Source organism: Patiria miniata, unplaced genomic scaffold, assembly GCF_015706575.1.
Source record: "Patiria miniata isolate m_02_andy unplaced genomic scaffold, ASM1570657v1 HiC_scaffold_16, whole genome shotgun sequence".
Lineage (NCBI taxonomy): Eukaryota > Metazoa > Echinodermata > Asteroidea > Valvatida > Asterinidae > Patiria > Patiria miniata.
In genome coordinates this window covers 11,214,470-11,357,704 of record NW_024037054.1, presented here as the reverse complement: position 1 = coordinate 11,357,704, position 143,235 = coordinate 11,214,470, and the positions used below count along the sequence as shown (strand labels likewise).

General features: G+C 41.2%; 8 protein-coding genes across 12 annotated transcripts; 4 read left to right on the top strand and 4 right to left on the bottom strand.

Moving 5' to 3' along the window:
- The first annotated feature begins 234 nt into the window (after positions 1-234).
- On the top strand, positions 235-8,455 carry LOC119722998 (methylglutaconyl-CoA hydratase, mitochondrial-like). Its single transcript, XM_038193448.1, has 8 exons — positions 235-437; positions 1,023-1,090; positions 1,612-1,699; positions 3,001-3,180; positions 4,218-4,274; positions 4,631-4,869; positions 6,369-6,416; positions 8,330-8,455. The coding sequence occupies exons 1-8, from the start codon at positions 278-280 to the stop codon at positions 8,405-8,407; spliced, it is 918 nt and encodes a 305-aa protein (XP_038049376.1). The 5' UTR covers positions 235-277; the 3' UTR covers positions 8,408-8,455.
- Positions 8,456-34,880: 26,425 nt separating this feature from the next.
- LOC119722997 (slowpoke-binding protein-like) lies at positions 34,881-53,434 on the bottom strand. The gene is made up of 14 exons (XM_038193447.1): positions 53,290-53,434; positions 51,447-51,520; positions 48,842-48,939; positions 47,657-47,737; positions 45,773-45,924; positions 45,121-45,231; positions 44,400-44,495; positions 43,220-43,305; positions 42,521-42,627; positions 40,998-41,101; positions 39,383-39,433; positions 37,909-37,974; positions 37,391-37,494; positions 34,881-35,480 (listed from the first exon to the last, which is right to left on the bottom strand). Exons 1-14 carry the CDS (start codon positions 53,317-53,319, stop codon positions 35,162-35,164), a joined length of 1,479 nt encoding a protein of 492 aa, XP_038049375.1. The 5' UTR covers positions 53,320-53,434; the 3' UTR covers positions 34,881-35,161.
- Positions 53,435-55,221: 1,787 nt separating this feature from the next.
- On the bottom strand, positions 55,222-61,395 carry LOC119722996. Its single transcript, XM_038193446.1, has 9 exons — positions 61,291-61,395; positions 60,387-60,642; positions 59,727-59,811; positions 59,477-59,529; positions 58,431-58,559; positions 57,882-58,075; positions 57,004-57,081; positions 56,141-56,357; positions 55,222-55,318 (listed from the first exon to the last, which is right to left on the bottom strand). Exons 2-9 carry the CDS (start codon positions 60,628-60,630, stop codon positions 55,284-55,286), a joined length of 1,035 nt encoding a protein of 344 aa, XP_038049374.1. The 5' UTR covers positions 60,631-60,642; positions 61,291-61,395; the 3' UTR covers positions 55,222-55,283.
- Positions 61,396-64,623: 3,228 nt separating this feature from the next.
- Positions 64,624-75,070, top strand: LOC119722994 (arginine kinase-like). Of its 2 annotated transcripts, XM_038193443.1 has the most exons (3): positions 64,670-64,893; positions 69,992-70,116; positions 72,032-75,070. In XM_038193443.1, the coding sequence occupies exons 2-3, from the start codon at positions 70,113-70,115 to the stop codon at positions 73,393-73,395; spliced, it is 1,368 nt and encodes a 455-aa protein (XP_038049371.1). In that variant the 5' UTR covers positions 64,670-64,893; positions 69,992-70,112; the 3' UTR covers positions 73,396-75,070. The 2 variants fall into 2 exon arrangements, with proteins under 2 accessions (XP_038049370.1, XP_038049371.1); XM_038193442.1 differs by lacking the exon at positions 69,992-70,116 and having other exon boundaries at positions 64,624-64,893.
- On the bottom strand, positions 74,452-83,141 carry LOC119722995 (cytochrome P450 2U1-like). The gene is made up of 6 exons (XM_038193444.1): positions 82,567-83,141; positions 79,265-79,407; positions 78,240-78,704; positions 77,682-77,863; positions 76,348-76,466; positions 74,452-75,753 (listed from the first exon to the last, which is right to left on the bottom strand). The coding sequence occupies exons 1-6, from the start codon at positions 82,853-82,855 to the stop codon at positions 75,575-75,577; spliced, it is 1,377 nt and encodes a 458-aa protein (XP_038049372.1). The 5' UTR covers positions 82,856-83,141; the 3' UTR covers positions 74,452-75,574.
- Positions 83,142-85,530: 2,389 nt separating this feature from the next.
- On the top strand, positions 85,531-98,744 carry LOC119722993 (thymus-specific serine protease-like). The gene is made up of 10 exons (XM_038193441.1): positions 85,531-85,603; positions 86,780-87,049; positions 87,926-88,052; positions 89,257-89,380; positions 90,525-90,650; positions 91,640-91,921; positions 92,659-92,782; positions 96,235-96,420; positions 97,540-97,685; positions 98,461-98,744. The coding sequence occupies exons 1-10, from the start codon at positions 85,531-85,533 to the stop codon at positions 98,614-98,616; spliced, it is 1,614 nt and encodes a 537-aa protein (XP_038049369.1). The 3' UTR covers positions 98,617-98,744.
- A 1,227-nt stretch (positions 98,745-99,971) lies between these two features.
- LOC119722992 lies at positions 99,972-109,447 on the bottom strand. Its single transcript, XM_038193440.1, has 4 exons — positions 109,263-109,447; positions 102,787-103,026; positions 101,449-101,642; positions 99,972-100,535 (listed from the first exon to the last, which is right to left on the bottom strand). Exons 1-4 carry the CDS (start codon positions 109,402-109,404, stop codon positions 100,245-100,247), a joined length of 867 nt encoding a protein of 288 aa, XP_038049368.1. The 5' UTR covers positions 109,405-109,447; the 3' UTR covers positions 99,972-100,244.
- Positions 109,448-111,865: 2,418 nt separating this feature from the next.
- On the top strand, positions 111,866-142,961 carry LOC119722991 (alpha-N-acetylgalactosaminide alpha-2,6-sialyltransferase 2-like). Of its 4 annotated transcripts, none has more exons than XM_038193437.1 (9): positions 111,866-112,048; positions 120,152-120,301; positions 129,778-129,988; positions 130,665-130,845; positions 134,307-134,472; positions 135,368-135,485; positions 137,815-137,966; positions 139,770-140,033; positions 142,535-142,961. In XM_038193437.1, the coding sequence occupies exons 2-9, from the start codon at positions 120,171-120,173 to the stop codon at positions 142,758-142,760; spliced, it is 1,449 nt and encodes a 482-aa protein (XP_038049365.1). In that variant the 5' UTR covers positions 111,866-112,048; positions 120,152-120,170; the 3' UTR covers positions 142,761-142,961. The 4 variants fall into 4 exon arrangements, with proteins under 4 accessions (XP_038049365.1, XP_038049366.1, XP_038049363.1 ...); XM_038193438.1 differs by lacking the exon at positions 111,866-112,048 and adding an exon at positions 113,716-113,814; XM_038193435.1 differs by lacking the exon at positions 111,866-112,048 and adding an exon at positions 115,178-115,373.
- Positions 142,962-143,235: the final 274 nt, after the last annotated feature.

The window sequence follows — 143,235 nt, the reverse complement described above, 5'->3', positions numbered from 1 at the left end:
ACAGTCCTCTTTAATCATTATATCACATCCGGGAAGCTTACTTAGTAAGTATTAATTATCTTTATGCATGAAATAGCATTCACTATCAACATTAGCAGAGGAATATCTTGATCTTGGTTAGTAGTATTATGCTGGACCCTACATGCACTGCTTTAAAGCCGTAAATAGGTTTTGGGCTGTGAAAAAAGGGAAGCGCAATCTTATGCTTCTCTACGTCTAGCGTTTAGCAAGCGCCCTCTATTGTTCCAGCGACTACTGGTTGCTAAAAAATACGAAAATGGCACGCTTCGTAAGACGATCAGCAAGATCCCTGCTTTATTTCAACAAAACGGAAAATGGTGTAAAGCACTTACCTGTATTTGGTAGATGTTTTGCAAGCAGTGGTGGTGATTCTCCTGATGATCTTCGCGTTCGTTATTTAGAAGGCGAATATTTAGGTAATATCAATCATAGCAACTTTGGTGTGTGTGTCGTGATTTTTTTTGGGGGGGGGGGTTGGGGGGGCGGTGGGGTTGGGTGGGGGTGAGGAAATTGTGTAGCTGGGGGGGGAGCTTTTCAAAACATGGAGGAAAGAACAGACAAAGCGACCAAACTCTTTTGAAGTTGGAATGATTAGGCCAACTAAAAAAAAGAAGGTTTTCCTTACGGTACCTCTACCTGTCTACCCGATAGCTGGAGTTACGTTACCCAGCCCTAAATGTTATCATTGGGTTGTCATTTAGCCAATCACAACTAGCATGAACAACCCAACTTTTGGGGGTTGCAAAAGTGGATCCCGGAAATCGTTCTCGCACGCACAACACAAGAATGAAACAAAAACACCCAGTTTTTAAAGGATAGTTGTGTGGATGTTAATATCCCACTTTTAAATGTTCGTTCCGATCAACAGCATTTCGTTCAAAGCGCATTTTGTAGCCCAATTGGGCTCATTCCAGGACGCAGTGTCCCTGACTTAGTTCAACTCGAGTCACAAATTCAGTGATTTGTTGAGTAGATTCTTCTCTTCTTCTCTTCTGCTGCAGGGGTGGTGGTGCTTGCCTTCAACCGACCAGAGGCAAAGAATTCATTCAGTCGAAATATTCTTGAGTTGGTGAGTAACAAACTGCGACAGTTTTAATTTGACAGATTTACAGGGTGAGTAAAAAAAAACGAAACCCATAAGTCGGGACTAGGTTTTATTGAAGTTCTGCATGTAGCACTCTCAAAATCTAGGACATAAAAGCCCAATTCATCAGCTTTCTTTTAGTACAAAAATCATTCAAATCACTCATGTACTTTTCAAGTACTTTTTTAAACACAACCACCGTTTTAAGGTTCTGTCCACGGATCACAAAAAAAGGTGTGCGTTCTTTCAGCAAAATGATTTCTTTTCGTTTCGTTTCTTTTTCTATTTGTTTAAGATATGTAGAATAATTACACATTGCGCAGCTACGCCAAGCTTAATGTAATTGATCGTAAGTTTATTGCCCAGCTGCGCAACAAATTTGTTGTGTAAGTCCTATGCATGGCGTAAGTTGCACACTGTTCGTCAAATCGGCTGCAGGTGTCATTCAACATGGACTACAGTTTGAAGTTTTGTCATTATTAAATTGTGTTTCTTTTTCTCCAAAGCTTAAAGATGCAGTGTCAACTATCACTTATGATAAGAATGCTCGGGTGGTGATACTCAAAAGCGATGTACCAGGAATATTTTCTGCAGGTACTGTAGAACTTCACTGATTTGCCTTGGCATCAGAAGGAAATAAAAATGTCACATTTTCACTTTATATTTGTCAAACAAGGCGTTGATATTTCAGATCAACATATTGATCAATTGAAAAACAGAAAATCAATGTTTTAAAATAATTCTACATGTATTTTGAAATGTGAATGTATTGACCATTGACCAATAACAGGATGTTTGGAGACTTATAAAAACACTTCAAAAACAACAGAAAGTGAAAATATCTCTTCAACCTCTTTTGTTTGATCGGTCACAGACAGTCAAAAATTCAATCCTGTTTCCCTGCCATGCCTTTTACACAGAATAGTCACCAACAGTCAGATCACATTTCTTGTAGGCACTGTGACAGTCAAATTCCATCAACAGACAAAAGCAGGTGACTGGTAGGCACAGCTGGCTTATCAATCTCCTGCAGTCAAAGCACAGCTGTATCAGGGTTCATAACAATTACAGCCAGTCAATCCTGCTTTATGAAGTCAGGGAGCACTAGAAACAGTCACTTGATTTATTTTGACTGCTGGGCTAGCCTTGTTGACATTGCCAGCCAGAGAGGTTAATCTACATATATCTACAGTGTTGATTTTTTTCAGATTCAGGATGCTTCTCAGAAAAATATAGAACTCAGCATTAATTCAGTTGTTTTACAGGTCAGGTGATATTAGTAATCACCAAGCAATCACAAAGGAATGCCCAGCTGAATGTTCAACTGAATAACTATGGAAATTATCTATTATTATTATTGTGGGGTGCTGTGGTCCAATGGTTACGGTGTTCGACTCATGTGCCGTGGTACATGGGTTTGAATCCTGACCGTGGGAATATGGTGCTTGTGATCTTGAGCAAGGCACTTTACCATTATTGCTTCCTCCTTCGGATGGGACGTAAAGCCGTAGGTCCCGTGTGTTGTGTAATGCACGTTAAAGAACCCAGTAACACTTATTGCTAAGAGAAGAGGTTTACCCCAGTGTTTCTGGCAGTGGCTGCAATGTGCGCCGCAGCACCTTGTAAACCTTATTTCTCGTAAACTTCATGTACCTGTCTTTAATTATAGACATAATTTCCAGCGCCTTGAAATTGTTGGCAGCACCTTGTAAACCTTATTTCTCGTAAACTTCATGTACCTGTCTTCAATTATAGACATAATTTCCAGCGCCTTGAAATTGTTATTTAGATACCTGCGCTATATAAGACTCCGGTTTTATTATTTTTTTATCTGCCGTTATTTATGTCATTATCTTTCTTGGATGGTTTTAGATTGCATTTTTGTTCCTCCACAGGGGCTGACCTGAAGGAACGTGTCAAGATGAAACCCAGCGAGGTCGGCCCGTTTGTCAGCAGTGCGCGCAGGCTGATCTCAGACATCGGCGATATGCCCATGCCGGTCATCGCTGCCCTAGACGGTGTGGCGCTGGGCGGTGGCCTGGAACTTGCCTTGTCGTGCGATTTCAGGTTAGCAGGTGGGTTTACAATCTCAGTTCTCGCTCGCATCAGTAAAATCAGTAACCGTAGCTTTGGGACTTGCAGTTTTGTACTCCTTGATAAAACACTAAACACAATCGGATCCAAATTACATGTACAACTTGTGGTCTTTGACGATATGTGTGCATGTGTGATATGTGTGAGATGTAATTGAGTCCATCTCAAGTCAGGTCCCAAGTAGCGAATAATTTTCGGGGAAGGGAGTTTCCAAACAGCCTGAGACTGATGATTTTAAAGGGAATATACAACATTTGCAAACATCGAAAAATAAAACTACCAAAATGTTTGCGAAATACCTTACTAGGATGTTGGTAAATGACAGTCTAAAGCATCCTGTAAAATTATGGCACCTGGTGTGAAGTCATTTTTAAGAAAATGGTATATTTGTATACCTTTCCAACGGTGGTCGGCCGACCACCGTTGGAAAAACCTAACTTGTTTCAACTACTGCTCCAAATTTACCACTTTTTTCAGTCCAAATTTTGTTTGCTATTAGTTAAATGTTCATGAACGGGTGCAGGCCAGCTAGACTGGTTCCCTTACCTTACCATTTTCCGGCATCTATAAATTGATCCATTTCATCTTTAGTGGAGTCAGGGAACCAGACTACTTAAACATTTTTGTTTTCTTGGTTTTTCCAGCATTTTCGAACACAAAACTTCAAACATGTCAGTGTAACAATATTTGATCTCTTATACTTACCCCTCAAATAGTTAATTTCTAAAATGTACAGCAAAAGCCAATGATGTACATTCCCTTTAAGCCATGTCTGCATGCAGGGCACCCTGCCCAAGAGAGCCATGTGTTCGGCGTGGCAATTGTGTGGCTATCCTTCTTTTCCCCTCCTTAGCCCCGACCTTTCCCCTCCCTAGCCCCCCCCCCCACCTCCCCTCACGAGCATGACTCATGAGTGCTGAATTTGTGATGACTTGTAATTACTTATGTAGCCTTACAATGATTAGTGGAGACTTGTGATGACTTAATTACATGCATTTATAACCCTGGTACTTTTCAGCGAGCACAGCCAAGATGGGACTGGTTGAGACACGTCTTGCAATCATCCCAGGGGGAGGTAAGACCCATCTCATGCGTAAATGATAAAAACAGAACTAAAACAGGATTTTGGAACATTGATATCAATTGACATCAGGTGTGTTTGTTGATCTGGTGAACCGATAGAATTGGAAAGGTGTGCAGCAGGATTTAGGCCTGCAAGATTGTCTACATGTAAATCCTCCCAGTGGTTTTTGAAGGATCTCAAACAGTTTGGGTTTAATTGATTGATTAATTTGGTTTACTGTTATTTAGAAACAAAGGCATGCTGTTGCTTTTGTCATTATCAAAGTAAACACCAACAAAGTAAATCACCAACAGTACATTTGATCAATTACAAAAAAAATTGGTGTTTTGACCTTTTTTTGAGTCCAGGTGGAACCCAACGCCTGGCCCGTCTGATCAACCCAGCCAAAGCCAAGGAGCTCATCTTCACCGCCCGCGTCTTTGATGGGGCGGAGGCGGAGAGACTGGGCGTGGTGAACCGGGCCGTGGAACAGAACGAGAAAGGGGAGGCGGCTTATGAGGCGGCGCTGGAGTTGGCCAAGGAGATCATACCGCAAGGCCCAGTGGCCGTCAGGATGGCCAAGAAGGCAATCAATAGGGGGCTGGAGGTAAGCTCTGTGGTAGAAGGGACAGAGCTGTTGTCGAGCCCATTACTATTCAAATCACAAGTCAAATCACAAGTCAGTCACAACTCGAATCGGAAAAAAAGTCACAAGTCAAATCGCAAGTCAGATTGGTCAGTCACAAGTCAAATCACAAGTAAGTCACAAGTTAAATCAGAAGTAAGTCACAAGTAAGTCACAAGTCAAATCAGAAGTAAGTCACAAGTAAGTCACGAGTTAAATCAGAAGTAAGTCACATGTCAAATCACGTCAGATTAGTCAGTCACAAGTCACATCACAAGTCAAATCACAAGTCATATGAGTCAGTCACAAGTCAAATCACAAGTAAGTCACAAGTTAAATCAGAAGTAAGTCACAAGTTAAATCACAAGTTAAATCAGAAGTAAGTCACATGTCAAATCACGTCAGATTAGTCAGTCACAAGTCAAATCACAAGTCAAATCACAAGTCATATGAGTCAGTCACAAGTCAAATCACAAGGAGGTCACAAGTCCGTCTCAAGTTAAATCAGAATTAAGACACAAGTCAGTCACAAGTTAAATCAGAAGTAAGTCACAAGTCAAATCACAAGTCTGTCACAAGCCAGTCACAAGTCAGCCACAAGTTAAATCAGAAGTAAGTCACAAATCAAATTACAAGTCAGATTGGTCAGTCACAAGTCAAATCGAAAGTCTGTCACAAGTCAGTCACAAGTCAGCCACAAGTTAAATCAGAAGTAAGTCACAAGTCAGATCACAAGTCTGTCACAAGTCAGTCACAAGTCAGCCACAAGTAAAATCAGAAGTAAGTCACAAATCAAATTACAAGTCAGATTAGTCAGTCACAAGTCAAATCACAAGTCAGTCACAAGTCAGTCACAAGTCAGCCACAAGTTAAATCAGAAGTAAGTCACAAGTCAAATCACAAGTCTGTCACAAGTCAGTCACAAGTCAGCCACAAGTTAAATCAGAAGTAAGTCACAAGTCACATCACAAGTCTGTCACAAGTCAGCCACAAGTTAAATCAGAAGTAAGTCACAAGTCAAATCACAAGTCTGTCACAAGGCAGTCACAAGTCAGCCACAAGTTAAATCAGAAGTAAGTCACAAATCAAATTACAAGTCAGATTAGTCAGTCACAAGTCAAATCACAAGTCAAATCACAAGTCATTCACAAGTCAGGTCACAAGTTGATCACAAGTCAGATTAGTAATTTACAATTCAAATCCCAAGTCACGAGTCAAGCCACAAGTCAGTCACAAGTTAGATTAGTCAGTCAATTGTCAAATCACAAGTCTCAAGTAAGTCATCGTCAGCTTGTCAAGTCACGTCACAAATAACAGGCCTGGGGATGACCATTGACGAAGGAAGGCCTTTCTTCACAGGGCAATGAGTAGCTTGTAACTTGACTTGAGATTGTTGAGGAAATTTGAAGACTCAACTGCATCTACGCTAACAGCAACCTGATATCACAAACTGAAATTATTCGACATGCGTTTCATTTCAGGTCGATTTGGCGTCCGGATTGGAATATGAGATGGCGTACTATGCACAGGTAATTTGTACTTTTATTTTTTTTTGTTTGGGGCAATACCAAAAAGCCTTAAAAGTGTTAAAGTAGAACTTTACATAGTAAAAATAGCATTGTTGCAATTATGACCAAAATCAAATAAATAGTCAAACAAGGAATAAAAAGTTATATAGTAACTTATGCAGCCTTGGTTCCCACAGTAGCAAAGTGCATTTATCATGTTAATAGGCATACAAGCTGGTTTACCCGATCATAGATCGGGTAGGGCGTAGTGTTGGGGATGAAAATGTGGGGAGTTAAATGTAAATGGGGGATATAGTTGGTGAGACATGCAGTTAAAGAATAGCAATTTCTGTGGTGTGATCTGAGGCAATTTCTGATCACTAAAACCAATTTGAGCGAAAGATCATCTGTGAAAGTTTTGAGTTTTGAGTAATTGAATCAGCTACATGTATTCTGAGCAATAGAATCATTATTGTAGGCTACAATATTTTTATTCGGGGAAGAAAAAGTGTGGGGGGGGGGAGACCAAACAATGTCCCCCCTCATAATGTGCGTGTGTGTGGGGGGGGGGGGTCCCCTGTCCCCCGTCGATTTACGCACATGATAATTATGTACCATGGCAACTGTCTGTAAATGTTGCCGTTGGTCTGTTAAATTGGCTTTTTGTGAGGCAGTCGCATTTGGAAAACGTAGTGAAAAGGTTACTGTAGTACACAGGCGAAGGCTGGTTGTACAGTTTGACAATAAATCATAATGCAATAAAACGTGAAGGTGTCATTTAAAATGAAAATGTTGAGTGTTACCAAAAAATTACAAACGGTCTGAATCATGGAGGAAGGTCATAATTAAGTTTCAGTATTGGACTCTTCAACAAACGTAAACTTGAACTTCTTACAATTTGCGACACCGTCTGCGATTCAACTTTTATTCAAGTTGGTTCAACCATCTATATATAAGAGCAAGTTTTACTCGGCCTCCGAGAAATGTTTGCTTCTGAAAGGATCCGAGACCGCGGCGATCCTTCGTTGACCCAAAACAGGCCCCCGAAATTATAACACGACACTGAATTATACCATGGAGGAATTCTTATTCCTCCATGATTATACGTGGCGGGCAGCGAACTCACAACGCTCAGCCTTGGTGGTGTAAGCATGGAGCTGTAAACACATTATGGAAGCAACAGCACTCTATCACGTCACATGCTTGCGCTTCAAATGGCGAGCACCGTAGACCCAACCTCGTTTCCAGGGTGTGGAGCAGGCTGCAGTACGCGTTGCCATCGACAGTTTTGCATAGCCCGGAAATACTACGCAGTGTAGACTTTCGATTGGTCAGACCGCGCAAGGCATACTTAATGTGTAGTCCTTCTGAGTATTCGTTGCACTCGGTGCAGGGGCGGCAAGCGAAGCATATGAAAGAATAGGAGCACTTGGTGGCCACGCACCATGGAGAAAAAATATTTTACCAAGGTCACCCCATCCACAATTTGGTGAACGCTTTTGCAGAACGGCCGAGTAGAACACGTAAACGCAACCCCTACGTTGACCTCGCTGACCTCGCACAGTCTAGACACGCAGAAAAGCCAGCACAGGGGGCGGCCAGGCAGTCAACGTGAAAGCGCACACGACGGCAAATTCCTGCGCAAAATGCAGTCACGAAAAATCGACGAAACGGATTGCCGGTCCGTACGGGAAAATCAGGACGACACGAAGTGTCCGACCCGGCGGAAGACACCCTCCGCCTTTTTCCACGGACGTGGAGCGATTCTGGCGCCGCGGGAGCCCGCGGTCTCGGATCCTTTCATGAGCAAACATCGTCTCGGAGGCCGAGTTAAACTCTCTCTTATATATATAGATAATTATGTTTATGATAGCCAATCATATTGAACGTACCTTTTAATGGAATACTTTCTGTTATACTGTTTTCTGTTATAGGTTATTCCTACCAAAGATAGGGCCGAAGGACTGACGGCTTTCAGAGAAAAGAGGACTCCAAACTACACAGGAGAATAGCTGGACAATCTGATCACATATTTGAATGTATAATAACAAGCAGGCCTAGTAAACCTGGTCCGTGAGTGCAACAAATCTATTCAATTGATTCAGAACGGCTATTCACTGGGAGTCTTTTTCATGCATCTGGGCCGGATTTGACCCATTAACCCTAACGTACCTGAATCCATCAAAATCCACATCCCCGTTTCGGGGGATTTCGGCGGATTCAGGATACCTCCATATTGCACAAACCGGGGGACTTTGATGGATTCAGTATTGTAGACCTAGCGGAACTGCAGGATTTTGATGGATTCAGGATCCCTCTGTACTGAGCTGTTTGGGCACTTTGGCGGATTCAGCATCTCAACAGATTTACTCCCGGCTAATTGGTGGATTCTGATGGACTCACTGGCCACCAACATTTTTTGCATGGCAAAATTGATGGATTTTGGCGGATTCAGGATACTTCCTAGTAAAAGAGCCCAAGGGGTTAGGGTTAAGGGCAGACTGGGACCGTGAGTGCATAAAAACGTGCAACATTACTACTGACGTTTTTTTACTCACCATTTGGCTAATTAATGCCCACACAACACATACATCAAAATGCTATAGTTGCAAGCATGTCACCTGCAAAATTTGAGACCTTAAATCCAATTTTAAGGCAAGGTTTTGGCAGTTCAAAAACCACCCACGTCATTCTCCATGCTCTGGAAATATGTGTGTGATTCCCAATGTATTCTGAGTAGGTGCAGGAAGAGCCTTGCAGCTTACTTGTTTTTTAATCAATGGCCAAATGAACATAGCGCCCTCTGCTAAAAAATGAAACATTTTGCATTCACTCAGATCAACAAGAGGGCGCTGTTTTATCTACACGATGAAAATGTTATAGCTGAGGAGTCTTTTTGCACAATGCATTGCAGTACACATAAACGTGATGTCTCACTTATGGATTTCGATAACTCTCTGCAAAATTAGAATTAAAAGCTGAATTTTTGGTGATTCAATGCTCACAACAGCAACTTTGCTAGGCAGAAGTTTCGGGGATTATTGAAGAAACTGTAGTGAGTAAGAAGCTTGCAAATTTGATTCACACTGGTTTTATCATGCAGCACAAAGTTTTGCACGATATGGATACCTTAAGTTTTGGGACTCTCATACACAGTATTGAGAGTCCCAAATTTTCGGACTAGGTTAAGGGGTAATCCTATACAATAGCACTGCCCGGCTCTCTTCACCGGCCAACAACCAGGCTAAGCGACAAGTGACAGTCAGTCAGCTATTCAGTCAGTCGGTCAGTCAGTCAGTCAGATCAGGACAAAGAGGACACTAGGCTGGCCCTCTGGGAGCTGACAAAGGAAGTGGCTTCAACTGCTTCCATAGGCGCGTGCATCATTGCTAGCAATAGCCATGTAATTCAGGCACAGCCTTTTCAAACAAACCATAGAAATGTATGGCTCGCGACTGGCGCCTCATGCCCAAAGACATGCACAAAATGGGAGATCGCCAACATTGGTCTGATGATAGCTCAGTTGGTAGAACCACTGGTATGGTATCCCATACCAGCACTCAAACTGTAGGTTAAAATCCTTGCTCTTTGTCAACTTTACATGATATTGAATGATGAAACTGTATTCCTGTTTATTTGTTGGTGCCGTCTATTTATATTTTTATTTAATGGAAAATTTGCCAGTGATTACAACAGTGGATCTAAGTATCTAAAGAATCTCGCCACAGAGTGCCTTCCAACACTAAGTTTGTCTGTGTTAAAGTAGATACGTCTGAAAGAATATGTTACAAAACTTAACGAAAGACTTCGCTCTGATTTTCAAACCCGAGCCATTTTAAGGGCAATTTTAGGGCTATCTAAAGAGGCAGATCTAGCTTTCTGGAAAGGGGGGGGGGATTGTTAAGTGAAAGTGTGCCGAGTGCATGCCTTACTAGGGGCTCGGGTGGGGACATTTTGAAATCTTAGTCAATTTGAGAATAAATTCAGGCATGCATCTTTTCCTCGGATCCGCTGATTTCCTCGTTTTTTTTTACTTCTCATGAATGCAATTACGAATTGAAAAACACCGTACAAAGTCTTGTGTGGTTCGGAATTTCCTCATTTGTTTTCTAAATTCCCAGTAGTATGCCTGTAAATTAGGAACTTTAGCATTCCTTAAATTTCCCCCAACAGTAACAATAGTCAGCAGCTTAAAGGGAGGGGGGGGGGGGTGGTTGAAACCCCTTCCCAATCCCCAACCCCTCTCTAGATCAGGCATGCAACTGAGAATTTAGAGAAAAAAAACGAGGAAATTCCAAACCACACCAGACTTTGTACAGTGTTTTTCATTTTGTAGGCCTAATGGCAGTCACGAGAAGTAAAAAACCCAAGAAATCAGCAGCTCCAAGCAAAAGTTTCATCCTGCTAGTTCTGTTACTGATTTATATCATGAAATGTGATGTTACAGAGAGTAAACTAAATAAAACAGCAACAAATATGTAACAATGTAACGCTTATCCTTGCTTTGAAACTTCACATTTATTTCATAGTTGTAACCATCACCCAGGGGCTTAGGTAATCAAAGATTTCTGAAAAAGAATTATACAAATAGAATGAGATAAAAACGAGATAATGTAAATTTCAGAGAGAGAGAGAGAGCTAAGATTTTAATCAGCTTATTTTCCAAATACCCATGAGGTTTGCCTGGATGCTCTATATAACAGGGGTGAGATTTGTCAGGATTTTTCCTGAATTCAGGATTCGTTGAAAAGATTCCTGTTTGAAATCTGGAATTCATGAGGTTTTACTGTAGAGGTGTTTTTACCTATAAATGCGTATATGGTGCAAAAGAAATGTTTTTTTAAGGGGTGTCTTTAGGCAAATACAAGCATACACCTAGGACCTCGGGGCCCTCAGTGACACTGAAACCCTCCGCCAGTCATTTTCGTGGATTTCTCATTTCCCCCAAATCTCACCCCTGATATAAAGCTACGACTTGTGAATGAACTAATTATTTTTCCTACGAGTTGTGCAGGGAGGATACAGGATTTAAAACCAAAAAAATGTAATTGAAAGACATTAAAAATACCTTGTATACCAACTACTGGAACTTTGCATAACGAGAATGGTGAATGAATTACCAACTGTCGTTTCACAATTTTCAATTGTACCTTGTAACTTCGACACTTCAAGTCAATACTGGTTGCTACTAATGTTGCCATGTTTTGCTTTAAGATGGCTTTCGTTGGTATAAACATTCACAGAGATGTAGGCCTAAAGTGAAATATTGAAGTATGAGACTTTTAGGCTTATGATATCGTCATGGGCGTCGCAATGGGAGGGAGCAAGGGGGGCACTTGCCCACTCCGGAAAAGCCACACAAAAAAAAAAGGAGAAAAAAAAAACCATGAAAGAAAAAGAGGCGCGGAGTCATAATGGTATCAATTTAATGGGGGGGGGGTGGTTAAATGTCCCTGCCCCCCTCGAAAAATGATAAATCCAGAATACGCTGAAAAAGTACAGGGATTTTGGGGAAAATGTGCTTTGGCCCCCTCTACAAAAAAATCCTGGTGACGCCCATGGATATCGTTCATTTTGTTTTCTCCATTTCAAAGAAATTTTCCCCCTAGCTGTTGTGGTATTTAGGGTGAAAAGTCAAGTGATACTATCTAATTTAGGTTGTAACGTCTAATTTTAAATCGAGAGAGTAATTTTATCCAGTGGTTTTGTCCTACACAGTGACAAACTAATATCACTCGGTCACTTCTAGTTACTTCTTTGCTATCTAGTTGTTAAAGTTGTAGGTTCTAATTTTAAATCGACAATCGGAATATTTATCCAATGGTGTTGTCCTACATAGTGACAAATTAATATCACTCAGTCACTTCTAGTTACTTCTTTTCCGGCCAATCACAGTACGGTAGGCCTTCTCCGTCATCCAGACAAGCCACACCAGCAGGGCAGGTTGAAAACATGCCACATTGTGTTTCTGGGAAATTGAAAAAAAAAAAAAAAAAAATTCAGTCTTGGTGAGTTAGACAGGAATTCCTTATCAAAAGTCGACTGTCAACTAAACTGTTTGAATTTCAATTTGTCTTTTTAAAACTCACTAAGGTAGGGTCAGTGCAAGCACCTTTGAAAGATTTAGGCAAAGGTAATTAATTATGCATCACATTTCATTTTTTTTTTTATTATTCCGAGGAGGTAAACAAAATATTTGAAAATTTATGATGGGAAAAAAAGAGATGAAAACAGAAAATTAGAGAAATATGTAAATATTTACCCCCCTCTTCCCGTGCCGACAGCCTGTCACGTAACTCGACCAGTAACTCCCTCAGTTTTTCTGTCAAGTAAAATTACCAATTATTCTCCGTTAACATGTAGCCATAAAAACTCGGCTGATTGTTCCTTTTTGGGGGGAATAACAGAAAATTGTTTATTTTCGGCATCTTCACGATAAGTAAATAAGAAATACAGCTACTATAGCGGGGGAGGGGGGGGGGGATTTACCCCCCAAATATTTTGTAAAGACTGCCCTTTTCCATTCAAATGTCCTTTTTTCCACCAGTGCTTAAACCCCCCCCCCCCCAATATTTCTAAAGAGTGCCATTCATTTTTTTTTCAGAACAAGTGCCCTTTAAAAAAACAAGTCGTGCCCTTTTTATTTCTATCGGCCATTACAGGTTCCTTTTTTTACGGATTTTTACTGAAAACTCATTTCAGCATTGATTTGGTAATTTGGTGATGAACCCCCCCCCCCTTCAAAAATTCCTAGATCCGCCCCTGGGACTTGACCTACATGTACAACATACAGCTTTAAGTGTCCGGAGAAAAAAAAATGTCTACATTTCAGCATGGAAATGCAAGTGCCCTTTCAAGAAATGTCCCCCCCCCCAAAAAAAATGACCTTGCTACACCCCTTGGAACCGTTAAATGCCAAGAAAGTAAAAGTGGGCACAGCAGAATTTTACAATTAGAATTTGTTATGGGTTTTTTTTGGGGGGGGGGGGGAGAGGAGTCCTTACCATTCTTATAATCGCTGGCAAAGACCAATCCGATGCAGATCATCAGAACACCAATGCAGAAAAAAGTCTTCATCTTGACAAAACTGTTTCGGGAAAGTAAAGCAATTGCAACAAAATTAAGATGGAATTCAAGCAATAATTTGGTGTTACGTCACAGCACTGACCAATCACAAGTGTTCCTCTGGGCCTGATTAGTGGAACATTGGAAAACAAATTCAAGATTATGTCTTCTTTAATTTCTCAAGTTTTCCCAAATTATATTTATTGTACTGGTATTCTTTGCATAAATAGGTGAAGCGAGGATCAGTTCCATATTATTTTGGAAAATAATTTTTTTGTTAAGTATGGTTCACTTACCCCAAGATTATAATTACTTTTTGATTTATTAAGATTAAACAGTGACTTTTATTAACAAATTACATTTCTTAAATTCTATGCATTTATAGGTGAACCGATGATCATAAAATCTTGGAAAATCAATGAAGAACTATTTTAAAGCTTAACTGGTTCCTATACCCCCATAGATATGTGCATAAACTGAATTGCTTGTTTGTCATCCATATCTATGATGCAGTCCGAATGTCAAAAAGTTTATACTTTCCAAAAGAACATTAATGCGTGGTATACTTACTTGAGATTTGCTGGTCTGAAACCTAAGAACTCGATACTTTCTGCTTTCTCGAAGGGTACAGTACTACCAGTGCATGGACAGATACAGAGTCGCACCCAGATTTATACTGCATCGACCACAGACCTCTATAAAAATTATTATAAAAGCCAAGTCCATTGAAAAAAAAGGGGGTTCAGCGAAGTCGTCCAAATCAAGACCGGCTTGAATTTAAGTTTAAAGAAAATGACAGTGACCAATCGCACTACAAGTTTCCTTCAGCAGTAAATGTTATCTTTAGACATTCATACGAAACAAAACAGGAGCGAATCACTCCTCCCTTATTAACTTAAGGATTCCACTTACCCCTCAGTCTAAACTTAAAGTCGACTTTTTTGCTTGGCGAAGAATGTAAGCTTTAGGATAAGTTTTAATGTACCGTCTTTACATCAATTGAAAAGGTTAGCAACAGCATGATGGATGGGCAAGTTCCATTGTCAGGCATATTTCAACCCACGTTATTGACGCTGTCTGATCTTTTCCTAGTATTCCCGGTCCGAGTTCAATTGTATTATTTAGTGAACCGAAAGTCACTGAAGCCCGTTTTTCTTTTAATGCAACAAAAGGTCTATAACGGTGAAGGAGCGCAGCCTAAACTATACACCTCCAAACGTTTCTATTGCTTTAATAATGGTTGAATTATTGTTCGATGGTTGAATTATGGTGAATTCGAGGCCTTTCAGGTGGAAACCATGCATCAATGCAATTGAATAGATGGTCCTTGAGACCAAAATAATATTAACGCACCTTGCATTGCATTCAAAATTTGCATGCTGACTCGGAGTGCGTGTAAAAGCTGGTCCAATTTTGGGGCACCCCAAAAACGGTACTATACGTTACCATATCCCCGCCTATTGTTTCAACATTTCTTTTTGAAAATATTATATGCTTCTGTAAAGAGTCCTCCAGAAGGGTGCCCTCTTACACTAAATTGAAAGCTCATTCGATCATGGTTATCACTGGTGAAGGACAACGATCCCTTGCACGATCAACGATTTTTAGCAAATACTTGTGAACTTTCAACCAATGAAACGGTAAGAGGTACTGGATTTTTAGGAGTCCACATTTTATTGTGACACTGGAAAAGTGTTTAAGACCAGCTAGCCATGTCTTTATCATCCGTTTAAGACCGGCCACGTGACGGGCTCTCGACCAATAGGAATAGCTAAACTGTCCGAGGTATTTATGAATGAATGATGAAACTGTATTCATGTTTATTTGTTGGTGCCGTCTATTTTTTTATATTTAATGGAATATTTGCCTGTGATTACAACAGCGGATAAGTATCTAAAGAATCTCGCCACAGAGTGCCTTCCAACACTAAGTTTGTCAGTGTTAAAGTAGATTAGGATACGTCTGGAAGAATATGTTACAAAACTTAACGAAAGCCTTCTTCGCTCCGATTATAAAACCTGGTTTTTATGGACATTCTCTACATCATGGCAAATAAACTGCATATTGAAAAAAAGATACGCGAAATAATGTTAGAATACAATCATGTACCATCAATTCTGAAAATCATTTACCAGTAAATTCAAGGTTACACTTGATCAATGTACAGCTCTCCACACAGCCTTCATGTAAAAGTCTCCATGCTAATTCGGTTGTTGGTCAAAATAAAAGTGAAAGTTTGTTATGCTACAGTTCTGTGAAAAGGGCAGTTTCAGGCCTATTTACAGGGGCGGATCTAGCTTTCAGGAAATAGGGGGGTGTGAGTGAAAGTGTGCTGAATGCACGCCTTACTAGGAGGTTGGGGGCGTATTTTGAAATCTACGATGCTTTCTCCTGCATTCTAAGTCAATTTGAGAATAATTTTAGGAACTTTAGCATTCCATTTTTTAAAATTATTTTTGGCCCCAAGAATATAACATTAGTCAGCATCTGAAGGGGGGGGGGTGAAACCCCTCCCAATCTCCCAACCCCTCTCTAGAATCTGCTACTGATTTATGTAATGAAATGTGAACAATGTTACAGAGAGTAAACTAAATAAAACGGCAACAAATATGTAACAATGTAACACTTATCCTTGCTTTGAAACTTTACTTTGATTTGCTGGTCTGAAAGTGAAACGTAAGAACTTGATACTCTCTGCAGCTTTTTCGAAGGCTACAGCACTATACCAGTTGACAGAGATACAGACTCTCACCCAGATTTATACGGCATCGACCACAGACCTCGATAAAAAATATTATAAAAGCCAAGTCCATTGAAAAAAAAGGGGGGTTCGACGAAGTCGTCCAAATCAAGACCGGTTTGAATTTAACTTTAAAGCAAAATGACAGTGACAAATCGCACTATAAGTTTCTTTCAGCAGTAACTGTTATCTTTAGACATTCATAAGAAACAAAACAGGAGCGAATCACTCCCTCCCTTATTAACTAAAAGATTCCACTTACCCCTCAGTCAAAACTTAAAGTCGACTTTTTGCTTGGCGAAGAATATAAGCTTTAGGATATTTTTAATATGCCGTCTTTATATCAAATGAAAAGGTTAGCAACAGCATGATGGATGGGCGAGTTCCATTGTCAGGCAAATTTCAACCCACGTAATTGACGCTGTCTGATCTTTTCCTAGTATTCCCGGTCCGAGTTTAATTGTATTATTAAGCGACCCGAAAGTCACTGAAGCCCGGGTTTTTTTAATGCAACAAAAGGTCTATAACAGTGAAGGAGCGCAGCCTATACACCTCCAAAATGTTCTATTGCTTTAATAATGGTTGAATTATTGTGTAATGGTTGAATTGTGGTGAATTCGAGGCCTTTCAGGTGGAAACCATGCATCAATGCAATTGAATAGATGGTCCTTGAGACCAAAATAATATTAACGCAGCTTGCATTGCATTCAAAATGTGCATGCTGACTCGGAGTGCGTGTAAAGCTGGTCCAATTTTGGGGTACCCCCAAAACGGTACTATACGTTACCATATCCCCGCATATTGTTTCAACATTTCTTTTTGAAAATATTATATGCTTCTGTAAAGAGTCCTCCAGAAGGGTGCCCTCTTACATTAAACTTAAAGCTCATTCGATCATGGTTATCACTGGTGAAGGACAACGATCCCTTGCACGATCAACGATTTTTAGCAAATACTTGTGAACTTTCAACCAATGAAACGGTAAGAGGTACTGGATTTTTAGGAGTCCACATTTTATTGCGACACTGGAAAAGTGTTTAAGACCAGCTAGCCATGTCTTTATCATCCGTTTAAGACCGGCCACGTGACGGGCTCTCGACCAATAGGAATAGCTAAACTGTCCGAGGGATTTATGAATGAATGATGAAACTGTATTCATGTTTATTTGTTGGTGCCGTCTATTTTTTTATATTTAATGGAAAATTTGCCTGTGATTACAACAGCGGATAAGTATCTAAAGAATCTCGCCACAGAGTGCCTTCCAACACTAAGTTTGTCAGTGTTAAAGTAGATTAGGATACGTCTGGAAGAATATGTTACAAAACTTAACGAAAGCCTTCTTCGCTCCGATTATAAAACCTGGTTTTTATGGACATTCTCTACATCATGGCAAATAAACTGCATATTGAAAAAAAGATACGCGAAATAATGTTAGAATACAATCATGTACCATCAATTCTGAAAATCATTTACCAGTAAATTCAAGGTTACACTTGATCAATGCACAGCTCTGCACACAGCCTTCATGTAAAAGTCTCCATGCTAATTCGGTTGTTGGTCAAAATAAAAGTGAAAGTTTGTTATGCTACAGTTCTGTGAAAAGGGCAGTTTCAGGCCTATTTACAGGGGCGGATCTAGCTTTCAGGAAATAGGGGGGGGTGTGAGTGAAAGTGTGCTGAATGCACGCCTTACTAGGAGGTTGGGGGGCGTATTTTGAAATCTACGATGCTTTCTCCTGCATTCTAAGTCAATTTGAGAATAACTTTAGGAACTTTAGCATTCCATTTTTTAAAATTATTTTTGGCCCCAAGAATATAACATTAGTCAGCATCTGAAGGGGGGGTGAAACCCCTCCCAATCTCCCAACCCCTCTCTAGAATCTGCTACTGATTTATGTAATGAAATGTGAACAATGTTACAGAGAGTAAACTAAATAAAACGGCAACAAATATGTAACAATGTAACACTTATCCTTGCTTTGAAACTTTACTTTGATTTGCTGGTCTGAAAGTGAAACGTAAGAACTTGATACTCTCTGCAGCTTTTTCGAAGGCTACAGCACTATACCAGTTGACAGAGATACAGACTCTCACCCAGATTTATACGGCATCGACCACAGACCTCGATAAAAAATATTATAAAAGCCAAGTCCATTGAAAAAAAGGGGGGTTCAACGAAGTCGTCCAAATCAAGACCGGTTTGAATTTAACTTTAAAGCAAAATGACAGTGACAAATCGCACTATAAGTTTCTTTCAGCAGTAACCGTTATCTTTAGACATTCATAAGAAACAAAACAGGAGCGAATCACTCCCTCCCTTATTAACTTAAGGATTCCACTTACCCCTCAGTCAAAACTTAAAGTCGACTTTTTGCTTGGCGAAGAATATAAGCTTTAGGATATTTTTATATGCCGTCTTTATATCAAATGAAAAGGTTAGCAACAGCATGATGGATGGGCGAGTTCCATTGTCAGGCAAATTTCAACCCACGTAATTGACGCTGTCTGATCTTTTCCTAGTATTCCCGGTCCGAGTTTAATTGTATTATTTAGCGACCCGAAAGTCACTGAAGCCCGGGTTTTTTTAGTGCAACAAAAGGTCTACAACAGTGAAGGAGCGCAGCCTAAACTGTACACCTCCAAACTTTTCTGTTGCTTTAATAATGGTTGAATTATTGTTCGATGGTTGAATTATGGTGAATTCGAGGCCTTTCAGGTGGAAACCATGCATCAATGCAATTGAATAGATTGACGCTGTCTGATCTTTTCCTAGTATTCCCGGTCCGAGTTTAATTGTATTATTTAGCGACCCGAAAGTCACTGAAGCCCGGGTTTTTTTTAGTGCAACAAAAGGTCTACAACAGTGAAGGAGCGCAGCCTAAACTATACACCTCCAAACTTTTCTATTGCTTTAATAATGGTTGGATTCTTGTTCGATGGTTGAATTATGGCGAATTCGAGGCCTTTCAGGTGGAAACCATGCATCAATGCAATTGAATAGATGGTCCTTGAGACCAAAATAATATTAACGCAGCTTGCATTGCATTCAAAATTTGCATGCTGAATCGGAGTGCGTGTAAAAGCTGGTCCAATTTTGTAGCACCCCAAAAACGGTACCATACTTTGTACGTTACCATATCCCCGCATATTGTTTCAACATTTCTTTTTGAAAATATTATATGCTTCTGTAAAGAGTCCTCCAAGAAGGGTGCACATGCCCTCTTACACTAAATTTAAAGCTCATTCGATCATGGTTATCACTGGTGAAGGACAACGATCCCTTGCACGATCAACGATTTTTAGCAAATACTTGGATCATTACAAGGGAAATAAACTCCGAAAGCTGCATGAAGATTTCACCCGCCAACGTGAACATGTCCGTCTGCATGTACATGTAGTTTCATTCAAAATGAAGTGTTACGTAACCTTTCGAAATCGCCCTTCGCAACCACACGGCTGCAAACACGATTCGAAACACCAAAGAGTTAGCAAAGAATCAAAACACCCATCCAATGCTTCCGAGACAGGAATTTTATTTGCAAAAATAGTATAACCATCACCCAGTGGCTTTAAAGGAAAAAAACAAAGAAAAAGGATGCAAACGAAATGATAAAAATGAAAAACAATCAAGAATATTTTTATAAATTTTAATTAGCTGATGTTTTTCAGATACCTTGATGTTTTATACACTAAATGTGAACTAATTATTTCTCCTACGTGTTTTGCAGGGAGGATGCAGGATTTTCAAAATTGAAATATTCGGAGTCAATGAAAATCAAAACAAAAATTAAAAATTCCTGTATCCGCCCCTGCATGTATTGCTTTTGCATTTTATGGCTTTCGTTGGTATAAACATTCAGAGAGACAAATAAGTGAGATATCGGAGTATGAGGCTTATGATATCATGGAATCATTTTCATCTCGAAGATATTTCCCCTACCTGTTGTGGTATTCCGGGTGAAAAATCAATCGATGCTATCTACATGTAGTTGTTAAAGTTGTAGGTTCTAATTTTAAATCAAAAAATCGGAATATTTATCCAATGGTGTTGTCCTACATAGTGACAAATTAATATCACTCAGTCACTTCTAGTTACTTGTTTACTGGGTAATTGCAGTACGGTAGGCCGTCTCCGTCGTCCAAACAAGCAATACCAGCAGGGCAGGTTGAAAACATGCCACATTGTGTTTCTGGGAAATTGAAGAAACAAATGAAAATTGAGTCACTCCTGGTGAATTAGGCAGGGTTTCCTTATCAAAAATTGACTGCCGACTAACTTGTTTGAATTGACAAGTTCTATTTTGAAGAGTCCTAAAAAGCCAGAAACAGCGCGAACACATATTGACGGTTTAAGCAAAGTAATACATTGTGCATCACACTTTATTTGTTCATTATTCGGAGGAGATTAAAAGAGTATTTGAAATCTTTATGATTAAGGGGGGAAAATGAAAAAAAATCAGGGAAAGATGTAAATATTTACCCCCTTCTTCACGTGCTGCCAGTCTTTCCCGCATCTCAAACAGTAACTCTCTTAGTCTTTCTGTCAAGTAAAAAAATAAATAAAAATAAACAAAATTCTACATTAACTTGCAGCCATTAGGGCATTGCCCTCACTTTTTTCCTGTACTTTGGAATAAAAGATACCTTTTTTCCCGCATGTGCACCAATTTGTTTTGATATTACATGTCATTATTCTTCGAAAATTTTGAACCAAAAAAGATAAATAGGAAAAATTCATGTAAAAACAAAACCCAATTATTTTTAACACGGGAAAAACAGTTCGAGGAAGCCATAACGATTGCAGTGATGAATGATTTTATTTGTTTATTCATTTTTAAACCCTTTTCCCTTCTATATTCTTCAAAGGGCACGTAGGCCTACATAAAGATCTAACCAAATAATGAAAATATCGTAAGTCTTATTTGTTCATCAGTGGCCGACTTTAGTCAGATTTTACTGAAGCATAAAGCATAGGCCTATATAGAAAAAAAAAACTACCTTGTAAAATCCTAATATGTTAAAAATATAAAAGTGAACACAACAGAATGTTGCATTTTTGGTTTGACCAAGTAAAACAAAAATCTGGCTTCAATTCTGACTTTTGGATTCGATTTTCAATAATAATTCTCCCAATATAAATGTTCAAATGACATGTTTCTGCCTCTGATGTCGCAATCCAAAGGTCAACATTAGAATTTGAACCCGAAGCCACAGCTAAAATGAAACTGGGTTTTGATAAATGGCGTTTGTGGGATTAAGTTTCATTGGTTTTGGTTTTATTTAATTTAGAGTCCGTACCATCCTTATCATCGCTGGCAAAGACCAATCCAATGCAGATCATCAGAACACCAATGCAGAAAAAAGTCTTCATCTTGACAAACCTGCTTCGAGGAAAAATAGAGTAATTACAACAAATATGCGGGAATTTAAAGAGCTCATGAAATTTTCTAATTTGTTTAACGCAATCCTTCAAAAACGCACTTTTGTGTCCCATTTAACCTTATTTTCAATGTTCATTTTGTCATTTTTATGAGTTGATGAGTATTTTTGGTGCTTTTTTGGTTGTTATGCCAATGCAAGTTTCCATATTTGTGAACAAAAGTGTGATGTCATTTCAGGCAGAAACCTCAATGAAACAGCTGTTTCAGCACCAAAAAATGTTGCAACCTGACGCCATTTTCTTCTTCATATATCATCTCAATGAAGGTCAGTCATTGCAAAATATGATACTAAGACATCATCTGGGACTGAGAAACATTTCCAATTTTGTTAGGAAATACTTTTTTTCTTGACTCCATGGACGATCGCCAGACTTTGTACACATTCGCGGAAGTGGCGTCAGGTTGCAACATTTTTTTCCAAAGTTTTCTCAAAATGTTTAAGGAATAAATCGTTGGGTTCACAACAAAATATTTGAGCAGAAAACCCCTAAACAGCGTCTTCCTGAAATGACATCACTAGCCCTCAGTTGTCCGGAAAAAAACATGGAAAATTAAATGTTTTACGAATGAACATTTCAATCAAATTCACCAATATTCCCCCAACCCGGAAAAGCCCCCCCCCCCCCCAAAAAAAAGGGAAAAAAAGGAAAAAAGAGGTGTGAAGTCATAGGCCTATTTGCTTAATACACATTTTTAAAAAAAGGGCATCTGCAGGGGTGTCAATAGGGGTGGGGTGGGCAAATGTCCCCCCCCCCCTCCCCGCCCACCCTCGAAAAAGAAGAAGATAAATTGTGAATATGATAGAGAAAGTAAAAGGATTTTGGGGAAAAAGTGCTTTGCCCCCCCCCCCCCCCCCCGAGAAAAATCCTGGCGACACATACATTATTGGACAAATACAAATGCGTGTTACTACCTTTTGCTGAGATTTTCTGGTCCCAAACGAAGAAGACTAAGTTGATACTTTGCGCTTCCAAGTTCTCGAAGGCTAGTGGACAGATTGTGCAGATGCGAAGGACCCCGCCTAGATGTTTCATAGCGGCCCAGCCGCTATTATTCTGTTTGTATATAAAAGCCGAGTCCATTACAGAAATGGGGTTCGACGAAATCGTCGAAAATCAAGACCATCAGCAAGACGTTTGAAAAAAATCACAGTACAAGTCACACTATATATTAGCTTTTCTTCCAGCAATAGTTTATCTACATAATTAAATTTTTAAGAAATAAAAGCGTAAACTGACGCAGATAAACAACACAAGGGCGAACCACTCCCCCATAATAAGGAGTCGACTCACCCCTGCAGGCCAAAAAACAGGAGATTTATTTTCTTGGCGAAGAGAGGGATAAGCTTTTCTAGAATTACCCGTCTTTATGTCAGATGAAAAGGTTAGTTACAGCACGGATGACGAATCCCATTGACAGGCAAATTTAAAATCAAAATTGCAACTCGTTATCCACGGTGTCTGAGATCTAGTCCTCCGGACTCCAATTGCATTATTTTCTTTCACGGGCCAGGACAATTATTGTGTGGGGCCACGAATTGAGCCATCGCAATTTGGAAGCGTCGCTAAAGCCTCTTTTCACCCGAACGGTATTGAAATGGGCTATTATGTGAAAGAATAGAGCCTAAACTACAGGCCTCCGGAATACAACTCTTTTTATATTCCCCTTTTTGGAATAATGTTTTGTGAATTCGTGGCCTTTCTGCTTACTGGCTGTACTCTATGACGAGTTTAATAGCCAGGCTTGTGCGGGGGTGTGTGAGGATTTACTGGAGTTGCTGCTTAAAACTGATCAAAGACGTTGCGTTGACTAATGAATTGTCCAGGGCATTCCACTCTACCACAGTTCGTGGGGGACAAAAATGAGAACTTGTGGATGTCCAGGGGTGCACTTTATAGTACAAAAAGTACAGCATGAAATTTAACACACACATTTGTCATAGGAAAGATATCTCAGATTTGTCCTTTGAAAAAAATATCATAGGATAACGAGACATTTTCAAATTTTTCAAAATGGCGGCCATTGCATGTTATTCTATGATATTTGTTTCAAAGGACAAATCTGCGATGGCCCAATAGCCAAATATCTTTCCCATGACATACTCTGACTGTGCGCTAAATTGCATGCTTTTATCATCAAGAGAACAATTCTATCATAATTGTGCACCAATCTGCCTGAGTACTATGAATGATGTAACCTTTGGTGTTGGTATGGCGCCAGCGTCGGGTTGCTGGCTATAGCGATTACAGGGGATGTCGACCAAGTTGCTGGTGATCTTGTACACTTGTATTGGCAGCCACCAATCCTTCAGACATTATAATAACGCAGCTTACATTCACAATTTGCATGCTCAGTGAGTCTCTGCGTGTTTACCATACAAGTTGCCTCAAATCTTGAGGAAAAATTGGCTACAAGGTGAAGTGCGGGTATCTACAAAATCCCCATATTTATCGAATTCCTTTTTCTATCTTGAAATGCGTAGTTAACCCTTTTCAGTGCGCCTCAGATAAGAAAATGTTTTCTCACAAATACAACCAGGGCAAAAAATAAAATCAATTGCGAACTAAAACCCTGGCCGCCAGGCCGACCCTCTCCCCCCCCCCCCCCCCCCCCCCCCCACTCACTAGTGAACAACTTGTTTTGAGAGATACATGTATTTCACAACATAAGTTTATTCAGCAGTCTATTCAATTATTAGGATTCGATGACTGTGCAGTTTGATTCCACTGATTTTTAAAAAAAAAAACAATGATTGAATTTTTAAAAATTATGATTCATAGATATACAAGACAACAAAAATAGGAATTTTAATGAAACAAAATTACTGTACAGGGCGAGCAAAAAAAACCGCATCCCAGATGGCAGCACCAAATTTTGAACTAGTGAAATTCTGCATGTAGCACTTTCAATATCTAGGATATGAAAGCCCAGTCATTGAGCTTTCTTTAAGTACAAGAATCATTCAGATCACTCATGTACTGTTCAAGTTATGGCTTTTTGAACACAAACACCGTTTTAAAGTTCATGCCACGGATCACAAAAAAGTAAGTGTTCTTTCAGCAAAACGCCAACAATTATCATAGGGATGCATGTGAATTGTTTTCGTTTTGCTGAAGGAACACGTACCTTTTTGTGATCCATTTTTGTGAACTTTAAAACGGTGTTTGTGTTTAATGCCGTAACTTGAAGTACAAGTGTGATTTTAATGATTCTTGTACTAACATTGATTTGGTTTTTATATCCTAGATTTTGAAAGTGCTACAGGCAAAATTTCATTCGAAAATTGGTCCTGCCATTTTGGATGGGTTTTTTTCTCACCCTGTATACTAGAAAAAAACTTAGAAAAAAAACTACCCGGGAGGCATTAACCCCAATTATTGTGTCCTTGGTATGGAGATATTTGGTAAAGGAGATACAGTGATTCATCATTCACACACAAATATCTTTGGTTATGTCCAATTTAATATTTCAACTACAATAAATTGTATGCGCTTACATTTTGAATTACTCACACGCAATATGGAACAATAACATGCCAACGGGTATTAAGACCCGTTAATGCTCGCGTCCAACCAATAATATTAAGGCAAGTCCGTCCAGTGCATTTTGTAATATAGTTCGGAAGGACTGATCAGGTGGTACACGGTACCCAGTGGAGACATAATAGGGAACACAAGACTGTATACGTCTCCATGGGTAATTTCTATGGGTGAATACGTCTTTACAAGGTTATCACGAAATAGATATATGGATTGTACTAAAAAAAAAAAATTAAAAAAAAAACCACTAGGAATTACCAAGGTGTGTTGATCCGTCTCAAATTGAAGTATTTTATGTGAGGGATATTAAGGCCGAATTTTAGCCCAGGAAATTAATTCTGCAAATTAAGGAGCATTTTGAAAGTACACTTTCAAACTCTAACATTTTAGTACACGAGAACAAACAAAATGACTCCACAAGGATACAGATTCCAGTATGCGTGTTTGTATACACACAATAGCAGATCTACGGGGGGGGGGGGCAACTCCCCCGTTCAGCCGCTGACTAATGTTAGAAAAACATCCTTCCAATGGGGAAAATATCATGTTCAAGTGCACCAAGCACTAAAATAAATCAGTAGTTTCGAAATTCATTCGCAGTCCGAAATTCAAAAAGGTTGGAGACTGCAGTCGGGCAAAAGGTTGTGTCCCGGACAACGTCCTTGATCCGTCCCCACCCCCCCCCCCCTGCCTGGCCATTCTTGGACTATGAGAAGCTTTTCTTTTTAAATCCTCTCCAGTTTGATAATGGTTAAGTGGAACTGATCCGTACAGATTCAGGACATTGCCCCAGCCACCTAAACATCTTCTTATACATCTTTTCCCATAGTCAAGTGAAGACTGGAACCGAGTCGAGTGTCTCAAAATCCCTTTTGAGACACTCAAAATCATGGCCATCGCGAGGGGGGGGGGGCACTTGGTAGTAAATTTGATCGAGGTTCTAGTTCCACAGATTATGACCAAAGACACTCAAACATTGCTTTTTTAGGCGGCTTTTGAAATCCCTCATTACTGTGTGGAAAAAAAATGAATGCACAAAATATGTTGTGTATGGTTTTTAAAATCACTCATTGTGAGAAAAAAAAAATTACGAAAACAATTATGTTGTGTATATATGGAAGATTGTCACACAGAGGTTTATGTTCAGTTTTCTATTGCCCCGTAAAATCTTTGATAGTCTTGTCGTCTCTTCAACGGAATATTGACACACGACCGATTTAACAAAAATAACAAAAGCTAAGAAGAGGACGTGCCTGGTTGCCAGATCCGCTTCCGTATGGTTTCCGAAGGCGCAGTCAGGTTCCCGCCGCCCCTACTCTGAACTCAAAGTGAAAAAAACGGGCATCTCAAAATTAGATTCATTCTTCGGCGGTTCCTGTCAATTTTTTAGATTTTCGTGTCAAATACCATTGCAAAATATTAGAGGAAATTTCATTGCAATACATTGTTTTTATCTTGAGTTCCCGATTTCACAATAACTGTGTTTACATCTCGAACGGCCAGACTTTGATCAAGCGCGGTGAGCAGTGTTTGTGAAGCGCGCCCTCTTTTGTAAACAAATGTTGCATGACGATAAAATACGGAGAGTCCTTCATACTGCAATTTCCTTAAATTATATTAGATTCATTCCTCGGCGGTTCCTGACAATTGTCTAGATTTTCGTGTCAAATACCATGGCAAAATATCAGAGGAAATTTCATTGCAATACAATGTGTTTATCTTGAGTTCCCGATTTCACAATAACTGTGTTAACATCTCGAACGGCCAGAAATCGGATCGAACGCGGTGAGCAGTGTTTGTGAAGCGCGCTCTCTTTTGTAAAAAAATGTTGCATGACGATAAAATACGGAGAGTCTTTCTTAGTGCAATTTCCGTGAAATATATTAGATTCATTCTTCGGCAGATCCTGTCAATTGTCTAGATTTTCGTGTCAAATACCATGGCAAAATATCAGAGGAAATTTCATTGCAATACAATGTGTTTATCTTGAGTTCCTGTTTTCACAATAACTGTGTTTATACATCTCGAATGGCCAGTTCTTTATACTGCAATTTCCTTAAATTATATTAGATTCATTCTTCGGCGGTTCCTGTCAGTTTTCTAGATTTTCGTGTCAAATACCATGGCAAACTATTAGAGGAAATTTTATTGCAATACAATGTGTTTATCTTGAGTTCCCGTTTTCACAATAACTGTGTTTACATCTCGAATGGCCAGTTCTTCAAACTGCAATTTTCTTAAATTATATTAAATTCATTCTTCGGCGGTTCCTGTCAATTTTCTAGATTTTCGTGTCAAATACCGTGGCAAAATATTAGAGGAAATTTCATTGCAATACAATAGATAGATAGATAGATAACATGGTTGATTAAATCAGCTTTCTCGCCATATGTAGCGGAATTGTGTGAAGCTGTAACAATATATATTAAGAATGCAGTAATTTAAAAATACTAAAAAGTAATCATTACAATTATACTATTAAGAAATGATCAAGCAAAATTTAGGGACCCCAAAATTGATAAAATAGCAAATCAACAATACAATGTGTTTATCTTGAGTTCCCGTTTTCACAATATGAGTTCCCGTTTTCACGGTATTTGACACGAAAATCTAGAAAATTGACAGGATCTGCCGAAGAATGAATCTAATACGGAATACGGATGTTGTCTTATAGGCGCCGAGTCACCAACATCAACATCGTGGTACAACACATCTGTTCTATTGGGTACATCAGGAAACAATGTGTCATATTTCATGATCAATTCTGACAACTGTTGTTTTTCACCAGAACCCAAATGACTAAGCTTCGAATCCAAGTTCGCCAAAATGTGCGAATTATCAAGCTTAATTTTCACATCACTTTTATTGTCCAAAGCTTCATGAGTGATATTCACACTTGGGCCAGATGTTTCAGAATTCACCACACTGACACTTGCCAAAGCACATGCTTCATTGTGCAGGGGGATTAGATGTAAAGGGGGATTAAATGTAAATCCATGATCAGCAGTACTTTTCTACCATCGTAAAAGGCTCCGTCAAGCGTATTTGAACAATCTTTAGTGGAAAAAAAATCCCGGAGCAAATGACAATCAGCGTTTTATCCCCGACTCAGAATGGCCTTGCTAGCTGTTTGGAGTTCATAATGAGAGAGCCTTCAACACAACAATAATGTCTTATATATATTTTTTTTTAGGGATGAGTTGATTTCTTTTTAGGGAGGGACTAATTGACCTATCGCGGAAGAATCACGTCAACGCAGCTTGTGATATATTGTTGTCCAATTACATGATATACAAATATGGACGCGGAACGCGCAAAATCTGAGACAAACAAAATTTCACGTAGACATTTCTTAGGATTGTCAAAGGGGCGTGGCTAACTCGCAAACGGCGACAGGTCAATTCCCTCTGGTTTTGTTTTTCTGCAGTGGTTTATGCTTTTATATCAATTTCTATTTGATTTATTGTTACACATTGTTCTAAAAAAGACAAATAACTGGTAACGATTTGCACTGTCATTTTCGTTACACTTCCAGCTGGTCGTGAGTTTCCAGGACTTAGTTTGTCAACACCCTTTTCTGCAATGGACTGTTCCTTTATACCTCACAGGGTCAACATATGCCATTAAATTGCAAGCCCCACTGAGGCTGCATTCATTCTTTCCACTGCAGCCCTTCGAGAGAGGACCGAAGCGCCAGATTATACACGCCATAAGTTCTCACCGTTTGGACACCAGGCAATCCCTGAAAAGTTTTATCCGTGAGTGTTACAACTGATAATGTAGTAACCAACGGATAATGTATCACCAACCGATAATGTCACACAAATTGACCGATACTGTATCACTAACCGATAATTATGTAACAGAAATTGACTGATAGTGTAGTAAATGTTACTACACTATCGGTCAATATTTGATACATTATCGGTTAAGACCGATAATGTAACAACAATCGACTGATAGTGTAGTACATTTTTACTACACTATCGGTCAATTTTTTGTTACATTATCGGTTAGTGATACAGTATTGGTCAATTGGTGTGACATTATCAGTTGATGATACATTATCCGTTGGTTACTACATTATCAGTTGTAACACGTGAGTCAGTAATCAGTACTGAATAATGTAGGCCTATTGGCCATGTTTTCATTAAATTTGATTGTTCTATTAACTTTATCAATTTGTTTCGAAAGATTCCCATATCTGGTCATCACAAATTTTTCCCTTGAGTGACCTATCAGCCAGTAGAAAGTGATATGTCTTAACTTGAAAGTCAAATTAGCAGGGAAAATATTGAAGTATTTACTGAGAACCTTTTTCATTAGGTTTCGGTGCACAGGGTGACAAGACTAGTGATGGCCAGATATGGGAATCTTTCCATTTGTTTGAACGCAAACATACTTTTTAATCCCTATATGAAAATATTGGATTGTACAGTACTCATTGCTTGCTTTTGTGAGCTTCCGAATTCGTTGAAAATCATTCAATTTCACCGGCGCATAGTTTTAAATCTTCTATTTTCTCCAAACAGGTCCGTCAGGATGAAGACTTTTATCTGCATTGGTGTACTGATGATGATCTGCATCGGATTGGTCTTTGCCAGCGATGAAAAAGATGGTACGCCACTCACAAAATGTGTTAGAGAAAATGGAAAAGAAAAGGTCCATATCGAAAATGTTCAACCAAAAACAGCACATCTCATGCCATTTACCAAACAAGGGGCTTCGTCTGCGGCTCCGGCTGCGTCTGTTTGCAATCATGTGACTTGGGACTTGATAAACTCTCCGTGTTTGTTTTGCCTTTAAAACGGTTCATAAATGTGACTTAATTTTCTTGTCGCCTTTTCTTGTCCAGATTGCGTTCCAATCACTCGAATGTACAGCATGTACAGTCTGCGAACGTGCGAACCCCGAAAGGAACGATAATGTCATCGAAAAACTCAAGCCGGTTATTTTTGTATAGTATTCGCAGGAATTAATTTTAACAGAAAATTTCATTCCGACAGAATCATTACGTTCATCGTGTGTGTGTCGGTCATTTTAGATAACACTCAGGAATACCGTTCACCCTTGGTGTTGACCTTTCGCCACACGTTGAGAGCAATTAACATTCGGTCCCATTTGCTCAAACGTTAGCAACGTTGGCAAACGTTTACCAACGTTGACAAACGTCTATCAACGTTGGCAAATGTTTTCTAATGCTTTGTTCGCGTAAGAGAAACGCACCCGTTTAAAGTTGTAATGTGTATTATTTGCTGCACAGAAAGACTGAGGGAATTGCTGTTCGAGTTGCGTGACAGACTGCAAGTTCGGGAGAAAGGTACGTACATAATTGTCCTTTTCCGTCTGTCACATTATAACCATTTCATGTCACCTTGTCCTTGTAACCGTTGCTATTGACAGTCATAATAATATGAGTGGGATACCATGAATCACAATTTGAAAAAGAATGTTGCAATCCGACGCTACTTAAGCGGTTGTGTACAAATTGGAAATCGATAATCGAAAATTGCAAGTTGATCAAGACGCCGTGATGGTGTCGCAAGCTCCTGATACGAGCTCTGTAACTCAAGCCTCAAAAAGGTATCTTTTATTTAATTGAAATAATAATGGAATAGGAAACGAACTTTCAATGCTCGAAAATTGGAAATGTTTCTCAGTACAAGATTCATGTCTTTTCATCATTTTTGCAATGACTGACCTTCATTGAGATGATTATAAATGAAGAAAAAAGCAACATTCTTTCCCACAATTCTCCAAAAAATGACACCGCCACCAAAGTAGCGTGGTCATCATTTTCTTGCAACTTAAAAATCGTGGCAACTAATATATTTTGTTTTATGGAGGGTGAGTAAAAAAAAAAACGAAACCCAAATGTTGGGACCATTGTTTTAGTGAAGTTCTGCATGTAGCACTTTCAAAATGTAGGATATTAAAGCCCCATTCATAAGCTTGCTTTTAGTACAAGAATCATTCAAATCACTCATGTACTTTTTAAGTTACGGAATTTTAAACACAACCACCGTTTTAAGGTTCTGTCCACGGATCACAAAAAAAGTTGTGTTCTTTCAGCAAAACGAAAACAAAATCACTTAGGGATGTTTGTGAATTGTTTTAGTTTTGCTGAAAGAAAGCACACCTTTTCTGTTATCCGTGAACAGAACTTTAAAACGGTTGTTGTGTTTAAAATTCCGTAACCCCAGTTGAAAAGTACATCAGTGATTTGAATGGTTCTTGTACTAAAAGAAAGCTTTTGAATTGGGCTTTCATGTCCCAGATTTTGAAAGTGCTACATGCAGAATTTCAACAAAACAATAGTCCCGACATTTGGGTTTCGTTTTTGTTTACTCACCATGTACATGTACATGTAATTCTTTTACTATGATTAAATTTAAAGTAGAAATAGAAACAACATTCAAAACAAACAAGTGAGGATTTAAAAGAACGACATTTTAATTAATAGAAACTGCGTGAATGGGACATTAACATAATGAAACCAAAATCTTTGATATGGGCCTAGGGCCTAGTCGGCACAATTATTTCTACTAAGAAAATCGTGCCAATTGATTGAGAGGAACGCATTTAATGACTGTTATTTTTTCACAGGTGTAACATGTGGTTTCGGAAGGTGCCCTCCGGGAATCCCTTGTGTCCCAGATGGACCGTATGGGCCGTATTGTAAACGCACCAAGGCAGCGGAGGTCTAAAGACGATTGAGAAATGAAAGACACTGTTATTTTATGCAGTAGAAAAGCATACACTGCCTTTTTTTTTTACACAGTGCCTTAATTATAATTCGTTCTTTTGATCTGTTCTGCTGTGCACAACTTGTTAAATCCGCTTTATTTGGAACATCGGTGCTTACCAGGAAACTGAGAAAAAAGTATATATTGTTTTTAATTCGAGTACAAAGCTCTTGTTTTTGGATCGAATGACGGTTTGATTTTTCGATAGTATCGAGATTTTGCTGTGCAAAACTAGAAATTCTATTGGGTACATAAAGTCGAGAAAAAGGTACAAATCTTAACGTGACATTGGATATAATGATAAATATAAACACCAAACCAAACCGTTTCATTATTTGGAAATATTTAGCAAACTAAAACTCTCTCTACATACAGTTATCTCAAATCAATTGTATTTTGAAGTCGTTCATGTTGCATTTTTTTTATTTCATATCTTCACTTTAAGCCTTTGAGGTGATGGTTATTTTTCCGAAATAAATTTAAAGTTTCAAGGCAACACTGTGTGTGATTCACCGTATCACTTTCATGTGTTTTTTTTTATATGTGTTCTTGTCAAAATTATAATTATGGTCCAAAAGATAAATATAAACCCGCAACAGACCAGTTTGGTTCAGTGTAGCAGAAAGTCGATACTTTCAATTTTAGCAAATGCACTTCCAGTACAAATTTTGGCACCGCTTTCGAATTACGTCTGAAAAAGTTCCTGGATTTCGCGGGTGCCCCCCCAAAAATTCGTCAACACAAATAAGCGCCACTGCGAACATGACTAGTTTTCATGTAAAGCATATACAATGTGGCCATTCATGTTGCATAAGGCACAGAAATAATTCTTTAACGAAAAGGCAAAATTAGAAAAGCGAGCATGGAAAAACTTCTTTTCAAACATTTAAACGCAGTGATCATCTTCAATTTGATATTAAAAGCATTTAATATTTCATGGTTATTTTCAGTATACAAACAATTACATTTAATTAAACAATGTAGAAAGGTATAAAGTAAGGCACAAATTATGAGCAATTGCATGATTAAACTGCACGTAAGAATCTTTCTTTAAAGCAATTATTGGCATTCATATTTTCTTTACAAAAAAAAGTCAACTTACGTATTATAATGAATGAATGAATTCAATTTAAAGAATACAGCAGCATTTCACAGAATTTAAAACTGCACAGTGTCAACTTTGATACAATGATCAATTGTTTAATTTGCAAGTTAAGTCTGTGTATAATTTAAAAGAAAAGAAACGACCTTTACACTACAACTACACATGCCATTCAGTCCAATACATGAGCAAGTAATTGTATCTTTGGTGGTATCTGAGAATTGCAGTTATTTCTGTTAAACTTCAGCTTCTCAAAATATATTTTTTGAGTCGGTGGCGCAACCGGGGAGGGGGGGGGGGGCCTTTTTTGGTTAATCATATTTTTTTTTGTCCCACAATTTGATAGGGGTGCGGCCAAAAATGTTGGGCAACATTTTTTTGAAAAAATTCAAACATCTTAAATAATTTGGAAAAACAATTTGTGACAAATGTTGTACATTACCTTTAAACTTTGTAACATTTTTCTGTCCAATTGGCAAGATTCTCAATTCAAGTATATGACTTTTTCTAACTAGCTAGTTTCTAAAATCAAATCCTTTTGAAACTTTATGTCTAGTTTGAATTTTTTCAACATTTTGCTGTCCAACTTGCTGGCGACCAAAATGAAATACCCAGTGGCGAAGCCAGGGGGTTGCAAAGTGGCAGGTTGCAACGGGCTAGAGATTTTTAACGAAATCGGGATGCTGATGGAAGCAAAATCGGGACGGAAAAAACGGCCTGTCGGAAAAATCATGTGTCCGTCTGCAAATTTGCCCGGCGGTAAAAATCTTCTCCACCATTTCGTCACCGTCAACACGAAGTGACCTTTACCCCGCAGAGTGGAAAATGTGTGTTTCGAGATACAAGTGATTTAAGTTGACGATGTTTTGAAATGGTGATCTGAATATCGTTTTAGCCTCAAAATTCATATTTTAATACAATGTAGTTGCATTGTCTGAAAGCTGGGATCCAGAATGACACGTTAATGTCCGATTTTTATTAAACAAAATAACTATTAATCATAAGTACACCTCTGTTGGAGTTTTCACAAAGTGACGCTACCAACGTGTATTAGCTATGGGCTTAGGGTGACTTTGTGAAAACGCCAGAAGTCAATCGCGCATATCACGTGACATTTGTGTTACTTCGTGAAAATGCAAAACCCGATTTTGACGCGCAGTGTGCAGGCAGTTTACATGCGAAAGAACGGTATAGTACACCGTCGTTTTGACTCATGAAGCTACAAACGTTAATTAATGTTAATTCATAAATACCTCATACAGTTTAGCCATTCCTATTGGTCGAGAGCCCGTCACGTGGCCGGTCTTAAACGGATGATAAAGACATGGCTAGCTGGTCTTAAACACTTTTCCAGTGTCGCAATAAAATGTAGACCCCTAAAAATCCAGTGCCTCTTACCGTTTCATTGGTTGAACGTTCACAATCCTCACGTAGGCATGCGCAACTCTACCAGTAAGTCAGAATTTTATAGTTCTAAATTCAAAACGCGACATCGCTCAGAACATGCCACGCGCGCGCCAATCTCCATAAAAGGGCTGTTTACATCTTACTCGCCAGCTGAACACTCCATTATTTTGCTAGAGGGATGTTTCAAAAAGCATGAAGTGAACTTGTTGAACAAATCGGTATTTTTTGAACGAATTATTTGATATTTTTTTACCAAAAAGGTATTTATGAATGGGAATAAATATGTGCTCAGTCGGTATTTATCACTCTGTTTAAGACCACTTAGAGTCTGGGTGCTGATAATTACCCTCGCCTCCGGCTCGGGTAATTATCAGCACCCAGACTCTAAGTGGTCTTAAACAGAGTGATAAAAGCCTCCAGAGCACACATTTATTCCCTTATTAATATTTTGACAAAACTAATTAACCCTGTGTATAGTAACTTCTTGAGGTGATAGATTATGTGTAATTAATCACCAATCAGGGAAAAAACAAATCAAAATCCCAAAATACCAATTTTTCGACGTTAGTGTCACTTTGTGGTGACGGTGATGATTAACCATGGATGGTCTGTTAATTTATAAGTGCAATGACAATTCTATTTTGCAACGGCAAACAAAACCCTGGTACCGCGACTGGAAATACCGCCCCTTGACCTTGAAATAATGCTGGTGAGACGCTGGCTACATTTACACATTTTGGCTTGTTCCTGTCGGCCTCAGAGTGAGACCCTTCCGGATGTCGCTCAGTAGTGAGCTCCTCTCTTCAGAAATGCTGGGCAGATTAGGCTGGGCTCTTGGGGTGACTACCGCTACGGCAGGAGGCGGAGGAGCAAGCGGTGCTGCTTGGGGAGGTGTTGGGGTGATGGCCGCTGGGATGGGAGTCACCCGGGAAGAAGCGTAACCATCAGATGCCGACGGCAGGGTACCATTATTGACTGGCTCCTGGGACAGTACTGTTTCCGCCTCGTTGCTCTTGAGCGAGGACCCGGACGATCTACGTTTTGACCTGACGGAAAAATAAAAGGAATAACCAGATCTGACCACAAATCAAAGCTACTTGCAGTTCCAATGAGGCAGACATCACTGCTGCATCGGTGTTTTAGTGGATTTCATTTCCAGTCCCATCTAGTCCAAGGTCATACAGTTCTAAGTTAACCCTTTCATTACCACATTGTTTATTGACTTGGCTCTCCCCAGGACCAAATTGGTTGCTCATGCAGTCCTGCGGAAATCACTAAAGCGTGAACAAAATGACCACAAGTCGAAAACTCACTTTTTTCAACCCAGATTTTCACTGCCAAGGAGTGAATTTAATCATAGGTGTTGTGTGTAAAGTTTGTTCCTTGAACCTTACTCTTTTATGTGATGTAAAAACGAAGTCCATATGTGCAAATATAAGAAAGTTATGCTGTTTTGTTCATCTGGTTCCATTTATCAAACTGCAAGCCATTTCACCACATGGCCAAATGGCACTCCATACCTCAACTTGTGCGTGGATACTTCTGAAAAACTTTTCTCATTTTTTTGTAATGGTAATACTATGAATAAACTACACCATTAGAACGATCCGAAAACACTCGTTCAGCTGGTATATGGTTAATGTATGGGCAGCCAACCATATCAACATGCCGCCTTTCTGAAAAGTAGTAAATAATCTGTGTTGAGGGTGTTCTGTGTGTGGTTTCCTTGTCGACTAAACTCGCCCATGGGAACCAGCAGGGGGGTTCTTCTTGTCGACAAAAGTCGCCCATGGTAAGGAAAGGGTTAAGTCATTAATAACTCAAAGGAACTGTGACAATTGACATTTCCTTAACCCCGTTAATTGTAACCAGTGGAGTGTCATGGCCCAGTGGTTAAGAGTACCGCACCAAACTCATGCTCTGGTGTTTCAGAGGCAACAGTGGTGTGGGTTTGAGCCCGCCGGCGGACACTTGTGCCCTTAGGCAAGGCACTTGACCATTATTGCTTCGTCCTTCAGATGGGACGTAAAGCCGTAGGTCCCGTGTGTTGTGTAATGAAATGCACGTAAAGGAATCCAGTAACACTTATCGCTATTAAGAGAAGGGGTTTGCCCTGGTGTTTCTGGCCTAATTTTAAAACTCCCTTTCGGAGTATTTCAAAGGCAACAGTGGCGTGGGTTCGAGCCCGCCGATGGACACTTGCGCCCTTAGGCAAGGCACTTGACCATTATTGCTTCGTCCTTCAGATGGGACATAAAGCCGTAGGTCCCGTGTGTTGTGTAATGAAATGCAAGTTAAAGAACCCAGTAACACTTATCGCTAAGAGAAGGGGTTTGCTTCGGCATTTCTGGCCTCCTGTTAAAACTCCCCCTTCGGAGTATTTAGGAGAAAAACCAACCAAGAACCAAGTACTTGCGAATCGAATTTTGATGCACATGTGACCGGACTTGTATTTGGAACCTGTAAACACTTTTTGATCAACGCAGTATGTAAGGGAGCAGACTAATGGACAGCCTGGCAGCTCATGCACGATGTTGATGTACGACCGTTTTCTCTGATTTTTTTGTCTTGATCAAAATTTCTCGAAGAGTGTTTGTGTCGGTCGAGATCATAAGTGGCTGCAGAATTCTTAAGCCTTGTGGCCTTACTGAGGTCACCTCAAGCTCCACTCTGAAGAATATATTTGAGAGTTTTAAGGGGATCGAAGCATCATCTGCAACATCAGCCGATATTTGAAGAAAAAAAAGTAGGGGAAAAATAAAACCAGCGTCGCCGCACTACTTTTCGGGCAAGCTCCATACCAAAAACTGGAGACTTTTTTGGGGGGGCCTAATGTCAGGCAGGATAATTTAATCTAACGCAATTTATTTTGTGTACACCCTTAAACAACAAAAAACGATAGTTTATCTAAAAAGCAACGTATCTGGAACTGATATGTGTCTGATCTCATTCTTACCTGGTGTGTTTGGAAGGTGTTCCACGTCTTATGGACTGAGTCTTGAGAATGCGTCCTTTCTTGACCGTCTTCAAGAGGTTCTTCATTGCAGACGTCAGATGAATCTGTTCATAATATCACAAGAACTTATAGGCGGGCATATGAATTGGACTCGGCAAAGTACGTTTCAAGTACTTTTGTCCTGAAAGTTGAATGTCTAAGTGACAGTCCAAAGTCTTGAATTTCATCTGTGACCAAAACTTGAAGCATTGATTCTCAAAACCATTCCCTTGAAAGGGGTTGTTGGCATCAGATTTGCCTCAAAGTAAAAATGAAACAGCAACTTTATATATCATCTAATTTATATTTTTTAATTATTCTAATTTGTTTCCACTTCTCAGAAATTTCAGAAATTTTGGTTTGTTGGTATTTTAAAAACATACATAGGGACAATCTTGTAAAATCTAGGACAATCGTTATAGTTTTGCATCTGTATAAAACATAAACAAATTTGAACTAACTTCCAGTTTTATATTCACCTCTGTTGGTGGTTTCTTTTCTAGTTCTTTCAGCCTGACGTTTTGGAAGAAATCATGTTCAGCAATCTATATAAAAGAAGGTCAAACAATTAGGGAATATCACTGACATAAACCCACCACAGAAACGAATCAGAGAAACAGCTTCATACAAATCTTCCCTTAACTAAGGTCAGTTCTAAAAAAAAAAAAATAAACAAAAACAAAAACCAATTTCTCCCTGAGAAGATCTTGTAACTGCAGGTTCAAATACTTGCATTAATATCTACTCCCAATGTTTAAGAAATGAACGAAACTTCATTCATAAGATGGAGTTTATGTCGGAATGATGTAAATATTCTTCAACCATGGGCCAGCGTGTTCGTGTCTGGAGAAACAAATGCCTCACTCTCCGAGCCCAAACCCGGATCTACACCACCTGTATCCTACCGATCCTCTTACATGGATCTGAGACATGGTCGCTGCTCAAGGAGGATGGACGTACATGTAGACTCCAAGCTTTCCATATGCTTTGTCAACGCCGCATACTTGGGGTGAGATGGTCTGATTTTATCACCAACGAGACCAAATCTCACAAAACCAGGCTGGAGGATATTCACTGCATCATATCATCACGGCGTCACTCTATCTTTGGGCACATTCGTTAGCAACACTCCAGCACAAGCTGCCCTCAAGCTGGCCGTTGATGCATCTACAGGAGTCAAGCCTGATCCTGGTTGGTCAAGACCACGTGGCCGACCCCGAAATAGCTGGGTGCGACAGCTTGAGGCCAACCATGCTCTGTCAGCCTCTGACCTGTGGCACACCTCGACTGACCAGTTGGTGTGGGTGGCTCAACGTCCCGTAGCTGGATTTTTGGAGACTGATGATGATGATGATGATGATGAAAATACAATATTAGGTTTTGCCCTTCATAAATGTATTTCTATATAAACACTAAATGTTGTCCTTAGTGATTGTGAGAAAGAAATCACTCTGGTGGGAGTCGAGAGGCAAGACATCTGGACTAGTAAGCAGGAGGTCGTGGGTTTGAGTCCCACCCAACTGATTTTTTTTCTCCAACACTCATGTATCCTGTATAACACTTGAGTATACAGGATTTATAGAAATAAGTTGGTGAAGGGCAAAACTTAATATTGAATTCCATCTTATGGATAGTTTGGTTGTGCTACCTGCCGCTATATCAGATTCCAACCAGCCAGCCGACCCCGGCAAGCTCGGTGGTCCAGTGGCAAGACGTCTGCACTAGTAAGCAGGAGGTCGTTGGTTTGAGTCCCATCCCAAGTGATTTTTTTCCCACAATCTCTCTGGACAACACTGAGTAAACAGTGTTTATAAAAATACATTGGTGAAGGGCGCCTAACATTTAACATTCAAGGGGGCACTATAAGGCATAAAAACACTTTTAAAAATCTAAGCCTTTCTCTTGATAAGAAACACAAATAAAAATCATAACAGAAACAGTAATCATAGTTACCTCTCTCAGACTTGGGTAAGCTCCGTTAGCGTCGAAGATGAATTCAAGGATCTGTAATTACCAAATCAGATAGGATTAAGCAACAAAAACAGCATACTCTTAATGGGGCATTACAGCCCAAAATCCCCAAAATTTTCTTGTTTTGGATTGTTTACTTATACTATTTCTAAGGTCTGGTTTGAAAGGAAACAAACCCAATGTCTTAGCGTTTCCTGAGAAAAAGTTGATTTTAAGATACAACATTTGCAATCATCACAAAACGAAATGATCAAATTATCACAAAATACCTTACTAGATTGTTAGGGCATGACAGTCTAAAGCATCCTGTAAAATCATGGCTCCTGGTGTGCTGACATTTTCAAGCAAAATGGTATTTTTTCCAACGCTGGTCGGTCGAAAAGCATTGGAGAAAACTGTTTTTTTTCTTCAAAAACTGCTTGGAAACTCTTTGCTGCAAACACTGCAAAAACTCTTTGCAATTGATTACACACCTGTGAAGGGGTACAAGCCTGCTAAGACTGATTCTCTGACCTTACAATTCCCCAAAGTCTATAAATTCTCTGTTTCGTCTTGAGTGGGGTCAGGGAACCAGACTACAAGAACAATAATGGTTTTCCTGCATCTACAATCCCAAAATGTGAAACGAGTCATTTTAACAAAATTTGTTAAACCATACTAATCCTCCAAATCCATTTATTTCTAAAAACTGAAGCAAAAGCAAATGTTGTACAGTCCCTTTAAGCTGTTTTTTTTGGTGCCGAAATGGCAGGATTGAGCTGTATACTCCCCAGGGAGCTGAGATGGTACTTGCAATGTTTCATTGTCCCAATGAGCAGGCTAATAATGATGTAGCGCCTTGAGCACAAATATTGTTGGATACGTGCGCTATATAAATGCACATCATTATTACTGAGCCAGAGTCCCCACAGTCAGAGCCTAAAATATCCTTCAGCCCCAGCTGGAGAGGGAGCCAAAGTTTCAAAATCCCTAATATCAATTATAACAAATAAAAATGGAATAATTAAAGGAAGCCTTGATTAATTCCGGCAGAACCTTTTCTAAAGGTTAAAGGTATAGTCCATCATTTGTAATTTGTGCATTTGTTCGTTTGAAGCAACAAAAGTGTTCATAATCTAATGAAGGATACTGAACAACTAACCTGATGAAGTTTCAGCTCAGCTTCAGCTGTATATTCCGAGAAAAACAGCATTCTAGGATCTCAATTTCAAATCAAAAGTTGCTGAATCATGTTTTGAATTGATTTGAATTGCAGCTATACGCGATGTCGCGCACTGATCCGACAAATTATAGCAACCGCGCGCGCCTGTGCGTCGTGCCAATGCTTGCGCGCGCTGCGCCGAATGACAAAACGAACTACTAATTTAAATTTTCCTACGATGCGTCTTAAGACGCACCGTTGGAAAGGCCTTCTTTCGTTGATTACTTCAAAATGATAGCTCGCCAGAAAGATTAATTTCACAGGAAGTTTAGTCCACTTACTATCTGTCAACCAAGTATGTTTTTCAACAATAATACGCCAGTTACTTTTTCGGATGGCTGCAAATGATGGACTATAGCTTTAAATGGTGTTTTGTGCGGCGCAATACAATCGTACCTCAACAACCTGTTGGTGTTTCAGCTTGTTGAAGTGTGACCTTTCCGGTATTGCTACAGTGTCTTCCAGGGCAGACCCTGCGCCCATCTCGTACAACAAGTGACCTGGGTAGTGGTAAAACAGTGAGACAATTCAATTAACCCTTTCCTTACCATGGGCGACTTTTGTCGACAAGAAGAACCCCCTGCTGGTTCCCATGGGTGACTTTAGTCGACCAGGAAACCACACACAGAACACCCTCAACACAGATATATTCACTACTTTTCAGAAAGGCAGCATGTTGATATGTATGGCTGCCCATACATCAACCATATACCAGCTGAAAGAGTGTTTTCGGATCGTTCTAATGGTGTAGTTTATTCATAGTGTTGCCATTACAAAAAAATGAGAAAAGTGCTTCAGAAGTATCCACGCACAAATTGAGGTATGGAGTGCCATTTGGTCATGTGGTGAAATGGCTTGCAGTTTGATAAATGGAACCAGATGAACAAACAGGCATAACTTTCTTGTATTTACACATATGGACTTCATTTTTACATCACATACAAAAGTACAGTTCAAGGAACAAACTTTACACACAACACCTATGATTTAAATCACTCCTTGGCAGTGAAAATCTGGGTTGAAAAAAGTGAGTTTTGGACTTGTGGTCATTTTGTTCACGCTCTAGTGATTTCGGCATGACTGAGCAAACAATTTGGTCATGGGAGGAGCCAAGTCAATAAACAATGTGGTAATGAAAGGGTTAAACTTGATACATATCGCTCCAAAATGGAACAAAGAAATTGACTGGAATGGGAGTCGAACCTGCGACCTCAGGAAATACCATACCAGCCCTCTACCAACTCAGCTATCCAGCCCTATGCTAGAATCTCCCCCGTACTGGTAGTTTTTATACACAGGCATGGCTTTTGTACACACACCAAGTCCATGACGTCTGTGGAGGGCAACCATGTGTTGATCTTGAATTGGCCGTTGTGCACGGCCTATTGTTGTACAATTTACACTCACAAATGAATCTTGGCGCAAAGTGGGTAAATGCATAAGCATGTTAGCGGATATGCACTGCTGTCAACAGCCCAATCAGGCGCGGTTCTAGAGCCTATATTTTTTTGCGAGGGGGGGGGCAAGCAGGGGTGAAATGTAGACCGTTTTTTTTCTCTGGACACTTAAGCCTCCGAAAATCAATAGGGGGGGGGGAGGGCTTGTACCACTTTTTCATGCACCCTATAATACCATATAGTGTACAAATTCCCCCTTCTCACAACATTTTTTTTGGGGGGGGGGGGAGGATAATTCGCACGTCAACTTTTACAACTGGCTACTGCCATTTTTTTTTATGGAATATTTTTTTGGGGGGGGGGGGCTAGACAAAATTTTGTGGGGCCCTCCCCCCCCCAGCCCTCCCCCCCCCCCAATAGAACCACGTCTGGGCCCAATGCAACAATGTTTCGCAGACTTGAACACCACTGTCTTGCATCTGGCAGGGACAGGGTTAGTCTCCGAGGCTCGATGCGACTTACCAAAAGCCAGAGAGTCGAACACCTCAGGGATCTCCTTGAGCTTCTTGCAGAGTACTGGGAAGAGCCTTGAGGTGTGTCCCAAGAGAATGTTCTCATAACCTGACAGTCTGAAAATGAAGGAGAGAAGCAAAACATTGAAGTGTACGTTCAGGAGGAGAGTTGGTGTGGAGGGGATAGGTGAGGAGGCACAGGCCGAGGTGGTATGGTCACGTGGAGAGAGCTCTGTGACAGATGACATGCGTCTGCTTGGAGTCAATGCGAGGGACGCAACGGACAGGGCCAAGTGGAGAGGAGCCTTAGGGAGAAAGCAGGCCAACCCAGAACAGACTGGACGACGGCCTCAAAACCGACGATGATGATTCACAATGGACAGTAATCCCCTTTTTTCAAACCCGTTGTCTTGACAATTTTGTCAGGGAATAAATACAATGTAATACAATGTACCTACAGGTGCTAATTGGTTAAGTTAATAATTGTTGTGTGGTCAGGTCTATTGTTTAATACTAAGGCACCTTATAGGCAAACAAATCCACTGCAAACTAAATGAATCTCTGGCTAGGACCAGGAAAATTTTGAGTTTAAAACTTTGTCGTCCAAATTTTGCCTTCGTAATTTAAACCAGAGTGCCTTTTGTCAATTACGAGACAACTTTAGTAGGATAAACAATCTAATTATTTAAAAGAAATGAGTTGTGCTTACTTGCATGTGCCTTTCTGCAGGATGATGTTACCAGCCTGTACGTGACAATGCTGAGGAAAGCCACCGTCTTGAAGGTAGAGCAATGCCTAAAAAAACCCCAAGAATCTAGCATAAAAATCACTTCACAAAATATCGCTAGAAGATATAGTCTATAGTTCGGCAGATAGATGATGCGATTGTACCTTTGATGATATAAGCATGGCATTTAGCACACAGTCAGAGTATGTCATGAGAAAGATTTTTGGCTAATAGGGCCATCAAAGATTTGTCCTTCGAAAAAAATGTAGGTAGAATAACAAGCAATGGCAACCATGTTGAAATTTTCCGTTACTCTACCTATATTTTTTCAAAAGACAAATCTGCAATGGCCCTATGGCCAAATATCTTTCTGAAGACATACTCTGACTGTGTGCCAAATGCCATGATTGTATCATCTTCAAAGGCACAATTCCCCCAAATATTTCCCTATCTTTCCCACTACCAGGTCCAAGAGAAGATTAAGATTTTATTGGCATAATAGATCTCTCTCAAAGACGCCCATCTCTGTAGGAGAACTGCATCTGCGTATTTTACGCAATTAAGCACGCATTGCGCAGTGTTGAAAATGTTCTAAACACGAGCGTTTGTTGCTCGAAATGTGTTAGAAATACGACGCATGCCGATGCGCGTTATGCAAGCTGACACTCAAAATGCCGATGCACGTAGCTGGTCTGTAGGAAATGATGTCATTTGAGAGAGACCTATACAGCCAGACCTGACAAGCATGATGAAGCAAGCTGCAGCAGCAGAGGTCATAATCAACAAGATGAATCAAATCCAGTCTTGAGAACTTCGGCAGCCCTACCCATACAAGGAGAGTCCGAGCATACCTCACGCATGCGCACTGGAAATATCTGGGTAGCGCTGCCAAACTTCCTAAAACTAGGTTTGCTTCATTGCAGGGACTGGCTAAATAAGGGGAAGGAAAAAACATATCCAGCCTTGGAACAAGACTAGAAGATTGCGGGTTGTTGGAACCCAGTTCAATATTTAGTCACAAAATCACCGCTGAATAGCAATATAATCTGGAAAACCACTTTTTGGGGGGGACTTGCAAAGCTTTTTCCCTTTGTGGTTCATTTGAAAATTTGCTTTTCAATTTAATCGGCAAAAAGTCAAAATTTCAATGGCAGATACAGACCTCCAGGACTTGCCTGCCAAACAGCTGGATCTCCTTCAGTGCGAGCCCTCGACCTTTGACACCGTACTTGTTATCCCAGTCTTGATGGGGTTTCTCCTGTAACAAATGGGAAAACGTCATTGCCTGGTGCCCTTATAAGGACAACACACCTTTGTGCACATTCAGATCAAAAATCCTGCATGTGGGTGGTCACAAACTGCCATTTACAGTTCATCAGGGAAATACATCCGGAGAAAGGAGGGGATGGAGGGATACACCCCCCCCCATTTCTGACGTGGGTGGGGGTGGGGGGGGGTAGGGGCTATTGGATCGCCCCCCCCTCCCACATGGAGGATGGAGGAATACAACCCCCTCCCCTTTTTTGACCTGGGGGAGGGGGGGGGTAGGGGCCATTGGATCCAAATGGAGGATGGAGGGATACAACTCCCCCACCTTTTTTGACCGGGGGGGGGGGGGGGGTGTAGGGGCCATTGGATCCACATGGAGGATGGAGGGATACATCCCAGGGGAGGGGGGCATTGGATCACCCCCTTCACACTTTTTCTTGGTGAGAAACAAAAAATGCTGAATTTGAGATATTTTTTCGAACTTCCCAACAATGCAAGATGTATTCAATAGCACTGAAAAACTCAAAAAAGTGCAAGAGCTGCAAATGTGCCGTAGATCTCAATTGAATCTGCTCCAGATAACGAGGCAGTGGTCAGACTACCGAGGAACTCACATGGTAGATGTAGTCCTTCAAGGACCCTCTGCTGTTGTAGCTCTGTATCAGGACTTCCATGTCTTGCTCTTCCAGTAAATCAATATCCAGCACCGGCCACAGATATGGATGCTGGACAAAAGGATATAACACAGGACAAGTTATCGCAGGTAAACAATAACCATTACTTTTACGCTAAGCCTCCAGCAGCCGATTTCAGGAAACTTTACGCAATGGCGTACCTCCACTTGTGCCACAATTTTCTTGCGCAAGTTGTGCAACATTTTACTCTGCGCAACATTTCGGTTATGACACATTTTATCAAAGTTTCACAGTGCATAGTAGACATGGTAGACTGTTGCACGGGTAACACATGTGACAGTCTACAAGAATGCATATTTACCCCGTGCATGAATACTTGCGTGCGCTTGGTAAACAGCAAAAAAAAACATCTGGCACGTGATGGTGTATTGACCAGTGAGAATTCGGCTCTCGATGATGATTATGTATGAGGTATAGTAATATCGAATAACAATGAATATGAAACCTGTTGCATCTCCTACTAAGACAATCCAACACTGGTAGAAAATAAATAAATAAAAAAATGAGTATCGAGAAGCAATCACGGCAAAGTGTTGTTTTGTTTTTGTTGTTGTTTATTTGTTTTCAATACCTTGACACATTTGAGAAGCTCCCGTAGGACTTTGTGGGTGTTACTAGTGAACGGAATGGTGCAGTTTGTAGCCTTGTTACAAGTGCTGAGGAGAACGTCTTTGTTTTGTGAAGCGTAGCGGACAAGAAACCAGTGTTTGTCAACGCGACTGCCTGTAAACAGAGGGAAAAATGGGTTTAAAGGGAACATACAACATTTGCAAACATCGAAAAACAAAACTACCAAATGTTTACGAAATACCTTACTGGGATGTTGGTAAATGACAGTCCAAAGCATCCTGTAAAATTATGGCACCAGGTGTGAGGTCATTTTATATAAAGTGGTATTTTTGTATAAATTTCCAAAGGTGCACGGTCGGCCATTGGAAAAACCTAACTTTTTTAACTACTGCTCCAAATTTACCATTTTTTCCAGTCCAAATTTTGTTTACTATTGGTTACATGCTCATGAATGGGTGCAGGCCAGCTAGACTGGTTCCCTTACCGTACAATTTTCCGGCATCTATAAATTGATCCATTTCATCTTTAGTGGAGTCAGGGAACCAGACTACTTGAACATTTTTGTTTTTTCTTTGTTTTCCAGCATTATCGAACAGAAAACTTCAAAACTTTTGGTCTATTATACTAACCCCTCAGATAGTCCATTTCTGAAAATTACAGCAAAAGCTGAAGATGTACATTCCTTATAACTGTTTTCTTTCAGTGAACTTTGTGGGCTAGTCCTTTTCTACACGACTGCCATGTACATGTACCTAGCACTGAGAGTTAAAAATGTACTGTCCATGCTAGTTTTGAATTTTACCCCAAAGACTGTCTTTTTAAATTGCTATTTTTCTAGCAATACAAAAGTAATTTACTTTGAAGAGACATCGTATGAAAACAACCGGCCAAAACTGAGTTGTGGAATAATTAATTAGCTAATTTTGAATTACTTAAGGCCGAACAGTAAATCCGTTCTCACACCTGGGTACACTATTAGGGTTGATAATGTAGGGACCAGGAACCAATCTACTTGCAAGGCAGATCTATTTGTGCGTAACTTGAAACAACTAAAAATATTAAAGACTTTTTAGGCCAAAAAAAAAAGTCTCTGGTTTCTGGTATGGAGCTTGTCCAAAAAGTGGTGCGGCGACGCGGCTTTTTTTTTTTTTTTACCCGACTTTTTTGCTTCAAATGTCGGCTGATGACTGCAAATGGTGCCCGACTAAACTTAGTGCAATATATGGGAGTCCAGAGAGGCCACATAAAGCTTATTCTCGATCATAACCCCATCTAAAAACACGTTGAAATTGCGCAGCAGCAGAATTCCAGTCAAACCAGTGAGTTTGGCGGTTTTGAGACATCATCTTTCATTGAGAAAATAACTTTTTCATTTTGCCGACGCGCATGGCTACGGCGACACGCGCGCATACATGTACCAGAAACCAGAGACTTTTGTTTTTTGGCCTTAGCTGCGTCCCTCCATTTTTAGTTAGCAACAAATGTTGACATTGTCTATTGCTCCTACATATTTTGACCGATTTCAACCAAACTTTGTCAACAGTATCAGTAGCCCATCCCAACATGTCACATTATCAACCTGGGGTCAAAGGTCATCATGGGGTCACTGAGGTCAAAATCCTGATTTTTTTTTTAAACTCAAAACACTACTCCTTCCAGAAATTACATGACACAATCACGTAACTCATGCATGAACACGAATTTGTTGGCCTGCAGCTCCCGCGGTTCGATCGAGCTTGTTTTCAGAGGGTTGCTGATAGGCAAACATGGAGAAAAAAGCAGTGAAAATGAAACACACATAGGTCAAAATGTGTTAGGAGTAAAATCCATTTTGTTGATGTTCATGTTATATCTATAAACAAATCTGAACTCTTGTCTTACTCACCCATGTCTGGTAGATGCTCTGAAAAAGTGTATTTCCCAGCATGGGCTCGAAGATAAAACTGGCAATTCAGCAGTGCGGTTTCTGAAAAACAAACAGGAGAATTTTTGCTTTATAAATTGTAAGAGGGGCACAACTCCACCAAGCATTGCGAACATGGTAGCCCAGGGATTTCTGAAAGTTGGAACTACAAACATGACATAGGAAAACTATCGGCCACAAATGCAGGTTTCACAAAGTGACAAATATAGTTTGGCAAAAGACAAAGGGCTATATCAATGATTCATTACGTAAACCCTCCTGCTATCTGAACAGTCACAGACAGTCAAAAAAAAGTCACTCCTCTTCCCCTGCCATTCCTTTTACACAGGCTAGTCACCAGTCGGATTATATTTCAAGCAAGCACTCTAACTAGTCAAATTCAGTCAACTGGCACAAACAGGCCAGTGGTAGGCACAGCTGGCTTATTAATCACCTACAGTCAAAGCATAGCTGTATGAAGTTACATAAACAGTCACAGCCAGTCAATCCTGCTTTATGTAGGCTGGGAGAGCTATGTGTTGACAAAAGTCACTTGATTGATTTTGACTGAAAGGACAACTTGGCACAGAATGTATGGTTGCATAGGAGGGTTTTAGATTAATTTACAATAACATCAATTAATTTCTAGTTCATGCTAAATTTCCAAAGTTTTTGCATTTTGCAAATATACTAGAACATTTATTGGTTCGTACTGACATCATATCACGGCGGACACATGCGTTGAATAAAATCTGGACGTTAGGCCCCCCAAAAAAATAAGTCGGTCTCTGGTCAGCGCGCGCGTCGATTTTAATTATGCGCGTCAATCTTTTTTTTTCCGAAATGTTCAGCGGTAGCTCCAACAGCGCCCTCTATTGCCGCACCTCCTCAGTTTTTTTTAACCAAAGAGCACCAAGGAATGGGAAATTGCACCAAGGCAAATGATCGAGAGCACCAAGGCAAATTATGGAGGACACCAATGTACATGAGGACACCAAAAAAGCAAAATAGTACCCCACCTTGTCTGTACAATCCAAGCTTGAAGAAAAAAAAAAAATAAAAAAAAAAAATAAAAAAAGCCGCGTCCCCGCGTCAATTCCGGAACTTTGGTCTGACCAGAGACCGAACATTTTTTTTTTTGGCCTTCTTTCTTTAATACAACTGTACCTCTTACGGTGTCTCTTTCCATTTTCTTTTCTTTCTGAAGTTTGGCTGGCAGTGACATGTAATCACGTAGTGGTGTGTAGTCATATCGGGAACAGCGTCTGTGAAAAAAAACATTGACTGAACTTTGAAAATCATGCAGCTTCCTTTGCCAATGTGTTTCAAGGTCCCAGAGCCCACAAAATCTCTTCAATTGATTCAGAATGTATTCATAAAACGGAATATTTGCGCCAGGGTGATGCAAATTCAATATTGGGTTTGCCCTTTACCAACATATTTTTATAAACACTGTATACTCCGTGTCACCCCCGAGTGATTATGAGAAAAAATCAGTTGGGTGGGACTCTAACCCAAGATCTCCTGCTTACAAGTGCAGCATTTTACCACCCGAACCAGCAGGCCAACCCAGCAAGCTCATTGGTCGAGTGGTAATATGTCTGCGCTAGTACACAGGTCGTGGGTTCGAGTCCGACCCGAGTGATTTTTTTCTCACAATCACTCGGGGGCAATCACTGAGTAAGTATACAGTGTTTATATAAAAAATACGTTGGTGAAGTGCAAAACCTAATATTGATTCAGAATGGCTACTGGAAGTCTTTTCATGCATTCGTGTACACAATGGGGTTATCCTATACAATAGCACTACCCAGCCCACAATTCACAGTGATTCAGTGAGTAAGTGAGTGGTACAAGGAGGACTGTAGCTGCCGCCCTCTGGGACCAGCACAAAAGAATAGGTATACCACAGATATCAACCGAACTACAATTTACTAATTTTTGTTATTCATTTTTTATGGTGAATAAGCCATACTTATTGCTTCTCCAAAAGTAAAGTTAGGATAATTTCCTAGCAAAGTATTCCAGAAATACTTGTAAATTTCAAATTTTTTCAACCATTAAACAAAAATGGTATAAAATGGATGAAACCTGATGTAAAGGCCAGTTCAGTCCTACATCCATTAAAATACTTCAAAACCAGCTGTTGGATTTTATAGGAATGTTCAGGCAATGTTTCCCCTGGCTAATGAACTGAGCGAGGTGGTAACAATTCAATTTGATGATTGAAATGAAATTTATACAGTCTGCAAACCAAAAAGGATGCAGCGCTCACAGAAATGCGTGATGATTCCAAAAACACATCGAAATTGTGAGTTCTTGATACATGGAGGTAAAGGAAAACGCTTATATATTACACAAAATGAAAATTTTTCAATTGATATTTCCTTTTTTGCCAATCTTCACAGCGAGGTGCTGATATTGGCAAAAAGTGAGCGAGGTGGTCACAGAAAGTAGCGAGGTAGGCCGCCTCACGTTTGAATGGGCAGGGAAAACACTGTGTTCAGGGTCTGAAAAAGTTAGAAACATCTTATGACTACTGTACAATGCTTCTTTCAGAGGTCACTGGATATTTTTTGTACACAGAATCATTTGTAAAACTGGCTTGAGTTTCATATTAACAAATCATTCAATTGTTATTTACATACACGTACATGCACCAAACAAACACTGATTCGCAACTAAACTTATCTTATCAGAAATCAGTTAGACTCCGAAGGGAAGTTCAAAGGTTAAAGCGAGGTGTGTTCAATGGATGCTACTGGTTTTCAACTATCGGGAAAATTATCAGGGGAAAAGTCGCGAACTTTGGCATATTTAAAATAAACATCAGTTTTGGTTTAAGCAGGCCTATACAAAATAATTGTACTGTTTTTGTGCAGGCTTAATACATATGTACACACTGAGTTTAAATGATTGTTAAATTTTTCAGTTATTTGTTATAAGGAACTGAGAAATTCACTTTGCGTTTTAGAGAGGCATGCATCTTTTTTTACTCAGTTGAAATATTTCCTAAAAATGAACAACCAACACATTGTAGGCTGAACCACATGTTGGATTTTGGCCAAAAAAAAAAAAAGCTGCTTCCAATTAGGCCAAAAAATTTTTTTTTTGGTCTCTGGTCAGACCAAAGTTCCGGAATGGACGCGGCCACGCGGCTTTTTTTTTTTTTTTTTGCTTTTTTTTTTTTTTCTTCAAGCTTGGATTGTACAGACAAGGTGGGGTACTATTTTGCTTTTTTGGTGTCCTCATGTACATTGGTGTCCTCCATAATTTGCCTTGGTGCTTTCGACCATTTGCCTTGGTGCAATTTCCCATTCCTTGGTGCTCTTTGATAAAAAAAATTGAGGAGGTGCGGAAATAGAGGGCGCTGTTGGAGCTACCGCGGAACATTTTGAAAAAAAAAAGATCGACGCGCATGCTTAAAATCGACGCGCGCTGACCAGAGACCGACTTATTTTTTTTTGGCCTTACATGACATTTGAAAATAGGGTAGTTACACGTAGGTAGGGAATTTTTATTTTTTAGCAATTTTGTGTGTGTATGTTCATATGGAGGTGTCTGCATGTAGTCAAGGATAAAAGGTAGTAATTGATGGGAATTTTTTTTTCATTTTTCCCCAAAAAATTAGCGTAGGGGCTGTCAAAATAGGGTAGGTAGGGTAACCAGAAGCAGAACTATCTTTTATTGGCCTAAGTTCTGTATATACCCATACAATAGTTTGAATTTTTTTCCTCTCTTATATTTGAAGATGTATTTCGCTTTTACCAACCTGTAACAGAAGATTGCAGCAATGAGAATTAGGATTAACAGTATCAGACCGCCGACACCTATGAGAATAGCAACCTGTAGAAAGTATTTAAACACATTAAGAAATCATATCAGCAGGACAAAAACAGTAATGACGCAGGGTGAGTCAAAATCTTTTCTTAAAAAGCGATCAAATATGATACACCACTGAAGTATGTCTTAAAAGAGCATGTTCTTCCACTCATATGAAAAAAAAAAGCCGAAATTGGTCCATGCTATCAGAAATTATGCATGTTTTACTATAAAAAACCAACAATTTTACAGCTGTCCATAGAATGCCATTGGAAGCTATTGAGCTAAGTGAGAATTACAGATTACACACAGGCATTCAACATTTTTAATCAGTTGAGTGGTTGAGTCAAGACTGAAACAGTATTTTTACTGTCAGATTTGTGTTTTGAACATGAGGAACAGATTTGTGTTTTGAATATGAGGAACAAGTCAACTCTATTTTTCTGAAATGCTGTAAAATACAGTAGTTTGTGTGCAACATTCTTTTGTACAGGATGCATCTTTATTGTCCATAAATATTCTCTAGTTCGGCATCATTGAGCTCGGGAAAATAACGCGCCGCATATAAACCATCTCTTCGTGTGTAGCTCTTTTGGGCGCTGTTCGCACGTGCGTACTACACCCATGCGACAGTTCCACGATTGCTCAGTAAAGCGCATGCACAGTAGACTGTCGCACGGGTAACCCGTGCGACAGTCTACTACGCATGCATATTTAACCTGAGCGTGAATCCTCGCGCGCGCTTGGTAAACAGCAAAAATAACATCTGGCACGTGATGGTGAATTGACCAGTGAGAGTTCAGCTCTCGATCATGAATATGTATGAGGTATAGTAAACCAAACTAGTTGTGTTAGTGTTACGTTAGGCAGTACTGTACACCGATAGCCCAGGTGGACCCCCTTTCCTCCCTACGTTACGGAAGGAGTCCATGATATGAAGTGCTCAAAACCGGGGGAAAAATTTTATGACCAATATTTTTAATATTTTTACCTTTATCTATTTGGCCACTGGGTTCAGGAATTCCATATGCGATGCTGACCGACATTAATCAGGAAAATAAACTCTAAAGCAACGTTAAACTTGTACTTTTTGTAGACTTGTTTCATCAGTTTCTCACACGTATACATTACATGACCGAGTTCGTGCAACGTGAACGCGCAGTGCGCACGTGCGATTTGCTTAGCAACCGCCCTCATGCGCATGCGCATTAACTTGAAGGTGCGGTCGCTTAATATCCAATGACTGAGCGTGTTTTCGCGCCAGTTACCAGAAACACGTTTCGGCTTTGGTCATTCATGTCATTGGTTGAGCGATTTCGTGACGTCACTGTTCCAACCAAAACTAAACAAAGGAGGGCGCTAGCGTGCGTGCGCGCTTAACGTACGCACGTACGTCATTGTACGACTCGGTGATAAACTGATGAAAAGAGACTACAAAAAGGTACAAGTTTAACGTTGGTTTAGAGTTTATAGTTTATTTTCCTGATTAACGTCGGTTAGCATCACATATGGAATTCCTGAACCCCCCGGCCCAATAGATAAGGACACATGGAAAATGTAGGTGTGAAATAAGCTTTTGTAATGAGGTAAAACGTAACAAAAATCTGGTCAAAATTTCGGGTGGTATTACGTAGAGAATTCTCATCCTGGACGTCAGTCGTAATGCAATGAAGACTTCGTCCAGCCTGGGCGAGTACTTTCATGACTGTAGACTGCACTGCTGCTCCAACGAAACACCCACAACACGGATTTCGACTTGAAAACCATATGAGATATAAAATTGTTAACATTACCCAGTAGTTCTCTGTCCAAAAATCTGTCATGTTCTTTAAACTGGTTGAAAATGATCATCGAAAAAAGACATCGAAAACCTCAGTTGATATGAGGTGCTGCAACTTCTGTGTCCCCAAAACTTTTAGTTGTTGTTTCACGTGACGCAAATTCATTCTCTAGAGGGCGCTATATCTTTTCGAAACGATTGCTTTTGCTTCGTCTCGGGGTACGGTACAGACGTCCTGCAAATTGACTCCCATACTTCAGTGATAATTACGCATACTTCCAAAAATTATTGAAAGTACTCGCAACTCTCAAATGTGTTTGACACATCCATAAAATGAAAGCTCATATCATAATCTTTCATTTTCTGTTCAATTTCTTGTTCTGTTTATTATATCTGATAACTTTTGGGAAAAAGTCCATCCAAAGATGATCACCCCGAAAAAAAAACGGGCTAAAATGATGCCGCGCCTGCGTTCTATCCATTTCAAAATAAGTAGAGCAATTTTAGGGCGCAAAATTCATGAAGTTTTTTACAGAAATACGAGCTCACACAGCTGAGCACGATTTCCACCCATCTTTGTTTTCGCAAACCTTCAAGTTCATGGCCCACACTGTTCTAATAGCAAATAATTTGAGGGTGCACAAATTGTGATTTGGCCCGCGCCTTTATTCGGCTTAAGGACACTTTTGAGGCCCCTTAAAAACTTCTTGAAATCCAGTTACATTGATGCCTGTTATGCTTCACGAACATTCAGTCGGTTGATATGAAGCCAACAATTGAATATTTTTGTTCAGTTTGCCTCTCAGTGATTCAGAAGTCGGAGACAAAGCCGAAGCCGAAGACCGTGAAACACAAAAAGGTTTCTTAGCTTAGGTTCTTAATGCGCCCTCTTTTGTCTGGAAAAGCATGGAACGTTTTAATGTTTAAAGAAGTGCACTTTTCAGTAAAATTAACCAAAAGGGATGTCAATTAGTCTTCATACACTTAAGAGGATTAGAAGGTAGCACGAAATAAGTTCCCAAGAAATATTCACTTCTCGGGCCCTTTAACTCACCACTTATTCAGCAAACTTGGAAAAGAGTTTTTTGGCCTCCGTTTTACAATCAATGGTGCTCACTCATCCGTGACTAAAGAGATGCAACTAAGGTATTAAGTGAAAGCAAATGAACCATCCTTAAAGATGGAGCTACTTTTATTAGTGTACAATGTCTTAACTTTTACATATGAGCCCGATGTTTTTGGATTACTTTTTGTAAACACCCTGCACAATGTATGTGTACTGCTACACAATGTATAATAATGTAAAACTTTACAAAATAAGGATAAAATATAAATCCAATAGTTCTCCAGGGTCGTTTCAAATCCCGTAGTTCTTAACGTGGTCAAATTGACGAAAAGAGAGGATAAAATTAGAATTTATTTCCAAAGCGCGACAAATTCATTTGAAAAAGGTGAACATGATTTTGCAGGGATATAAATTGTTTAGCCTTGTATTTCAGCTGTGGTGACAATTCCCTGTAAATGTAATATTATAAAATCAAGTTTGACCATTTTGAGCTCAATAAAAGACAACAGAATTTCTTACAGTATGGACACTTAACTGTTACACAGTAAGAAAATGGCTTTGAAAATGAGAAGAATATATCCTGAAGTTACGATTTGCACATTGAAAGTTTTGTATATTTCTGTGTATAATTATTGTTTAATTGTTACCATCACCAACTTTATCAAGTATCATTTCTGCGTAGTATTTTTCCAATCTAAATATTTGAAAAACCCATATTATTTTGCATTTTTAGAAATTGAATGTAACATTGGAACAAGCATATTAGTAATGTTACCCTCAAAATGACTTCATTCATAAAGGGAATTTTAAGTGCCTGAAAAACATTTTCTATCCTGTATACATGTACTATTTTATTTACTATTTTTTTTTTATTTTTTATTTTTTGCTAGCGGAAAATACGGTGTTTTCCCCCGTCTGCTTGTCTTCTTACGGCGGGCGAATCAGAGAACACAGTCCACCGAGTGCACGGATTGATCTGTAATGGAAAAAAATATATAGCAAAATGAGGAATAGTCTGGTGCCTGCCTGTGCGTTACATTTGCGTTCGTTTTTGTATGCGGTGTCTGATAAAAAAAACCCAGATTCAATTCGTCGCAGCGCGAGCATGGCGTGAGTTACGAAAACACGATTTTATTTGAATTAAACTGTTACCGATCTTATCGAGACAACTTGCAGTATCACATTTCATATTTATATGAACAAATGGGAAAGAAAATGAATATTTTCGAGAAGGCATGGACGAATGATCGCGAAAACACGTACTGCACATTGTGAATAACAACACCAAGTACACGATATAAATCCATTTGGATTATAAAGCCAATTACGGTACAGGAAGAAAGTTTCCTATCCAGGGCTTTCTATTGGAAACTATGTTGGAAAGAAAGTAAGCACTGGGGACGAGGTTGTGAGGTTACCTGACCTAAGAGCGTTTTCGAAACGACTGGCTTCGGTTTTGTCTTCGGCTTAAGGAGATTTTAGGCCCCTAACTTCTGGAAATCCAGCTACATTTTGGTGCCTGTTATGCTTCAGGAACATTCAATCGGTTGATGTGAAGCCAAAACTTGGAATATTTTTGTTTAGTTTGCTTCTCAGTGAATCAGAAGTCGGAGGCAAAGCCGAAGACGAAGCAATGACTACATTTTGATCTTAAAAATTTTAAATCCCGGATTGAAATGCATGGTTTGTGTTTTCGTGTATGCTTTTGAATTTTTTTCTTCCTTTTTTTTTTTTTTTTTTAAACTTTTTGCGCCCCCCCCCCTTTGATATTTTAAATCTGATACTCGACTGAACTTACTGTGTCTCATGAGAACTTCGGAGCAGATTTTGCGGTACGCCGACGTCTGCTTGAGCTGGTCAAATGCTGGGTCCCACCAGTTGGTTACCAGACTATCTTTACGGAGCATCATTCCAGCACCGGCCAGCATGCAGGTGGTGATAGGGGCTCGATCCATCACCACGTCCAGATCAGACTTCAGATCGAAGATTTGCTCGTTGGTGAACAGCGCATCCACCTGACATGGAAAAAAAAAGTCAACTCTAAATGGTCCCAGAACTATATGGTTAATGCTCTTTAGAGGTCTTCAGGGTTCGAAATTAGCGGTAGCCCGCTAGCCAAATGCAAGTCGAAACAGCGGCGGGCTAGTCAAACTATTCCTTAAGTAGCCCGGCTGGCGAGTCAAAAAAATTATTGGGCTACGGCAAAGATGAAAGAAAGCCTCATCAATTTATTCATAATTTTATGGTAAAATTATTAGTTCTGTTTATTAAAAACACTGACAAAATTGCCTCAGAATTGAGCCTGAAAATACGCCATTTTGTACTTGAGCCAAAAAAGAAAGGCGGGCTAGTGAGAATGCCCCCGGGCTAGTTTAGGAGTCTGTTTCAGTAGCCCGGCTGGCTAGTGAATAAAAAAGTTAAGGTTGAACACTGGGTCTTTCATTGCATCACCGTGGCGGCTCTTGTCTCTATTATGGACGCCTTTGTACTTGGTAGTCATTCATAATAGACAAACGTCCATAAAGTAAAACAGAACTAATTAAAGTGAATGTACGGCCATCGGGATAAAACGAAATCAGATTAGTTGAGGTGTAAGATTAAAACCATTCCAAAAGCTTTAGTAATAAAATGGACGCGTCTATAGACTGCTGTCATTCATACCTCAGAATTATTGACCGCTGCGATGATTTCCTCTCTGGTGGAATAGTGACGAATGTTAGCTGCTGGAAGATTTGCTCCCTGAACGGAAAGAGCCAACTCGTTTATCAACCTGGGCAAGCAGTTTATAACTTGATTCTAGTCGAAGGTACCGTTCAGTTCATGATTTGTTTAAGCGACGTGTTAGGAAAGATTAACAGCCATGTTTAAACTTTGGTTGCAGTGCACTACTATGACCACCTATCACAAGCGGCATACTTTGGGTAATTGTGGGAGGAAACGAAAGATGAAAGGAACCCAAGGTGTTGATAAATAAAAACACCTAAGTGTTCCTTTCTAGAACCTCACTAGAACCACCCGGTGACCTCCCTCACTTTCCTAAACGAATACTTTCTGCGGATCTAGTATAGTTCAGATCTCAGGCCCGAAACCGTGAAGGATCAACCCCGCCCCCCCCCCCCTCAACTGTCAAATGTGTGAGTTGGTGGATACCACTGCACTCAAAAGATGCCTTTAATGATAGAGCTACTCCCTGCCAAAATGGTTGGGACACTTGGAAATAACCTTAGCCTCCCACGGTCACCCACTCCCCGCTCCTCCGGTCAATGTTGTTCTCTTCAGCTGATGGAGCACGCACCGCGCAATGAGAGACAACATTGAACGGGGGCCAGGGAGGCCAGGATTGTAGGACCCATGCTTGAATGCAGTGCTATAGAAGGCGCCCGATGCTCACGCGAACACGTTACGGGTTTGTGCCATAGCTATCTGAAAAATAAATAAGTTTTAAGCACATTTTATTCTTGTGGTATTTGTATGCGGAGTCCTGTAGCTTTTAGCAAGTCCTCGGCTTCATATTACAACAAATAAAATGATAATGATACCGGAATCTTCTCTCGTTGGATGCAGAATTCATTGGAAGCGTCTCCATCCGCAAACCCGATGGTCTTGCCAGTCAAGTTCAGGCTGCTGAAGTTTCCTGGATTGCCCCTCTTGACATAGAAAAGGCTCTCCAGAGGCTTGCGAAAAGGCTTGGTAAAAGACACGGAGGAAATCCGCTCGTAGGTTTGAAACCAACCTATAAGCGTGCAAAGCAAAAATCATTAGAATTCAGAAAGTGCAAGTAGGTAAGCAATCAAACAAATGTACAAGGGGTGTCGACTTTTACTACAGCTATGAATCGAGTGCAATAATGCACTAAGAAAAGAATACACTACATGATCGTTTGAAGCTTGCCAAAAAAACCCAAGTAGGTTTTGGAACGAAGACGTGGTCAGAGTTTTTCCAAACGTGGCCTTGACTGCCACCTCGGTTTCAGGAGATTTAAGGCCTATAACATCGTGAACATAGAAGACCAAGCCAGAGATGAAGCCAAAGTCGGAGACAAGGCCGACGTTTGGAAACACGTGAAGTTTCTTGTAATCTCGTCTTACCAGTGCAGCCATCGTACCAGCGACTGACGAGCCCCGGCCCTGGGCGTGGTCGCTGCCCAGCCTTCGACCGATAGCAGTTCTCATAGATGTCCCACATCAGGCGGCAGTTCTTGTTGGCCACGTTGCAAACTAGAAAGTAGAAGATAAGTTGTTTTTATCGGCGGGTATCCTTTCACACTTGGTCGGGGCTGATTTCGTCATCCAAGTTTCCATTAATTTTTAAAACAAAATATTAAACGAATAATGCTCTGTCGTGTGACAGGTTTTCTGATTTTGTTGAGTAAGGGCTCCGTGCTAAGCTCAGTTGGGTTTTTTAGTTCCACAAAATATTGCCCATACCCGGCATTTATGAAAAATTGCTACTAGCATGTACCTCCTGCATATTACCATTTGATTTGAGTTGGTTTGGTTTATATGCATGGGTTGGGTGGGTTGGTGAGGGTGGTTGGGTTGAGTTTGGTATTAAAGATAGTACTGGATTGGGTGCATTTGGGCTGGATTGGGTTGGGTTTGTTTGGTTGAGTTTATAGGTTTGGTTGGGTTAAATTAGTTTGGGTTGTATTGGGTTGGATTGCGGTTGAGACGTGTAGTTGGCTTGGTTTGGATTGGTTTGGGTTACTCGGACTGGTCTTGGTTGAGTTTGTTTCTGCATTCATATAGGGGACGTTGAACAAGAGAGGACAATAGGGTCCACAATTCCCGAATGTCCACAATACTGACGATCGTGTACAAAACATTTGGGAGGTCTTCCTAAAAAGTTAAAGTACAAACAAAAGAGGGACAATCTAGGGTCCACGATTAACACAATATTATTGTATGAGTTGGGTTGGGTTATGGTTGGGCATGGGTTTGTTGGTTGGGTTTGGGATGGCTTTGGTTAGGTTGGTTTGGGTTGGGTTAGGTTGGGTTGAGTTCTGCTGGGTTTGGTTTGGTTGTGTTTGGTTCTGGTTAGGCTGGGTTAATGGGTTGGACTGGTTTAGGTGTGGCTTTGGTTTGGTTGGGTGAGGTCAGGTTGGATTAGGGTTTGACTTCACTTTTTGACTTACCAGCCTCGACAATGTCAACATGGAATCCCCTCAAGGTCCCCGCCAGATTGTCTCTGTTTGGTGCACAAATAAAAGACCGAACTTAAGTCACTTTTTATGACTGCTACTGTTACAGAAAGTTGAACCATAGAAATACCATTCAGACGAAATCTTTGAAAGTACAAAGAGGAGCGTTGTTTAAAACCTCGAACTTGGATGCTGTATACTTTGCAGGAGGAACTTAATTATGCCTTTCCTTTGTGAAACTTACATATATTCCAAGTTGGTACCGTCGTGCCCGATTGCGAACACCCAGATTTTGTTGGGGTCCTCGAAACCGTAAGGGCTAGGGACTCCTGAAAGTCAGAAACAAAGTGACTGAAATATCATTAAAGGTAAAGTCATGAACGTCATGCACCGTCGTGTGAAGCTGTACGGGGGATAGATCAATTAGGAAAAGATATAAGCCATTTTCCCACCACAAGGAAGATCACATTCTAATAATTAATCTGATAACAAATTTAACCGTGGTACCTATTATTATACCACGGTTTTCTACAAAGGAATTCAGCTCAAACTATCATAGGCACAGATAGAGATTTTTTTTTTTTTGGACTTTACAGTGTTTTAATCACGTTTAAAGATATTTTTTCAATGTACAGTGTTTTAATCGCGTTGAAACTAGTAATGTTTTTGTTTTAGTAGTCAACTTAGCATACACAATCGGGAAATTATTGTGATCACATTGCAAGCTGCGGTACATAACACACTGGCAGTATGATGTACACATTCTATAGGCTGACTACAGTAATTCTAGTTATTCAGCGTTAACCCGAACAAAGCACTTTTTTTAGAGGTTACATATTGTTAGAGGGGCCTTTCTTTGGTATATTTTCTGAAACGCTTGATCGAGTTTTTACAGTATATGTACCTATGTACGTTATTGTAGGCCCGTTCGAGCTCCCGTTCGGTAGCTGTACCATAGTGGTAACGGGTGTGTTGGGTCGGCCCAGGGACAATGCTGACAGCACCACAGCGAAGATCGCAACGATACCAACGATCACCACAGCTACGATCAGAAATAACACCTGCCGTCTAGGGGAGGATTCGCCTCGAATCACCCCCTTACCGGCCTTCTGGCTGGTCAGATCATCCTCGTCACTTGCTTTCATCATTGCAGTGTCCCACTAACAATAATGGAAACCGAAAGAAAATTGATCTGATAGAATTATAAAAACGGAGAGCAATTTTCTCCATGGATGGATGTGACAAGAAGAATTCAAAAATCGTTGCAGGAGAACAAAACTCTATTGTTTCTATCAAAGAGTGAGCAGTCACTCTGAAAATTCAACCCGTCTGACCAAAACTAGGGAAAATTCCGATTTAGTGTGAAATTCATTCAACCGAAGAGATGAGTTTTCACTCGAGACAAATTCCAATGTGAAACGTTTTTCAAAGAATTTTTCCTCAAAAATAACATGAAACTTGTTAAAAATATCCTCAAAACTTCAGTCTAAAAACCCATGAAGGATCAGCGTGAAAAACAATCGCGTGGCAATGATATCGGTGGGGTGGGGTGGGGTGGGGGAAGGGGTTGGGGGAAGGGGGGTCGGAGGGCAGGGGCGGATTCTGCGCCTCCCTTTCGGGATCCAAAATGTGATGCATTTTTATTTTTGGGTGCCTTAAGTGATAGGAGCTTGATCAAATGGTTATCCTTCACAGAAATAAAAAGACCAACAAAATTTTGATGTTATGTTAACCTGCCTACTGTTGTCGTTCTTAATCATCCTAACAGAAATTCTTCCAAGAAGAACAAAGAAAGAAATGTTGTTTACCTTTTTGTGGCAATGATGCAAACCTCAAATCGTGCGTTGCTCTGTCTGTGGCATAGAACATTCTGAACCATGGGCACTGCCGGCCTACATAAGCTTAAAAAAAATGTTCCAACTCTCCAACCCTCTAGATTTGAATATCAATAAACAATTGTTAGTGAAGTTCATGTCTACTCTGTGGTCTGTACCAAACAGTAAAAAGGGGTGTCTACTGCACATATTTTTGCAATAATCTCCTATATTTGCATCAATGTATGCTATTGATGCATATGCTCTCGCTTTTTAGAATATCGCTTCTTTTGTTTTGTTCTTCAGCCCAAATGCCCCGTGATACCTACTCTGCATATGAGTTAGGCTGATATGCTCACTGATAGGTATTGTAATTGCTATTAAAGTTCATTGGGGATTGTATGCCACGAAACAGTCTTCAAAAAAGTCATAATGGTATAATTGTGTCCCCGATTTTAACGATAAATAGGTCAACATCCGTAATAATCACCGAAAGACGCAAATTAACTCTACCGGAGATTTTAGGCTTGTGCCCCGATTGAATGCTCAATAATTGACCGAAAGTATGGATTGGTAAAGAACTTCGCAATGATTAGCGTCTTGTAGCCAGACTAGCAATATCCTTGAAAATGTTGTAAACATGTACGGAAAAAGCAGAGAAACGGACTGGGCATATAGAAATTCACTCTTACAAGTTTGAACTGCAACTGGTGCACAATGTTGATGAAAAGAAGCCTGCCATACTTTGTTGATAGTGCGTGATGTGGAATTGATCAACGGGGATCACATTTCTGCGTTAATGGTTTTGTTTGGTGGTTGGTCTTTTTCATTTTACCTCTAACACGTAATCTTAGGCTTTGATTCACACCTATCAATAGCCAGGCTTCGATTCACACTATAGGCGGTTGAAGGCCCACAATGGGCACCACAACCATAGAGTGGCACGAAGACCTGCCTTGAAAGTCATACATAAATGCATACCACGCCATATGTTCACCTTGATTTTCTTGAAAAGAAATAGAGAGAGCGGAGAGGCTGTTTTGTAAATGACAATGCTATTTTTTTTTCTATGCATTTTAACGGGGGGGGGGGGAGATGTATTATTGTGAACAAAATGGAATGATCCAAACAAATACATTATGTTCTGTGTATATTTTGGCACTACTCATGCTAGTTAGACATGTGCCACGTTTAAACTTAGGAAGTCAAAAGAGTACATGTATAATTAATATGCTCCATCAAGATGAAATACAGAATAGTTTTTGAGAAATTAAAGGATATCAGCTTGCGCAACTTATTTTGGGACAACCTGTATAAATGGTTTAAAAGTGTTTAGGGGGCCTACTTAATTATACTGTTAAAGGTGGGCAAATAACCAGCTAAAGATACTTTGATTTGGGTTGCCCGGCTGCCTGTCAGCATGACGTAACAGGGCACATAATTGATCTATAACTGACTTCAAAATCAACCGCACCGGTGCATAGCTAAAATAAATCTACAGCTTGGATCGACCCTAGTGAAGTGCGCCCCCACACTGCCGCATGTTGTGAAGATGCTGCAGTAAGGAGATAAACTCCGCTCGTGCCCCGGCCGCCCTGCAAACTGGGTGCACACCAGTAAATAGACCATTTCCGTCCGCCGAGCTCATGAATAAAAGTTATACACTCAATTTTTCTAGAGAGCCATGGATTTGGGAAATTGAAGAGATATGGCAATACACCTCTGGCCCGCACTTGGGGCTTCCACTTCGGAGCATTTTGGATGCGATCGGGCCCTAAATTGGTGCTTTTAGCACCCATCAGCCTCTCCCAGAGTCCCTGTTTGCAGGGCTGGGGTACGAGCGAAATCATGAAGATAACCTTTCGTTGAGGGCGCATGTCGTGGTTTATATTTTTTTAACAGAAACTTGAGGCTTCCCCCAGGAAAATATTCCACTGATTGGAAAAAGGTCTGTTCGGTGTATGCTACCATTTTTTTTTTATATACCAATACCCACAGCAAAATCAGCAATATCTTGAAGAACACTTGTAGAATGATTGACATAAAAGTCAGGAATGCCACTGCATTAATAACCGTCGTTTCGGACTGCATGCTCCCGTCATCTTCGGCTGAAACTGACAGGCTTTCTTGACTCGAGCATGGGTCCACTTCAAGCATTCCAGTGTATCAGCAACAGTATGTTGCAAGATTCTTGTGGAATGATTGAATTGCGTTACTGATGCCTTAAGATGCAGATGAAAGCTCACAGTTTTAGAGCTTAAAACTATTAGAAACAAGATATCAGGCAAATTCGAGACTTGAAAAAATATCTATCAGCTGAGGTTTCGAGGTGCGCGGCTTGCCTTTGAATTTACAGGCCAATAGTCGTCTAGTGAATCACTATTGCAACCATGGAGGAGTTCCTTCCTCCAGAAACTAACCAACGTTTCGACACGCGCGCAGCGATCATCTCCATTGAGTTGCAGAATTATTTCTGGACTGACGCACTTGTACTACATGACATTGAAGCATGGAGAGCTTTCAGGATCGTGATAAATTAATAGATTTGAATTATCTTGAAAACTAAAATCCTATGTAGAGTTCTTAAATTAATTAATTAATTAAATCAGTGTTCCTGGGCCGACCCAACACACCTGTAATTATTGGAAAAGTATGTTGTGAACAAGGGCGGATCCAGAACACAATTTTTGGGGGGGGCCAAAAAAAAAAATGTTGGTCCCCCCAAAAAGTGGGTCAAAAAAATTACGGCGTGGGGTTCGGGGCCCGCTTAAGGGCTCCGAAATTTTTTTGGATTCTAGATGCTCTGTGGTGCGATCTGAGGCAATTTCTGACCACTTTAACCAATGTTTTTTTGAGGAAAAGATGGTGGTGTACTCATTGTCTGCCTTTATTGCGATGTCACATAAAAAAAAAAAAATGGTTTCGTTTTTTTTTTGGGGGGGGGGGGGGGGGGGGGGGGGGGCATGGCCCCCTTTGCCCCCCCCCCCCCCCTGGATCCGCCCTTGGTTGTGAAGTAATGATCCTGAAAATTGACGTTAGTCTTCGCACGGCTTGCTCTCTCATCTTTAGCTAAAACGGATCGCTACTCTAGCTAATTGCGTCCACATCACAACTGGGTTCAAACATTCATATTTAAAAAAAGGGAAGAAATCCCTCCAATCATGGAGGTCTAATTCTACCTCCATGCTCCAATCAATCAATCTTTGATAAGTGCTCCAGATGTTGTCCTATAGCAAAGACCGTGGACTATGCACTCTTAGAGTCCAATGCCTAGAAAATGACATGCTGTAATTATTCATACAGCCCATTGCCATGCTGCCATATTAGGACGCCATCACCCGCGTAGCAGACTGCTTAATTATTTATGTCTCGTCACAAGGCCGTCTGACCGTGCGTTATGCGCTATGCACCGTACGCCTAGCCCGAGAGGTCCACTGTTACCTCCGCCAAACCACGGAACAGTCGCGTCAACTGCAGCGGTCGCTTTTCCCTTCAGAACGGCAAGACTATCAGTCATCAGGCGCCCAACGTTAATCTGCACGGGGAAGATAGTGCTTGTGACGTGCTTACTTGCATTAACTTACCGATATCTAACCGGTAAGTCATTGATTATATCATTATATTCTGTTCAAAATATTTGTGTGAAAGGGTCTTCACGAGAAAATTGTACTGTTATTACTGTGTTAGATTATCCTAAATCTGACGTACATGTGATATTGAACCCAAGTGAATTATTTAGCATATTCCAAGCGTATCGTGGTGAGTTTCTTAATGGATTTGGTTGGGAGGCAATTGCTTGTTTAATTGGCCTAGCCATATAAGGCAGGTGTACCCCCATTGGGGATCCGTACATAGTTGACATAGCACCGCTGTCTTCATCGGGCATGCTATGTCATTCACTGCTGCCAGGCATCAATTTGACCCCGGCCTATGTACATGTACGTACATCCTGTCGTATAGCGCAATGGTAATGAATAGATGCACAGTACAGTGTGTGCATGTGTGCAGTGTAGCCCCTGCGCTGATTCAGAAAATCATGAACGACCAATTTTGCTGTTCTAAAAATATAACCTTCGCACATTATTATGGATGATACACAATCTGTGTTCCATGCTCAGGCTAGTATATCACAGAGTTGGTTAAAAAAAAAATGAGTTGTCAATTAATCGCCTCGTGCTCTTTAAAAAGATTTTTTTTATTTTTCAATTTCAATTTTGTTATAATAGAATTATTTCGAATGTTTTGTTTTAACCAACCCCCTACTTTTCCCCTCGATTTTTGGCTTCCGAAGCACTCTGATCAAAGGCTTTCATTTTGCCCACAAATGAACCCGCCCTGCGAGAGCCGAATTATTGTGGGGCCGGCTGCAAATAATTGGAATTTTGTTAAGAAATAATTCAATAAATACACTGTCGATGTGTTTCTCGTTCGATGTCTCGTTCAAAAGCGAATAACTTTTATATTACTTTAGGAAAATATCAATTGAACAAACAAACCAAATTTCCATGGTGAATTAGCTCGAAATAGCACTGGAAAGCATCTTTCATGATATACATGTAAATGGCATTAATACACTGTTGAATATATATTCATGTTGTTTTTACCGTGTTAGGTACATGTACATGTTTCAAAAGTCAAGAGAAAAAAAAACACTCCCAGCCGCGGCTAAATTCAGTTTCCATATTAAATCATGTCGCTAATGGTTTCATACATATTTTGCAAATAATATGAGCTCCTTGTAAAGTATATCTTATAGAACGGTTTACAAGGATTGTCGTTCTAAATCTAACCATGGAGGAAACTTATAGATAAAAATCAGTGTGAAAAACAGTCCCATAGCGTAAAAGATATGCCCTCATTTTTACAAACCCAAATGCAACTTTTCTGTAAAATGAAACGTTATCGTCAGATTGGAAGTAATTCATATTGGTGTTTGCCGTCAACCACTCGACCCTCGGCCAAGTAGCAAGTTTGCATTCAAAGTCATACGATAACAACACACACAAAACCCTACCGCCACTTACGTCACACGCTCATTGCTTAGTTACGAGCAGGCTAGCTTTATTTTTAGTGCGTGACAACAAACAGTAGTTGTGATGTTAAATCTGAATGATCTATGTGGCCTTCGTATGAGAGTTCACTAACATGACTAACATGCGTTTCCTACCAATCTAACTAGACATGCTCAAGAAAAATCACTAAATTTATATGTGAAGACATTCCCCAATTATTGTTTTGTGTCGTGTTCTTTATACACTTATTAATGTTTATAAGAAAATGTTATCCATTATTGTCTTTTTTAAGTTCGGTTGATTTGAGTATTGCTCTTTGCAGTTTTGCATACCACTCTCTAAATTCCAAAGAGTGAAATTAGGGACTGGACGTTTTAGAGTGAAAATCACTCTCATTTTCGATTGAAATAGTCTGAAAAATTAATCACTTCAGTCGAAGTTCGAGTGAAAACTCGATCTTTACGATTGAAGAAATTTCACTCTAAAACGTCAAGGCCCTAGTTTCCGACTGTGGGAGTGAATCTTCACAGGAATGAAGTGAATTTTCACTCCATTAGAGAGCAAGTAACATTGGAGAAATCATACTTTTTTTATTGAAGATTATACTTAAACAGTGTTTGCATTCAGAAAATTAACAAACTGAAATACAACCATGCTTCAATGTGTACACGCGAGTTCATAATAGCACGTTGCGGTGGTCCTTCCACTATTGTGTTAACCTAGCAACCATCGATCACAACCCCCCACTTGCGACGGTGTCAAACAAGGTGTGCAGGGGCAGCGACCTATTGTGCTTTCAGTGCACAATTCATATTCAAATTCAAAATTGTGTGGCTGAAAAGGCAAACTCTGTAGTCTACAACCACGCGGTGCAAACCAGCAAGGCTATTTCATGTGAAGTACAATGGGCATTGCATTTGACTAGAGTATAATGCAATACAGGGCGAGTCAAAAAGAAAGTGAACGAGTTAGAAGGACTATTTAAAAAATAAAATATGTGGCTCGCTCTATTTCATAAAAAAAATAATATAGGAGTAAAGCACTAGTAACTGTGAAAACTTCACTTAATTTGCACACTCTATTCCCAAAATATGACTGTCTTAATAAAAAGATCACAAAATTTAGCCATCCATCGCTGATCATTAGGCCAAAAAAAAGTCTCCGGTTTCTGGTATGGAGCTTGCCCAAAACGTGGTGCGGCGACGCGGCTTTTTTTTTTTTACCTGATTGTTTTGCTTCAAATGTCGGCTGATGACTGCAAATGGTGCCCGACTAAACTTAGTGCAAATATATGGGAGTCCAGAGAGGCCACATAAAGCTTATTGTCGACCATAACCCAATCTAAAAACACGTTAAAATTGTGCAGCAGCAGGATTCCAGTCAAACCAGTGAGTTTGGCGGTTTTGAGACATCATCTTTCATTGAAAAAAAACACTTTTTCATTTTGCCGACGCGCATGGCTACGGCGACGCGCGCACATACCAGAAACCGGAGCCTTTTTTTTGGCCTTAGTTCACCAATACTTCGAATTTTATTGAAGTTTTGTTTTGACATGTTTGAGGGGTTATTTTGTTTCGTGTATGTGTATGTGTGTGTCTGTTTTGTTTTGTTTTGATATAAGGAGCCAAAAAGATGCTAAATGTATCGTACGCCATCGCGAGGCAAAACTCTAAACACAACATGAGACACGGAAGAAAATACTGACATTGGCGGATATCCACCTTCCATCGATCTGTGTTTCTGGTGTTTACTGCTCTGTTTCCCTGATCACAAGTCAATGTCGCTGTCCGCTATTGTTCCCGGCTTAAAGAAGACCAGTCTGGCATCTTCGGATCCATATTCAAATAATGCAGCTTTCAAGTCCCCTGAGTGCTTTAGCCTTTGTTGCGTGAATATAATAGATGGTGTGGATGGGTTTCTCTGGTGTCTTCTTTCTCATCAAGGTGTTTGGTATCTTTTAGTTGCAACTAACTTGAAAATTGACGCCTTGTGCATGGAGACCCTGGTAGAATACGATACAAACGATTGTGTAAAGGTGTCCACAGGGCAATTTCTATGGATAGGTCTCCACAAAGATTTCACGAAGAATGGGTTTTACTCATAAAACTAGGAATTTCCAAGGTATATACTTATCCGACGCAAGGTATTTTACGTATGGGATATTTGGTCAGAATTTCAACTCGGGAATGTAGTTTTGGATAAGTTATATTCACGGAAAAATATTTAATTTTATCACAATCAGGTTTTATTTATATTATTTACAAATATGTGTTATGAAATAAAGACATTTGTTATACCTCTGTCTTGAATACTGTATTTTCATTGGCCTAGAACGATATGTGTTAAGTTTATAAAAAAAGTTATGGCACACTCCATGTGGGTTATCATGTACGTGATGTCCCCTGTGGGACGTCATGTACGTGATATCCCACAGGGAGTGCGCTGAGCAGCGAATCACCATGCAGACGATCAGCTGTTTTAGGCACGCGACATGCATGCGAGTAGACGTTCACTTGATTGCCATGATTGTTGTGTTACATATTATACTGCTGTTTGCTGTCGTGATTTTACATCAAAATCTAATGAATCACAGACGGAGGCACAACTTTCTTATCAATCACCTACAGTCAAAGCACAGCCGTATCAAGACAGTCGCTTGATTTATTGTGACTGAAAGGACAGAATTGGCACACTGAGAATGTATGTTTGCATAGGAGGGTAAAGACTTAAAAAATCCCTTAGATAGTTAACACACTCTGTGATTAAAACTGCAACACTGATATTTATTTTCCTCCGTGGTTGATTTAAACCGCACATTATGCACACATAGGGCAGGGCTGGCTCCGGAGAATATGGTTGTATACAGAACAGTATAAATTGCAATCGACCACACGCAGTTCTCATGATTCATTGCGCTTCAGCGGAAATGCAATAAATTGCCAGTCACCATAGGCCTACGCAACCGGACCTACATTGTATACATGCGTGGTTTTGGCCTGCTATAATGAATAAAAACACTCCTTGCTATCACAAAGCACAAACGACAATATCAATTATGTCAGAATCTTGTCGATAGTATATTCCACACTGTAGGGAATGTACTTCACTTTATTGAAATGTGGTTCCTAGAGCAACCTCATGTTTTACCTGCACAGTAAAAATGAAGGGTGCGCTTAGAGCGAAAATGCTGTGAGAAATATAGCAAGGTTTTTGTTCGTTGTCGATATAACAAATGGGTCACGTGTTCGCAGTTCAAGGCATCCAGCGATGGAATTGTAATTTCAGTGCAGCGATGACCAATTTCAAGTTCAACATCCATACTGCTTTCTTTATATGCATATCGCTTTCTGACATAAATTATGGTGCGCCCTCTGGTCTTGACGATTCAAAACACCCTTATATTAGAACGTTTTAATTTCTGCTGCCCTCACTGATACAGTTTGTATTGGTATTGCTATAAAAAGTTACAACATCCAAGAGGATTTTTGCTACCTTTTAAAATCCAAACATTTCGTGCAACTAAAATTGAAAATATTTCATGGATATGAGAGATCTGGTGCATGGTACATGTAGACCATTTTGTTTGTTTTCCGTTTTTAACATTAGCATGTGTGATTCCTGTTTTCGGTTTCTGCGTTTTAGTTCTCCCCTTTGCAGTTTCTACCACCATTTTATTTTTTTAGAGTTGCATGAACGAGAACATCCAAAAGTCCGCAGTATTGGACAGCGCCCCAAGTTGAGCACGTAATCCCGACCAGAAAGAGGACGCCCCCTGGCGTTTGCTTCAAATTGTACCAATAAACCATGGGTAAAGCATGGAAGAATAGATATATTTATAGCATGATCATCACTAACTCCACCCAAATTCACCCCATTGCATGTGTGATTGTGATAATGGATTAACAGAAGGCAGACACGGTCCGATACGTCCTTTAGTAGTTTTTATTTAAAAAAAAATGAAAAGTCAGCCAGCACTATTCTGTAATAATATACATTGTAATGTTAAATATCGTCGAATTTGAACAGCGCCCCCATTGAAACTATGGTACGAGCCCACTCCCCTCCCCCTATTGATTTTACGAGGCACAGTGTCCGGACAAAAAAAATCTGTCTACATTTCAGCCAAGATTTCCCGATGAATCCCCCCCTGCAAAAATTCCTTGATCCGCCCCTGGAAACCCCCCGAAAACCATTCATTACTACGGTTTACCCGTGACTACACGCAGACATCTCCATTATGATCGTAGCCTACACAAAAAAAAGCCAAAAAGAAAAACAAATTCCCCACTTAACTTACCCACTGTATTTTCAAATGCCATGTAATCGGAAGCGAAAGTATTTTGGGGGCATTAATAATTGTCCCAATCCCAATCAAATTGGGATGGAATAAAGACCCTTTAACCAATACTGGTTTTAAGTATGTCATCATTATCCTGATGAATCGCACTTTGGCTCAAAGGTTTGCTGTGTGGTGTGAAATTAATTAACGACATTAACACATTTAGTACTTAATAAATATTATGTACTTTCATTTTTCTGAATAACAACATTAACACATTCAGTACTTTTTTAATATGTACTTTCATTTTCCTGAATAACATGGTCTGGTTTGTGATACTTATAACGCTTCCCTGCAAGTCATGCATTCAGAAAACAACGTATGCCTTATTTCGAGAACTACTTCAATATACCTGCTTACTAGAGTCTCAGACTCACTCACCCATGAAAAGTTATAACCATCCACCGCACACAATATTCGTCGATGTTATTTTAGTCGAAGTGTTCTCTTTTATACAGAAAAAAAACCACACCTCTTGCCGTCAGGCTATACCTGGTACCCCCCAGTATGCAAATTCCCTTAAACACCAGTGATACACTTCCCCATAATTCACAATTCTGTTAAAAATACCCAGGACCCTCACAGGTGTTCAGGCTGCACAGTAAAATTATGATCAACCTGTCACCTCACATTTTCTTTTCGATTTTTGGTGGGTTGACACTGGACTGAAGACTTTTTGGAGAAATTCTCACCAAGACCACCCCCGAAAACGAACGATGTTTCCCCAACTTGAAAAGTTACCATTTGAAAAAGGATCCCTCCCCAACATGGCTAAATAGCGCCACTTTCGGACCCAATTGCATCCAAAACTTAATGCTCAGAATTGGCAACCCAAGTCCAGGCCAGAGGTGGAGTGCCACATGTCTTCAGTTTCCCAATCCATGACTCTCATAACTCTCTAATAAAAATAATTTGAGTGTATAACTTTGATTCATGAGCTCGATGGACGGATGTTTTGCCTATTTACATGGGGTGTACCCTAAACCTGAAAGATTGCTGTTTTTCCCCAAATTTGCATCAAAAAAAGAAAGAAAAGAAAACAAATACATGAGGCTGATATCTGGCCTGAGCATGGGCAGCTTTTATGCGCATTCCCGGCTGTACATCAGCGCCCTCGTGGCCTTGAGTTCCAGCCCCTTCAAACCCCCCAATCACGCTACCCCTATGAAAAGCGCCACCTGGAGGTGATTTAGACCACATAAACTGTACGACCTGTGGATCGCACCAGAGTTCAAACGTATGCTTCAAAATAATAGCATACATGATGTGCTGTCAATAATACTCGCGCGTGAACATCGTTTAAGCAAGCTGCATCGATTTCTGCGCAGAAAGTATTCACCGGTTGTATTTATTGTCATCCTCAATTGGTTTTCTCTCCATGCAGGTGGCTGTAATTCTACCGAAACCACCCCAAACAACCCATCATCAGAACCATCTCCGAAGGCTTCTCAATCACAGAGCGACATGGCATCCTCCGAATATGTTACACAGTCTATGGCGGCCAAGGATCCTAAGCATGACCCCTTCTTTGACCTGATCATGGACGATGACCTGGCCAAGAATCAGTGGCCCAAGCAACTGACCAGCCATCAAGAAGAAGGCAAGAAAGGCAAGGATGTCTCCCTGATGGGTAAGGTTATGACCCCAGAGCTCTTCAACAAGCTCAAGGACATCAAGACCAAGACGGCAGGATGGACCATCGCTAGGGCCATGAACACTGGTACTTGCTACCAATCCTCCTTCGTGGGATGCCACGCCGGGGATCCAGAGTCTTATGAAATCTTCAAGGAGCTGTTTCATCCGGTCATCGAGAAGTACCACGTGGGGTACAAGCTGGATGGATCCATGAAGCACATCACCGACATGGATCCAGACAAGCTGACCGTAGCTCTCAAAGACGAAGCCAAGGCGAAGGTTTTCTCCAGCCGTATCCGTGTAGCTAGGAACCTCAACTTCTTCCCACTCAACCCAGGAGGCACGGTGGAAACCAGGAATCAGATTGCAGATCTCATGTCCAAGGTCTTCGACTCCTTCAAGGACTCCGACACCTACTCTGACCTGGCCGGTACCTTCCACCGCCACACTGAGATGACGCCTGAGGAGACCCAGGAGCTCGTTGACGGTCACTTCCTCTTCCGTGGCAAAGATAAGATGCAGGCTGCGTCCGGTTACCATCGCTTCTGGCCCAAGGGAAGAGGCATCTTCCTCAACAAGAGCAAGACCTTCGTCGTCTGGGTGAACGAAGGTGACCACCTCCGCATCATCTCCATGGAGCAAGGAGGTGACATCAAGAGCGTCTTTACGCGTCTCTCGCGCGCCATTAAGGCCATGGAAGAAGGCGTGAAGAAGGTCACAGGCCGCGAGAGCGTCTTTGCCAGTGATCCCGCACTGGGCGTTATCACCTGCTGTCCATCCAACTTGGGTACAGCTATGCGTGGCAGCGTCCACATCGGAGTCCCAACCATTGCTTCAGCTCTTGGTCTTGCAGAGATTGACAAGATGGCCCGTACCATCAACTGCCAGGCCCGGGGTAGCAGTGGGGAGCACTCCGCCATTGTTGACAGGGTCGACATCTCCAACTGGAGACGTCTTGGCTTCACCGAGTACTCCTTGGTCCAGGATCTGATCAGAGGAGCCAACCTACTGTCGGCTCTAGAAGATAAATTCGTCAGTAAGGAGGCGGATGCATCTAATGTTGACCAGGTTCTTGCTCAACTTATGTCTGACGTCACTATCGCTGGAAAGTAATTAAATCAACCCAATCGTGTTTTTCTTTTCAGATCTAAACTAGAGACATTACTTATTAATGGTTTGGGGTAGGGCACCAAGATGGATCACATTTTAAAGAAAAAATCGGAGGCACTGCAGTAGACATGTTAAGACAAATTTTATTGTTTTGTCACAGAGTCTTTCGTTTCTCTTCAATGTTAAGTACATTGTACATGTATAATGCTTTGCTTTATTTATCGCCCTTGTCTTTTTTTGGCTGAAACAGAAATAAGGATTGAAATATAATGTATCGTTTAATCCACTTTTTTCCTAAGACGTTTATTTGTGTATTTTGTTTGAATATTTCCGTTTAATGTCAGGTTAGATTTCCAAAAAAAAATCTGGCTAGGAGAACTAGCCGTATGTTTCTAATCTTATTTGTCACTTTTCCCCCGTTGACTTGTATTGGGTTAGGCCGGTATGAGGGGTCAGGTCAGGTACACCAGCTTATGTTCACGTGATAATCCCAAATGCTGATTATAAACTAAGAATCCCCCTGAAACTTGTCAATCAAGTTTTCTGAATGTAAAAGTGGAGCATTCCACTATAAACACCAAACAACTGATCATATATCGCGAATCATTTCATTTTCGAGTATTATTAAATATTGAAATACATGTACACTTGTACATACACTATTTGTTTTACTAGAACCCTTATCATTTCTGTGATCTTCAAAAATATTCAAATTTAGCTCCTTTCGTTCCGCTGTTCCCATAAACAGGTAGATCTTAGGCTGTGGTTTTAGCTACAATAATACCTCGTTTGTAATACATGCGCTCATTAAATGCTATGAAATGAGTCGGTCTGTTACAATATTCTTGTAATCATATTTGAGAGAGTAACTCAACGTTTGCAGTGAGAATGTCATATGTAAATCTTCTATGTGTAAGACAAAAGTACACTTGTGGGCTAAAACAAAGTCAAGTTTATTATAAAAAAAGTAGATAATTTAGATGAAAATTACTATTTCTGTATGCATAAACGTTCAATTGGCACTTAACATTATGCAACTTTCAATTTTGACGAAAATGCTTTTTTTGTGATTTAATAAACGAGGCAAATTACTTAATAAGGATGATGGGATATTAATAAGGGTGTTTGGATATTACCGAATCTATTCTCATTTTGCGGTGTGATTGAAGTGAATTTTAGTTTTACAAAAATGTTGAAAATATATACATTCATATTAAGAAACACAAATATAATGGTGAGACATGTAATGTAGATTAAAACATTATCCTTCGATATGTGTACACCACTCATAAAATTGCAAATAATGGAGACATTACTACACTTATTTCATTTTGTCTCAAAAAATACTTCGCACTCAGGTTCGTGCCAAATGTAAACTGGGTTATGAACAGAATATATTTCAAAATAAAATTGTCATTCTTACCAGTATCCGGAATAACAAAAGAAATTGCAAGCATCTGTTCGAAATAAAAAAAAATTATGCAATTGGTGAAAATATTCAAATTTCGCAAAGAGGGCAATAACAACTTGCAAACAGTCTAGTTATATATAGGATTGTTTAGGGGATTTTGTATCTATTTTATATGTCTATGTAATTCGAGGTATAGCAGGGGTGAGATTTTTCCATTAATTTTGTTATTTAAATGGTATGATGAAATTAAATAAATTGCAAAAATGATGAAGACTTGCATAAAGTATGTGTCTTATTTTGTGTGCTCAAGTATACTGCTTTCATCCCTATCCCATGGAAAAAAAAAGAAGAAATGGTGGAACTAAAGTTTATTTCCAAAATAATGCTCATTACTTGCCTATGTTACTTTCTTATAATCATTATACACTGTGCATATACACATATACCTTACATATCTACGCCCATTCACCGTAAATAGTTGGCCTTCATTAGTTAAATTATTCATCGAACAAATCGTTCAAATCCATATTGAATTGCAAATATGCCACCTATTGTTCTTACAAAGTTCGAAATATAGCACAAAAATAAAGTCATGTCACTCATTCATAAAATAATTTATTTACAATGTATAACAAAATTAAGGCAGTTTAATGACTAACGAATTTTCTTACCGAATAATTATTAATGGGAGTTATATGTTGTTCATTAAACGACCTTCCCAAACATTCACAATGATTGCAGAAAGCCCCCCCCCCCCTTTATTCCCTTTGTCTATCGCGGCATAAATCGGACTTTGAAAGGCTTAGGATTTCTGGTGAAATCCAGGACCCCCTCCGAGGTGGGCGGGGCCTCACCAGGGGGCGTTTCCACCCGGAAGTGTGTCATGAGAGATGTGAAGAATATGAAAAGTTCCATCTTGCCAAGGGATTCGCCCATGCATCCCCGACGTCCTGCAACCAAAAATGAAACAGTTAATCAATCCAATCAATCAATTCGATCATGGCAATCAAAACAGTTCATTTAGTGCAATCACTTCAAACATTCAATCAGTGCAACCAAATCAATCAATTAAATCTTTTTAATCCAATCAATGTAATCAATTGAATCAATTCACTCCAATCACTTCAATCATTAAATTCAATCAATCAATCTAATCAATATAATCAGTATATAATCAATTTAATCAATACAATCGATTCAATCAATGCAATAAATTCAATCAGTTTAATCAATTCAATCAGTTCAATCAAATCAATCAGTTCAATCAGGTCAATCAGTTCAATCAGGTCAAAGCAATTCAATCAATTAGATCGATTCAGTGCAATCTAATCAACCACATCGATTTAATTAATTCAATCAGTTTAGTGCAATCAAAATCAATCAATCAATTCAGTGTAATCAAATCATCCAATTCAATCCGTGCAATCAGATTAATCAATTCAATCGATTCAATCAGTGCAATCAGATCAGTCAAATCAGTTTAATCACAATCCGAGACCAGTCAGCCTTGTTGATCTTTCTGTTTGGATCACAAAATTTCTCACCAGCAGAGAAAGGGATGAAACCTTCGTGACGAACCAGTTCCGTGCCATCCTCGTTCAAGAACCTTCCCGGGTTAAATGTCTCGGGGTCCTTCCATACCTTGGGATCGTGGTGGACTGACCTTCAAAGCAAGACATTTAAATATGTACATGCGAGGAAATCAAGTGGATTGGTAATCCTTACTTTTAGGACACCTCTATTTTGTACGAGTTCTGTTCAAAACTGACTTTTGCAGATGACTGTCCAGTACCAAAGTGACTTTTGCAGGCTAAAGAAGTCTTTTTTTCTTCAAACAAACTCATGTTAGTTATAATTTTGAAAGCACTTTCAAAGAAAATGTGACTTTCCTACCTTTTTTTGCAGTTCGCCATCTTGCTTTTTAAATTTATTTTCTGTTTGTCATCGTCGTCTTTAACCCCTCATAAATCAAAACCCTGCCCTCTTTCTACAAAATCAAACCTGCTGATATTCAAGAGGTGTCATTGCTAAATGCCAAATGTTCAAATGTGTCAATAAATATCAGAATGTCACTTTTGAGTGTCATTTAGTCAGCTGTTTTGGTGAGTCTTTTAACCTTATATAGGAAAGGGGTCCTAAAAGTAAGGATTACCAGTGGATTTTTAATGAGATTTTATAGGGAACAGTCTTTGTGCTGGATGTTTATTTTCAAATAGAGAACATTATACGAGTGGAAATTCACTCCATCCTGCTGATTTAGGGACAAGACTTATTGAAATCATTTCATTTCATGTTTTCGTTTTTCATTTGGTAACATTTTATTTCTCTCCATGGTAAATCAAACAGATATTAAAGAATAATGATAAGAAATCAAAAAGAGAAGGTAAAACCTAAAAAGCAAAATCTTGTGTAAGGCATGACATCCATAACAAACACATAATAAAATACAAAAACAAGCAAACATTTAGAAACATAGTTATACAGTGTTCAATCGAATAGATCGAGTCTGCACTCCAGTGCCCACTTGAATAATTCTTTTTCAAGGAACTAAAATCTGTTTTGTTTTTAGTGATGTGCACTCTCAATCGTCTGGTCCCTAGTTTTCACTCATTGGAAAACGATGATTTGTATGTGTGTTCGGTGCAGGATGTGGTTGTGAACTTACATAAGTTGGTCATAGTACAATTTTCACTAGGGTCAGCAGATTTCCTCATTTTTCATTTCCATACGTGCCACGTAAACAAAAAACCACAAAATCACGACTAGGCCTACACGCACAGCTTCAAGCAGTATGGAATTTCCTCTTTTTTAAAATTCCAGTCAGTTTAGTTCGCAATTCATACAGATTCAATGCCCTTTTCCTCGGCAAAATACATACCAAATGTTCACCCACACCTCGGTTCCCTTGGGGATCTTATAATCAAAGATGGTGGAGTCTGTGTATGCTGCCCTGACGACCATGTACGATAGACTGGCGGCTCTCTGGATCTCCATCAAGGTAGCCTGACTATAAGGCAGCGAATTCCGATCCTCCCATTTGATATTACGTTCCCCTATCACCTATACATGTATAAAGAAAAGAAATGTATAAAAAAAGATCGTGATAACCTAAAGAATTAGAGAATTTAGTTTAAAGTCGCAAAATAATAGTTGTTTATTTTCAAAGACAGCTACTTCGACTCTGAAAAATAAACGCAGTTATAGTTTTGGGAAAATCATATTTGTGGCCTAAATTTATAGCTAACAATAAATTTCTGAACTCTTTTATCTAATATTTCTTTCTTTTTTTTACCAGACGCATTTCAAACCTTTCGAAGATTATTTTTTTCAATACAAGGTTTGATCTTTACTCAGTGAACACCGCTCACGTGACTGATTCGACCAATAGAAATGGGTGAACTGTCTTAAGTATTTATGAATGACCCATTATACTCACAGTTTGGATTTCTTCGTGCACTTTGTCTTGGATGTCTGGATATCGACTCATGTACAGTAGCGTCCACAGTAGAGTGAATGACACAGACTCGATCCCAGCACCGATCAAATCCACCAAGACGTAGGCGAGCTCATCGTGTGTAAACGCCGCCGGGTCCTCGTCAATCTTGGCCAAGTAAGCGTCGATGAAATCGCGCGCTTCCTCGCCGGCCACGCGGGATTCCGCGTGACTCTGGATCTGTCCCGTGACAAATTTCTCTAAACCTCGGGACGCTTGGGCCATGTCTTTCCCCGTGGACCAACGGGAGCTGCCGTAGTCGACCATGAGGGTACGGGAGCAGTCCAGCAGCCGTTGGAACTCCGGGTCGTCGTGAGAGTAGTGGACGCCGAAGGTTATCGAGAAGAGAATGTTAGCGGTGTGGGCTCCCAGGAGGTCCCGGGGGTACAGAGGCTTGTCCCCTTGGTCCTAGAAGGAAGAATCGGTGGGGGAGGGGAGAGGGGATCTTATAAGTTTGGTTCGATTTCTGCTTTACTAGGTGGATTGGATTTTATGTAAACAGCAAATTTAATAAATTCAATACATCAAATGTCCACAATGAAAAACCCAACTGAAAATACTCTGCAGTTTTGACGCAAAGTGTTGTTCTAGAAGGCGTTCAACTTTAGAAATCAAGTGGATTTTTAATAAGATTTTATAGGGAACAGTCTTTGTGCTGGATGTTTATTTTCAAATAGAGAACATTAAACGAGTGGAAATTCACTCCATCCTGCTGATTTAGGGACAAGACTTATTGAAATCATTTCATTTCATGTTTTCGTTTTTAATTTGGTAACATTTAATTTCTCTCCATGGTAAATCAAAACAGATATTAAAGAATACTGATAAGAAAATCAAGTCAAAAAGAGAAGGCAAAACCTAAAAAGCAAAATCTTGTGTGTACACGAGTGTTACTTCGTGGTGTCTGTGACGTCATGATTAATCCGACGAAAAATTAATATTAATTTTGTGAATTGTTCCCACCTTACCTGTAGTTTCTTCATGAGGTCCATGACTTCTTGTATGATGGCGCCCTCCAGGCTTACTTTGCCAAAGCCAAAGCTGCGCAGTGTCGTGTGCGCAAAACTTCGTTGGCACTTCCACTGGTCATTACATGGAGCGTCAAAAATCCCTGAAATACATCAAACTATGTTTATTAATTGTTTTTTATTAAGAACTAATACCCTCAACTAAAAACAATTTGGCGGGAAACTATTTGTTTCCATTTTCAATTAAAGGTCTCCCTATACGAGGGGGAGGGGCACAGTACATCGGTGTGTTTATAGCTGAAATCCAAATGTGGGCGAGGAGTTAATTTTCGTTGGGTTTTTTTTTCAAAACGTGAGGGCAAAAAAATCCACTGCCCATTGATTCCGCTGTCTCACACTGCAATCTATACAATGGTTCGGGGCGCTGAACCAAAACGCAACATTCGAGCAGGGAAAATAAGCTTTTAAAAAATTCTGGGATTGTTTTTAGGCTTTTTTTTTTACAACGAACATAACATAGCGCCGGTAGAAATTCCAATATCCCACAGACCCTTAACTTTCTGTCTTTGGGTAAGTCCAAGAAAAGGTCCCCTTTTGTCACAAGCATAACACCTTGTTTTCATTAATTACATAATCATTGCAAAGACTATAAAAAAAAAAAGTCGGGTAGGTGTTCTCGTTGCAAATGTCAAACACAACAGTACAAACACTGAAATCCATGAATACGTATGGGGCATAGCGTGTTCGAATTCTTGGACTTGCCCCTTTCTTGACTGATCGAAATATGTTCCTTCTATAATTAACATTCCTATACTTCAACCATCCCACACTGTAAAAAATAAACATGAGTATTCTTTGTTCTCATCATTTTCTCTCCAGAACAAAACCCCAGTAAATAAGAAGTGCAATCATTATTATTCTAGACGAGAATTTCCTCCGTGCCTGCTGAGTGACATGTTGAGCAGTCCCCTGATCTATTCGCCTTCCCTGGGCGGATGACGTCAGAGGATGCGACTCAGGGACGTCTTAAGCAAAACCTCATCATCATCATGAATGCATCACTCTTGAGACGTCGTCTAATGTATAAAATACCCTATTATTTTGAAACAGCTGATTGAAGTTAGTCAAAATATATCTGCTGGGCCATATATTCTCGTATGTGATTTTGGGGTTGATCTTTCCAATCTTCATCATAAAGTAATAGCTCATCATCCTGGGGTTTGGTCAGTATCATATCAGGGCACAAATGATTATAGTGCGCATGCGCAAGGTATACCGCCCCTAGAGTGGTAACAAGCATTTTGATGGACATTTTGGAGAAAAAAAGGTGATAACACCCAAAAAGCTGCCACCCCTGCAATGCTATCACATATTTTCCTACTCTGGAGGTGTATACCTTGCCAAAAATCGCTATGACGATTATTCCCCTCATTTGATACCGGTAGCCAAAATATTGGACCGAGGCTGATGGCCTGTTAATTAAATGTTGAATAAACACATCGTCCCTCGTTCTCTCTCGCCGAAGCTGACAAAAACATAACAAACAATGGATGACTTGCGCAAGTCTAGGTTCATTATTCCACAGTCGGTTTCGCTTCCTGGTTTTACTCAATTAGCAGTCATCATTTCTCGTATGTAATGCAAACAACATGCAGACTCATGTTCAGGAAACAGTATTGTGCAAACACTTGTGCAAATTCATTGCCGCATATCGGCAAAATTCATGAAGGCCATGCATGCATGGTAGGCCTATAGACCTACACTTGAGTTTATGAATAGGCCTATGATAAAGACAGGTGATATATGCCTAATTAAAAATACATACGGTGTTATTAATAAATAAACAGCTGTCATTTCTGTCAATTAATCGGACAATGAATTTCATTACATTACAGAAACATTACAGAATTGCATTACAGAAACAATCTGGTGCGACTTTTAACATGAACTTCTGAACATAACACATCTGATCACCCAGACATATCGACCGACGGACATCCCGTTGCCTAGCAACAGACCAGTGACGTCACATAGGAGCCTTGCAATCACCCCATGAGTATGGGGGGAATGCTTAAAACAACCCAGCACTTCTTATTTCCAGCGTCCATTGATATTAAGTGATAAGGTTCGTTAATATGACGAAAGGATGGTCAATGCATGCGGCAGACTGAACTATTCAGCTCTATACCAGTGAAATTAATTATAGACTTATTTTATAATTATATCGTTTTCTTTCTTGTAATCTCAGTAAATTTTGCACTTAATTTCTTTCAGATTTCACATTTTTATCAAAGAAACAATTAGAACAGGAAATGACTTTAGGTGCACAAAAACGGAATCAATATTATTACTAGGTCGGAAAATCAAACTCCATTCCGATTTTCTTTTTTGAATTTTTAATTCATCTGTCCTGTGCTCTTAATCTTATATTTAGTTATTTTTTTTATTTAAAAGAAGGTATTCGCATATTAGTCAGCGTACAAACATTTTAGCACGTTGTTGCACTGTTTATATAATGAATACACTGTCATATCATGTACCGTTTTGTATGGTTTTGCATACATGTAGATACATGTACATGTAGATACATGTAGTACATGTACATGTACTTCTGACAAAATCCGACAATAGAGGGCGCTAATGGAAAGCCGTGGCGACAATCTGGCCGCCTGCAAAAAAAAATGGTCTGCTGTTTCGGAAGACTGTAAAATAAGATTGTAAACCTAGCATCATGGTTAAAATACTATATACAACACCCACAGCTATGAACAACTCCTTTTAAACGTTAGTGCAAATTCAAGGATTATATGTCTTGAAGCCTATTAACCTCAGACAGTAAAATAGGCACAATATAGGGTTAACTAGGGTTAAGCTGCTATAGACCTTTATCATGCGGCCACCATTTCAGTCATGTTCCCTGTATCCAATAACAGTACTGAATGATAATATTTTTGTGCAAAAAGGAACCAGACTATTTTCCTTCCAGCCTCGCTTTGGTAACGTTGATTTGAATGGGAAAAAAATTGAGATGATGGCTTCAACATGATAATGGTCTATAGGGGGCATCTGCCTGGGGTGGCAAACGTGTTTTCAAGGGAGACGTACATTGAGGGCAATGTATATATTGTTTGTGTACAATTCAAGATTTCAAATGGGGGCACCCGGGGAGCACGGACCGAAAGTAGACAAATAATTTCTATCCATCAATATCTTAGCTTTCAATTCCATATGCCTATACACCATGCCATAACCCTCTTACCCTTTTATTCAAAATGTCTATGTTTTTAAACGTTTGTATGCACCTTTGTACTCAGGATTGTAGCGATTGGCAGACGGGTACCGAGGCTTGTCACAGAAGTCCAGCCCCTTCTTGACCAGCACCTCTCGAGCTGCCTCCCAACCGGTGACGAACACCACCCACCGGCCTTCCGTCTTGATGCTGAACACGCTCCCGTACGCGTACTCCCTGCCCAACTCCGACCACTTGGCCAGGAAAGCGTCGTTGGTTCCGAAGTCCACCATGCTACCGAGCAGAGGCAGCGTCTTTGGGCCGGGTGGGAAGCCGTCCTTCCCCGGCTTTGGTTTCCCCATGATCCGCTGAAAAAACACACACACTGGACAACCGAAGCTACTGGTGGTTGTGAACCGTCGTAAACGTTTATTGGTCAGAGAGTATACCCCTCCAGTATATTCTCAACCTTGCCTTTTGTGGTGCACTGTTGTTGCTGTGAACCTCTAAATAACCCAGCATTTTAGTTGTTCACGGATCGTTTTTCACACGTATCGACGACAAATATTGTACATGTACATGACAATGACAGCCGTGAACTTTAGCCACTGCGTTTCATTATTGTGCACTCGTGCTGGAAAGAACACATCATCGTGGTATTGTGCCTGTACAACAATACTGTGGGCTTTTTTCAAAACCTTGGCTTCGTTCCGGATGCGGTTTCCAAATAGCCAAGGCCCAGTGGACGCTCAGGTTCAGTAGACCTTTATCATGCTGCCACCATTCAAGTTCAGTCTTGTTCCCTGCAATCAATAACAGTACCGAATGATAATGTTTTTGGTGCAAAAAGGACCCAGACTATTTTTTTCCTTCCAGCCTCGCTTTGGTTACGTTGATTTGAATGGGAAAAAATCAAGATGGTCGCAACATGATAATGGTCAATTATGGGATCCGTGTTTTGCTCCAAAAATAAAATCCTTTAGTATGAGGGTGCAGGCCAGGATTTTTAGTCAATTTATTTTCTCTTACAAAATTACTTGTGGCCCTTGTACTTCAGGGATTGTAAAAAGAAAAAAAATTAGGGTCCCAGGCACCTTGAAGGCGGTGGGCTTGCCCAGGGGCGTAAATCCCCCACTTTTTGACCGTGGGGGGGGGGGGGGGGGGCTATTGGATCATCCCCGGCCACTTTTCCGTAGTGAGAAACAAAAAAAGGCGGATTCGAGGTATATTTCGAACGTTCCAATAACCAAAATGTGCAATAGCACTGAAACAAAAAATAGGAAAAGGTACAAAAGCTTTAAATGTACCATTATAATATAAGGTCAAGACGCGTAACATTCATAAGATGTGAAACTGTATAATGAACAGCGCCCCTAGTGTAATTTGGTGTCCAGCAAGCTCCTCCAATCCCCCCCCCCCCTGACTTTCGAATGTCCATGGTCGGGCAATTTTGGGATCAAGGTCATCCCCCAATCCCCCACTCCCCTTGATTGTACACAATAAACCATCTAATCGCGTGAACATGGGATAACATTTGAATCGTTTATATTTCCTCACGTTTTGAAGAGTTTGCTTGTTCGGTAAAGCTTCAATTTTTGTCATGAACTGATGAACTTGATTAACACAAGTACAACATGGTACCATTTTATTCGTGCGAACACGAGATAACAATTGTGAATCTTTTCAATTGAACCATATCATGAACACAAAGGCAGACACACTCCTGTAGGAAAAGGTTACAATTGACGTAAAAGGAGAGATAGCAAGGTCGAACAGGTTAATCCAAAGTTTAATTGATTCTGTAAATATTTCTTCAAACTTCCAAAAACGAACACGAAAAACGACCTTTGAGTTGTATCAAGCTTTATAAAGGCGCAGTTTTTCCGTTTTTAGTTTTGGACTATCATAGTGTTCCTGTTGCAAAGTGGTGCTAGGCCTTCGAAGTAAAACCCGGAAAAAGGTAAGATCATGTTTCTACGTACCGTATTATTTTGAACTAATGTTGCAGCCCAGTTGTTTAGTTCCTTATTGACAGAACCCCAAAGCGTGCTGCAAATCAGCCCTGGATTCATATTGTTACCTATTGCTGATTGATATTGACACGATTTTGATAATTATTCAAAAGGTTTTTGAGTGGTTATCTCACCTCAGTGTGCACATGTTCTCTCGCAGTGAGTTAATTATGAGATATTCTCTCAGTTATTTCCCCTTCGTATAGGCCTTACGCGTTAAGGCGGAGTTAGAGGGTAATGGTTTTGTATCGCCTGGATAGGCATGAGTGAAACTTTTGTGTATTCATTGTAATTAAATTAAGATAAAGAAGTTAAGAACACCCTCTAAGATACCTGACGCGCATTACATCTATTAACTGTTACCTTTTGGAAATATCTGTATTATGCTATCCCTGTCTAACTACATCCAGAGCCCTTTAGAGCGAAAATTTGCTAAATATTCAAAGCAAATGTCAGTTAAACTAAAACAGATGATCAGCTTAAATTCCATGCAAATCCTAATTGAAATGTGATCGATTATCGGTCACAGTTTTGGCGGATGCGTGTCAGGGAAGGCAAAGGGGGCCAAGTCCCCGGGCCCCCTATTTTTGTTTCCATTTTTATTTGAAATCTATTGTTATTAGTCGATGCCGTAGTCTGTAGTCGTCCCCTTCCCCCGTGAAAAAAAGGGTTCTGAATCAGCCGGTGTGAGAAACTGGATGCAATTTTGGCTTTAGTCGTTTCCAACACAATACGATGTAGGCCTATAAGGAAATGCAGATACAATAGCTGCGTTCTCTCTGGTTATACTCATGGGCGTCGGGGTGGTTAAGGGATTTGTCCTCCTCTGGAAAAAAAAAATCGTGGCAACGCCCATTATTTTTGTTTTACTTCTCCGGAGTTCTGTCTATTTATGAACATGGACTCATAATTTACAAGAACATGTTCATTCCATATACAATACTAATCTTTCTTGAACCCCCTAAAAGAAAAGAAAACACTACGTCTCTTTGATGCTGTCATGATCAATTGCTTAATAGGCAACCATGAACGGCTGGACAAGCCTGCTTCTTGTGGTGTGCTGTGGCGCACTTCATGTGATGGCTACAGAGCAGCCTGGTAAGTTTTACTCTTTGCCCCCAAATTTTGTCCACTTTTGTCGTGAGTGTTGTGGAAGGACAGCTCAAACAACTGGCTTTAAATCAACTCATCAAATGTCTACCGACAATCCAACCGATATTTGACCTGTATGGTGTACAATAAAGATCACTTAAAAGGCGTTATGTCTGTCCTAACCAGTGATCTTTATAGTACACTATAGACCTGTCTATAAGCCTCTGAATTCATGGCACCAAGTTTTCTTTTTGTTTAAATTACACAAATCGAGGTCGAATTTTCACAAAACGATTATGTCCCCCCCCCCCCCCCCGAATGAGCAACTTTTTTTACAACCAAACCTCATGTGACTTACCGCCAAGGGCGGATCCAGAACACAATTTTTGGGGGGCCAAAAAAAATTGGTCCCCCAAAAAAGTGGGTCTAAAAAATTACGGCGTGGGGTTCGGGGCCCGCGAGGGCCCCCAAAAATTTTTGGATTCTGGATGCTCTGTGGTGCGATCTGAGGCAATTTCTGACCACTTTAACCAATTTTTTTTGAGGAAAAGATGGTGGTGTACTCATTGCCTGCCTTTATTGCGATGTCACATAAAAAAAAAAAAAAAATTGGTTTCGTTTTGGGGGGGGGGGGCATGGCCCCCTTTGGCCCCCCCCCCTGGATCCGCCCTTGCTTACCGCTACAGCTTAGATATTAACATTCAAGGCAGATCACCCCAAGTGTTTTCTCCTTCATCGTGTTGCAGTATTTTACATCATTATGCTGCTATGGCTTTCTGGACATGTTCCTTTGAATTTGTTTGCTTGTTTTGGAACCCCGTATACTTATATTCATTCATATTCCTTTAAAATTCATATTTAATTTGATAGTCATTATATTTTGTCATCCTCCGCTTTTGTTTAGCTTTCGCACTGTACTTGTTTGTACTCGTCCTTGTCTTCCATTATCTTCTTTGTTGTTTTGTTCAGGGACTCGCAATCGACAAGCTGTGTTTTTGTGTGGGTCCCTACATCTCTTGTTATTCCTATATTATTCTTATCTTTATTTTCTAAAACCTATAATTTATTATTATTAATAATTTCTGAGTACAATTTACCTTTTTTATGCCTGAGATGAGTAAAGTGGGTAGGTCTGAGTGCTTTGTCAACCTCGTAACCAGTCGCCTTTACGTCGCTTTGCAGAAAATCACTTCAGCTATGTGCTTAATCAACACAAGCAACTGTGGGATCGCTTGGATGAGGACGAGATCGCGAGGTTGGGGATCAAGATGCGAGCTGCAAATTACACGATTAGCTACCTGCCGCAACCGCTTGACCATTTCGAGGTGCAGACCACGGGCCAGTACCAACAGAAGTATTACGTGGTTGATCAGTACTGGCGCAAACCTGACGGACCAGTCTTCCTATACATTGGCGGGGAATGGACAATGAATCCATATGAATTCAGCAACGGTAATTTCTTGGATTTCTACCCTATTCCAACGTCAAAACGTGGTCCCACTCTACCCCCTCTTCAACTTCATTAGATACTGTTCATTTGTTTCGCGCTTCGTACCTTTTATTAGGCCATCAGCATCTGTCCAAAATTTTGGCCACCGTATCAAATGAGGGGAATAATCGACATAGCGTTTTTTTTGGCAAGGTATACACAAATGAGGGGAATAATCGTCATAGCACTGAAGAGATATGGCAATAAACTACTGGCCCGGACTTGGGCCTTCCAATTCTGAGCATTTTGGATGCAATTATTGGGCGCGAAATTTTGCCGTGTTGTAAAGGGATTCTTCTTCAAGATGGCTACTTTTCCGCTTTGGGAAAAATAGTGTCATCTTCTTTGAGTGAGAATTCCTTGAAAAGTCAATGGTCAACCCACCAAAAAATGAAAATAAAATAAAAGATGACATGTTGATTATCATTTTACTGTGCAGCTGAAATACCTGTGAGAGTTCTGAGTATTTTTAAAAGAATTTTGAAGTATGGGCATTTAGCACTTGTGTCTATGGGAATGTCATTGCACTCTTGCACCCATCACGTCAGTGCAGCAAATAACAATCAGTGACTCGTAGATTTTGCATTAACTTTTTATCTCGCCGCTGGTCTGGCAACCGATGAGGGCTCTCTTAAATTGAGTCTACCCGTGTCCTCTATTGGTTTATGTGCTGGGTAACAGTTAAGTTAAAAAAGGATAAAAACCATTGCCATGCCCAGATACTAAATTACAAATATGAGAGAGAGGGAAAATAACACCGCATAACAATTGTCTTAAGACAAAATTCGGGTAGTTTTCCACTCTAAAATCATTGACGGACTGTGTGTCGCTCTCTGAAGGTCCAATCGCCGATTTGGCAGTGACTGAGGGCGCCCTCATTCTGGCGGTAGAACACCGATTCTATGGCATCATTTCACAGGAATACATGAAACTCGATCAGTTGAACTACTTGTCGAGCCAGCAAGCGTAAGTTACACCTGGAACATGTTTCAGAATTGAAACAAGGATCATCACCACCGTCATCGATCATCACCATCGTCATCAACATCTTCGATTCACAAAATTATGAACGGTCACCGTGCAACTTTAATTAACAATTATTGTTGACTGCTGTGATGTGCGATAGGACGTTTTAAACACCTGAGGGGCGCATAGCACCCAAGGCGAATTAATTGTTATACCTCTGTCTTGGATTCTTTGGTTTGTGATGCAAAAATCACGAAAACAAACAGCAGCAAACACAACAATCATGACAATCGAACGTGACTCACATGCATGTCGCGTGCTCGAAACAGCTGATCGTCTGCTAGTTGGCTGCTCCCACTCATGTGTGCAAACATGGTGAAATAGCGGTACCAACGATACAAGCGTTTCACACCGTGCGTACCGTACGTACAAAGTCAAAGCACACGCCTTGTGGGATATCACGTACGTGATGTCCCATAGGGAGTGTGCTATGACTTTTCATAAACTTAACACGTGATCGTTCGAGGCCAATGAAAATACAGTATTCAAGAAAGAGGTATAACAGTAACACGGTTTGAGGGCAGCGCAGGCAGCCTATATTAGTTGACAAATGAGTCCCCGAGACGCATCCAGTCGTTCAGGCCTAAGGCACCATTCTGCCAACTTCCCATTGACGACACACTTCATATAATAAACATGGCTGCCATTTTGTGCAGCAAACAAACTCTTCGTGTAGCGCATTAGTCCGTAAGTTTCAAGACCACCTCGTATGACGACCAGTATAGTACGCTATAGCTGTATCATTTTAAACGATGGAATTTACGACCTTTCCCCGGCATCTAATAAGTAATTTAGTTACGGTGCCCGCTGCTACATCAGGATCGAACCTGCTACCCGATCCCAGCAAGCTCAGTGGTCGAGTGGTACATAACTCCGCAATACTATAAGCAGAAGGTCGTGGGTTCGAGTCCCAACCGAGTAAAGCTTGTGACTTTTCTCGCAAATATAATGGGTAGAAGGTCACCATCCTGGTTATATTGTTCTCATCGAGGTTGTGGAAGTACATCTCGCGGTCCATCTATCCGATATACTTGCATTTTTTTGTGGGGGGGGGACCATGTTATGATATCACCTTTAAATCCACCATCATCAGATGAAGTATTACCTTCCTAGGTTCAACGATTTCATTTCATTTTCTGTATAGGCTTGCCGATCTTGTGTCATTCCATGCTTACGCCACCAAGACATTTAAGCTGACAGAGAAGAACCTCTGGATAAGCTTTGGCTGTTCCTATCCCGGAGCGCTGACGGCGTGGTTCAGGCTTAAGGTACTTTGCCATGTTCAAATTTTGAGGGGTAGACGTGTGTTCAAATAACATTACGGTGTTATATTCCTACTATATACCTACGGAGTTCTAGAGGTGCCATCCAAGGTGCTGAAATCCTGACAATTTATCACGGGATGACAACATCTTTAATACACGTAAAATGTCGACATCCTGAGTTCACTTATCGCGGAATAAAGACATGTTTTAAGAGGGATGCCAACATACTCAGATACTTTATCACGGATTGCACAATTCTTAAAGTAGGATTCCCAACATTGTGAGACAGTAAATCACGGGATGACGACATCTTGAAAGTAGGATGTCGACATCCCGAGATGATTTATCAAGAGATTATTTCATCTTAAAAGTAGGTTACTTTCGAATTTAGCAAAATGCGAAGCTCATCAACTCCGAAATGGCACACTCGTGGCTTGTGTTGTCATTTTGCAAAAGGCTGGTTGAGCGCAAATATTGCTGTTGTGATTTTGAATTTAGGTGGCGGGATTCACAAATAGTACGTCATGCATATAAGGTCCACACATTAGGAGAAAAGCGTCCGAATGTTCCAGGATTCACTGTTAGCTACCTGTCCCCATATTACAATGGGAACAGGGAACCAGACTTATTTTGTGGGTATAAAGCATACCACTGATTAAGCAAATTTCAGTAGGTGTAGTAACTAGGTAAATAATTTTGAAAAACTATATTGCAACTTGTTAACTTGCTTCACTATAAACTCAAAATCACCTCTGTTCGTCCCCTCAACGTAGATTCGTTATAGCGCCCCCACAGATCGAACTTGGCGTAGTAGTTAAAGGAGCACTGAGATGCGCGTACGACAAGTAATGCCATGCCCAGCAGCGATATAAATAGGATTAAACTTCTAGGGGCACCTGGAATGGGGTGCATAATTTTTTTTCAAGGGGGCACTGAAGGCAAATGATATATATATTTTTTATTCTTTGTTCAATTCAAGATTTTAAACGGGGGGGGGGACATCTATTGTGGGGGCACCCTCCCCCTCCGTGGCCCCCAGTACTTACGCCACTGGCCACGCCCCATGCAGTAATGACGATCCAGTTTCCATGACATGAATTCTGAAACAATCGATCCTTCAACTCTAATCCCGACTTTTGCTCCATAGTACCCTCATTTAGTGCATGGGGCCGTCTCGTCATCTGGTCCGGTGCGCGCCGCAGCCAACTTCAGAGAGTACAACGAGGTAGTGACGTCAGCATTCGGTGACCCTGTCGCACTGGGATCTGAACAAGTACGTGTCTGAAGTCATTCAACAAAAATTAAAGAGTCACTTTTTTCTTCTTCTCCAATTAAGCGTCTCCTTAGGATGCTATTGGTGGGGAGTGTGACCTGGTGTCGTTAAGGTTCGTGACTCGATCATGATTAGAAGGTCAGGGGTTCGAATTCAGCTGCTGTTACAGGTGCTTTGTCCTTGGGTAAGCCACTTCACTCCAACTTGCCTCCCTCCACCCAGGAGTATAAATGGGTACCAGCATTAGCTGGGGAGTAACCTGCGACGGAATAGCATCCCATCCAGGGGGAGTAAAAATATTCTCAGTCTTTTCATGCTACTGCAACTGGAGATAAACGCCAGCCTGATGGGCCACATTGGCTCGCGCATGACAGACTTTACTTGCTTTTACTTTGTAGGATACTGGAAATATTGTGCCTACATTTAAATCATGTAAAACTATTTCAATTTTCCCCAAAAATTTTGTTCCAATGATAAAGTGCAGTTTCTCATTTTTTTTTCTAAATTAGGTCATATCATTATGCTAATAAGCAGGCTACCTCAATAAAATTGGTGATGTTTGTTATAATATTTCCCTGGCTGCATGGTCATGCGCCTATTCAAATGCTAGTTCGAGCGAGAGGTTAACCATAATCATTTCGACTATCTTCGCCTAGGACCCACGCTGTTCATATCAATTTGACAAGCGAGTAATGTTGTTGATTTTTCGTAACCCGCTTACCGTTTGTGGCATCGACGGGAGGCCTACCAAAAGCCCTATGCGTTAATGCACGAACTCCCCCTCCCCCTAAAATAAAACCGGAATGACATTTTTACCATTGTTTAAGTAGAGACGCTCGCACGTTGCTTCACGTGCGCAGGTGTAAAGTTATGTCGAAGCTCAATCATAAGGTGACTTCCATGCTCGATCGAACTTGCTTTAAATTACCGGTATCGAATAAGATCTATATCGCGATAGAGTCTTGAGCGATTTTCTTTGGTTGTTGCAGTGCGTTTCGCGTATCAAGTCAGCATTCCAGGCAGTGGGCACGATGCTGGCAAACGAACAATGGAGTGAGCTTCAGCAGGCCTTCAATATCTGCCTCCCTCTAACGGACATCAACGACAGGAAGATGTTTGCAAGTACCCTTCAGGACACTTTCATGGGTGCTGCGCAGTACAATGTTCTCTATGCGAGCACAAGGCCAACAGTTGGAGGTATCTGCAACATCATGACCAACGAGTCGTTTTCGGATCCTCTTGACGCGCTGAAGGCCGTGTATTTCAAACACGTAAGTCGACTTTAAAAAGGGAATAAAACGCTTGGCCGGTTTTAAACAGGTACGTTTAAGACCGGCGTTGGGACTGGACGCTGATAATGGCCCTAGCCGAAGGCGAGGGACATTGAGCCTAACGGCGACCTGGGCCCCAAGTTAGTTTTAAACGTACTTGTTTAATACCGGCCAAGCACAACTTAATTCCCATTCATAACTACCTTTGGGTCAAAAAGTCAAAACAATAAAATATTATACATTTTCAACGACTTTGTTCAACAAATTTATTTCATGTTCTTGTAAACACCCTTGTAGCTATGTTATGGGATGCGCCTCTCGCGAGTGATGTCAGTCCGCGTGGCGCGCACTATAATGTGCGGTGAGGCGCAGAACGCAGCGGTGACGGTGTAGTGTGAATTTGTAAACGAAATAACAGCATTGATCTCCATAAACGCGTGAGACAGCGTTTTTACGTGATGTCCTATCCAGTCTTTATAATGGACATCAGTGAAATACGGACTAGTATTGCGCATGCCTAAGTGAAGACTAGACTGTGAACGTTCATTAATAAAAAGGGTAAAAGGAACCCGATTTCAAAGCGGTCCAAATTGGGCATTATTATATATTTTCACAAAAAAATATATCCGTATGCATGCGTTTCATTGCTATTTGATTTTAAATCTATCAAAAATTTGGTAAACAGTTTTTCTTTCTCAATTCCACCTGGAAAACGTGTATGTTGTATATTTGTATAGGTCGTCAGCGGACCCACATGCACAGACGCTTCATACAGTAACTTCATCAACTTCTACCGCAACGACTCCCACGTGACGTCTACACGACCATGGCTGTATCAGACGTGCACAGAGTATGGCTATTGTAAGTGACACAAATTATATTAAAAAAACACGGTATCAATAGACTGTCATGCACGCGGACGGCGATCCCGGCCCGGGTGATGGGAATGACCCAAGTAATTTTTGCGCGGGGGACGCCATCAGCATAGTCTGAGTATCACCCGTTATCCATGTAACAAAGTCAATCGGAGTCGACTTTACTAAATCGTGACCTCATTTCATTCCCAAATCAGGACTAAATGGTTTGATTGGTTAATTCTAATGCAGTGTTTTGTAGTACAACAACAGCCAGGCGCATTATCGCGTAACATGATACAGAGCGCGTGACACAGTTTGTTTTATCCCTTTGTCTGTGACGCGCAATGGGCGAATGACCAAAGACCCAATATAGAAGCGCCCACTGATTGGTCTAAATGTAGAGGTCAAGAGGCGGTTGCCATGCCTAATTAATGAACGAATCTGCTCGCATATCATAGATTACCTAGACTACCAGCACCAATGCCCCCGCACCCCCACCCCCCCCCCCCCCCCCCCCGCCAAAAAAAATCATAGTGCGTTTTAACCAAACTGAATATTGGCCTATATACGAACATGAAAATGCACTGTTCCCGCTAAGTGTATAGCGCGATCGCGATGCTTGTGAGGGTGCAACCCTCTCGTAAAGGCAACTGCGGGGAATGGGCGTCAAACGCACTTTATGTCCATGTATAGTGTGTATACATGGCTTGTTGTATATGGCGAGAACGATGCATGATGGCAAACCCCTCCTTTTCAAATTCCCCAAGCACGGGAAATAAAAAGCCGACATCAACTGCGTACTGCCTCGGATTGGCGTGATATAATGCTTGCAGTGGCGTAGCCACCGGGGGCGAGGGGCGTGGGGGACCGCCCCCCCCCCCCATGAAACCTTGTCGCCCCCCCAGTCCCCCCCCCCCCCCCCCCCCCACTGAGATTTTGAGTTTCTAAAAAAATTATCATTGATCTACATGACGCCATGGGCGTCAATCCTGGGGGGGGGGGGGGGACAGGGGGACATGTCCCCCCCCCCCACCTTTTGAAGAGTACGTGGGGGACACAATATCAAATGTCCCCCCCCCCCCCCATTTTTGAACTCGTGTGTCATTTACAGGGCCCTATTATGTACTACAATGTATCTTTTGCTTAGAAAATATTGGTTAAAGTGGTCAGTAATTGCCTCAGATAGCACCACAGAGCATTTAGAATCCAAAATTTTTCGGGGCCCTTAAGCGGGCCCCGAACCCCACGCCTATAGCTCAGACTTCTGGTAGCTGATTCAATGACTCCAACCTCGAAAACAATGTTCACAAAATTTTCTTATGCCTTTAGCTGAGAAAACCTCGAAAATTATGTTTAAATTATTATCTTTTGTGCTAAGATAATTATTGGTTAAAGTGGTAAGAAATTGCCTCAGATCACACCACAGAGCATCGAAAATCCAATTTTTTTTCGGGGCCCTTAAGCGGGCCCCGAACCCCACGCCAATAGCTCAGAATACCGATAGCTGATTCAATGTCTCCAACCTCGAAAACGATGTTCAAATAATTATCTTTTGCCAAGAAAATATTTGTTAAAGCATGGAGGAAAGTCGTAAGAAATTGCTTCAAATCACACCACAGAACATCTAGAATCCAATTTTTTCGGGGCCCTTGAGCGGGCCCCGAACCCCACGCCGTAAGGGCTTCGCGCTTGCATCAGTTTAATGATCAAGGTATGTCCCCCCCCCCCCACTTTTGAAAAGCGATTGACGCCCCTGCTTGACGCCCCCCCCCCTGAAATGTTACAGACCCCCAGCGCCCCCCCCCCCCCCCCCCCCCACTGAAAAATTCCTGGCTACGCCACTGAATGCTTGCCTAAAGTTAACATTTTACAAGGATCTTTCTCTAAGCCAAAAACTTTGTGAAATCCTGTCAGGTTTGAAAACTCAAGCTCTCCAAATGTTTAGTTTCCTTTATCATTAGCAAAATGCGATTGATTGTGACTAATTTATCGTACACCACGCTGAGCCTAATTGAAGTGCGTATTGGGTTGAAAGTAATGGGGTTAAGCGTATCCAGTCAACTGACCTAGGTCAATGCAATGTCATTTTATAACACCCATTTGTGGCAGTTTCTATCGTATCGTTGCAGTTGTTAAAACGGGGATTGAACTATATCCAACCTCGTCCCCAGGGTGTCGAGCAGGGAGCAGTATGCGCCCACCATTATAGCTCTCTCACCGGGGCCGTATCATAAGTTCGACGCTTCATAGGTCCGACGCCTCAAGCCCGGTTCATACTCCACGCGAATGCGAATGCGAAGCGAATTTGACGTCATGAAACATTCGCTTCGAAATTTCCCCGAGTTGAAATGTGCTCAACTTTTACAAATTCGCAGCGCGAATACTTGACACCACGTCACAAATTCTCGTTCGCTTTCGCTTTCGCGCCGAGTATGAACCGGGCTTCATAAGTCCAAAATTCGGACTTATGAGGCGTCGGACTTATGAGGCATAAATTACGCCTCATAGGCGACGCCTCATAAGTCCGACGCCTCATAAGTCCGACGCCTCATAAGTCCGACGCCTCATAAGTCCGACAATGGACAAACGTTGCTTCGGACTTATGAGGCGTCGGACTTAAGCGGCGTCGGACCGAGGCGCAATTTTTTTAATCAGTTATGCCTCACAGGTCTGACGCCTCATAAGTCCACTTCATAAGTCCAAAATTTTAGACTTATGAGGCGTCGGACTTATGCGGCGTCGGACCGAGTCGCATTTTTTTTTTATTTATGCCTCATAAGTCCGACACCTCATTATGTCTGCCACACAAGTCCGAAATTAAAGTATCGATACAAGGCATGTGTGTGGTACAAGTGTTAAAATAGCCGGGAAAACCAATACTACTGAAAAAGGGGAAATAAGTACAAAAGCTTTAAATGCGCCTATTGATGTAAGATTAAGGGGTGTAATTGTACATAAGATGTACATCTGTATCATGAACAGCGCCTCCTAGTGTTATGTGGTGTCCAGCAAGCCAAGCGCCCCCCCCCCCCCCCTTATAAATTATAATGATTGTGAAAACACGTCAATGCACGTTGGAAATAACACCAACTACACGATATAAATCCATTACTTACTATTGGAAACGAGGTTGGAAATAAAGTAAGCACTCGGGACGAGGTTGAATAATAATTGTGACCCAATCCAACAAAACGAGTCACAAGCTGCCAGAACTACTTTTGAGTAATGCCTTTTTTACAAAGTATTTCATTATGGCAATTAATTGGAATAGTCAGCCGTTCTTCTACAAACATGAAGGCATATATATAAATTAACTGTAAAACAATATTTGGATGTCAAACTGCTATATCAAAACAATGAGCAAATTATGTGTTTCCGACTGCATGTAAAGACTAACGAGTCTTTTAAGACTCATTTCGTGAGCTCCGGTTACATTGTTTTGTTTGCCATTTTCAGACCAGACGTGCGACGCCGACACCAACTGTATGTTTCTGGACCTTGTGGATCTTGACTGGTGGCTTCAAGTATGCAAGGATATCTTTGGAGTGGAGCTTGGATCCGAGGTGCTGGATCACGTCGACTTCACTAACTCGTACTACGGCGCTGATAAACCCTGGGGGTCCAGGATAGTGTTTGCGAATGGTAGGGTCAAACAGCCATTATTGGGGGCGCCCCAACCGACGCCATCTATTGGTATAAATTATGATCTCCAAGTGTACAAATCTGCAAAGCTCATTGGCCATTGCTGGCTGTAGGCGCATTTGAAGCTACGCGCTGGTTCCGATCCCCTCCGCTCCAATAATGTGTCGGGAACCAGTATATAACCACTGTACATAATAACATTTGAATAGAAAAGAATGAAAGTTTAAATGTAAACAGAATTTAGTATAAAAATACTTTAAGTCATGATTTTCTTTTTATTTGAAAATGAATAGATTTAATAACAAGTACCAAGTTGTACAACCCACGGCCTCCGGATCAACGTGTGAAGACTGCTAAACGGCACTGTCCGTGCACCCGGGCAGTACCGGTACCTTGAGAGTACAGAAAACGAAAAGAAATGGGACGTGATCTAAGATGCAAAAAATAAAATGAAAATTGGACGCATGCGCAAGTGTTTGCAAAACCGGTCTTCGAATGCAAAGCTGTAATACTTGAGTTGTATGAATACGTACAATATATGGCCGAGTAAAGTGTCCAAGTAAAGTGTGGGAAAAAGGCAAAGTTTACGGTTACATTAGGATAGATTTGTTAACAATTCCGTTGCTATGGGAGTGGTAATATGGCGGAAGGCGACTTCACTTCTAACAGCCCGATGGGCGATCCAAATTTTTATTTTATAGAGATCAGTAGCATAAATCTGAAAAGGCTCGCGTTGGATGTGATCCAGATTCCGGGTTCTGGGTCAAATCCAACACTTTTTAGAGTGTATGTTTCTATAAGTTTGTTTGAAGGATGAAGTACAGACACAATTTAGTTGCAGTGTACATGATGTTTTAGTAAATATACTCATTTAATACGTACGCAGAAAATGGCGTCATTATAGGCCTACAGAAACCGTCATTGTTGTCTAAGAAAAGGAAATTTAGCAACGAAACTTTGTATTAAACCATCGAGAGAATACTTGATGTATTGCTGCATCGTGCGAGTTTTGCGGTGAATGACGTGTTACCTATATGGTTATCCACTCTTTCTCATCGACCTTTGACCTGTGTCAACATTGCACTCTTTATATCTCTCGATCACCATTCTTGTCGACAGGTGATCTCGATCCATGGCATGCACTCGGCGTCAAAGAAAATCTGGCTGAGTCTATGAAGGCAGTAATGATCAGAGGTGGATCGCACTGCCAGGATACCAGGGCAACCACCAGTTACGACACAGAGGCACTCAAAGCTGGAAGAATCGTAAGTTCTATAATAGCCTAAGCGCTATGCAATCGGATGGTTTTTTTGGGTAATTTTCGAAACACGTTGTGATACGATAATACAGATAGAATAATGACAAGACTAGGCGATTTATTAGGTGAAGTTCTGTAGGTCATGTTCCACGCTCCATGTACAGTACAATCAAGTAACCATGGGAGGTATAGGTCAAAGGTTATATGAATATGCATATGGTCCCATTACACACGTGTGTCCTTGTAAATACCACATTTAAAATTCCTGCATCATTTGGGGCCAACAGGTCTGTTCGGAAATACTGAACAATTTGATGTCTGTATTAACGTTTGGCATTATTTTGTGGGATTTTTGTTGATGTCAAAGTGTCAGAAAGTTTTACTGTTTTGGCGGGAAAGTAGCTGATTAACATGGCAACAGCGCCCTCCTGAATCCAGAAAAAGTATATCCACGTGAAATGCAGAGAAACGATTGCGCTAAGGGCCACTTTCCAAACCCCGGCTTCGGTTCCGTCTCCGGCCCCATGCAGTTGCTTTGCCAAACTGTATGCCTGAAGCCAGAGACGGAGACGAAGCCGGTTTGGGGAAAAACATCCAAGATGGAATCCTATTCAAATAGTTCAGTAGCATATCGTGTACCAATGCCATTTAAAGAGAATTTGGGCGTTCGTGTAACAGTAGTTTCAACGATTCCTTTTGTTTGGCGCTTCATCTGTGTCTTTCTTATCCCTTGGCTGGAATTTTCCTTTAGAATGTCCCCCTCCATTATTATCTTTCTTCAGGCCATCAAAAATGAAGTCAAGAAGTGGCTGGCGAGTCCGGGGTACTATCAGCCTGAGCCTGAGGAATGCCCTTCATCGGCCGACCCGCTCGGGCGCTCTTTCCAACCCACGCTGATCATGCTCGGAGTTTTCTTGGGCGGATGCTTGAAACGTTAAATTGGTTCTCCAACAAACGAAGAGCCACATTTGTGTATATCAGATATGATTAAATGCCTAAGCCGGTTATTTTTTTCACGAAGACACCTTAGGCCCCAAAAAAGGTCTCCGGTTTCTGGTATGGAACTTGCCCCAAAAGTGGTGCGGCGACGCGGCTTTTTTTTTTTTACCGTTTTTTTTCTTCAAATGTCGGCTGATGACTGCAAATAATGTCCGGCTAAACTTGGTGCAAATACATGTATATGGGAGGCCAGAGAGGCCACATAAAGCTTGTACTATCGTAACCCCATCAAAAAACACGTTAAAATTGTGCAGCAGCAGGATTTTAGTCAAACCTGCTAGTTTGGCGGTTTTGAGACATCATCTTTCATTGAACAAATAATTGTCATTTTGCCGACGCGCATGGCTACTGCGACGCGCGCGCATACCAGAAATTGTCGACTTTTTGTTGGCCTTAAAGAGAGCTACTGTAAAAGGGGGATTCCCGTGCCGCTCAATACCACCATATTTTGGAATAAAACACCATCTTGGTCTGAATTCACACTTAGTGCTCTCGACAAATGTAATTAATTAAAATGTCACGTTACATTAAAGTAATGCAACATAATCAAGGGCGGATCCAGAACACATTTTTTTTTGGGGGGGGGGGGGGGGGGGGGGCAATACAAACATTTGGTCCCCCAAAAAGTGGGGTTCGGGGACCGCTTAAGGGCACGACAAAAATTGGATTCTAGATGCTCTGTGGCGCGATCTGAGGCAATTTCTGACCACTTGAATCAAACCTTTTGGCGGGAAAGATGGTGATGTACGCAGTGCCTGCCTTTATTGAAACGTCACTTTAAAAAAATGTCTTTTTTTTGGGGGGGGGGGAGGATGGCCCACGTTAGCCCTTCTGGTTAGGCCCTTGGAAAGACTGAAACATTGAGCGGGATAAGGTTCTGCAGCAGCCAGCAGGCCTTATAATCTAAGTTACGCGATCTTATTTACATGCAGTAATGATCCCTGTCGAGCAGTTTGGAATTTTTTATTGTAACATAACAAATGAGTTTTGCTTTTTTTCCGAATTGTCATATCTTGCGATATTGGTAATGCAAAGTTTTGACCATAGAAAACTGTCGATACCTGCCACAAAGGAAAGATTTATCATCCAAATTTGAGAGATTGTACCCTGCACAAAATTACATCCGAACATTCATTGAAATACGACATAATTATATCTGCATTGTATTTATCTTTCATTCTAGAAAAGCATACTATTTTTTTTTCATGGTCAGACAAATCATTAGTGACAGTTTATACAAACTTTTGTTTAGACCTACACATTTTCCTTTTCATATAAATAAAATAGCGAAACAGGCAAAGTTTTGAAGTGAATCTTCTTATGTTAAGCAGCAGACGTATATATTGGGAGGCAATACTGGTTGAATACAGAATACAAAAGATAGATAGACTAGGGAATGAGGTAGACAAAGTCATGTGTGATCCTTCCCCGACATCGTCACATTGTCCTGAATAAACAAAGCATCTCATTTGTCTTTCTGTTACCAACCGTCAAGTACCGTTGCCAGTAACGAAGGCATCCCGTTGCCATGGGAGTAGTGATAACTTATAATGACAGAGAATCGATTTCAGCACAAGTCACCACAAGTTGCATTTGGGCTGGAGGTTGCAACCGGGGGCTTAATACCGGCGCCAACTGCAGAGAATTTACCCTCGGGGCGGGAATGCCTGGCTGCAGAGCACGTGATCCACTTGCAGGTGTCGTTGTAACCACCGCTGCGGCGGGAACATGTCATCAGCGGCACCGTTAGCTGCTCGTTCCCGTGATGCATCACGCAGCCCTCACCGAACAGCGCCCCCTGGAGGTCGCCGAAGCAGTACCTTCTCGGGTCGTCAGTTCGACCGTGGCATCTCACGATCTTCACAGAAAAAGAAAGTAATATGTCTTCAATGTTTTTCAAACTTTTTAATTTTGCTTATTTTTTTAAAAGGGAACACTACGAAAGGTGCCTAGACCCCATTGAACCTTACTAACCGCACAACAATCCCTATTACGAACTTTGTCTCGGATGCCGCGATTTCTGTTGTAGCTGCGTTCCACTGTATACCACTTTAGAAGGACTCGTTATCTTTTTGTTTATGGACAATCCTCGCACACCGACAGTTAATAGTGAAATATCAAAAGATAAATACACTAGTCTGCGCAGTTTAGCCTAACAATCTGCGCGGTAATTAAGTCGTATACGGCATTGCGTTCATGGTATGGCAGGGGCAAGGTTAGCATAACAAGGAAAGGAAGTGGCCGCCAGGACCGGACATTTTTTATAACATTGCTGACTTCAGACTTTGTAAGGAAAGGTGGGAACCAGTTAAATTGTGAGTGAAAGCACCATCTTCGCTGGTAATGGTATGCAAAACCATTATTATAGTATCAATCATATTGCATACCAAGGTATACATGCATGTATAAGTGCACCGCGCGGTGTTTCGCATTTTAGTCGCTCGGGGGATACTGGACAGAAGTTCACAGAACCCAAAGAAAGAAACCTTCAGCAGTCATCACTAAAGTCTTGTACCCACACTTTTACTTCGCTGGTGACCGCTTATCTATTTCACATAATTGTTCAGGAAACGCCGACGTTGGAATGCATGATTGGTAGTTCGAATACAGTGATCAATTAATGCTTGTACATTCGCGTGAGTGTTGACTCGAGTCAAAGCTTAAACGAAATCCATAAATCGAGTTTTCAGCGGAATTAGAAGTCACCTAACTCCATGGAAAGAGCGATGGGAACCAGCGAATGACCAGTCACTATACAAACACAGACCTACCTGACAATCACAGCCTTTGGCGTACATCCCAGACAATCCCTGCTTCTGTTCTGACGTCAGGAGGGGGCGGGGTTTGAACCATGAACACCCCCACATGAAGTTGAGTTGATTCTCCACAAACACGTGTCTGCCAGTGTGTAGGAGACTGGAGCAGTGGCCATAATCGTCAGGCACGTTGGCTATGCGGACAAAGCCTTGGTGAGGGAGATGGAAATAATGACGTCACACTTTGTTCCCATGGGAGCTTGCATGCTCTCGTCTCCCACCTGGCTCCCACAAAAAAGGTAGTGTTGTAGTCGAGTACTTTTTCCGAGTACCAAGTACTGCCGAGTACTTAATTTACCGAGTACGATACGTACTTGTAATTCCGAGTACAAGGACACTCTCCGAGTACGAGTACTTGAACTTCCCAGTACGAGTACGAGTATGAGTACTTGTATTCCGAGAACGAGTACTCCTTTTTTCGAATACGGCCATACGGCAAATGGTTTATTGTGCATAATTGGCCCAAACCCAGTCAGACCGATATACAGACACACTAAAGGCTAGCTGTTAAATGTGTTTGTCCGGACGTGCACAGAGGAAAATCAGAAAACTTCGATTTCTCCACAAGCCAATCAACCATTTCAAACTGAAAGTATCGATAAAATAAGGCCATGGTGAGTCAAGCTATACCATATTTTTGCCCGAGTACTGCTATATTCGAGTACGAGTACTTTGATGATCGAGCACAATTTCGACATGTTGAGTACGAGTTTTTGCTATCCAAGTACGAGTACCACCATTCGAGTACGAGTATTTTGACATTCGAGTACGAGTACGAGTATGAGTACGGGTACTCTTAAAAAAAGTACTCGAGTAGTACTCGAGTTCGAGTACCGAGTACGAGTACTACAACACAGGCAAGAGGCGCACATTGTAAACAAAGCATGACGTCATTATGCATTAGGTCCATAAAGGGTGGAAAAAAAAATCGGACTGAGAAAGTCGAAAAGATTTTCCCGCCAGTCAATAGTCCGATTGAGGCCTCAAGCCTTGCGCATCTTTTGATACCAAAAACACAAAAAAATCGGACCACGGGTTGCCGCGCAGCGAACAATTTTCCGGCGCTACGCGGCGGTAAAACTGAATTTTCCCATATACGTCGTGTACACAGAGCAGAATTACCATTCGTACACAGGTAAAATTAATAAGCCATAATTCCAAAACCTCTTGACGTATAGTCATGAAATTTCTTGGGTGTGTTTATGATGAGTTGCTCTATGCATGTACTGAGTTTCTAAATGTTTCGTCACTCGATGGCCGAGATCTTGGGGGAGGGGCGAAAATTCAGATTACCTGTGAAGACGTAAGACCGACGCAGCACCACCTTCAAGTCCGTCTTAATTCGACTGGTAACCAGGGCCACGGTGTTGCCCTCCTTGGCGTAGGACCGCCCCTTGAACACGCGCTTGACCCTGACCAATAGGACGTTGGTCTCAGTGGGAGATGGGCGGAGCTCTGTTATTCTTGTTACGTGATGGAAGTTCCGCAGGGATACGTTCGACGTCGTCTTACGCAGCACTTTGCCAACCAGTACTGTACGTCAGAGATAGATAAGCAAGAATGTGACCTGTCTACTTTTTTTCTGTAATGAAACTGGTTTGCATTTTATGAAGCCCGGGAAGGGACAAGGTGGATTTTTTTTTTGGTAATTTGCTAATTCGTTCGCACGAATTACTAATTCGTGCGCACGACTTGCTAACTCGTTCGCACGAATTGCTATTTCGTTCGCACGAATTGCTATTTCGTTCCCACGAATTACCAACTCGTTCCCACGAATTACTAACGCGTTCCCGGATGCATGAGTTAATAATTCGTTCCCACGAATTAGGAAATCGTGCGAACGAAATAGCAATTCGTGGGAACGAATTAGCAATTCGTGCGAACGAAATAGCAATTCGTGCGAACGAAATAGCAGTTCGTGCGAACGAGTTAGTAATTCGTGCGAACGAATTGGTAATTCGTGAGAACGAGTTAGCAATTCGTGGGAACGAATTAGCAATTCGTGGGAACGAATTATCAAATTACCCCCAAACAAATTCCACCCTGTCCCTTCCCGGGCTTCATATGTTTTACCTTTGCACGGATGCTTTCAAACAAAAGGCTACACTGGCATGCAAGCTTTGGTTACTTGAAAATTCTCACATTTAACATACGAGTGTTCCCCGCAAGGGTGGATCGGGGGGGGGGTGGGGGGCAACGGGGGCCATGCCCCCCCCCAAAAAACCCATTTTTTTTTAGTGACGTTGCTACAAAGGCAGAGACTACGTTCACCACCATCACCAAAAAAAATGGTCAAAAGTGGTCAGAAATGGCCTCAGATCGCACCACAGAGAATTTAGAATCCAAACAATTTTCGAGGCTCCCCCCCCCCCAAAAAAAAAATGTGTTCTGGATCCGCCCTTGGTTCTCCGTTTGCTATTTAGCCTATTTCCCGGGTATTCGTGACTTGAGCGTGATCCCTGGCTACATGACATACACGCGTTAATGGCTTCTGACTAGCGCCCCTTGAACAATGCAAGACATTGACAAATTTGGGAACCGCCAACAAGGCCCAACATAGGGGCTGGAAAACTCAATATCAGTTGGCTTCGTGGGCGACCAGCTCGTTAACACACGCGTACTGGAATTTGTATCCTTCTGGATCGGGTCATTCCTTTGTTCTCGTGTACTGGGTCTGATACACGGTACCCTGTGGAGACATGTGTGTAATAGGAAACAAAAGTTTACGTCTCCAGAGGGCAATTTTCTACAGAGTCCGAATTTCAGCCCAGGAAATTAATTCTGGTTAAATATATAGCAGCATTTTGAAACCACATTTTCAAACTCAAAACACACGTTTTATTTGTTTATGGTGTAAATCAAAGATTTTATATTGTTCCTCATTACTGATCGATCTGCTGTTCATACTCTAACTTTTTTGCAACAGCTCTCATTGGTTTTGTACACGTTTTCTAATCGAGGACGCCCTCGATTTGACTTCTGTCCTCAATTTAATACACAAGGATGTTTCACACTGTGTGTCCTCGATTTACACCATAAACAGACCCATTCACACACCCAGTCGTGATATATGCTATACTTTAATATGAGGACCTATTTTGTTCCCTTTCCCCTATTGTGTGTACTCCCGAGGACTTGGCTCAGGTCCTCGGGGTTCTTGTTATCACGAATCCCCCATTGTCCCAAGTCCTCAGTCGTAAAGGAAAACAAGTACAAAACCTTACGGTGTGGTTTATGTGGTACTTGCGTCGTTTTCCTTTTATCTCTCTTCTGGAACGGCCAATTAAGGGACCGACTTGTTGGGTACAATGCTCCCTTTGTGCGAGTACCCAACAAGTACCGGTGCAGCGTGAATTTAGATTTATATGAAATACAGACTCATGAGCCTGTGAAGTTGACCCCATGGTGGCGCGCTTCCGGACCCCTTTAATAGGAAAATTAGCGGGTAAAAGTCGGAGTATTAAAATTTTTGGTACAATGATTTTTTTTTAAAAAGAAAATCACCCTCAGGGCCTTTGTGAAATTGTTACTGGCATCTGAAATTAGTGGAATAAACTGAAAATTCGCTTGACGTGAAAGAGAAACATCGTTCCAAAAATTTACCTCTCACTTCCGAAATAGTCATATGGGTACACTGAAAAAAAGAAACTTGAAAATATCCTTTGACACGTTGATAAGAACTTTATTCAAGCAAGCCCGAGTACATTAGAATCCATCGGATGTAGGTAGGTAAAAGGTTCGCGTCGTGGTTATCATTTTCTTTCTCACGCACGTACGCGATGTGAAAACAAAAGTGTGGAATGCCAATACGAAATTCCAACATGAATGTTTCTCAGGATTGATTACGGTTATAAATCATTGTCAAAATTATAATTCCACTGAATGTCGACATGCAAGTGATACACGGTGCAGATCACTTCCAATCGAAAATTGGGGAAATATGCGACCGGAAGAATCGTTAAAAAAGTCTAAAATTAAATGTCGATAATCAGTTGGTTGCGTTTCCCAGCGCGTCGGTCGTCAGAAAGTTATTTATATAACTGAATGATGTTAGAGGTCAAATATCGGGCATTTCACCATTTTGAGCCAGCTGTCAGACGTCACAGGAAACCCTTGTTCTATTATTTTGAAGATTGTCGCCGGTTGGTCTGGAAAACAACTTATTCTTCACTGACAACATTGTTTTCGGTGCACATTCGCACAACTAGGCCTACACAGAACAGCACATCAGTAAATCATTTTCCTAGCGTGTTGGCGTTGGCGAAGACATGACATTGTAGTTTGAGATCGTACTCATAAACAAAAACATGGCGAAGATCTTTTAGTACCATAAAGATTACAGGAAAAGAATAAAGTTTAATATCGTAACGAAAAATGGAGCATTAATTGCTACTGGTTCCGGTCCTACCTCCTAGCTTTGATTCTGTTAGCACGCGGTGGGAACCAGTGAATGGCGATGGCACTGCACTGCACTGCCGTATGCCTAGCCTTTCGCCAAGGCCATCGTGGATTAGAGCGGCGGAGTTACGAAGACCCGAAGCGATGGAGCAAAGATTAAGTCAGCAGGCACGAGTGGCAAAGCTACAAGGCCTTTCCCGCGGATTTTGCCTAGTCGCGGATTTTGCCTAGTCGCTTCCATTTTTAAAAGAAGGGTGAGTAAGAAAAACGCAAGAGCAAATAACTGTAAGTTCAGATGAAAAATAGGTTCATACACTCAAATAATTTACCTTTATCAGTAAAATTAAAATAAGATAATGTAAGAACAATTACGCGGCCACGATCTCGTGGAAAACTAGACTCGCATTTTTGTTTTTTAAATTTTGGGCAAGCATCCGGGCGCGTCGACGCGTCTGGGTAGAAGCCACGCACGCACTTAAAGGCTGATGATTGGTTAGAATTTTGCTACCCTTTTGTGGTAGCGAAAATCGAGATTATAAAGAAAAACATAAGAATTTCTCGACAAGTTAGAAAAGGCCCTCGTGGCTTCGCCACTCACGTGTGTGGTCTCCATTTCCAGTGGCTTCGCGGTTTCGCCGCTTTGTCTAATGCGGGCAAGTTAAGCCACGATGGCGTTGGTGAAAGGCTACCGTATGCCGAACATCGTACAGCCAGAGTTTTAATGACTCGAGTCAATGACTCAACTCGAGTCCGACTCCAGTTTTGCTGACTCGACTTGACTCGAGTCCGTAAGGGCAAATGACTCGACTTGACTCGACTCGAGTCACTACGAGCAAATGACTCGACTCCACTCGAGTCCCTCATCAGAATGACTCGACTCGATGAAGGCAAACAAGACTCGAGTCCCAAAAATAAATAACGATAAAGAACTTTGCGAAAAATGTGCAATGACTTAACGCTGGGTGCCGGGTTTTGTTCACATCACTTTAGAATGTTCGCTAATAATGTATACATATACATGTACATACGTGGTTTGATCAGTGTCCCCACTAGTTGAATCAAATTAATGAAGAGTCAAATGTGGTGTCCGGGACCACATGAACACAATGTAGTAGCCCGAATGTAAAATCAACAAAGCCAAAAAATTGACTTTGTGTATATTTATTGTATATAGTGTTCAAATATTTGTGACTCAAATTGACTCGAGCTAACTACTTGCCTCGACTCGACTAGACCTTCTTGACCTAATGACTCGACTCGACTCAAGTCACTTCTTTAAAATGACTCGACTCGAGTCACTTCTTTAAAATGACTCGACTCGAGTCACAAAAATCATTGACTCGTTAGAACTCTACGTTTAGCAGCATGGCATGGCTTTGATGTTATGAATGTACATTTTGATGACAGATGCGCCAGAAATACATGCTTTTTGTTCGGCAAAATTTAGCATGTCCGGGTGAAATTAATGAAAGCGTGTGTAACAGGTTTTTTTCTGAAGAAAAAAAGGGGGTGCGCCCTACATGCCCCCTGGATCCGCCTCTGTTACCCAATACCACCTGCCATTATATCCATTAGGCTATACATGTAGTCAACTGATACTTGCAATGTATTGGCATAATGCTTTTGAAGTTAATCTCCATACAGCTCAAACTAAATGAAATCCCCATTTACACGTTACTCGACTCTGACGCCTATTTTATTTCTCTGTACATGTACAGTGTGAGTCAACTTAAGGCAAAATTACTGAATTAGAAAAAAAGGTGGCTAGCTCCATGTTATAAACTATGGACAAAATATACAGGGTGAGTAAAAAAAAAAGAAGCGAAACCCAAATGTCGGGACTATTGTGATCCGTGGACAGAACCTTAAAACAGTGGTTGTGTTTAAAATTCCGTAACTTGAAAAGTACATGAGTGATTTGAATGATTCTTGTACTAAAAGAAAGCTTATGAATTGGGCTTTCATATCCTAGATATTGAGAGTGCTACATGTAGCACTTCACTCAAACAATGGTCCCAACATTTGGGTTTCGTTTTTTGACTCACCCTGTATGTTATTGACAATTGTAACTGCAAATTTCACGTAATTTGCATATTCTTTTCCTAAGTAATGTCTATTTCAATATAAATAACACAAAATTCAGCTGTCCACCACTGATCATTTACCGTTCGACGAACTAATGAATAGACATTAAAATACAATGAAACGTGGACGTTTTCCAAACTCCACGAAAGAACACAACGTGCAAAGGAAAATAGACAAAAATCACCATCAATATTTCAGACAAAGAGAGTTGACTTCTTCCTTTAATCAAAACACCAAATTTGGCAGTAAAAACTATGTTTCAGTCTTGACTCAAATTAGTAAAATCTCATTTTTATTTGAATGCCTGTGTGAAATCTGTACTTCTCACTCAGCTCAACAGCTTCCAATGGCATTCCATGGACAGCTATAAAAATGGGGTTTTTTTAGTCAAACATAATATGCATAACTTTTGATAGCATCGATCAATTTCAGTACTTCAGTAATTCAGTCATTAAGACATACAGGGTAAGTAAAAAAAAACACACCAAATGTCGGGACTATTGTTTGGTGAAATTCTACATGTAGCACTTTAAAATCTAGGATATGAAAGCCCAATTCATAAGCTTTCGTTTAGCGCAAGAATAATTGAAATCACTCACGTAACGGTTACAAAATTTTAAACACAACCACCGTTTTAAAGTTATGTCCACGGATAAAAAAAAAAGGCGTGCGTTCGTTCAGCAAAACGAAAACCATTCACACATTCGATTTGTTTTGGTTTTGCTGAAAGAGCACTTCCCTTTTTGTGATCCGTGGGCAGAACTTTAAAACGGTGGTTGCGTTTGAAAGGTACATGCGTGATTCGAATGATGCTTGTACTGAAAGAAAGCTTATGAATTGGGCTCTCATATCTGAGATTTTAAAAGTGATGCAGAACTTCACCAAAACAATGGTCCCGACAAGTGGGTTTCGTGTTCGCTGTATTTATCAAATTTGATTGGTTTTAAGGGGGAACGATCATTACTCCAATCACTTTTTCACCCTGTATAAATATTCATACATGTAGTTTGTCACAATCCAATTTCAGGTTTAATTGGCAAAAGAGAAGAAGAAATACTCGCTTGTAACAATGATGCTAGCATTCCACCGTGTCGTTGATCAAAATCTGAGCATGGAAGGTGGCTTGTTTGTAAACAGAAGGAGGGTTCATGTATAGAAGCCCCAATGTTGCCCTTGACCTTCCCCATGAATCATGTCATGCATCCCCTCTCAGCTCAAACAACTCTCCCTGGTATATAAGTACATAAAATACACACATGCACACCTATACAATGAGAGCATCTTACCAAAGTCTGCCTCACAGAAGAATTCCTGAGGATGCTTCTGGACAAAGAGGAACGAGTCTCCGGAGATTTGAGGAGATGAAGCCCATGCTGAGACCCAACAGCTCAGGGCCAGAGCAAGCAACTTCCACCATTGGTGCAACATCCTCCGTGGCAAGTCTGTCTTCTTGTGGTGGTAATTTTCTATATGGGCGTACCTCCAAATGTATGTATATTATATCTTCCTTCAATACAGCCAGAGTATGGGACCAATAGGAGAAGTTGTGGTAATCTTGGCACGATAAGAATTGCAAGAGGGGTCAATTTCTTGCAAAAGTTTGCTAAAAATCGTGTTTGACCCTAAAAGAGACGGGGCGGAAATCAATCCAGCCCGTATACTTTTCCCCCGATATCATTTCCTCGTGATTTGTGTTTTTCTTTCACGAGGAGCCTCGATCAGTTTGCAGACTGATGTCTGGCGGATTTCGTTTTGTTTAAACAGGCCCCAGATTCAAGCAAGTCATATTTCTGTCACGGTGTACCAAAAATCTTTTTTTTAATTTTTTTTTACGCAGACCGTGTATAGGAAAACGTACCTATTTACCAGTGATGTAGTCGAGTCACCAACGTCGAGTCCGAGTCCCGAGTCACAAGCCTCGAGTCCGAGTTCAGTCCGAGTCTCGAGTCACAATTAGCCTCGAGTCCCAGTCCGAGTCACAAGTCACTTGTTCTTAGTTATTCACCAAACTAATCAAATTTATTTTAAAATTATTTTTCAATCATCCAGTCGGTCCCAAATTATATAGTTTACCTTGTGTGTGAGACACCAGGCCCTATTCGTCGTGCAGGCGCTGGGCCTGCAGCGTGCGGGGCCCCTTTACCGCGGCGCCGTGAACTACTCGAGTAAAAAAGAATGCTACGTTCGTCGCACAAATACGTAACCTTATGGGTTTTTTCTCTTGATGAAAATACGTGACTCGAGTCACGAGTCACCAAGCTTGCATGGTCGAGTCTGAGTCCGAGTCCGAGTCATTTTTCAATGTGACTCGAGTCGAGTTCGAGTCACGAAAAACGTGACTCGAGTCCGAGTCTTGGACTCGAGTCCTACAACGTACACTGGTTTACATCATGATTGCATATAAAAACTCCTTGTTTTACTGACCTCAAACTTCGCGTATTTACAAAGCTCACAAACTTCTACTTATCTTTCGCAATTTCATAAATATAGTTGGTTATATTTCTGAATCCACCCCGGGAGCCCGGCTGTAAGATGGCCGAAAACAACGGCTTCTCTTACGGTTATAACGCGTGTTCCTAGAAATGATTGTGTGCTCCTTTTGCCCCCACTGAGATTTGCTAAGACTGTTGCCAGCTGCAAATGTCAAAATAACAGCACCAGACGTCGGGGTTGTATTCATGTGAACATAATAATGTCAACAATGATTTATGTTGTTTTCATTTATAAAAAATGTGCTATGAATACCACTGGTGTCGTGCATGCACGTGCTGTAGTATTAACTTTAGCAACTCATTTTGGAGTTGGGCTTGAACTCGAGCTATAAATAGGCTCGCAGAACTGTAAACAGGGGCGGTGGAACGCTTTTCAAACTGGGGGGGGACACCAAAAAGAGCACTTGCTCAGAAAAGGGGCACCTTCCGTCGGTGTGAAAGTGAAGGGAAAGACTATGGTCCCGTTCATTTCGCTACAAACCCACGACGAGAAACAAATTATGATTTCGCTGTCCATCTTGCTCTTTGTGTTTCTCAGTATTACCTATGTGGAGAGACCTTTTTTTATCGCGAGAGGCGAGGGGCACTGTTGCTTAAATCGGTGGCCAGTTCAGCGAACATTTTTATTCGCGTGAAGAGCACTATTATTTTTGGGGTCCAGTTTTCCATGTTTCCCTGAGAGGGGGGGGGGGCACAATAATGTTGCGAGCGGAGCACTAATTGTGCTTCTCGAGAGGGCACAATTTTATTATTGCTAGAGGGTTATTTGTGCTTTCGAGGGGTAGTTTTCCATCTCGAGAAGGTGCACAATCTTCTAAATGCGAGAGGGGTATTTGTGTTTTTGAGGGGCCGCAGTTTTGTTTTACAAAAGAGGAAACAATTTTATTTGTGGTGCGATCATAATTATGTGCTTTCACACGTGTGAGTTTGGGGGCGTTTTTATTTTCATCTAGAGGGGGCACATTATAACCGCCGATCGAGAGGGGCACTTTCGTTGGCCTGGGAAACCTTAGAGGAGGGGTGTGGAGTATATCGTTTGCAGCTCATGATCCCAAAAGTACCTGACGCAGTTACTCTTGAAAAGCAAAGTTGGTTTAAAGATGGTAATGGGACTAAACTCCCTATGAAATAAGTTCGCACATTTTTTGAAGTGAAAGAAAGGTGAAGAATAGCCTAGGTAAACCAAGTCAAAGGTTTACAAGCATTCGTGGGCCTTCACTGCCTGTAAAAGAAGACTAAATTTTATCATCAGGAACTTAAGATAGAAGGTGTATGATCCGGGCCGTGGCCGGTGGATCGGATCAGGGACCAGGATATCCGTGGATCGAGTAACTGAGCCTTCAGAAAGCAGAGCGCCCCCAATCGTCAAGAAAGTGCGGGCGCCACGTACGGTACCGGGTACGGGTACGACGAGGTCGACGTGCGGCGGATATGGATCGCGGACCGGCGCGCCTAGCCTGGTGATGCATTTTTCCCCCGGGCCCCGTTAAGAGAGAGAATGCACTTGCTGAGAAACATGATGTAACAATTGTTTTTGGTGTGAATTGCTGATATTAAAGTGATGGATTTGTGAAGACCAGGTTTGAAATTCATAAATCTTTTTATTGGAAAGATTCCCATATCTATATCTCATTATCTGGCCATCACTAATCTAGTAATTGTTCCCATAGCCCCATAAATGTTGCCGACCATGGAGCTATGACTGGACTATCACTTTCACTTATCAATATCAGTGACGGTAGGCCAGTATCACCACTATATATCAGCCATCAGAGAAAGTGATAATTTGTCCTAAAAATTCAATTTTTTTCAGGGAAAATATTGAAGTATTTACTGAGAAAGCACTAAATTTTCAGACCAGTCTCAAACTAGGGTTTGAGACTGGCCAAGTGATGGCCAGATATGGGAATCTTTCCACTTAATTAACGCTAGGCCTAACTTAGACCTGTGAACGTGGCTTGTTGTATACAACGCCACGTTCACGGGTCTAGGCCTAGTATATTTATCATGTTAAATTTATTTATCATGTTGAATCATGGAGGAATAATGTGTTCTTATTCCTCCATGGTTGAATGTGGAACCATTTGCATTTGACGATGTGTATGGAACGAATGTTGTTTTGGAAATGGAATGCATCCTGACGCCACCTTTTTTTCATCATGCATCATATTCTGATTGTCTCAGTGGAGCCTGGTCAGTCATTGCAAAAATGTTTGAAAGTTGAAGTACATCTTGAGGCTGTTTAAGTGGGCGCCATTTCTTTAGTTGTGTACAAAGGTGAAAGTCTAGAGAGAGTTTAGCCCCATAAATGTGGCCAATTTACTGGACTATATATATCTACTTCCGTAAATATAGGGTCACCCTTTGCTTGGAACATTTACCCGAAAATGTAGAACTTTGTCTAGACTTTGTTTGTAGTTTATTTAAACATGGTAGAAGCACAATCACCCTCTTAATTATATAGTGGTAGAAACCGCCCTGCTCAGAGTCTATTTTTTCATCTTAGAAACTCCAACATCGAAAAGATCACACGCATACTGGATCATTTCTGCTGTTAGTCACGTAGACTTGATTGGCATATACCGGTACATGTAGGCCTACATTTAGAAATGTCTTGACTAATTAAGCCCTAACCGCCCTGAATCCTCCAAAATCCTTTTTGCAAATTGGGGGAATATGCAGGATTGAGGTTACATGGCAAAAGTGCGTTGCTGATTTCGGAGTACGCACTGTGTCAAGGTCTTGGGCCCGACCTTGTGTTGTTTATGCTCAGCCGTGCATAAATTTAGTCCTTGATTATACTTGACATCCTCCGCACTGCTCCAGGATGTCACTGCCTCTGCCTCAGCCTCAGCCTATTGTCATAGCAGATTCAGGCAGTGGTCACCTCTCCATGGACCATATTCAAGAAATAGCCGAGGAATTTGCAGGATTGAGGTTACATGTACATGTATGCTATTTTTCCATGAGGCCAGTTGGAGGATTTTGCAGGATTGAGGCTACTTCCTAGCAAAAAGGCCTAGGGAGTTAGGGTTTCCTGCTGAGCTGAAAACTATGATGCAGCAACAAATTTCAGAAACAACAAATGGCAATATGGCAGTTCTTAAACTAGCGCAGTGGTGTCCGACTCTCAGTCCACTTTGGTTCCGGCACTGAAAGGGAATGGCCTAAGGCTACGAAGCATGCCACTTTTGCAAGATACTTTACCTGTACTACCTCCCTCAATCCATTCATATAGCCATTGACTACCTGCAAGGCCTGTCAGAGGACTGATCTGTCAGCCCATGATCTTAAACTGCTGCAGAAAACTGAAATCATGGCCTGACAAACAGGGGTAATAGCACCAGTAAGTGTGAAGTACCGTAATGTTGTTCAAACCCGACCCGCAACCGAAACCGAGAGCGACCCGAAACAGAAACTGACCAAAAACCGACTTCGGGTCGGGTCGGGTCGGTTTGTCCATCATTTCAGTCGGGTCGGGTCGGTTTCGGTTTTGCGTTTGCAATTTTCGGGTCGGGTCGAGTCACCCTAACCCTCTTACTCCTCCAAAATTCTCCTGGCAGTTTTGGAGGATTCTAGAGGATTGAGGATGAATGGTGATCGAATCAAATGAGGATTCTGGAGGATTGAGGATGAATGGTGATTGAAGCACATGAGGATTCTGGAGGATTGAGGATGAATGGTGATTGAAGCACATGAGGATTCTGGAGGATTGAGGATGAATGGTGATTGAAGCACATGAGGATTCTGGAGGATTGAGGATGAATGGTGATTGAATCAAATGAGGATTCTGGAGGATTGAGGATGAATGGTGATTGAAGCACATGAGGATTCTGGAGGATTGAGGATGAATGGTGATTGAAGCACATGAGGATTCTGGAGGATTGAGGATGAATGGTGATTGAAGCACATGAGGATCTTGGAGGATTGAGGATGAATGGTGATTGAAGCACATGAGGATTTTGGAGGATTGAGGATGAATGGTGATTGAATCAAATGAGGATTCTGGAGGATTGAGGATGAATGGTGATTGAAGCACAAGAGGATTTTGGAGGATTGAGGATTAATGCATATCGAGGCAGGACTGTCTGATGATTTTGAAGGATTTGGCGTTGGTTATCCTTCATTTAAACAGGAGTGCAAAATGTTGGGATGAGGAGGATTTTGGAGGATTGACGATGAATGCATTTTGAGGCAGGACTGTCTGACAATTTTGAAAAATGTAGGCGGAGTTGCAAAACTTTGGAGGATTTTGGAGGGTTGAGGATGGTTCTAAGCAAAAAGGGCCTAGGCGGGTTTAAGCCGACATTAGAATGACCGGATTTTGAAATGGCCAACATCTCCCACCACTAATTTCGTTGAAAAATAGTCTTACGTACATGTACTTTGCACCATAACTGAGCATTTGACGTGTAACCCTTTCAGTGCCCACATATGTCCTGCATATGGCCCTGGCCGGTTGTCACATAGCGCCATCTACATGCCCAGAGTCATTTGCGCCACTTTATTATCATCATTATTGGTAAACAATCTCTTCAAAGTGCAAAGTACACTTGACTCCACGTTCGCTTATGCTTGCACCTGTTCAGACCGAACTCCAGCACACTAGTGCTATTTGCAAATTGAAGCTAATATCAATACAGATTATGTACATTGGACCTTTTTGTTGAAATAATTTCCCATTGTGCAAGGCTCATGCATTTAATACACCGGTATTCATCTGAAGCCAGCTGCATCTGTTACTTGGCCGCTGCGTGCAGCAGTTATGTCCCAAATTGGACTATTTTTTTGTCATGGTTGGTAATTAATACAGCTGCGCCACATGAATTAAACAAAGGCGCCAGACTTGCATAGTTTTTTGTTGTCTAAGTTTGTCGTCGGAGAAAGACAGTTGAGTATCATGTTGTAAGTATTCCTGCTTCAACCTTGTCATTTTTCTTCTTGGCCGAATGTGCCGCATTGGCGTGGAAAACCACTCAAACAAAAACAAAAGAAAGAACTTCAGTTGTGTATCAGAATCACTCAAAAAACAGTTGTTGGGTTCAGCATGTTTCATAGCCTTGGTCAAGGCGTTCGACGATAGAGTCCGATGATCCATGGTCAGCCGCTAATATAAACAGTAGCTGTGCGCTAATACACTCACACGTTCTTTACAAAGTGCGAACAGCAACCTTACGCGGCTGGGCTATGTGTATGCAAATAGTTGGTGCTGGTCAGGCGCCTTGGCACAACCGTGCACGGCGCACGGTTGTTCCAAGGTTTATGTTTTTTCATTATTTTGTTGCTGGATTTTCAGCGACGACCTTGTATGCGAATAAAGGTGAAATTATTTGTCAGTGCTTAGTATTTTACATGGATAGAGAGCTGGATAGTGTTGCTTCATTCTCCAACAAGTGTGGAGTTCGCAGACAATATATAACTCGATAGAAATCATAATTATAAATCAAAATAATGAAAATTGCCCGAAAATGGGGATTCCGCCACCCCCCCCCCTCCCCTCAGATCTCGGCCATCGAGTTACAACAAATTATAAAACTCGGTGCATGCATAGAGCAACTTCATATGAACATACCAAAGATATATAGATAAAAGGGTTTTGGAGTTATGGCTAATTAATTATTCATATGCACCAATGTTAATTCTGCTTCGTGTACACTACATAGGCCTATTATATGGGGAAATTCAGTAAATTACAGCGGACAGCGCTGAAAGATTTTTCGCTGCGTGGGTAACCCATTGTAGGAATTTTATGTTTTAGGTATCGAAACATTCGCAAGACTCCTGGCTATAAAGTCCGGAAATATTTTGCAAGGGTATCGCAGAAAAAGTTGAAGGGGGGGGGGGGCGGATTCCACCCCCCGGCTCTTTTAGGGTTAACTGTGACGTCAAACTGCAAATAACATGTAAATTTTAATGTGTTTTGAAATCCCTGAGAATGTATTTGTTCAAATTCATACATGTACCATACTGTGTACATGTCAATGCTTAAAACTGAAAAACGTTTTAATTTCATACTGTTCCCATTGTTTGCTTGACAACTGAGTTAGATACCGGTATTTATGTTGAAAAAATATTTCTGTGCCTCATCATCAAATCATCTGTCTCTCTGTTAGTCAGTTTGTGAGTTAGTGAGAAACGTTGACATTGTCTATTGCTCCTACATGTATACGTGTATTTTGACTGATTTCAACCAAACCTGGTCAAAAGTATCAGTAGCCCAGCCCCAACATGTCACATGACCAAACTTGGGTCAAAGGTCATCATGGGGTCACTGGGGTCAAAAACCTGGCTAAAATCACGTGACTCATGCATGAGCAAGAATTTGTTGACCCGCAGCTTCTTAGATGTTTCTGATCTAGCTTAAAATTACGTGTCCATGACATTTGTGTGACACCGTTGGGGCTGTCATTGTCACAACTGCAGTTGTCTCTGCATTGGTTTGTGCTGCATTGTCATCACTTGAAAGAGATAATTTATTATCTTTTGTTGCATGAATAGTCCAACTCAAAACTGCCTGTCAGGTAAAATACTGTATGCAATGAATTGGCTGCTAAGTGCAACAAGAATGATGAATAGGAACCACAACAATGAAACGAAGGTCATGAAAATAACAAGTAATGCAAATTGTAGTGAATGTGCTATAGGGCTATGCGAGGGTGGGTCCGTGCACTATAGGTGCCGGGTGAAGGTACATGTAGATTCATTTGCATGCCAGTTTTTGCCGGATATGATACATTGTAAGTGCTTAAAGAATAGCGCCCCAGTCTTACATGTGGTTGAGGCAAAATGCTTATTATGATTTGGGATTGAGAATTTGAGATACACAGGAAAGGTAAGCCATTCTCAACTTTCATGTTCACCCACAATGTATCAGGAATATGATAGCCCCATAAATGTGGCCTATTTACTGGACTGCCTCCGTAAACATAGGCCACACATCCACATGTACAAAAACGTGTCGCACTTTGCCAAATTTTGATTTTCACATTTACCGGTAGGCTTAGTTTGTAGGTTTTATTTGCTTTAGAGGCATACTCACCCTCTTTATAGGCTAATCAGAAAGTGCTGCCTTTTTCAGATGTATATTTTTCGTGAAATTTCCAGATTCATTTTTACACGTTTGCGTATCAAATTTCAACATGAAATTTCACAAAAATTAGACATCTGAAAAAGGCAGCACTTTCTGACTAGCCGATAAAGAGGGTGAGTACACGTATGCTTCTAAAGCAAAAAAATCCTACAAACTAAGCCTAAATGTGAAAATCAAAATTTGGCAAAGTGCGACACGTTTTTGCACATGTGGATGTGTGGCCTATGTTTACGGAGGCAGTCCAGTAAATAGGCCACATTTATGGGGCTAGGAATATGACAGCTTGTAATCAAAACGTGTGAAAAATGATACCAGTCCTAAATTATGCAATGATTTCCTTTCATGTGAAGGATCCTACTACCGTACATCTTGTGAATGACTTCCTACATATTGCATTACTTATCTTGCGAATGATCAGAGTTGTAACAAGTCACTGATTTTTGTGACTCGAGTCGAGTCGAGTCATTTTAAAGAAGTGACTCAAATTGAAGCGAGTCATTAGGTAAAGAAGGTTGAGTCGAGTTGCGTCACAGTGTGTAGTCGAGTGGAGTCAAGTATTTAGCTCGAGTCAATTCGAGTCACAAATATTTGAACACTTATTCACGAACATTCTAACGTGACGTGAACAAAAACCGGCACTGGCAGTCATTGCAAATATTTATCGCAAAGTTTTGCTTTTATTTTTGGGACTTGAGTCTTGTTAGCCTTCCTCGAGTCGAGTCGAGTCGAGTCATTTTGATGAGGGACTTGAGTCGAGTCGAGTCACTTGCTCGCAGTGACTCGAGTCGAGTTGAGTCATTTGCCCTTAGGAAGTGGAGTCGAGTCAAGTCACCAAAAATATTTTTCATGAGCTTCATAAGTTTGCATTAGAAGGGAGCATTGTTTTGCCCAAGTTAGAAGTTTAATATTAAGGGAATAAATGTTTGCTTGGTCGGTTTTAAACATATATGTTAAAGACAGGTTGGAGTCCGTATAGGCCTACTGTTAATTTAAAGGGAATGTACATCATTGGCTTTTGCTGTAATTTTCAGAAATGAACTATTTGAGGGGTTAGTATAATAGATCAAATATTGTTTAACTGACATGTTTGAAGGTTTGTGTTCGAAAATGCTGGAAAAATCAAGAAAAACAAAAATGTTTAAGTAGTCTGGTTCCCTGACTCCACTAAAGATAAAATGAATCAATTTATAGATGTCGGAAAATTGTAAGGTAAGGGAACCAGTCTAGCTGGCCTGCACCCGTTCATAAACATGTAACCAATAGCAAACAACATTTGGACTGAACAAATTGTAAAGTAGGAGCAGTAGTTGAAAAATAGTTAGGTTTTTCCAACGGTGGTCGGCCGACCACCATTGGAAATGTATACAAAAATACCACTTTCTTGAAAATGACTTCACACAAGGTGCCATAATTTTACAGGATGCTTAAGACTGTCATTTACCAACATCCTAGTAAGGTATTTCGTAAAAACTTGGTAGTTTTTTTCTTCGATGTTTGCAAATGTTGTATTTTCACTTTAATACGTGGGAGTCCAATTTTGTGTGACACTGGAAAAGTGTTTACGACCAGCCTGTGTTTTGAACCATGTAAAGCCAGCTGCCATACAATGTATGTGACAAATGTGTGACGGGCTCTCGACCAATAGGAATGGGTAAATTGTTATGTACATGACTACATGTATATATTGATGACCAATAGGAATGGGTAAATTGTTATGTACATGACTACATGTATACTGATGAATAATGCAAGACTACGATAGAATCTCTCATTAAATTTAACACATAATTTGCTAACTGTAATACATGTACCTGTAGTGTACTTTGCCGAATTTTGGTCAACATTCAGAAAAAAGCTGTCCAGCTTTTGGATCATTGAATACATCATAATGCCATGTTGAACCTGTGCGACACGTCAAGATTAATGCCAGCATATTGACCTTTGGCACGTACATGTAAGTACCGGTAAGTACTACGGCAGCCAACTAAGGCCAAAAAAAAAAAATAGTCGGTCTCTGGTCAGACCGAAGTTCCGGAATTGATGCGGCGACGCGGTTTTTTTTGGGGGGGGTGGCTTTTTTTTTTTCAAGCTTGTATTGTACAGACAAGGTGGATACTATTTTGCTTTTTTGTGTCCTCATTATACATTGGTGTCCTCCATAATTTGCCTTGGTGCCCTTTATCATTTGCCTTGGTGCAATTTCCCCATTCCTTGGTGCTTTTTGGTACAAAAATTTGAGGAGGCGCGGCAATAGAGGGCGCTGTTGTAGCTTCCGTGTTAATTTGAAGAAGAAAAAAAGGTTGACGCGCATGATTAAAATCGACGCGCGCGCTGACCAGAGACCGAGTATTTTTTTTTTTGGCCTAAGGCAGGGATTTTTTTGTACCACTTTGATATGCATGAGTACAAGAATCTCTTAACAAGTTTACAATTTCACTCAAGCATCCCAGCTTTTCAAGACATAATGGTTCAATATGGAGCTGTCATGATAAAGTCAGCAATCTTACAGACATGCTTGATGGTTTGAAACTCTACTCTGAATACAGAAATTTACAGGAAATATACTTTTCTTTTTTTCTTTGATTTGGATTAGTTCCTTTAGACTCAGAGCCATGAGGGTACACGTGGGCAAGATTGTACGGAACACTGCCGTCATCTTTGTTCTTGCGACAGTCCTGCTAGCCTTCCTTCATCTCAGACAGCATTCTGCCACGAGTACCAGTGATAGCAGTGATTCACGTGGGTAAGCATCATTTAGCTCGTACATGTAGCCCTTGTCCACTAAGCAGCTAAGTAAGGATGCCGTTTCAGGCTGATTTGTTCTCTCCCCCCCCCCCCCCAAAAAAAAACAAAGTTTATGAGTGCATGTACATTTATGCTTTGTGCTTTCTGTTACATGTAACTAGGCCTGGGCGAGTAGTGGATTTTTCTCTAAAAAATTACTCGTGAGTAGTCGAGTATTCACGAGTAAACCAGATTCCCATGAAAGTAAAAAAATACGTTTATATGATGGGAGGTACGTGTGACTACACGCAAATAGCTTGCAAGTCACACCACACCTTTCAGCACTGAGATCCTTACTGTGCGACGTTTTCAGTGTTTAAGTCATTTATTTGAATTTTTTGGCTGACGAATGGAATCCGAGGGAGAGAGAGGTGGAGGGAGTGATTCCCTTTTTGCTGGGGACGTATTCAGCCGTGAACCCTAAACCCTAAATTGCTACTCGTGAGTACCTGCTTCTACTCGCGCCAGGACGAGTACTCGAGTAGATGAAAAACCACAAGTAGAGCAACGAGTAGCATAAACTACTCGTGAGTACTCGAATAATCGGGTTACTCGTCCAGCGGTAGTGTTAGCACACATTTTGTTTCTGTACAAAAGTCTGCACCCGATTTCACGAAGCGCTGCGACGCGTCGCAACTCAAGTTACGACGTGTAACACGTCGCAACTCGCGACGCGTCGTATCTTCCATTTCACTAAAGTTGCGATGTGTTGAACGCGTCGTAAGTTCCTTGACAACGGCTTAAAACACGTCGCAAGTTACGACGTGTCTAGTGGTCGTCACAAAATAAGAAGAGTCATTTCTAAGCCAGTTTTATGCCACAAACATTACATTAACGAGATTATAATACCGAGGCAATGTGTGTAAAGTTGTAAATAGAAAATTCATTGAATAATTATGAATTAGACTGGAATATTAGAGTTGAAATTTCAAAGTAGCTATACAGTCCAATGAGAGCTTGTTTTCCTTCAAAATTGCATCGCACGGCCGCCATTTTGTTTTACGTTTTAACAAATTTCGAGCTGAGATCTGACGACTCTTTGTTGAATATCAGACGACTATTTACTGTACGCTGACTAAAGACATAAAACAGTCACCGAGTTGTGCTATAAATACACCTACGACACGTCGCACTTATGACGTATTTAGTGAAATGGATCGCAGGACGCGTCGCAGCTGCGACGCGTCGTAGAGATACGACGCGTCGCAGCGCTGCGATGCATCGTAAGTTACAAAGAGTTTGATGAAATCGGGTGCTGGACTGTTTTGGGTTCTTCTTTCTCAGTTTTGGCTAGAGAGCAAACATCAATAAAACAGGACAGTGAGCATAACTCAAGGCATTTTTATCGGTAACACATGACTGTCCCACGCTTGTACACAGGCACTCAATCACAAATTACATGTTATCATCGTTTCCGCCCATTATCGAAGAAAATACTTCCTGTGACTGATAAGGTTGGTATCGTACTTGTAGGTCTGTAAAATTCAGGTCGTCATTGGGACCTTCGACTTTAGGCCCAATAAAAAAGAGATAAAGACTTGTTTCTCGTGGGAACTTTTTGAAACAAGAAGGATACAGGCTGTTTTTTTGGGGGGGGGGCCAATGATGATCCAAGATGGCGATGGTCTTTTTTTCTTCAAAACATCCACTGCTTTTTTTTTTTCCAACACGGCAGATGCTGTTTTCCCTCAAAATTGCCATCACTTTTCTAAGACTAGCTTTTTAACCTCAAATGGGCTACTCATTCATGAGAGAAACAAACGTTAAGACATAAGATACTTCTGATGGTGACAATATCAGAAAATACAGCAGATTTCACCGTTAAAAATAGTGAAAGAAAGTAAGTCTGGGTGGTTAGTCTAATCAACGGAGCAGAAAGTACATGTTGTACATGCCGAGGGCATACATGTTCATTGTCACGTACACTTCCGTTGTTGGAGGGACAATCTTGATTTCCAATAGTTAAAGAGAGGGTCCGCATTGGAATTTGGTTCCCAATTTGACCTTCCAAAAAACCAATTTCTGAATCTGTACTGTGTAGATGTACATGTATGCAGCACTTGTAAAATGGACCAAAATTAGCGTGTACATTTATGTAAGTACAGTAGGCTCCGATACCAATTCAGTCCAAGATTCGCGATGCTCGGTATGCCATGTATGCGAATTCGTTTTCAGTTCTTCCCCGGCGAAAACTAACATTGGAGAAAATTCCATCCGTGAAGAGGCAGTGGATGATGTTGCTAATTAGAGATCATCAAATAATCTCTCTGAATAACATGAACGTCTATCTCGAGAAATTTGTTTTGAAATGTAGCACACGGTTCGAGACAATCAGAAGTATTTACAACTGTTATGTACATGTAGGATAACAAGAAAAATGAAAACCGACACGGCACCAGTGAACATGCATTATAATGTAAGTTTAACCATTTTTCAGAAGTGATCCCATCTACATGTACCTTGTCTTTATAACTACTACAGGGAATCATTTACCTCAAAAAGGTTGAATCACGATTTTGATTCAGAGTTTAATAGTGCTGGGAATTAATCCGGATATTTTAACATTCAGTTTGAATTCCAGTAGTCGGTTTTAATTGAAAACCGGATAGTTGGTTTGGAAACTGCATATTCTTGTTCATTTACATAAGGTGTCACACATGAATACAAAATAGCTTCCTTAACCCTAACCCTCCAGGGTATGTTTGCTAGAACCCTGCCAAACGCAGCAACATGCAGCACTTGACTAAGTGACAAGCCTGCCCAGTGTAGCAAGATCCACCAGGGGAAAAGTCTCAAGGCCACACTGCCTCAGAGTCTGTGGTCACCGCACGCAGCAGGATACAACTGTGGCATTGTTCAATGGGACTTAGCTCTCAGTGTCTCAGAAGTGGCCGGTTTCTGCACTGGTGTTGGTAGCATTTTCCATCAAAGTGCACCAAACTTTTCCACCTGATGCACTGTGCTGCGTCTGGCAGGGTTAGGGTTAAAGCTGTTTGAAAACAAAGAATGATTTAATTTTATTATTATAGTTTGTGATAGAGACCAGAAATGGCGGCGTGTATATTCTCAGCATTTTGAGGAATACTCTAGCCTAAATTTAAGCTTGGTTGGCCTTCAAAGTTTGGAAATCAGGTCTTTTGTGTTTTTTCCCCTTCATTGTCCCGAAAAGATTGAGGCCCTATGCATGTCATTGTACTGGTGTTTCTGTGTACTTTCACACTTGTAGAGTGAATGAACAGGTACCGGTACATGTACCGATACGTAGCTCTACTACAAACCTGCTTGAATGGACAACAGTTGTCTGATTATTCTCGGTTGACTTGCAGATGTTTTGGCCATTGTTCTCCCACTTTCTCATCTTTTCTGTGAGCTTAAATCAATATTTTCATCTTCCTGACCGTGTCAAGGGTACAATATCCAAATTCTGTTCTTGTTTCCTTAGGCCAAAAAAAAAAAGTCTCCGGCTTCTGGTATGGAGCTTGCCCAAAAAGTGGTGCGGCGACGCGGCTTTTTATTTTTTTTTACCTGTTTTTTTTTTGCTTCAAATGTTGGCGGATGACTGCAAAATGGTGCCCTACTAAACTTAGTGCAAATATATGGGAGGCCACATAAAGCTTATTCTCGATCATAACCCCATCTAAAAACACGTTCAAATTGTGCAGCAGCAGGATTCCAGTCAAACCAGTGAGTTTGGTGGTTTTGAGACATCATCTTTCATTGAAAAAAACCTTTTTCAGTTTGCCGACGCGCATGGCTACGGCGACGCGCGCGCATACCAGAAACCGGAGACTTTTTTTTTTTGGCCTTAGCCGTTCTAGGGTTTCTGGGTGTGAAATTTGCCATCTGTTATCAACTACATACATGTACCTGTACATGTTGTTTTGATCAGTAGTTTGGCGTGCAATTGTGCACAATATGCAATTTTTTTGTTAGGTATTTTTAGAAGCCACACATTGATTTTCATGAAAAGCATGTGTTTTAATTTTTTTTAAAAATATGTACTTTTGGATTCAGGTATTAAGTCTCCTCAGAAACAATCAATAATTCATTGTAACTAGCAAACTAGCCAGCTGTACTTTTTGAAGTTCCTTTTCTATGACAACGATTTATTAAGAGTCGTGTCGTGTAAATACTTCATAAGTGTCCCCGCAAAAAAGAAAGAAGACATTTTGTAATTGACTTTGTGGGATGAAAGGACTTGGCGAGTAAGCTTTATGTGGCCTCTCTGGACTCCCATATATTTGCACTAAGTTTAGTCTAGCACCATTTGCAGTCATCAGCCGACATTTGAAGCAAAAAAAATCAGGTAAAAAAAAAAACAAACGCGTCGCCGCACCACTTTTTGGGCAAGCTCCATACCAGAAACCGAAGACTTTTTTTTTTGGCCTAATGGACACATTTTGCAAAAATCTAAAAGACGAACTAGTACTTACTGACCATAAAAACAAAACTTGTTTCCAAGGATGTAGGCAAGTCCATTCACATGTCCAGTCACAAGAAACAGTGGATGACCAATAACAATGGAATGCCTTTGCCAAAGCTCATTTGAATAGCTTGTGAGTTGAATTGGGACTGGAGGACTTGTGAGGGACTTGCAGGGACTTCAGATTGACTTGACCACATCCCTGCTTGTTTCACTTCTAAGGTTTTACTACTGAAGAGCATTGCTAGCAAGGATATGAACTTATCCTGTCAAACATCTCTTCTACTCACCCCACAACAGCACCTGCAAACGCTCCCCCAACAAGCCCCCTCAGCCCAAGGTTGAATCTGTACAACGAACCTGTCACCACTGAGGGTGACAATCAGAGAGGCAGACAGGGTGGTAGACACAGAGAGACAAGGAGGGTGGCAGGGAATAAGAAATTGAAAGAAAATACATCAGACAATGAGATTGGATTGTCAACTAACCAGTTCGCGCCGGGATTATTTTGACATTGACCGGACCCAGGCGTGGGATTGTTTTTCACAAAACTTGATGCCAGACGGGTTCAGGCTGTCGTCTGCGGGTAGCACACCCTGATATTTCCAGCCTCGCTTGCTGCGAGCGGGTCGCAGACAGATATTTCCAGACTCGGTCACAGCTAGTTTGTCCCTCATCCATTCTGAATACCGCAAAACCTGTGCGTGTATGCACGTCATCCGACGCGAACTGGTTAAGATTGTTTCCGAGCTAGTTTTTCGTGTTAATTTCAAAGGTCATCCAGCCAAAATGCAAAGGAATGTCACAATAAGTAACTATCATATCACTTTTAACCCTGCAAAGTATCACTTGCCAATTGGGCACTCAGAATAATTTCCTTGTGGCTGTGGTTAGTTCCTACTAGGTCATAAAATCCCCCGACCAACCTCTGCTAGGCCCCGCCCACTCCCCTGTGCCACTGAATTCAGATCTTGTCTGGTGTTATTTGCATAACAAAAGAATATGTATACACTACTTGCAAGTGAACACTTTAGAAATTACACAGACTGCCTTTTCACAGCCTCCCTTTCCTCCCAGAGACACTGCTTGGGGTTGAGGGTGGGGTTTGACCACCCATAGCTTGGTTTTGTCAACATTTTCATTGTCATGTCATCCCACAAAGTTTTGAAACAAAATTGATTTCTTGAGCGTAGACACATGAAGTATTTACACGAAATGACTCTTAAAAATCAACATCTGTTAGTGTTATGTGTAAGCCAACTTCCGGTATATGAAATAAAAAGTCTGTACATTTGTATGTAAAATTGGACGTAGTGGTTTAAATTATACTTCAACAATCACGAATCAATAAATGTAGCGACTGTTTATTGACTTTTAACATTGTCAAAAGCCAGCCTCCAGGAATCCAAAAGCCCAGATGTTTCATAGATTAGAGTGACGGGATCGATTGTGCTTTTTCCCCAGGCGCAACGGTAAATTGCTATTTTTTTTTTTAACTAAAAAAGATGTTATTTACATGTGATTTACTCTTGAATGAGACATCGAACAAGGAAATCTGCCCATGATTAGTTACAAAATAATTACATTGTACATGTAGTTTACATATTGAATGACGTCATGGATTTGTTGTCTGATAATAGTTCAGGTTGAAAATGTGTAGATATTTTTGTGCATTAAAGGGAATACAATCATTGGCTTTTGCTGTAATTTTCAGAAATGAACTATTTAAGGGGTTAGTATAATAGATCAAACATTGTTACACTGACATGTTTGAAATTTTGTGTCCGGAAATGCTGGTAAACCAAGAAAAGCAAAAATGTTCAAGTAGTCTAGTTCCCTGACTCCACTAAAGATAAAATGGAACATTTTATAGATGCCAGGAAATTGTAAGGTAAGGGAACCAGTCTAGCTTGCCTGCTCCCGTTCATCAACATGTAACCAATAGCAAACAAACTTTGGACTGAAAAAAAAGGTAGATTTGGAGCAGTAGTTGAAAAATATAGTTAGGTTTTTCCAACGGTGGTCGGCCGACCACCGTTGGAAATGTATACAAAAATACAATTTTTTTGAAAATGACTTCACACCAGGTGCCATAATTTTACAGGATGCTTTAGACTGTCATTTACCAACATCTTAGTAAGGTATTTTGAAAAACTTGGTATTTTTATTTTTCGATGTTTGCAAATGTTGTATATTCCCCTTTAAGAGGCACAAAATACAACGGTGCTCACGGGATACCATATAACAGCCAAGGTTTTGGTGCGGTGCACATTGTCAATGATTGTTGTACATTGTAAGCTGTTACGGCGGTACATGGAAATGTATAGATAGCCTACCGTACGGATCACTTATTGCAAGAGCCTTTATTAAAGTGATTCTTTCAACTCTTCTACCAGTAGTTGAATGTATCAGAGCATTTTGATGTTATTCACCGTGATTTAAAGGGAAAATACAACATTTGCAAACATCAAAAAACAAAATGGTCAAATTATCACGAAATACCTTACTAAATTGTTAGGGAATGACAGTCTAAAACATCCTTTAAAATCGTGGTTCCTGGTGGGCTGACATTTTCAAGAAAAACTGTATTTTTCCAACGCTGGTCGGCCGACCAGCGTTGGAGAAAACTGGCTTTTTTCAAAAACTGTTCCTACTTTTTCATATTTAGTTATTCTGACTTTTCTTTGCAATTGATTACACACCTGTGAAGGGGTTCAAGCTTGCTAGACTTATTCTCTGACCTTACAATTCCCCAAATTGTATTAATTGCTCCGTTTCATCTTAAGTGGGGTCAGGGAACCAGACTACAAGAATATGATAGGTTTTCGTGGTTTTTCCAGCATCTACAAGCCCAAAACGTGAGTTACGTCAGTTTAACAATATTTTCTATAACATGCTAATCCTCCTAATCTATTTATTTCTGAAAATTGCAGCAAGAGCAAAGGCTGTACATTCCCTTTAAAGGGAATATACATCATTTGCTTTTGCTGTAATTTTCAGAAATGGATGGAATTGGGGGGTTGGAAATATATAGCAAATATAGTTACACTGACTTTTTTGAGGTTTTGGGTTCGAAAATGCTATAAAAACCAAGAAAAACGATCATTTTCCTGTAGTCTGGTTCCCTGACTCCATATAAGAAGAAACAGAGCAGTTTACATACATTGGGGAATTGTAAGGTCAGGGAACCAGTCTAGCTGGCTCATACCCGTTTATAGGTTTGTAATCGATTGCAAACAAGTGCGATGGTCAATTGGGGCCAGTATTTGAAAAAAAGCCAGTTTTTTCCAACGCTGATCGGCCGATCAGCGTTGGAAATTGATACAAAAATACCACTTTTCTTGAAAATGACAGTATACCAGGTGCCATGATTTTACAGGATGCTTTACACTGTCATTCACTAACAGTCCAGCAAGGTATTTCAAAATGATTTGGTAGTTGTATTTTTTTATGTTTGCAAATGTTGTATTTTCCCTTTAATAAGAAATTTGATACAGACACAAAGATTAAAGCAATATGTTTGGTCAAATATTTTTTTTTTTTTTTGCATCACTCCCCCATCCTGAAAAAAGTTGAGAACATAACAAACCATTCCCAACTTGTATTTTGGAAATTTGGAGTACATGTCACACTGGTTTAAAGTTTTGTAATCATGAACTATTTCAGTTGTTTTTGAACAAAATTTAATTACATATTCATTTACTTTCAACATACCAACCTGGGCCCAATTTCTTGGCTCTGCTAACCACAGAATTCCACGCTTACGGCCACAAATTTTGTGCTATTAACCGCTCTAGCACACAAATTCTGTGCTAACCCGTTTGCCAAAATTATAATAATATAATTTGGGAGGCTAATCATCCTTACTGGCAGCTGGGAAAGTGAATTGCGAAGGACGCGGCTACAACGTGGTCGGGCCGCTGGCACAGAAAGGCGCCTATGGCTGCCGGCCACATCGACCCATATATGACCACGGAGCACAGCCTGAGATCGAAAGTGTTTGATTTTTCCGGAGGGAGGAAAATCGGAGGGCCCGGAGAAATACCCTCGTGGCACAGGAGAGAACCAACGCACAACTCTACTCACATGTGTCCCGCGGCCGGGATTCGAACCGGGGTCACCTTGGTGAGAGGCGAGTGCTTTACGCACAAGCCATGCACCCATGCCACCCAATTCCTCACTAACCTGTGAAATACGCTAACCATGCTAACCGTATTAATGCACGGATTAATGGTCTGCTAAGCAGGGATTTTTCGTTAACGGTAAGCAGAGCCAAGAAATTGGGCCCTGATTTCCTTCACAGTAGTTTCTTCCACACATTTGTGTGTCAGTAGAGGCAGCTCTATTGTGGACAAAAACACAAATTCTGTAAAACATCATTATGCCAAAATTCTTTTTTCAACAGAGACAACAAGTGCCAATTTTATACCAAATTCTTTAAAATGATCACGTCCCAAAAGTTTTTTTTTTTTTTCCGGTAACCTGACCGACCCGACCCACTGACCATGCTGACCCAAACCTTTATGATGTACATAGGGTCAGCTGTTGAATTTGTTTTTATACCGGTGTAGCATGAATCTAGGCTTTATGAAATACGGACTCATTGGTGGTATTGCGCATGCTCATGCATAGATAATTAGTAGAGGGACCAGTCACGTGAGAGGGTTTAACCAATAAAAGGGAAAAAGAGTCCGATTTTCACACGAGTCCGATTTTCATATGACACCGGTATGTCATAGTCAATAATTTTGTTTTAAATTGTATTTTTATTTGGCATATTTGGAATCGTAAAAAAAAAATTAAAAAAATAAGCATGGATTTGCTTTTTACAAACATGTACACTGTAGGCCTATGTCCGCTTGTCCAAAAAAAAACTACCCCAGGATCCTTCCTTTTTTGCACTGTTACCCAAGAACAAAACATTTATTTGTTCTGGACCATATGAGTTGTCATAATTTGTCTAATACCCACAGATCCTTTGTTTAAGTGTGATTGTTTTTTTTTTCCCCCAGGCATCCTGGTGGCATCAATTTGCCAAAATTGCCAAAAGTAACGTCGCGTGTGCCTGCACCATCAAATATATCGACACAAGCCATGCAGAGGGCTACAACACTCAGCGCCGTGGAGACCAACCTTAGAAAACTCTCGGAGACCCATCTGGTCACGTTTAAGAACGCCACCCCGGAATTCAGCTTCAGGCAGAATGACTTCTTTTCACCATCGGTACGATAGTACAGTAATGGACCACATTTATTTTAGCGAATGGGGCCGCTGTTATGACTAGGACTGTCCCCGGGTACCCAATTACCCAACCGCTGATGTTGGGAACCGGTTACAGATTATAGAATCGAGCAACCGTAATTAACTTTACATGTGATTAACTTACATTGTAACTTCTCAGAAAATGAAAAAGAAAGGTTTTGAGTGTCATTGATGGGGAATTTTCAAAATGAAAACCAGGCTACATGGAAAAACAAAACAGATTCACGTTTGTAATTTGCACCGTAACGCTAAAGAGCTCACTGTAAGTTTATATTTTTCTTTAGTGATGCACCGATGTGGTAGTATTATCATGGGGACCTTCATGAACAATGTGAAAACCAACTTCCGAGATTTGTATTTTGGGGTTGGGATTCTGTAACAGTTTTTTTTTCTAATCGGGTACCGATTCCAATACTACCTGGAAATGTACACCCTTAGTGACGATACCATTTTCTGGATACTGGTGGTAGAAATATCACATTTTATTGAAACAATTTACAACAAATGTAGCAACCTTACTTTAATGTAAAAATTTAGATTTGATTTTAAAATTACCTGTAGACTTTATTTCTTGATGCATGTATTTCCTTGTGGTTAACTCTCACATGTGATAAATTTCCTCATCTTCTGATCCCAGACATGTCCGACATCCCTCCAAACAAGGCTAAGTGCCAATACTTCATGGACATCGGAGCTGTATCACCCTGAGATTAAACAGTTGCTGACCAGCACCAATATCAGCAGGAAGGAATACCAGCGACTTGTCACCTACTGGATGCCATTTGGATTCAAGTACCATCAGAATTTCACCTATGAAGGTGAGGTCCCAGGATGTAGTGGGCTGAGCTCCCATAGGGCAGTATGCTGAGTTCCCAGGGCAGTAGGCTGAGTTCCCAGGGTAGTAGGCTGAGCTCCCAGGGTAGTAGGCTAAGCTCCCAGGGCATTACGCTGAGGTCCCATGGCAGTGGGCTGAGCTCCCAGGGCATTAGGCTGAGCTCCCAGGGTAGTAGGCTGAGCTCCCAGGGCAGTATGCTGAGTTCCCAGGGCAGTAGGCTGAGTTCCCAGGGTTGTAGACTGAGCTCCCAGGGTAGTAGGCTGAGCTCCCAGGGCATTACGCTGAGGTCCCATGGCAGTGGGCTGAGCTCCCAGGGCATAAGGCTGAGCTCCCAGGGTAGTAGGCTGAGCTCCCAGGGCAGTATGCTGAGTTCCCAGGGCAGTAGGCTGAATTCCCAGGGTAGTAGGCTGAGCTCCCAGGGTAGTAGGCTAAGCTCCCCAGGGCATTACGCTGAGGTCCCATGGCAGTGGGCTGAGCTCCCAGGGCATTAGGCTGAGCTCCCAGGGTAGTAGGCTGAGCTCCCAGGGCAGTATGCTGAGTTCCCAGGGCAGTAGGCTGAGTTCCCAGGGTTGTAGACTGAGCTCCCAGGGTAGTAGGCTGAGCTCCCAGGGCATTACGCTGAGGTCCCATGGCAGTGGGCTGAGCTCCCAGGGCATAAGGCTGAGCTCCCAGGGTAGTAGGCTGAGCTCCCAGGGCAGTATGCTGAGTTCCCAGGGCAGTAGGCTGAATTCCCAGGGTAGTAGGCTGAGCTCCCAGGGTAGTAGGCTGAGCTCCCAGGGCAGTATGCTGAGTTCCCAGGGTAGTAGGCTGAGCTCCCAGGGTAGTAGGCTTAGCTCCCAGGGCATTACGCTGAGGTCCCATGGCAGTGGGCTGAGCTCCCAGGGCAATAGGCTGAGCTCCCAGAGTAGTAGGCTGAGCTCCCAGGGCAGTAGGTTGTGCTCCCGTGGCATTGTGCTGAGGTCTCATGGTAGTGGGTTGAACTCCCAGGGCAATATGCTGAGCTCCCAGAGCAGTAGGCTGAGCTCCCAGGGTAGTAGGCTGAGCTCCCAGGGTAGTTGGCTGAGCTCCCAGGGCATTACGCTGAGGTCCCATGGCAGTAGGCTGAGCTTCCAGGGTAGAAGTCTGAGCTCCCAGGGCATTAGGCTGAGCTCCCAGGGTAGTAGTCTGAGCTCCCAGGGCAATAGACTGAGCTCCCAGAGTAGTAGGCTGAGCTCCCAGGGCAGTAGGTTGTGCTCCCAGGATAGTTGGCTGAGCTCCCATAGCATTACGCTGAGGTCCCATGGCAGTGGGCTGAGCTCCCAGGGCATTAGGCTGAGGTCCCAGGGCAGTGGTCTAAGTTTCGAGGGCAATGGGCTGAGTTTCGAGGACACTTGGGGTCCCAGGGCAGTAGGCTTGGGCCCCATCATGCCCATGGCAGTGGGCTGAGGTCTCAGGGCAGCAGGCCTTGGCCTCAGATCAGTGGGCTGAATTCACAGGGCATTAGCCTTGAGCCCCGGGGCAATGGGCTGAGTTCCCAGGGCAGTAGGCTTGGGCCCCAGGGCAGTAGCCTGAGTTCCCAGGGCAGTTGGCTTGGGCCTCAGTGCAATGGGATGAGTTCCTAAGGCAGTAGGCTTTGGCCTCAGGGCAGTGGGCTGATTTCCCAGGGCAATAGGCTTGGGCCTCAGGGCAGTGGCCTGAGTTCCCAGGGCAGTAGCCTTGAGCCCCAGGGCAGTGGGCTGAGGTCCCTGGGCAGTGGGCTGAGTTCCCATAGGAGGCAAGACCAGGTCAAAGGCCATGAGCCAAAAGTCTTAAGAAGAACCCCCACGTCTCGGGGCAGAGTCAGTAGGCTCAAGTCCCAAGGCAGTCGGCAAGCGTCCCAGGGCAATTGGCAACGGTCCCAGGGCAGTAGATTGTGTTTCAGTGGGAAGCAAGATCAGGTCCCAGGCCATGAGCTAAAAGTCTTAAGAAGAACCCCTATGTCCCAGGGCAGGGGCAGTAAGCTCATATCCCAGGGCCGTCGGCAAGGGTCCTAGGGCAGTCAGCAAGGGTCCCAGAGCAGTCGGCAAGGGTCCCAGTGCAGTCAGCTAGGGTCCCAGGGGAGTCAGCAAGTGTCCCAGGGGAGTCAGCAAGGGTCCCAGGGCAGTTAGCAAGGGTCCCAGAGCAGTCAGCAAGGGTCCCAGGGCAGTCAGCAAGTGTCCCAGGGGAGTCAGCAAGGGTCCCAGGGCAGTCAGCAAGGGTCACAGGGCAGTCAGCAAGTGTCCCAGGGCAGTCAGCAAGGGTCCCAGGGCAGTCAGCAAGGGTCCCAGGGCAGTTGGCAAGGGTCCCAGGGCAGTCAGCAAGGGTCCCAGGGCAGTCAGCAAGGGTCTCAGGGCAGTCAGCAAGGGTCTCGGGGCAGTCAGCAAGGGTCTCGGGGCAGTCAGCAAGGGTCTCAGGGCAGTCAGCAAGGGTCTTGGGGCAGTCAGCAAGGGTCCCAGGGCAGTCAGCAAGGGTCACAGGGCAGTCAGCAAGGGTCTCAGGGCAGTCAGCAAGGGTCCCAGGGCAGTCAGCATTGGTCCCAGGACAGTCAGCAAGTGTCCCAGGGCAGTCAGCAAGGGTCACAGGGCAGTCAGCAAGTGTCCCAGGGAAGTCAGCAAGGGTCCCAGGGCAGTTAGCAAGGGTCCCAGGGAAGTCAGCAAGTGTTCCAGGGCAGTCAGCAAGGGTCCCAGGGCAGTCAGCAAGGGTCCTAGGGCAGTCAGCAAGTGTCCCAGGGCAGTCAGCAAGGGTCACAGGGCAGTCGGCAAGGGTCCCAGGGCAGTTGGCAAGGGTCCCAGGGCAGTCAGCAAGGGTCCCAGGGCAGTCAGCAAGGGTCCCAGGGCAGTCAGCAAGTGTCCCAGGGCAGTCAGCAAGGGTCACAGGGCAGTCAGCAAGGGTCTCAGGGCAGTCAGCAAGGGTCCCAGGGCAGTCAGCATTGGTCCCAGGACAGTCAGCAAAGGCCCCAGGGCAGTCAGCAAGTGTCACAGGGCAGTCGGCAAGTGTCACAGGGCAGTCGGCAAGGGTCCCAGGGCAGTCGGCAAGGGTCCCAGGGCAGTCGGCATTGGTCCCAGGGCAGTCGGCAAGGGTCTCAGGGCAGTCAGCAAGGGTCCCAGGGCAGTCAGCATTGGCCCCAGGACAGTCAGCAAAGGCCCCAGGGCAGTCAGCAAGTGTCACAGGGCAGTCAGCAAGTGTCACAGGGCAGTCGGCAAGGGTCCCAGGGCAGTCGGCAAGGGTCCCAGGGCAGTCAGCATTGGTCCCAGGGCAATCGGCAAGGGTCCCATGGTAGTGAACTGACTTCCAGTAGGAAGCAAGATCAGGTCCAAGTCCAGCAGCCAAAGGTCTTAAGAAGAACACTTATGTTCCAGGGCTAGGGTACAGGGTAATAGGCAAATAATAGACCAAATGATACTATTTTTTTTTGGTTTTTAACAATAATTTTTTTTCCTTCAATAGAGCTCATTGATGTCCTGAACTTGTTCCCTAAGTCTGACTCCATCTTTGACTTTACGAGACAAAAGTCCAGACCACAGTGTGTATCCTGTGCTGTGGTCGGTAACGGAGGCATCCTCAACGGATCCAAGATGGGCAAGGAAATTGACGGACATGACATGGTGTTCAGGTTAGTAGCTGGCTTCTCGTTTCCTTGCACTAGTTATGACTGGTTGGAGCTGGTTGGAACTGGTTTAGGCCATACGACCAACTCTGTGAAGTCGGTCATGTAAATTGGTAAGGAAATCCATGAACATGATATGGTGTTCAGGTGAGTAGCTCTGAATAAACTGACTTCCGGTTGCCTCATAGCAGTTTTGACAGGTTGGATCTGGTTTGAACAGGTTTGAACAGGTTCGTGAAGTCGCACGTTGGCACATGTATTTGCATGCAAGCACCATTTTAGAATGATGATGGAGGATAACTGAAAAATTGATGACTGTTACTGAAACAAACCTAAAACTGTGAATAACATTAAAATATTTTGACTGAAAAGTCATTTCTAGTCAGACAGTGATATTGAAGTGCTCAATTGAAAGAGTAATCAACTAAAATAAGAAGCATAGTTTTTACTGGTTGAATTGATTTGAAATGCATTTAAAGAGTCTGCTATGTTTGTAATCATTGATTCACAAGATGGAATTTTGCGTCGGGGTGATGTAAATCAAGTTAGATTTTGCCCTTCACCAATTAACGTATAAACACTGTATACTCAGTGTGTTACCTCCCGAGTGAAAGTTGGAAAGCATCACTCATCATTATTTTTATGAATAGTTAATGTGGTACCTGCTGCTATGTACATCAGATTTGAACCAGCCAACCGATCCTGTTAGCTCGGTGGTCGAGTGGTAAGACATCTGCACTAGAAAGCAGGAGGTTGTGGGTTCGAGTCCCACCTGAGTGATGTTTTCCAACTTTCACTCGGGAAGTAACACACTGAGTATACAGTATTCACACGTCGATGAAGGGCAAAATCTGATTTGATTTAATCATTGATTGTTGCGATGAATCCTATCTGTTTACAGAGTCAACCACTGCATCAGACGTGGTTACGAAGATGATGTCGGGAATCGAACCACTCACCTTGTATTGATGGACCGGTCACTCCGAAACACAAAGGACAGAGATATCCCTAGGGATGAGGTGAGTAGAGGGACGTGGGTGGATTTGAACCCCTGACCCTCTGATCACACCTCCCTCATTCAAGATAAGGAAAGCAGCTGGATTCGAACCTCGGACCCTCTGATCACACACTCCCCCGTGCAAGGTTTTCATTTGTATTTTAAGTAACACAAGGACAGCAGCTGGATTTGAACCCCTGGCCCTTGTACTGTGCACAATTTGAGACAGAGGGGTACCTTTGTGTCCCTACACTCTACAGAGCTGCCAACTCTCCCTGATTCTGCAGAAAGTCTGGATTTGAACCCTAGACCCTCAGATCACACACTTCCCCGTTCAAGTTGATTCCAAACAGCACAGGACAGCAGCTAGATTCGAACCTCGAACCTCTGATCGAACACTCTTCCATTCACGGTTTTCATTCTGTTTAATAATAATAATAATAATCGGCATTTAAGAACGCTCTTATTAGTAAACTAAATCACAGCGCTTACAGTATTATTATTACCCCTGATCATTGGACCAATTAAACATTCCAAATACCATCTCAGCTCCCTGGGGAGTATACAGCTCGATGCTGCCTGATAGGCGCAAGCAAGCTTATTCAATCACAATAACCATCTCTGCCCTCACAGGTACCCATTTACTCCTGGGTGGAGAGAAGTAATGAGTGACAAAGTGCCTTGCTCAAGGGCACACGCACCATGACCCCGGCTGGACTCGAACCCACAACCTGCAGCTTTACCCATAGACCACGAATCCAGTGCCCTTAACCACTAGGCCACAGCACTCCAGCATTCAGGGCAATAAAAGGACAGCAACTGGATTTGAACCACAGATCCTATTATTACACACTCCCCTGTCAAGAGTTAAAGTCTTATTCTAAACAACATAAGGTCAGCGTCTGGATTCAAACCCCAGACGTTATTTAAAGTCTTCAGTTTCAATCCAAATGACACAACACAGAGCCAGCAGCTGGATTTGATCCCTACATCCCCTGATCACACATTCCTTTAACTCAAGCTTTTCAATCTTAATCTAAAGTAAACAACACAAGACCACCACCTGGATTCGAACTCCAGACCAAAGTGACCATTTTAGCCGATTTTCGGCAAACTTTGACGGATTTTTTGTAAAAAAAAATGAGTTTGACAGAAAATTTGACAGAATGGATTTTTTGGGCAGATTTCTTGCAGAATTCTGCAAAAATTGTTATTTGACAGAAAAACATAGCAAATTTGGAAAAAAAATGTAGATTTGTTTAAAAAAGCTTCAATCTTTGCAAACAAACCCTTGCATAATGGGACAGGTTGGCTGGTTTAGCTAGATGCTGGGGTTCACTGGGTATCGGATTTCGTCATAACGCAACCTCGTTTTGACTGAAATTTACGCAATTTCACAACACCTTTATATGACCATTGATTGTTTATAATGTAATTTGAACCTTAGTTTAATAAGGCAATATTACTACATTTGCATGTGATTTTAAGTGTTTATAGTCGTGTTCCCTAACGTGGCGCACTTCGAAGCTTACCCGACTTTCCTCGTGTAGTGTTGCCAAACCTCTTTGTTGACAAACCTCAAATTCATGCAGTAAAACACTAGTACTTTTACCTTATTAATGCTTGCTATTTAACCTCTGTGAACAATTTCAGTTTCATAAAATTTAATCCGAAATTCAAAAACGGTGGCGTCCGGAAATTGGGCACAAATTGGCGGAGTGTTCCCTAACGTGGCGCACTTGAATAAATCTCGGAAAATTCCAATTTAACATTTAAGAATGTCTGTAAACTTGATAAATTCTGATAATCAATTATTATCTCTACTTACATGCCCAGCCAGATGTTTGTCAGAAAATCATTTTCTTATTTTTTGGGGCATTTTTAAAGGGTTCACTTTGCACTTGAAAATAAAATCGGAAAATCACGCCAAAATAAATTTTTCTTCTAACTTTGTTACGGGTAAATAAACTCGCGATTTATGAAGAGGAGTGTTTAGAACTTGATGAAATTTCACTTTCTTGGAAATTTCAGTTAAAACTTTTGCTCTAGGTAGGCGTTACAGGCGAAAAATCAAAGTGTGCCACGTTAGGGGCCGCGCCACGTTAGGGTACATCAACAATATAGTGTATTTCATGGAAATTTGGCAGATTTTTGATATATTTGACAGATTTTTGACGGGCATTTAGCAGAATTTGGCCATGACCTTACGGTCACCCTGCCCCAGACCCTCAGATCACACATTTTGCCATTCTGAAATCTTCAGCAAACAACACAAGTTCTTCAGCTGGACTCGAACCGCGGAACCACCGATCACACATTCCCTAACAATTGTTTTTCCCGTCGTTCATCAGGGAATCAAGTACGTCTTTATGCCGTGTCGCAAGCAGGACTACCGGTACGTCAAGGAAGCAGCCACCGGCCGCAGTCCAAAATTAAAACTCCGCGTCAATGTTCAGGACGTCAGGATACTTCATCCAGATTTCATCAGATACAACCACAAAATGTAAGCCGGGGGGCCTAAAACTTTGCTGTGTACAAGAACATAGCTTCAAGAGATACATACAGAGTATGCCAAAAAAAGTGCAAGTTCAGAAAATGAATAATTAAAACTGTTTAATGTTTCTTTCTTCAATGAAATTATATGTTACATTAAAGCCTGACTATTTCACAGTCCACTCCTTTTGACCCCATTCCATTTGGGTCCCTAGATCCAGAAATACAATCAATTCAGTGAAAGGGTGTAACCTTTATCTTGGTCACTCTCACCTGGACATGCTGAATCTGGGTTAAGCATTGAATAGGCATTGAAGTTGGTGACATCACAGGTGAGGGTGGCCCAAGTGAAATTGACACCCTTTCATTTTGATTGATTGTATTTTGGGACCTAGGGACCATAGAATGGACTGAGAAATAGTCAGGCTTTAATGTAATGTATAATTTCATTGTAGAAAAAACATTAACAAGTTTATAATTATTTGTTTTCTGTATCTTTGTTTTTTTGGGCACACTCTGTAGTTACATTCCCTTCAAAATACATGTAGTTCTCACTAGGCCAAAAAAAAAGTCTCCGGTTTCTGGTATGCGCGTGCGTCGCCGTAGCCATGCGCGTCGGCAAAATTTTTTTTTTTTTTAATGTAAGATGATGTCTCAAAACCGCCAAACTCACTGGTTTGACTGGAATCCTGCTGCTGCACAATTTTAATGTGTTTTTAGATGGGGTTATGATTGAGTATAAGCTTAATGTGGCCTCTCTGGGCTCCCATACATTTTGCACTAAATTTAGTCGGGCACCATTTGCAGTCATCAGCCGACAGTTGAAGGAAAAAAAAGGAAAAAAAAAGAAAAGAAAAAAGCCGTGTCGCCACACCACTTTTGGGGCAAGCTCCATACCAGAAACCGAAGACTTTTTTTTTTGGCCCTATGATGATGATACAGATGTGTTGAACAGGACACTGGCAGTGTTGTAGTCAAGCCCATCACAAGTCCTCACAAGTCCTCACAAGTCAACTAGTCCTAAGCCAAGTCACAACCTATTCAAATGGATTGTAACAAAGGCATTCCTTTGTTATTGTTCACCCCCTGTTACTTATGACCAGACTTGCGAAGGACTTGTGATGGTCTTAACAACAACACAGAATACTAGCATTTGTTAACCCTTTCCTTACCATGGGCGACTTTTGTCGACAAGAACTACCCCCCTGCTGATTCCCATGGGCGACTTTAGTCGACCAGGAAACCACACACAAAACACTCTCAACACAGACATATTCACTACTTTTCAGAAAGGCAGCATGTTGATATGTTTGGCTGCCCATACATCATTCTATTGGTGTTGTTTATTCATAGTGTTACCATTACAAAAAAATGAGAAAAGTGCTTCAGAAGTATCCACGCACAATTTGAGGTATGGAGTGCCATTTGGTCATGTGGTGAAATGGCTTGCAGTTTGATCATTGGGACCAGATGAACAAAAAGGCATAACTTTCTTATATTTGCACGTATGGACTTCATTTTTACATCACATAAAAGAGTAAGGTTCAAGGAACAAACGTTACACACAACACCTATGATTTAAATCACTCCTTGGTAGTGAAAATCTGGGTTGAAAAAAGTGAGTTTTGGACTTGTGGTCGTTTGTTTCACGCTCTAGTGATTTCCTCATGACTGAGCAAACAATTTGGTCATGGGGAGAGCCAAGTCAATAAACAATGTGGTAATGAAAGAACAACAACACAGAATACTAGCATTTGTTAATGTGCAAGGAAAATGTGAGCTTCAGGATGAATTCTCTCTCCCTTTTAAACAGTTGGGAAAACACCCGATCCTTTCGGCCAACGACGGGCGGCATGATGTTTTTCACTGCGCTTCACGCCGGCTGCGACTCGGTCAGTGTCTACGGCATGGGCTTCACCGGCGCATACTCGGAGCACTACTACGACAAGTCGTTCGTTAAATTCAAAAACGTCAAAGGCAGTCACGACTTCAAGAAAGAGGTTTCGATCTTAAAGCGTCTGGATCAGGACGGATTAATACGATGGTACAAGCGAGATGTACACGAATTCTCTGCCAGGTAGCCGATAAAATGCTTTTGCTTTATCTTATTCAACAATTTTATCAACGTGGAAATATTGTTTTGCCGAAATTTTATTGTCTTTCTTATTTATTCAAATTATTTATTGACCATTTTTATGACCGCATTATTCTAGTTTTTTTTTTTATATCAGACATGCAATTTTTTCCTCGGATCCGCTGATTTCCTTCTTTTTTTTTTTTACTTCTCATGAATGCCATTACAAATTGAAAAACACTGTACAGAGTCTTCTGTGGTAAGGCATTTCCTCGTTTTTTGTAAATTTCCAGTTGCATGACTGACATATATGTTTTCAGAAAACAGAAATCTAAACAAATGTAAAAACAAAACAAATAACTAAAAAAAAGTACTTCATAATGAAGCATTGTGATATAATTTTCTTACTTCAAAGTACTAGGCATGTTTGACTCCTGACTGTTTTTTTTCCCAACTTTTGGTAAGTTATTGGGGAAAATTTACTTTTTAATTTATAATCTTAGAAAAACAATTAAAGTCAAATTTGAATGAAGACTTAATGAAACTTTTGGAAAGACGCATGTCCAAGGAAATGCCTTTTTTGAAGAACCATTGTTCTGGTGTAAAGTCAACCATAAAAGAGAAATATTTCATTACCACGGAAACAAAACCTGGGAGACATCATGGCCGAGTTCGGGCGGTCTGCTCTTGACACGGATAAATTGTTCTCTCGCTTGAACGGCGGGAACACAACCCGCGAACACTGCACTCGGAACAGGATCACACAACACCCATCCGTCAGGGATTTGCAAGAACAATATAACCGCGTCAAGAACTGACTACCCGAACTCGGCCCATATTACTTCATTCAGTTCAGAAAAAAATATTTAAAACAAATTATTTGACAATTTCTGTGACATTATTTTTAGATGACATTTTTAGCACTGATGCTAGTAACAGGGTTTGATGTTTGTGCAAGTACCGATGCATGTATATATATATATTACTTTTTTAGTAAACAAATAATGAATGTTTGTGAGTGCAATGGTAAGAATAATAGAACATTTTCATCTGTCACCAAATGAAATTATTCTTTCCGTTGCACGAACGTGAAACATTCATTATTTGTTTTATATAACACCTGAATAAATCCTTGTCATCTGATTGGTTGACTTTAAATAGCCAATTTATTCAGGTTAAAAACTGTTAAAAGTTTGACTAGTTCATCATATTTATATTAATGCAAACTGTTCAACAGGTTGAGAACAATCATATGCAATATATCTCGATTTAAAACAGCGCCAGCAGCAGTGACACCGTGCAATGGAAGTTCTATTCACCGTGCAATAGAACTACCATTGTACTGTGCGCTGCGCACCACGTGCGCGCCGTGCGTTGGTACGAATAATTCAATGACGTGTGATCAACGATCCACCAATCAGATAACAGGGATTTATTCAGGTGTTGTATAAAGTGCAATGACTGTCAGTAGGAAAACATTTTGACATGTGTTTTACAAATACTGTAAAGATGTAATAACTATTTTTATAAAAATTAGTGATTACTTTACTTTGTATTGTACATGCAGGTATACAGAATAATTAACTGATTGATTGATTCTATTCTGATACAAAACTTTTCTATTAAGGTTAATAAGGAGCTATATGTGCCAAATGAAAAAAAAAAACAATCAAATGAATTTGGGCAAGTCCAAGAATTCGCGCACGCTGTGTTCCACACATATCAAAAGTTGAACCCTCTAAGATATTCATGGATTTCAGTGTTTTCACTCTACTGTTGGCATCCACAAGGAGAATACCCACGCACATTTTTTATGTTATACATGTAAGTCTTTGCGATGATTATGTGAGTAATCTGTTCTCTACCCTCACAGGTACCCATTTATTCTCCTTGGGTGGAGAGAGGCAATTGTAGTAAAGTGTCTTGCCAAAAGGGTAGCAAAATTCCAACCAATCATCAGCCTTTTAGTGCGTGCGTGGCTACTACCCGGACGCGTCGACGCGCCCGGACGCTTGCACAAAAATTAAAACAAAAAATGCGAGTCTAGTTTTCCACGAGATCGTGACCTTGTAATTGTTCTTACATTATCTTATTTTTATTTTACTTATAAAAGTATTTCAAGAAATTATTTGAGTGTATGAACTTATTTTTCATCTGAACTTACAGTTATTTGCTCTTACGGTTTTTTTACTCACCCTTCTTTCACAAATGGAAGCAACTAGACAAAATCCGCGTTGTGATTGGTTAACTTTCCAGCACTCTAATTTGCATAAAAACAATGAATAATTCAACAAAATCAAGTTGGAAAAGGCCTCGTGGCTTCGCCATTTGTGCATGCTGACTTAATCTTTGCTCCAGTCGCTTGGTGCTTTCGCAGCTCCGCCACTCTAAGCCACGATCTTTTGAGGTGAGAGTTGTGCATATCTCATCGACAGCAGTTCCCCCTCTTAAAAAAATAGTGGTAGACGGCTGACCTTCTTTTGATGTTATTTGTATATATTTAGATTTTCACTGGACCTAACCACGGTGCCCACCATAAATTCAGCGGAAAACCAATCTAAACTAAAGCCCAGGCAGTCCTACAGGAGGGGCGTGATACGAGAGACGCCCCACCAATTATACCAAAACGCCCCTGACTTGGTGAAGCTCAGGCAGCGGGCAGGACTCTCTCATCACTGGCCCGACAAACGGTCACAAAACGGTATCAAAGTTGACAATTTGAGTTCGTAACCACCAACATTTCAGTCCTTATTTATTCAGTCATTCAGGCCTTTTTATTTTTTCAACCATATTATCCGTATTTTCATGGAGAACTTCTCGATTAGTTCCATTTCCAAATCACACAAGTGTCATCTTCTGACATGCTGCTTCAACTCGAGACATTCATTTCTGTTTAAGACTGTCATTAAAAAGTCTCATTTCCTTTGTCATTGTTGCTGGCAAGTGTGTGGAGTGCTCGCCTCTCGCCACTGTGGCCCGGGTTCGATTTCTGGCTGCGGACCATATGTGAGTGGAGTTGTTCGTTGATTCTCTCCTGTGCCACGAGGCTTTTTCTCCCTCCGCCAAACTCAAGCCTATCCATGATGTCTGGCTGAGCTCCTTGCTCGGACATGGGTTGTATGGCAGCAGCCTAAGGTGTTGTGGACATTTTTGAAAGAACCTGCATTATTTCATCGGGCCAGGTGCCCGAGTTCAACATACCAGT

What these genes read in the sequence shown, in the direction of transcription:
- LOC119722998 (XM_038193448.1), top strand. Translation starts at nt 278, where the DNA reads ATGGCACGCTTCGTAAGACGATCAGCAAGATCCCTGCTTTATTTCAAC. An exon ending in GTCGAAATATTCTTGAGTTG is followed by an intron (nt 1,091 to 1,611) that starts GTGAGTAACAAA and finishes TTTTCTCCAAAG; the next exon opens with CTTAAAGATGCAGTGTCAAC. An exon ending in GTGCGATTTCAGGTTAGCAG is followed by an intron (nt 3,181 to 4,217) that starts GTGGGTTTACAA and finishes GGTACTTTTCAG; the next exon opens with CGAGCACAGCCAAGATGGGA.
- LOC119722997 (XM_038193447.1), bottom strand. Translation starts at nt 53,319, where the DNA reads ATGACAGATTTTTGGACAGAGAACTACTGG. An exon ending in CTGCAGAAAGGCACATGCAA is followed by an intron (nt 42,628 to 43,219) that starts GTAAGCACAACT and finishes CTTCATTTTCAG; the next exon opens with ACTGTCAGGTTATGAGAACA. An exon ending in GTTCGACTCTCTGGCTTTTG is followed by an intron (nt 41,102 to 42,520) that starts GTAAGTCGCATC and finishes ACCACTACCCAG; the next exon opens with GTCACTTGTTGTACGAGATG.
- LOC119722996 (XM_038193446.1), bottom strand. Translation starts at nt 60,630, where the DNA reads ATGATGAAAGCAAGTGACGAGGATGATCTGACCAGCCAGAAGGCCGGT. An exon ending in TCCAACGAGAGAAGATTCCG is followed by an intron (nt 57,082 to 57,881) that starts GTATCATTATCA and finishes CTTTCCGTTCAG; the next exon opens with GGAGCAAATCTTCCAGCAGC. An exon ending in CGAAGTTCTCATGAGACACA is followed by an intron (nt 55,319 to 56,140) that starts GTAAGTTCAGTC and finishes TTTCCATTACAG; the next exon opens with ATCAATCCGTGCACTCGGTG.
- LOC119722994 (XM_038193442.1), top strand. Translation starts at nt 64,701, where the DNA reads ATGCACCGTACGCCTAGCCCGAGAGGTCCACTGTTACCTCCGCCAAAC. An exon ending in AACTTACCGATATCTAACCG is followed by an intron (nt 64,894 to 72,031) that starts GTAAGTCATTGA and finishes CTCTCCATGCAG; the next exon opens with GTGGCTGTAATTCTACCGAA.
- LOC119722995 (XM_038193444.1), bottom strand. Translation starts at nt 82,855, where the DNA reads ATGGGGAAACCAAAGCCGGGGAAGGACGGCTTCCCACCCGGCCCAAAG. An exon ending in ACCTCATGAAGAAACTACAG is followed by an intron (nt 78,705 to 79,264) that starts GTAAGGTGGGAA and finishes TCTTCCTTCTAG; the next exon opens with GACCAAGGGGACAAGCCTCT. An exon ending in GAGGTGTGGGTGAACATTTG is followed by an intron (nt 76,467 to 77,681) that starts GTATGTATTTTG and finishes CTTGCTTTGAAG; the next exon opens with GTCAGTCCACCACGATCCCA.
- LOC119722993 (XM_038193441.1), top strand. Translation starts at nt 85,531, where the DNA reads ATGAACGGCTGGACAAGCCTGCTTCTTGTGGTGTGCTGTGGCGCACTT. An exon ending in CGGCGTGGTTCAGGCTTAAG is followed by an intron (nt 89,381 to 90,524) that starts GTACTTTGCCAT and finishes TTTGCTCCATAG; the next exon opens with TACCCTCATTTAGTGCATGG. An exon ending in CACTCAAAGCTGGAAGAATC is followed by an intron (nt 97,686 to 98,460) that starts GTAAGTTCTATA and finishes ATCTTTCTTCAG; the next exon opens with GCCATCAAAAATGAAGTCAA.
- LOC119722992 (XM_038193440.1), bottom strand. Translation starts at nt 109,404, where the DNA reads ATGTTGCACCAATGGTGGAAGTTGCTTGCTCTGGCCCTGAGCTGTTGG. An exon ending in TCGGTCTTACGTCTTCACAG is followed by an intron (nt 101,643 to 102,786) that starts GTAATCTGAATT and finishes TCCCTCACCAAG; the next exon opens with GCTTTGTCCGCATAGCCAAC. An exon ending in CCAAAGGCTGTGATTGTCAG is followed by an intron (nt 100,536 to 101,448) that starts GTAGGTCTGTGT and finishes TTTTCTGTGAAG; the next exon opens with ATCGTGAGATGCCACGGTCG.
- LOC119722991 (XM_038193435.1), top strand. An exon ending in GATAGCAGTGATTCACGTGG is followed by an intron (nt 120,302 to 129,777) that starts GTAAGCATCATT and finishes TTTTTCCCCCAG; the next exon opens with GCATCCTGGTGGCATCAATT. An exon ending in TCAGAATTTCACCTATGAAG is followed by an intron (nt 130,846 to 134,306) that starts GTGAGGTCCCAG and finishes TTCCTTCAATAG; the next exon opens with AGCTCATTGATGTCCTGAAC.